General features: G+C 40.8%; 1 protein-coding gene across 4 annotated transcripts; it reads right to left on the bottom strand.

The window, feature by feature from the left end:
• Positions 1-460: 460 nt before the first annotated feature.
• pou2f2b (POU class 2 homeobox 2b) lies at positions 461-84,053 on the bottom strand. Of its 4 annotated transcripts, XM_060921545.1 has the most exons (17): positions 83,910-84,053; positions 31,373-31,441; positions 31,206-31,240; positions 31,061-31,120; positions 26,824-26,934; positions 24,346-24,600; positions 22,041-22,146; positions 21,738-21,829; positions 21,492-21,632; positions 15,980-16,121; positions 15,458-15,606; positions 11,256-11,447; positions 8,883-8,943; positions 8,653-8,788; positions 5,944-6,006; positions 5,475-5,548; positions 461-2,063 (listed from the first exon to the last, which is right to left on the bottom strand). In XM_060921545.1, the coding sequence occupies exons 1-17, from the start codon at positions 84,007-84,009 to the stop codon at positions 1,762-1,764; spliced, it is 2,088 nt and encodes a 695-aa protein (XP_060777528.1). In that variant the 5' UTR covers positions 84,010-84,053; the 3' UTR covers positions 461-1,761. The 4 variants fall into 4 exon arrangements, with proteins under 4 accessions (XP_060777528.1, XP_060777526.1, XP_060777525.1 ...); XM_060921543.1 differs by lacking the exons at positions 24,346-24,600; positions 83,910-84,053 and adding an exon at positions 37,737-37,919 and having other exon boundaries at positions 31,206-31,234; XM_060921542.1 differs by lacking the exons at positions 24,346-24,600; positions 83,910-84,053 and adding an exon at positions 37,737-37,919.
• Between the last annotated feature and the right edge of the window lie 43,247 nt (positions 84,054-127,300).

The following is a 127,300-nucleotide window of genomic DNA, read 5'->3' on the forward strand; positions in this document are numbered from 1 at the left end:
AAAAGAACATCCTCCCCAAACCCAAAAGAAACCAGCCACATCTCTTTAACTTCAGTGAGGTCATCAAAGCTCCCGTCCCAAGGACCAGGAAGGGTTCAAGCGACAGGAGGAAGAAGAGAGTGGAACCATCTGTACTCATCCATGAATCCATCCATCCATGTTGTAATCATCTACCCCTGACAGATGGATGGAGGGATAAAGAGAGATCTTCTCATTTTTTTCTTGTCTCCTCTTCCTCAGCTCCTTCCATATTTGGCTTGGAAACTTTTTTGGTTTGCTTCTGTGAATCTCTGGAATTATGGTTGGCTGAAAAGTTTTTTTTTTTTCACTTCATACATGAAGTGGCAGGGATAATGGAAACACCCATTCCTCAAAAGTTCCCCCAGCGATGTCCACACAGTGGCGTGTGTGTGTGTGTGTGTGTGTGTGGTAGATGGGAGCCCATCTGAAGGAAGGGGGTTTCCGCTCTCCTTCTGCATCGCAGTGAGAGACCCATGAAGAGTCACTTTGGTATCCAACAAGAAGCAAGTATGAAGGAGGTGAAAAATGTGGATAATGGATTCAAAGTGTTTTTAATGGAGATAAGACAGAATGAACATTGAATGTGAGACAGACGTAAAACATGCAAGAACACCAGCTGACCTTGTATTAAATACATCCATCTTTCATGACATTCTCAAACACACCCCTGCGTGGTTAACGTGTGTGATAGACATGAAGTTGAAATGATGACGTGACAATGATGATGATTAAAACAACAAAAACCTACTGAAATATGGATATTTCTGAAAATATCTGAAAACGGGAACTAAAGCTAGGCAGAAAGAAGAAAACCTGATAAAGAGGTAGAAAGCAGGGGAGATTTGTACATACCTAGACCTCTAGTCAAAAAACATTGACACTTCTGAGCTTTGCTCATTCACTGTTGCACAGCAATACACTGCTAATACTTGGAGATTCACCTCTTCACTAATTAAAAGATAATGACAGTTTCAGGAAAAAATAGTGACATATAGACAGAAAAAAATGACAGAATGTCAGATGAAATGATGGAGCGGGAGGTTGCTGGATCGTTGGTGTGGGTCTGGTGCTGGACGCTGGACTATTTACAGGTCCACGGGATAAAGCTTTTCCTTCCGTATTTTTGGTTTTGGTTATTTTTTGGTATATGGGTTTTTGGTATGGTTGTCTTTTTGTCACCATGAGTCTTTTAAAGTTCACCTCTATCATATTTTTTTTTTTTTGGTTTAAAGTTCTCCAGATTGGTCAGAGCTGAAGTCCGACTGCCGTTCTGCAACAAATAAAAGTTTTTAGTTTTGCTATTTTTGGCTCAAGGATCAATAATAATCAGCTCCTTCCTCTGGTTCCTGCAGTTCTTAAACCAATGTCTATTGTCCTTTCTTTACACTCTCCAGAGAAACAGAGACAGAGAGAGAGAGAGAGAGAGAGAGAGAGAGAGAGAGAGAAACAACGGTGGAGAAGTGGCTGCACTCAGTTGACCATGTACCACTAGACCTCCAGGTGAATTTTTGGTTTGAATGTAAATCTCTCCTCTTCGCTTCGCTTCGTCTTCACCTCTGTCTCTTCATCTCTCCCCTCTTCCACTTTGTGTATTTTTGGCATCAGGAGAGCGGGAGAGAGCAAGAGAGAAAGAGTGAAAGATAAAAGACGAAGGAAGAAAGAGAGACAGAGATGCTTTGGTTGTGATGGGAGGTTTCAGTTCCTCCCCCGGTCCTGTGATTGGTTTCCTGGAAGTGTCACTCAATCTTGGCCGCTCCCCAGATCGTGTGGGCTGTGAAGCAAGTCGCTGGAAGAGCAGGAAGAGTCAGGGCTCGAGCAGGGGGAGGGACTCATGCCGTCCAGGAATAGAGGCCTGCCGGATTTGGAAACGATTGAGTTGCCCAATCCCAGAGCTGTGCCTGCTGCCATGGGCAACAGTGAAGGGTGGTTAAGGAAGAGGGAAGAAGGGAGTCCTGACCTTTGTCCTCCAGAACCACCAATCAGCACCTTGCTGCCACCTTCAAGATTGGAAATGGTGGTTTGACCACCACTGGCAGCCAGAGCTAAAAGAAGTAGGAGACAGATGAGTCATATTTTATATATATATATATATATATATATATATATATATATATATATATATATATATATATATATATATATATATATATATAAAACAAATTATTCCATGAAATCAAGTCATACAGTGGTGCTTGAAAGTTTGTGAGCCCTTTAGAATTTTCTATATTTCTGCATAAATATGACCTAAAACATCATCAGATTTTCACACAAGTCCTAAAAGTAGATAAAGAGAACCCAGTTAAACAAACGAGACAAAAATATTATACTTGGTCATTTATTTATTGAGGAAAATGATCCAATATTACATATCTGTGAGTGGCAAAAGTGTGTGAACCTCTTGGATTAGCAGTTAATTTGAAGGTGAAATTAGAGTCAGGTGTTTTCAATCAGTGGGATGAAAATCAGGTGTGAGTGGGCACCCTGTTTTATTTTAAAAACAGGGATCTATCAAAGTCTGATCTTCACAACACATGCTTGTGGAAGTTTATCATGGCACGAACAAAGGAGATTTCTGAGGACCTCAGAAAAAGCGTTGTTGATGCTCATCAGGCTGGAAAAGGTTACAAAACCATCTCTAAAGAGTTTAGACTCCACCAATCCACAGACAGACAGATTGTGTACAAATGGAGGAAATTCAAGACCATTGTTACCCTCCCCAGGAGTGGGCGACCAACAAAGATCACTCCAAGAGCAAGGCGTGTAATAGTCGGTGAGGTCACAAAGGACCCCAGGGTAACTTCTAAGCAACTGAAGGCCTCTCTCACATTCAGTGTGTTTACATGCACATAGAGAAAATCAAATTTCTGCTGTTGCTCGACTGAAATCGAAGTTCTAAATGCCATGGAAACACCTTAGCTAGGCTGAAATTGAACCGAACTTGATTTCTCGTAATCGAGCTACACGACCTAGATTATGCGATTTTTGCCGAGCTACTTAGTGCATGTATACCCTATCGAGCTACGTAGTCGAGCTACTTACTTCAGCACTGCCCCTTCCGGGAGTGACGAGACCACAAGCGGGAAACACGACAGCCTCGGTCGGCATGACAACAGTAGTAGCGAGCAGCAGAAGAAGTCAGGAGGAACAAACGAAGAAGAGAAAATGGCGAGCAGAAACGTGCACTTCTGGAGCAATGAGGAGGCAGAGTTCATGCTCATTCAGCTTAAGGAGTTGAATATATTAAAATTCATGGACGGGAGAAAAACGCGCAGTGGAGAACACGGAACTGCTAACTTTGTTTACACTCTTGAATAGCTCTTCTTCACGTGTACCAACACGATGGGGCGTGTAGTGCCACCCGTGGCTCGGGTGCACAATGTACCTCACACAATAGCTCGATTTCCTTGTGTGCATGTAGGATTGGATTTCTCTGGCACCCCTGCTGGGACCCTTTGCTCGATTACCAACAGCAGCTTGATTTGGATGTGCATGTAAACGTACTGATTGGCTAATGTTAACTTTTTGGTTTAAATGAGAAGTGTTATGTTTGGAGAAAGGAAAACACTGCATTCCAGCATAAGAACCTTATCCCATCTGTGAAACATGGTGGTGGTAGTATCATGGTTTGGGCCTGTTTTGCTGCATCTGGGCCAGGATGGCTTGGCATCATTGATGGAACAATGAATTCTGAATTATCCCAGCGAATTCTAAAGGAAAATGTCAGGACATCTGTCCATGAACTGAATCTCAAGAGAAGGTGGGTAATGCAGCAAGACAACGACCCTAAGCACACAAGTCGTTCTACCAAAGAATGGTTAAAAAAGAATAAAGTTAATGTTTTGGAATGGCCAAGTCAAAGTCCTGACCTTAATCCAATTGAAATGTTGTGGAAGGACCTGAAGCGAGCAGTTCATGTGAGGAAACCCACCAACATCCCAGAGTTGAAGCTGTTCTGTATGGAGGAATGGGCTAAAATTCCTCCAAGCCGGTGTGCAGGACTGATCAACAGTTACCGGAAATGTTTAGTTGCAGTTATCGCTGCACAAGGGGGTCACATCAGATATTGAAAGCAAAGGTTCACATACTTTTGCCACTCACAGATATGTAATATTGGATCATTTTCCTTAATAAATAAATAACCAAGTATAATATTTTTGTCTCATTTGTTTAACTGGGTTCTCTTGATCTACTTTTAGGACTTGTGTGAAAATCTGATGATGTTTTAGGTCATATTTATGCAGAAATATAGGAAATTCTAAAGGGTTCACAAACTTTCAAGCACCACTGTATATGAGCTGATAGCCGATGAGGTACGTAGCTCCGAGTTGGCTATAAGCCTTGTATGACGAGATTGAGTGGAATAACTATTTTATTCTATCCACATTCACAGGATTTTGAGAAACACAGCATTTTTATTTTTATTTTTTGCAAATTCCGTAAATAAAAAACTTTCTACAAAACATCCAAAAAAATAACTTCCGCTTAACGGACACGTAAACAAACCGGCGAAATGACAGTAGCAATTTGCGAAAAATTCTATAATAATAATTCTTGAAAAATAAAAAAGATATGTTATCATCAAATACTTTTATTCCATATTTTGTTGCCTTTTTTTTTTTGTATTTTTGGGGGTTTTCTTCTTCTTTAGTTTTTTTTTTTTTTGGCGGTTGGCAAACCAACTTAAAGGTGCATTACCGCCCCCGACTGGGCCGGAGTGTGCAACAGGAGATTTTGGGGACGGGATGGGACGGGACTATTTTTTTTAGCTATTTTTGTTTCTTTTAAATACTTGATAACAATTTTTGGGGTTTTGTTTTTGAGTAGAGTTTTTATTTCATCCTTGTTTGGTTCAGCAACACGCTCTGCCATTTTGTTTTTCTTTACTCATGGTATATGCGCTGATATCCTAGTACTAAAGTAGCCAATCAGAGTGCACAATTGCTCATATCCAGTGAATGTGGATAGAGTATATCCATATACTAACTCCATTTCCAGAAAAGTTGGGATATTTTCCAAAATGCAATAAAAACGAAAATCTGTGATTTGTTAATTCACGCGAACCTTTATTTAACTGGCAAAAGTGCAAAGAAAAGATTTTCAGTAATTTTACTGACCAACTTAATTTTCATTTGTAAAAATAAACGAAGTTAGGCTTTGATGCCTGCATCCCAACTTTTCTGGAAATGGGGTTTGTATATAAAACCAATAGCAATCTCACAAAACAGCATAAGAAACAGTAGAATGAGATCAAAACAAGTGAGATGAAACACAACGACAATGCACACACATCACACAGAAAGCAAAGCACACCACACCACAGCACCGCACAATAAATTGAGATGATGTCAACAAACACACTCGTCATTTCAATTCATGTCCCCTTTCTTTTCTTTATTATTTCCCTCCTCTTTTATTTCTCTCATTCCCCTCCTACTGCCTGCTTTCCCACAAACCTTGAATCGTGGCGATTGGGTTGCTACCACGCAGGGCTTGGTTCATTCCTGTGTTAACTCCAATCACCGTATTCCTGAGTCGCACACACAAATACGCAAGCGTGCATACACACACGAAGACAAACAGCAGAAGAAGAGGAAAGGAAAAATACAGTAAAACATCAAGAAGCCTCAGAGACAGCACGCGCTGAAAAACAAGGCATGTTATTTGAAGTGGGAAGCTAACACCTACGCACGTTAGTCATAATATAATTAGACAACAAGCTGATTTAGCTTTTGAAGAAGGAAATTATCTTAGATATCAGGTGATGTGTGTGTGTGTGTGTGTGTGTGAGACACTGGGTTATAAAGCTATTATGGGTTTGTACTTGAGATTTGGCTACTTTTGCTTTCATCTTGAATACTTGTGATATATGTAAGACAGATGTGTGTGTGTGTGTGTGTGTGTGTCTTTTTAGATTGTATTCACCTCAGATTTGCAGCAAAATCGGTGATGTAGTTTGACACGTCACCGTTCTTGTTACGCCACGAACTGTGAACAGGAAAGATACACACACACACACACACACACACACACACACACACATACATTATCATTACCATTACAACATTATCATTTTTTTCTTTCTTTTTTCTTCAATCTTTTTTTTGTGTTTTATATATATATATATATATATATATATATATATATATATATATATATATATATATATATATATTTAGAAATTTATATTTATTTAAATGACATTTCTTTTTCGTTATTGTATTTTATTTGTATGGCTCTTTGGACCATCCTGTAGGGCAAGTGATTTGTGGGTTAGGCACTTATAAGCTTTGCTTCAGCCTAAACCCTTTTCAGTCAGCCACAGAACTGTTGTGTTTGTGGTGACTAAATTGGCTTGTATTGTACATATACTGCTGTTCTTGTTGTTGACCGAAATAAATAAATTCATTCATTCATTCATTCATTCATTACTGGCACAGCAAAATGTTACAGCTTGTCCATTTACAGTATGTGTGCAAATTTTTTGAAACACATGCATACAGGAGTGTGTGTGTGTGTACAGGATGTACTGTGTGTTTCTGCTAATATATACACTACCGTTCAAAAGTTTGGGGTCACCCAGACAATTTTGTGTTTTCCATGAAAAGTCACACTTTTATTTACCACCATAAGTTGTAAAATGAATAGAAAATATAGTCGAGACATTTTTCTGGCCATTTTGAGCATTTAATCGACCCCACAAATGTGATGCTCCAGAAACTCAATCTGCTCAAAGGAAGGTCAGTTTTATAGCTTCTCTAAAGAGCTCAACTGTTTTCAGCTGTGCTAACATGATTGTACAAGGGTTTTCTAATCCTCCATTAGCCTTCTGAGGCAATGAGCAAACACATTGTACCATTAGAACACTGGAGTGAGAGTTGCTGGAAATGGGCCTCTATACACCTATGCAGATATTGCACCAAAAACCAGACATTTGCAGCTAGAATAGTCATTTAGCACATTAGCAATGTATAGAGTGGATTTCTGATTAGTTTAAAGTGATCTTCATTGAAAAGAACAGTGCTTTTTTTTTCAAAAATAAGGACATTTCAAAGTGACCCCAAACTTTTGAACGGTAGTGTATATATGTGTTAGTATGCTGTGTGTCCATTCATGTGCATGGGTGTGCGTGAGACACTACTTATTAGAATGTGGTAAAAAGAATCTTCCGGCGATTTTAAATCTAATTTCTATCCATCTGCATTGTATGTACAATAACCGTAAAAAAGAATGTCAGCATAGTTCCCTATACTGTGAAAAGAACAATAAAAACTGTTTACTTATAACTCATTTATATAGAATTGGTCAGAGGAGAACCGTCAGGGCCTTCCAGGCCTTCAGAGAAGGCCCAAGCATACAAGCATTTCAAATCTTATATTTAATTTCTTTCATTTTTAAATTTACTTCATAATTTCATTGTAATTATTCTCTTCTCATTCTAATTTTGCCTCATTTTTGATCAAATGTGCTTCAGAAATGAAAGGATTACTGTCCTGAAAACATTAAAATTGAGTTATCCAATGAGATTTTTGTTTTGTTTGTTGTCTCTAGGATGAGAAGAGTTTAGAGCTGCTCACTCATTGGTTAGGACGTCATTGCCGGGACAAAAGGCCATGGCAGCGTATGTTTATGTAGGAAGTGACAGATGAATTAACCAGTCAGATTTTGATTTATATTGGGAGGGACCAAAAAATTTATCGCCCTAGGCCTTCTCGAAGGCCAATGTGAGCTTAATGTGAGCAGTCAGTGCAGCAGTGAAGTCACCTTCCAGCCAGTGTAGTGTTCATCAGTAGTGTTAGCGAATGCTAATAAAGCAGTCAAGCCAGTGCTATCTATCGAGAGCAAGTAGCACAGGCTAATGACCGAGAAACTAAGATTTCTGTCTCCAGACTCTTCTTCCACGCCGCTCGCTACAGTATTTTTCTCTCAGACTTAAGTATTCATTTCCGTCTGTAATTTACTTAGTTACTTTTAAAATCAACATCAACAACTATGCGCAACGGAGCGACCTGGCAGCCTGCCACCAATCCCTTGCAAAATCCTTTGCCCTGTTGCTTTTTTGGTGTGTCTGGCTAAGTTTTGGCTGAGCTCAAGTCCCAGCTCTAATAGTACCTGTTTGCCACTGGAATTGGTCATGCTGTCTTGTTGGGAGGAAAGTCATTTTCCCTCTTTTCCCTGTCAACCATAGCGACACTGGCCAATCATGAGTATCTATGAGCTCATGTATGTGGAAGAGGGTAGATAGCTCTTTGCCTCTAAGTGTGTTACGCTGCCCTGTGATACAGCATGGGCACCAGTTTGAAAAGATGTGTTTGGCTGGCTTGTAGGAAGCACGTGATAGCCTTCACCTGGTTTATAGCTGTTGTATGACAGGGCAGGCGACCAAACTGGAGCAAAAATGGACAATATAATCTTGATATATTGTATTAACATTTTTGAAATTGAAAGCAGCTGATCTGATGTTAATATTCTGATGCCCACAACAATCATCCTTATACTTTGTTTTATTATAAGTGGTAAACCAGTTTTCTGTCACATGCACATGATACTGTACACGTGTGACAGATTAGCCTGAATATGTTAGTGTTAGTGTGTGTTTTGATATGTATGCGCATGTGTGCCTGTGTGTCTCACCCTGTGTTCAGATTTAATGCGTGAGTGGCAGGAACAGGGCTGGCATCGCTGCGAGGAGATGGAGTCACGGGTGAAGGGGTGGAGCTTGAAGAGGGACCAGTGGGGGTCAAAGGACAAACCGAGGGCATGGTCGTTGCTAAGAAGCGATGAAGATGAGGAAAGCTTTAACACACTTGAGTAATAATTAAAATGTTATCTAACAGGCTTGACAGACCAATTGTGTCTCCTACCTGCTGTGCTGAGACTCGTAACAGATTGGGACGGCCCCTGACCTTGCATCTGACCTTGCATCTGAGGAGAAACAGAAGATAGATAGAGAGAGAGAGAGAGAGAGGACGAAAAAGGAGACAGGGACTATGTCACTGGTGTGTCATCTCTTTAATTTTGCTTTAATTATCCACTGGTCTCAGCTTTACTCATTAGGTACATGGTCTATACCACTTTATTAGGTACATGTGCTTTATTGGTTGAGCTACTGGCCAGTAGTGAGTTAGAGTTTGTCACATCAGGCTTTATTTGCTAGATGCTTCATTTTTGGCCTGATTTTTAAAATAACATGCTTTATCTTTATACCTGTAAATCCGTGGTGAAGTACAGTACGCGTAGTATGTAGTTTTGGAAATCTGTGCCGATATGCATTTGATGTCATAGTGTATTTTTCATATTTGTATACAACCCCGATTCCAAAAAAGTTGGGACAAAGTACAAATTGTAAATAAAAACGGAATGCAATCATTTACAAATCTCAAAAACTGATATTGTATTTACAATAGAACATAGACAACATATCAAATGTCGAAAGTGATACATTTTGAAATTTCATGCCAAATATTGGCTCATTTGAAATTTCATGACAGCAACACATCTCAAAAAAGTTGGGACAGGGGCAATAAGAGGCTGGAAAAGTTAAAGGTACAAAAAAGGAACAGCTGGAGGACCAAATTGCAACTCATTAGGTCAATTGGCAATAGGTCATTAACATGACTGGGTATAAAAAGAGCATCTTGGAGTGGCAGCGGCTCTCTGAAGTAAAGATGGGAAGAGGATCACCAATCCCCCTAATTCTGCACCGACAAATAGTGGAGCAATATCAGAAAGGAGTTCGACAGTGTAAAATTGCAAAGAGTTTGAACATATCATCATCTACAGTGCATAATATCATCAAAAGATTCAGAGAATCTGGAAGAATCTCTGTGCGTAAGGGTCAAGGCCGGAAAACCATACTGGGTGCCCGTGATCTTCGGGCCCTTAGACGGCACTGCATCACATACAGGCATGCTTCTGTATTGGAAATCACAAAATGGGCTCAGGAATATTTCCAGAGAACATTATCTGTGAACACAATTCACCGTGCCATCCACCGTTGCCAGCTAAAACTCTATAGTTCAAAGAAGAAGCCGTATCTAAACATGATCCAGAAGCGCAGACGTCTTCTCTGGGTCAAGGCTCATTTAAAATGGACTGTGGCAAAGTGGAAAACTGTTCTGTGGTCAGACGAATCAAAATTTGAAGTTCTTTATGGAAATCAGGGACGCAGTGTCATTTGGACTAAAGAGGAGAAGGACGACCCAAGTTGTAATCAGCGCTCAGTTCAGAAGCCTGCATCTCTGATGGTATGGGGTCGCATTAGTGCGTGTGGCATGGGCAGCTTACACATCTGGAAAGACACCATCAATGCTGAAAGGTATATCCAGGTTCTAGAGCAACATATGCTCCCATCCAGACGACGTCTCTTTCAGGGAAGACCTTGCATTTTCCAACATGACAATGCCAAACCACATACTGCATCAATTACAGCATCATGGCTGCGTAGAAGAAGGGTCCGGGTACTGAACTGGCCAGCCTGCAGTCCAGATCTTTCACCCATAGAAAACATTTGGCGCATCATAAAACGGAAGATACGACAAAAAAGACCTAAGACAGTTGAACAACTAGAATCCTACATTAGACAAGAATGGGTTAACATTCCTATCCCTAAACTTGAGCAACTTGTCTCCTCAGTCCGCAGACGTTTACAGACTGTTGTAAAGAGAAAAGGGGATGTCTCACAGTGGGAAACATGGCCTTGTCCCAACTTTTTTGAGATGTGTTGTTGACATGAAATTTAAAATCACCTAATTTTTCTCTTTAAATGATACATTTTCTCAGTTTAAACATTTGATATGTCATCTATGTTCTATTCTGAATAAAATATGGAATTTTGAAACTTCCACATCATTGCATTCCATTTTTATTTACAATTTGTACTTTGTCCCAACTTTTTTGGAATCGGGGTTGTAAAAAATACACTGATTACAGCCCACAATTGATTGTGCAAATTATGGCAGCCTATAAAGTTGTTGTACCTAATAAAGTGCCTTCTGGGTACATATTAGCACAAAGAAATATTAGATGCAAAATGTGATTGGTTATTGCTAGATTATGGTTTCAGCAGACTAAGATCTGCTAAAGGCAAGTAATGAAAAATGGATTAGACCATGTTCAGGATTTTATGGGAGAATGTCCTGCCAGAAGAAGGCTGGTATAGTCTGCGCATGCAGGAGAAACAGTCACAGGGCCATTAGGGGTGAGCGTATGGGCGTGAGGATCGGGCCGGGCCGTACCATGTGCGGGCTGTAGCAGGGGGGTTTGTGTGTGGCAGGCTGGGGTTGGCTGGGCAGGGGAGGGGTGGCGCTGGAGGGGTTAATACGTTTCTCTTTCTGTCGACGGTTGCAGAACCAGACACGGATCACCTCCTTCTCCATGTTGAGCTGCTCAGCGATGAGTAGAATCTCCTCTGAGGTAGGCTTCTGGTTCTGAGTGCAGAGAATGTGACACAGAATCACAGTTTAATTAGGACATTACTACACATTCCCAACATGCTTCAGGCTTTTAGAGACAAGGCTATAATAGTCACACCTTTACGTTACACTGGAATGTGACTAAAACTGTATGATTACATTGTTTTCATAAAACGCTAAAGACCAAAACCAAAATTGGGCCTTTTAACAGGCCTTTAAAGCTAGACTGCCTTTCACATTTAAATGTAGGTCATAAAAAGAATTTTCCCCGACACCCAATTATTTTTGTTTAATGGACTGAAAGCTACTGAATTTGAATCACAGACTTCCAATTTTATTAGCTAAAAAAAAAATAGAACAATTAATGAACTCGACCGGAAAAGGGTGGCTTGCCCTCTCCAGGTTGGTGGAGAAGTCCTGCCTCAAGTGGAGGAGTTTAAGTATCTCGGGATCTTGTTCACGAGTGAGGGAAGGATAGCGTGTGAGATCGACAGGCGGATCGGTGTGGCCTCTGCAGTGATGCGGTCGCTTTACCGGTCCGTCGTGGTGAAGAAGGAGCTGAGCCAAAAGGCGAAGCTCTCAATTTACCGGTCGATCTACGTTCTGACTCTCACCTATGGTCATGAGCTTTGGGTAATGACCGAAAGAACAAGATCACGGATACAAGCGGCCGAAATGAGTTTCCTTCGCAGGGTGGCTGGGCGCTCCCTTAGAGATAGGGTGAGAAGTACAGTCACTCGGGAGGAGCTCGGAGTAGAGCCGCTGCTCCTCCACATCGAGAGGAATCAGCTGAGGTGGCTCGGGCATCTCTTTCGGATGCCTCCTGGACACCTCCCTGGGGAGGTGTTCCAGGCATGTCCCCCTGGGAGGAGGCCCCGGGGAAGACCCAGGACACGCTGGAGGGACTATGTCTCTCGGCTGGCCTGGGAACGCCTCGGTGTTCTTCCCGAGGAGCTGGCCGAGGTGTCTGTGGAAAGGGAAGTTTGGGCTTCCATGCTCAGACTGCTGCTTCCGCGACCTGGCCCCAGATAAGCGGAAGAAGACGAGATGAGACGAGACAATTAATGAATTTAGGGCCACGTGGTCCTAAATTCTCTGCTATTTTTTCCTGCTTCACCTTGACCCAATACAAGATACTATGTCATGCATCACGTGGTGGGCTTTCCCCGTTCACACAAGGCATTGTGGGATACAAATTTGAACCAGGAGAGAAAAATGGAGGACGTGAGTGTGCGAATGAAACATGAAAGACCGACTACAGTAACGGAAAACGAGAAGAAAAGACATTATGTTATATACGAAGGAAAGGAAATGCAGGACCAAACTAATAAATATCGGCAGTCAGCGAGCACCTCGGTGTGATCAGCTGTTCATTTAGCGATAGAATGACGTAACTGTCAGTGCACGCTCAAAGTAAACCTGCACATGCGCACACGGACTTCCTCTGCCTGCTTGACTGAGCAAAGCGAGCAATTTCATGCACATTATTTGCTCAGGAATCTCCTCAAATTAAATAACTTCCCAGCCACAGAATGGCCTGATATTTTGTGAGATATTACAGAAATAAACATATATCACAATGACCAAATTTCAGAGGGAACTAAATTACACAGATTTTATGAAATCGAAAGACCATCCAGCTTTAAGGTTAAAAATAATTATTATAATTAATATTATTTACTCGACAGTTTTCTGGATCAAACCACTGCAGACCAATGTTACATGACTTTCAATTTTTGAAGCAGGAAGAAAAGATATGTGATCTGAAATATTTGTATTCCCCATGGAGTATTAATGAAAAAAAAATTATATATATATATATATATATATATATATATATATATATATAATTTCTCATTTTATTTACAAAAAAGGTGTCAGCTTATCAACAAGACAGCAATCCAAAACGTAATAATTTTTTAAAATAACACTAATTTTTATGAATATACAGTATATTTATTAATTATATAATATATAATTAACATTTATTAATACATAATATAAATATTGATTGATAGGTATATTATATATAACTATATTAAATATTAATATACTTTTGAAACATCAAAAAATAAGTTGTTTTATTTTTATTTTATTTATTTATTTATTTATTTATTTAGCTTTGACCTCTTTCTGGGGTGCAGACTTTTACACTCAGTAGAAGCAACATGCAGTTATCGCACCATGGACATTTCTAACCACCACTTCTTTCCCCTTAGATTTGATAAATTCCATCTTTTCTGAACATCAGCTTGCGAAAACTGTGAGATCGTGAGAAATGGATGTGCTCCTGTATGTCACATGTACAGTGGTGTTTGAAAATTTGTGAACCCTTTAGAATGTTCTATATTTCTGCATAAATATGACCTAAAACATCATCAGATTTTCACACAAGTCCTAAAAGTAGATAAAGAGAACCCAGTTAAACAAACGAGACAAAAATATTATACTTGGTCATTTATTTATTGAGGAAAATGATCCAATATTACATATCTGTGAGTGGCAAAAGTATGTGAACCTCTCGGATTAGCAGTTAATTTGAAGGTGAAATTAGAGTCAGGTGTTTTCAATCAATGGGATGACAATCAGGTGTGAGTGGGCACCCTGTTTCATTTAAAGAACAGGGATCTATCAAAGTCTGATCTTCACAACACATGCTTGTGGAAGTGTATCATGGCACAAACAAAGGAGATTTCTGAGGACCTCAGAAAAAGCGTTGTTGATGCTCATCAGGCAGGAAAAGGTTACAAAACCATCTCTAAAGAGTTTGGACTCCACCAATCCACAGTCAGACAGATTGTGTACAAATGGAGGAAATTCAAGACCATTGTTACCCTCCCCAGGAGTGGCCGACCAACAAAGATCACTCCAAGAGCAAGGTGTGTAATAGTCGGCGAGGTCACAAAGGACCCCAGGGTAACTTCTAAGCAACTGAAGGCCTCTCTCACATTGGCTAATGTTAATGTTCATGAGTCCACCATCAGGAGAACGCTGAACAACAATGGTGTGCATGGCAGGGTTTCAAGGAGAAAGCCACTGCTCTCCAAAAAGAACATTGCTGCTCGTCTGCAGTTTGCTAAAGATCACGTGGACAAGCCAGAAGGCTATTGGAAAAATGTTTTGTGGACGGATGAGACCAAAATAGTACTTTTTGGTTTAAATGAGAAGTGTTATGTTTGGAGAAAGGAAAACACTACATTCCAGCATAAGAACCTTATCCCATCTGTGAAATATGGTGGTGGTAGTATCATGGTTTGGGCCTGTTTTGCTGCATCTGGGCCAGGACGGCTTGGCATCATTGATGGAACAATGAATTCTGAATTATCCCAGCAAATTCTAAAGGAAAATGTCAGGACATCTGTCCATGAACTGAATCTCAAGAGAAGGTGGGTCATGCAGCAAGATAACGACCCTGAGCACATAAGTCGTTCTACCAAAGAATGGTTAAAGAAGAATAAAGTTAATGTTTTGGAATGGCCAAGTCAAAGTCCTGACAATCCAATCGAAATGTTGTGGAAGGACCTGAAGCGAGCAGTTCATGTGAGGAAACCCACCAACATCCCAGAGTTGAAGCCGTTCTGTATGGAGGAATGGGCTAAAATTCCTCCAAGCCGGTGTGCAGGACTGATCAACAGTTACCGGAAACGTTTAGTTGCAGTTATTGCTGCTCAAGGGGGTCACACCAGATACTGAAAGCAAAGGTTCACATACTTTTGCCACGCACAGATATGTAATATTGGATCATTTTCCTCAATAAATAAATGACCAAGTATAATATTTTTGTCTTGTTTGTTTAACTGGGTTCTCTTTATCTACTTTTAGGACTTGTGTGAAAATCTGATGATGTTTTAGGTCATATTATGCAGAAATATAGAAAATTCTAAAGGGTTCACAAACTTTCAAGCACCACTGTATCACAATTAATCAAATGTTTTTGTCCATAATGTTAGTTTAGGTCAAGCTGGGTAACTAAATGTTGCCTAAATGTTACTGACTTGACTAAATGTTACTGACAATTGACTCACCGTGCTGAAGCTGCGCTCCAAAGCCACGCGCACATTGGTCTCGATGCTGGTGCGTTTCTTGCGGCGGCGGGCAGGCAGGCCTTCAAAGCCCAGAGATGATGAGGACAGAGAGCTGGGACTTGGCAAGGTACTATCCATCGACATGGTCTCTGCACAAATTAGCAATCAGACGATCAGCAACCATCTTTAACCAATATATGACTTTACTCTTTGTTATATGCATATCATTATCAATACGTATCTGCATTAAACAGGTACTTAGCACAAATTCATTCCTACACAAACTCTTAAACTCCAGGACCTGCCAGTGAGTCCCAACTTGCAATCCTCACTCTTGTACGGTAAGTACATACACTATATACAGTAGCTTTTTTAAAGTTTGACTGTAATTACTGAATAATTCATAGCACTTGATTATACATTATTCTTTAATGCTTTCAGTTCATGATAAGTTAGTGAGAAGTGAACTAAATTTCTTCTGTTTCTTTCCTTAGACTGTTAGATGTGTGATGGAGCCGTTACCGGCGTCAGTGAGCCATTTCTCCAGGAGAGGTTTGAGTTTGCACATGTTCTTAAAGCTGAGATTAAGGGCCTCAAAGCGGGAGATGGTGGTCTGACTGAAGTCATTCCCATACAGCTTACCCATAGCCAGTCCCACATCACCCTGCAGAGAGAGAGAGAGAGAGAGAGAGAGTATACATGTAGCCATTACAGTTCACAATCGAGAGTGTAAAACCAGGTTCATCTGAATCTGCTGTCTTTATATAATGTCACGATGGTTACCCTTACAAAAAAGAAGTTTATTCAAGTGTGCTTCTAGTATACTTCTTTTAAACTAAAAATAAGAGCGTATGCTTTCAGATGACTTTTTATTTACTTATCAAAGATATACTGAATAAAGTTATACATAAGTATACCTGGCTTATACTGAAAAGTATATAGAAAAGTCTAAGTATATTAAGATTATACTTAAACTTTTGATCAAGATATACTTTACAAAAGTGTAATAAAGTATTAAAATATTTGTGCCTTATGTTTACAGTGGGCGGCACGGTGGTGTAGTGGTTAGCGCTGTCGCCTCACAGCAAGAAGGTCCGGGTTCGAGCCCCGTGGCCGGCGAGGGCCTTTCTGTGTGGGGTTTGCATGTTCTCCCCGTGTCCGCGTGGGTTTCCTCCGGGTGCTCCGGTTTCCCCCACAGTCCAAAGACGTGCAGGTTAGGTTAACTGGTGACTCTAAATTGACCGTAGGTGTGAATGTGAGTGTGAATGGTTGTCTGTGTCTATGTGTCAGCCCTGTGATGACCTGGTGACTTGTCCAGGGTGTACCCCGCCTTTCACCCGTAGTCAGCTGGGATAAGCTCCAGCTTGCCTGCGACCCTGTAGAACAGGATAAAGCGGCTACAGATAATGAGATGAGATGAGATGTTTACAGTGGTGCTTGAAAGTTTGTGAACCCTTTAGAATTTTCTATATTTCTGCATAAATATGACCTAAAACATCATCAGATTTTCACACAAGTCCTAAAAGTGGATAAAGAGAACCCAGTTAAACAAATGAGACAAAATATTATTCTTGCTGATTTATTTTTGAGGAAAATGATCCAGTATTACATATCTGTGAGCAGTAAAAGTATGTGAACCTTTCTTGAAGATTCTTGAAGACGTTTCACCTCTCATCCGAAAGGCTTCTTCAGTTCTGTCTGACTAATAGGGAGTATCAGGTATTTATCCTCTCATGGATGAAACGCAATCCTAAGGTGTCATTGAGTCATCCTGTTGGTGTGGGTCACTGGGGGCTGGGTGTGAACAGCCTAGAGAGTCATTGGGGTGGTCAATGGATTGTTGGTTCTCTCTGTCCTCCTGTGAGTCACTGAAAACAGCTGGGTTTTGGTGTGCATTCAGTTGTCTGGGAAGTGTGCCAAGGACTGCATTGTAAGTGGCTGATAAATGATGTCTTAGACCACCACCCCTGTTCAGTGATGGCTGTTCCAGGTTGACAAAAATGGCTTCTTTAACTCCTCGCTCATTAAAATATGAGATGAGAGGTGAAACGTCTTCAAGAATCTTCAAGCAAGTCCAGTTGCTCTCTTTTACCACCCACAGTTTACTATGACCTGGATGACTGAGAATCTTCACAGACATATGTGAACCTTTGCTTTCAGTATCTGGTGTGACCCCCTTGTGCAGCAATAACTGCAACTAAATGTTTCCGGTAACTGTTGATCAGTCCTGCACACCGGCTTGGAGGAATTTTAGCTCATTCCTCCGTACAGAACAGCTTCAACTCTGGGATGTTGGTGGGTTTCCTCACATGAACTGCTCACTTCAGGTCCTTCCACAACATTTCGATTGGATTAAGGTCAGGACTTTGACTTGGCCATTCCAAAACATTAACTTTATTCTTCTTTAATCATTCTTTGGTAGAACGACTTGTGTGCTTAGGGTCGTTGTCTTGTTGCATGACCCACCTTCTCTTGAGATTTAGTTCATGGACATATGTCCTGACATTTTCCTTTAGAATTTGCTGGTATAATTCAGAATTCATTGTTCCATCAATGATGGCAAGCCGTCCTGGCCCAGATGCAGCAAAACAGGCCCAAACCATGACACTACCACCACCATGTTTCACAGATGGGATAAGGTTCTTATGCTGGAATGCAGTGTTTTCCTTTCTCCAAACATAACACTTCTCATTTAAACCAAAAAGTTCTATTTTGGTCTCATCCATACACAAAACATTTTTCCAATAGCCTTCTGGCTTGTCCACGTGATCTTTAGCAAACTGCAGATGAGCAGCAATGTTCTTTTTGGAGAGCAGTGGCTTTCTCCTTGCAACCCTGCCATGCACACCATTGTTGTTCAGTGTTCTCCTGATGGTGGACTCATGAATATTAACATTAGCCAATGTGAGAGAGGCCTTCAGTTGCTTAGAAGTTACCCTGGGGTCCTTTGTGACCTCGCCGACTATTACACACCTTGCCCTTGGAGTGATCTTTGTTGGTCGACCACTCCTGGGGAGGGTAACAATGGTCTTGAATTTCCTCCATTTGTACACAATCTGTCTGACTGTGGATTGGTGGAGTCCAAACTCTTTAGAGATGGTTTTATAACCTTTTCCAGCCTGATGAGCATCAACAACGCTTTTTCTGAGGTCCTCAGAAATCTTTGTTCGTGCCATGATACACTTCCACAAACATGTGTTGTGAAGATCAGACTTTGATAGATCCCTGTTCTTTAAATGAAACAGGGTGCCCACTCACACCTGATTGTCATCCCATTAATTGAAAACACCTGACTCTAATTTCACCTTCAAATTAACTGCTAATCCGAGAGGTTCACACACTTTTGCCACACACAGATATGTAATATTGGATCATTTTCCTCAATAAATAAATGACCAAGTATAATATTTTTGTCTCATTTGTTTAACTGGGTTCTCTTTATCTACTTTTAGGACTTGTGTGAAAATCTGATGATGTTTTAGGTCATATTTATGCAGAAATATAGAACATTCTAAAGGGTTCACAAACTTTCAAGCACCACTGTAAGTGTACTTGCCCTGTAGTTGTGCTTATCTTTTTGATAGTCATCTATAAAATACTTCTTTTTCACATATATTGGCTTCTTTGTGATATATGGCAGCATGTTTTAAATCCCATCTTTTAAACCTACATGTACCATAAGTTTGTAGTCAGCTGGTGAAAAACAACTCCTGGATTTATTAGCTCATCTGGCCGACAGGCGATGACCTTATGCCATCACGTGTTGTCCGTCTGTCGTCCGTCCGGCGTCGTCGACATTTCACGAAAATATCTTTTTCTCTCTCAATTCTTCACTGATTTTTATTCTTTTTGGCAGGAAGGTATAGTGTACAGGCATGGCAATTAAATGCATGAGAAATTAGTAAAATTGAAGTTGTATGGCATGGCCTCCTCCGTAAAATGGTAAAAGGTGGATTTAAGCGCAAAAACGCACCCGATAGAAATAATCAGGATAAAGATATCGAGGGAGAGATAGACTGGAGCTTTGAAATATCAAATGCAGAACTACATGAGAAAACAAAGACCCTTCCCATGAAACAGCAATTAAGATATATTGCACACATATGTTGGATGGGCAACGATGAACTCCCAAAACACCTACTGTTCGACACAAGATCTTCTAAGTGGTCAAAATTTGAAAATCTTTTGGGTTTGGACACAGAACAGATAAGACGTACAATGATGGATAAATCAGGCTTCTTGCAACTGCTCGATAGGATTCTTCCTACCAAGACAGAAGCACCCTAAGGAGGACACTCCACAAAGGAAATATGATGATGATGATGATGATGTAGATCTGCCTGTGGTGCATATAGCTTCTACGCAAATGTGCATAATTACAGTTAATAATGAAGATATGGAGTAATTAATCCCTAGTGAGCAGTTTCCACACAAATTACTACTTCTCCCTCAATTCTTCACCGATTTTGATTCTTTCTGGCATGAAGGTAGGGCTACCTAGGATGCATATAACTTCTACCCAGATTTACTTAATTACAATTATTAATGAAGTTATGGACTAATTAAGCCTTAATGATCAGTTCAACAAAAATAGCTTCTTCTCAGTCACTTCCTCGCCATTTTGGATTCTTTCTGGCAAATAAGTACGTATTCCGAGGGTGTATATGTTTGTTTTATCTGTAGCTGCTTATCCCGTGCGGGGTCGCTGGGCAAGCTGGAGCCTATCCCAGCTGACCATGGGCGAGAGGCAGGGTACACCAATAGTCTAACTCTGCTTACGCTCAAATTTCTGTCTAGACACACTTTGCTTTGAACATATTCCCTTTTTGCAGAACAGTACACACAGCTTTCTACCTAACACATAACAATCCATGGGATTTCCATAGGTATTTTGATGCTGGGTAGAAAACTTTTTCTATGATTTATTAGCAGTCACATCACACATTTCACTACCAATTATCCTAGCACAAGAAGGCATGTGGCAAAATCTTGAATTTTCATTTGTGATTGTAAATGCACCAGAATTAGTCACTGACCAGTTTTCATCTAGTCCCTGGTAGGTTAATACATAAAATGTAATAACAAAGTCACAAACTCAAGGTCCATGGGCTATCAAAAGTCAAATAATGACAATAGTGCAATTGTGACGAGGGTGGGCAAAGTTGGGGGGCCCAAAATTCTAATCTTTCATGGGGCCCAAAATTTCTGGCGGCGCCCCGACCATCACTGATGGTCTCATCTCATCTCATTATCTCTAGCCGCTTTATCCTGTTCTACAGGGTTGCAGGAAAGCTGGAGCCTATCCCAGCTGACTACGGGCGAAAGGCGGGGTACACCCTGGACAAGTCGCCAGGTCATCACAGGGCTGACACATAGACACAGACAACCATTCACACTCACAATCACACCTACGGTCAATTTAGAGTCACCAGTTAACCTAACCTGCATGTCTTTGGACTGTGGGGGAAACCGGAGCACCCGGAGGAAACCCACGCGGACATGGGGAGAACATGCAAACTCCACACAGAAAAGCCCTCGCCGGCCACGGGGCTCGAACCCAGGACCTTCCTGCTGTGAGGCGACAGCGCTAACCACTACACCACCGACTGATGGTCTCGTTAAATAAAATAGATACAAAAGCTAATCTTCATCTTTAACTTTATGGATTAATTCTGAAAAAGAAAACTCTGACACGTTTTATACTGCCTCATATAATAAACTGTATAAATTATGGAAGGGTGGTGGTTGTTTAGAAATAGTTAGAATACAGATGATACAGATTTAAAAAAAAAAAAGCTGAATTCTTGTTCCTTGATTTAGCTGTCTACTGCCATCTGGTGTACAGATAGCTTCAGTATATTATCTTTTTATCCTCGTACCCTCCGGACCTGCTAACCAGCAGGAATGTTATTTTTCAGCATTTCATACAAGGTCACACCTATGATAGTGATTGCTTTGGATTTCGTACAGATCTATTACAGCAACTTGTCCCGATATGCATGATGATCGGTTAACACTTTGTGTGTTTTGGTACCTGTGTGAACCCAAGTTTGATTCTCCTTTGTTTAAAGGTGCGGGCAAACTGTTCGAGCTCTTCCAGGTCACTTGGCTCCTCGGCATGAGAGGTCACAGGGGTCACCGTACTGACACTGTTCTCCATGACCTTTTCTCTCTGCTAAAGAAATGCAGACACAATGAACCTAAGCACATCTCCGAGCAGTCTTGAACATACGTGTCAGTTTCTGGGTGAATGTTTACAGCCCTGAAAATTCTGCCTTACCTGTGCTTGAAGACCGAGTGCAGGAGGAGCAGTGAGGAGACTCCCCTGGTTTTGCTGAGGTAGTGGAATCAAATTTGGTGTCGGTAGCAGCCCTGAGAGAGAGAGAGAGAGAGAGAGAAAGGCAAATCAGATTTGTTCAATGCAGTTTTGGAGAAAGTATTTTAAAATGTGCTGATGGAAATTGGTGTATATATATATATATATATATATATATATATATATATATATATATATATATATATATATATATATATATAAAATCAGTGAAACTTATATATCCAAGGCAGAGAGTGAGGATCCCACCTTGCTGCCCTTGCTGTGCCTGTGGCAAAAGGAACTGTGCAGGTGAGGGCAAAGGATGCCCTGGGACGAGGACCAACTGCTGCAGCTGCAACAATTGCTGGATATCCTGAAGTAGATAAGGACAGAAGGTGAGTTTCACTAAAAGTTAGTGAAGGATAATGTAGTGCTTGAGTTTTCAAGATCACAAGTCAAACTTGTGGCTGCAAAATTACACTAAAATCCCTTTTACACTGCATGTGTCTGAGTGGGAATCTTACGCCTTTATTCCTCTTTGTGTTCTTTATAAAACATCCGAATGTGGAACAGGGGGTCTGTGTTGTTCTGCCTCTGAGCCGGAACGATTGGTAGTAACAGAGCCAGACTCGACGTTTGTGTAAAAGGGGCAGCCGGCATGGCGGGACAGGGGTGTGATGTTTTCTTTCCGAGAGAAGCGCAAATTCAAACATTTCCATCTACAGTGTCTAAGGTCTGTGTGCTTCCTACTTCACTTTCTCCTCCAACTTATTTCTGATTACACAAATATGTTGCCTGCATGAGTCTCACCACTCCTTTCTTCCTCATTACTGCTCTCTCTCTCTCTCTCTCTCTCTCTCTCTCTCTCTTCTCACGAACACAGTTTTCGGCCCCGAAAAGCCAACTCTGTTTATGCTATAAATGACATAAGCATGTTATATATGTAGAGGACATTACATCCTTTAAACGTGAATTATTTGATGGAAGTGATTATACGCCGCATACGATGCCGTGTAACCTTGCTTATGTTTAAAGAGTGGTATACTGTAAATGCGGCTAATAAAAGCACCTCAACACTGGGTTCACTCCAGAGGTGGACAAAGTACCCAAGTTCATGACTTAAGTCAAAGTACAGATCCCGCTGGTCAAATGTTACTCTGATACAAGTGAAAGTTGTCCAGTCAATTTTTTACTTAAGTTAAAGTACTGAAGTACTTGCTTTTAAAAATACTTAAGTATTAAAAGTACATTTTCTGTCAACACATTGTCATATTATTGCCATAACGCTTATAAAACCTAATGCCTCTGAAGCAACCGACTGGATTATTTTGTGAATTCACAAAATGAACGCATGCTGTGGAATCATGGTGTTTTAATGTTAAGCTAGCTAGTCAGTGAAACTCCACCTGACATGTTAGCAAACTCTTTTTTCAAACTCAAAATCATATTGGGTATCTAACGCTACTAGAACAGAAAGATTTCTACATTTTGTTGATTTGGCAAGATTATGCTGAAACATTTCTGAAAGCACTTCAGATAAGTTAATGTTATTCATATTAGCGTAACTCTGTTTTTACATGCTAACTAACAGTGTCCAAGTTAACTAGCTGTGTGTTAACGTTAGCCGTGGACAAGGCTACGGCGACTTGGCGGGCAAATCCATAGAAAGTCATTTGATGAACCAGACTGCATCGCTATTGCAACGTTACCGCTAGCTCTAAAAGCACAGACAACTTCATTACAAGCTTTCTCTTGGAATAAAACCTTTATATGACTCATTATGCTTTCGCAGGTTGGACGGTGAGTTTTTGTAGGCCGTGATGTGATTCATTGTAGCAGACATTTCAAACGAAATGAATTTTTAATCCTTTCAGAAAACTGAAACATGGGTTCTAGGTATGGCCCCGGGTGTGTGCATTCCCCAGAAGAACCGCCTCCTTCCATTCTGCCATCAACTGATCATGTTGAAATAACGCTGCTGAGAAATCACTGAACTTGATTTTATACAGTCTATGGACGTGACGTGACCCTAGTGATTACTGACCGGCTGTCTCAGGGTCACCTGCGAAAAAATCAATCGTGTTTTAGAAAAGAAAAGAAAAGAAAAGAAAAAACATCCGCTTTCAAAGCTGCTTCATAGTAACGAGTAACGAGGACCTTGATAGAAATGTAGTGGAGTGAAAAGTACGATATTTGTCTTTCAAATGTAATGAAGTTAAAGTCACAAGTTTCCAAAAAAAAAAATACTTAAGTAAAGTACAGATACTCAAAAAGTGCACTTAAGTACAGTACTCAAGCAAATGTACTTCATTACTGTCCACCTCTGGTTCACTCGCTGTATTCGTATTTCTGACACATAGATACGTCACCCTTAAAGGTAAAAAGGGCTGAAGATAACAACTGGCTGCTAGACTCGGACTGGTTATAATACTGTTCTCAAGACTACAGCTGTGTGTAAAGTGATTTATTTGTTCATATAGAAAAAAAGTTGTTATTGAGCTTGGTGGCATGTTCGATGCAAGGAAGCAGACAAGAGTTTGCAGGGTTAAGGAAAGCATGTGACTGTGTGTACCTGGGCAGTGAGCTGGATTGGTTGAGATAGGGTAAGCTGGTGAGGAGGGGGCAGGACAGGAGCAGCACTTTGCTCCTGGGCACTCTTTGATTGGCCCTGCAGCTGGGGCAGAGCCGCCTGCTGCTGTTGCTGCTGCTGCTGATGCGTTTGCTGCTGATTGGCTGCGTGAGCTGCCTGCGACTGCTGCACGGCTGCAGCCAGGAGCTGCGCTTGCTGGAGGAGCAACTGCTGCTGAGCAGGCAAGAGAGCAGTCAGCTGGAGCGAGACAGTAAGGGGCAAGAAGGAAGTCAGGAGCAGAGGAAGAGAAAAGGCAGGGGAAGAGAAAAGGAGAAATCCTCTGGTGAGGAAAAAGAACTGGAAGTGCAAGAAGCGCAAGAAAAAAAGCAGACACAAATCCAACAGCCGTGTACAGTAGGTTCTGAATGTCTGTTGTCCCCCACTAAAAGGGTTTTTACTTTTTTGAATATTCAGCCCCTATTTCCTTCCCTGTGTCGAAAAAAATATTATCACACGTACAGTAGTTTTTTCATTCAAAGCTAATGTATGCTGCTAACACTAAAAAGTCCTTATGGTTATATATATATATATATATATATATATATATATATATATATATATATATATATATATATATACTGTATATACACTCAAAAAAACCCCATTGGATTTACTTAACCGAGTTATGGCAACCAGTCCCACGAAACTGTGTTAATTTAGATGTATTGAATACAGTTATGTTGAGTTATTCAAAACATAACTGTATTCAATACATCTAAATTAACACAGTTTCATGTGACCGGTTGCCATAACTCGGTTAAGTAAATCCAATGTTTTATTTTTTTGAGTGTATACACATCCATCCATCCATTATCTGTAGCCGCTTATCCTGTCCAACAGGGTCACAGGCGAGCTGGAGCCTATCCCAGCTGACTATGGGCAAGAGGCGGGGTACCGTACACCCTTGACAAGTCGCCAGGTTATCGCAGGGCTGACACAGAGACAAACAACCATTCACACCTACGGTCAATTTAGAGCCACTGATTAGCCTAACCTGCATGTCTTTGGGGGAAACCGGAACACCCAGAGGAAACCCACGCAGACATTGGGAGAACATGCAAACTCCACACAGAAAGGCCCTCGCTGGCCGCTGGGCTCGAACCCAGGACCTTCCTGCTGTGAGGTGACAGTGCTAACCACTACACCATTGTGCCACCCATAGTAAAAATCCACCTTTTGGTGAAGTTGCTTCATCTCACACTTGAAAAAATGAGAAAAGTCAGTCCAACCTTTAATTGAAATAAATGTATTCAGAGGACTGAGATGGCCAGATTTTGATTTCAAATGTCCCAGTATTTCATGGAGTCCATGATGCCATGGACCCTAACAAGGTTTCCAGGGCCTTTGGAAGAAAAACAGCCCCAGAACCTCCACCATATTTTACAGTTGGGATCGGGTTCTTTTCATTATAGCCATTCTTCTTTTTACACCAAACCCACCGCCGTGAGTGTTTATTGCCAGAAAGTTCTATTTTTGTTCCATCAGACCAGAGAACAGGGTTTCAGTCAAAGTTGTAGTAGCGTTTCACAAACTTCAGGCTCTTACATTTGTGGTTAACTGACAGAAAAGTTTTTTTTTTTTTCCTGGAAGACCTTCCAAATAACCTGTCGGCATGGAGGTGGAGTCTGATGGTGGTTTTAGAGACTCGGAAACCCCAAGGTTTTACTTTTTCTTGAAATTCACCAACAGTGATCCTTGGGGATTTTTTGCCTCTCTTACCCTCCTCCTCACTGTACACGGGGGCGAAATACACTTGGGTCCTCTTCCAGGCGAGTTTGTAACAGTTCCAGTTGGTGTCCACTTTTTTTGGGCATTTTCAGGCGAGTAGGCTTTTTTTTCCCCCCCAACCATTCCCTGACGTATGAAGGTCAACACACTTCTCCCTCGTTTGGTTTGCGTGATCGCTTATGACTAAGGGAATTTGGCCTCTGTGTCACCTCATATTTGTTCCCCAGTTAATCAGGAAGTCATGGATTAGAGCTTGAAAGTTCCTACACACTCCAATCAACTCAGAAATGAGGTACAATTTAAATGGGAAACATGCCAGTAATAGTGTCACAAGAGTTTTTGTTGAAAATAATCATTCCTTGATGAGGGATTTGTTTTTCTTTGAATACAATTTTCTAACCGTTTTTAGTAATCTTTACAAGGGGTGCCAATAATTGTGAAGGACACTGTATATGTTTCTATATACAATGTATAAAATAAGTCTTTACCTTTATCAGTAAAGAATGAATATACTTGATATATATGATATAATTGATCAATATTAAATTAGTCTTCTAATACTAAACTTGCATACAATTCTGGGTGAGGAAGCATGATGGCGGTAGAAAGCTTAGCGTGTACTAGACGGAACAGACATCGCAATCTTAGAATGAAGGCTGGCATAGTGTGTGTGTGTGTGTGTGTGTGTCTTACTCCTGCCAGCTGGCTTCCTGCCAGCATCAGCTGTGTGTGTGGGAGGGGTGTTTGAGTGGGTGTGGCCTGAACTGAAGCTGGAGACATCTCTCCACACTCCTCCACCTTGGCCTGAGAAAGAAAGGGAAGCCATTTCTGCACCTGTACACCATCTCAAGCACATAGCATTATATATAAGGGTGGGTTTTTTTTGGCATGATTTGTACAAACACACTTAGCATGGTTCAAATGTGCAATTTCAGTGAGGTTTAGCTGTTCCAAATTTCATATGCTTCATATGTTAGGTTGTGAAAATCAACCTTAACCACATGAGTCCTTCACTCAGAAATACGGTCGCTTGCGAATGTGCAGGTATTGAGATTTCAGAAGTCAAAGAGGAATATTGTTCAATAAGGTCGCTAATTATGTTGGATCCAAATGTTGCACATTTTGGGCCAAAATTAGATTAACATTTCCGAAAACCCAGAGCATGACTGCCTGGGAAATCCTGTCCCGGTTCTTACAACTGAGTTTTATGCATGTACACTCTCATCTCATCTCATCTCATCTCATCTCATCTCATCTCATCTCATCTCATCTCATCTCATCTCATCTCATCTCATCTCATCTCATCTCATCTCATCTCATCTCATCTCATCTCATTATCTCTAGCCGCTTTATCCTGTTCTACAGGGTCGCAGGCAAGCTGGATCCTATCCCAGCTGACTACGGGCGAAAGGCGGGGTACACCCTGGATAAGTCACCAGGTCATCACAGGGCTGACACACACTGTAGACACAGACAACCATTCACACTCACATTCACACCTACGGTCAATTTAGAGTCACCAGTTAACCTAACCTGCATGTCTTTGGACTGTGGGGGAAACCGGAGGAAACCCACGCGGACACGGGGAGAACATGCAAACTCCACACAGAAAGGCCCTCGCCGGCCACGGGGCTCAAACCCGGACCTTCTTACTGTGAGGCGACAGCGCTAACCACTACACCACCGTACTGCCCGCATGTACACTCTTACTGTTGCTAATTTAATCATGGCCTATTCCACCACCGTGAGCTGGCCTAGTGGTTAGCGTGGCCACCTCTTGACCGGGAGATTGTGAGTTCTACTCGCAGTTAGGTCATACCAAAGACCATCATAAAAATGGTACCTACTGCCATTTGGTGAGGCATGCCACAATAGAGATGTGAGTAGGGAGTCAAACTTTTGCGGTTACCAGAGGACCAGCCCCGCACTGTAACCCTAATAGGTGAGAGGCCGAGGCCTATGGAAACGGAGATTGGTGCTGCCCAATACGCCTTAATGGCCTGGTTAGTACTGGGATGGGAGACTGCCTGGGAAGACCAGGTCCTGGCACGACCAGGTCCTGGCACAGGAAGGATGGACTATTCCCACCCACCAGACAGCTCTCCTCTATCACATGATGCTACCAACCAGGGAGGGTGAAGGTCATTACGTGCTTCCTCCGAGGCGCATAAAGAACTGCTGCTCAGACGACGTAGCACACTTGGAGGAAGGCGCTATCCACCAACCTCCACACACATAAGCTCACAGACATCAACGATTGGCTAGCGTCATTGTAATTGACAAGGCCAAGAGAGTATACCACCCCTCCCTCCCTCCCTGAAAGCACGGCCAATTCTGCTCTCTTGAGCTTTCAGCCACAGATGGCTGTGGCATCATCATCATCACATGGATTTGAACTTGTGATCTCCGGAAACGGACTGAATTTTAAACCATTAGAAATATTAACGACTCAGCTGTGAGAATTACAGTTTGATGTGTAATTACCCATGCAGCTTTATATAATTGACAACATCAATACAAAACTAATTAAGTCCTGAATGTTTATTATATATGATGTGATTACTGTTCACTGGATAATCAATACTCATTGATACACCAACAAGAATCAAAAGTTTGGACACCCCTACTCTACTCATTCATAGGTGTTTCTGTATTGTGACTGTTTTCTACATTGTAGAACAATACTGAAGACATCAAAACTATGAAATAACAAATGGAACAGATATGCCCTGTGTCCAAATTCGCTCCCTACTCACTATATAGGGCACTATACAGTGAGGACGCCATTTTGTAGTGCTGTCCGAAACCTTAGTGAGAATTATTTACACTCTATACAGTATAGTGCACTCAAAATATCCCACAATGCATCACGAAAAGTAGTGTACAACTGATGGTCACTATCCAAAGCAATATATCCCATCATGCATTGCGGTTGCGCTGAAAGAAATCAAATTAAAAGTCTCAAATTTGATTTAATAAAAGGCAGCGGCAAAGTATTCAACCTTGATTTAAAAAAACTGAAAGATGCAGGTACTTTGTATTGATTAATGTGGGAAATTATACGTTCAGTATAATATGGATTTATCACAAAAACACATGCATGTATTTATTATTTTGAAAACCCACCAGCCAACTGATCTGGCACGTTTTAATTGTGCGACAGTAATTACGCAAATACCAGCGTGACAGAGTAGTGTCCGAAAGCATTTTTCATTTAACCAATGAGCTCACTATATAGTCCTCTATATAGTAATTCCCTATGTAGGGAGTAGTGAATGAGTGAGCGATTTCGAACACAGGGATGGAATTATGTGGTTAAAAAAAGGTGCTCAACAAAAATATGTTTTATATATATATATATATATATATATATATATATATATATATATATATATATATATAAAATACACTACCATTCAAAAGTTTGGGGTCACCCAGACAATTTTGTGTTTTCCATGAAAAGTCACACTTTTATTGACCACCATAAGTTGTAAAATGAATAGAAAATATAGTCAAGACATTTTTCTGGCCATTTTGAGCATTTAATCGACCCCACAAATGTGATGCTCCAGAAACTCAATCTGCTCAAAGGAAGGTCAGTTTTATAGCTTCTCTAAAGAGCTCAACTGTTTTCAGCTGTGCTAACATGATTGTACAAGGGTTTTCTAATCATCCATTAGCCTTCTGAGGCAATGAGCAAACACATTGTACCATTAGAACACTGGAGTGAGAGTTGCTGGAAATGGGCCTCTATACACCTATGGAGATATTGCACCAAAAACCAGACATTTGCAGCTAGAATAGTCATTTAGCACATTAGCAATGTATAGAGTGGATTTCTGATTAGTTTAAAGTGATCTTCATTGAAAAGAACAGTGCTTTTCTTTCAAAAATAAGGACATTTCAAAGTGACCCCAAACTTTTGAATGGTAGTGTAATATATATATATATATATATATATATATATATATATATATATATATATATATATATAGTTTACCTTGATGACGCTTTACACACTATTGGCGTTATCTTAACCGGCTTCATGAGGTAGTCACTTGGAATGTGTTTCAATTAACAGGTGCTTCGTCAAAAGTTAATTTGTGCAATTTCTTGCCTTCTTAATGCGTTTGAGATCAAACAGTAAATAATTAATAACAATACAGTAAATAGCCCTATTCTACAACTGTAGTAATCTGTATTATGTCAAGAACCGCTCAACTAAGTAAAGAGAAACGACATCCATCATTACTTTAAGACACGAAGTGTCTTTTAATTAATAAACATAAAGAAAAAACATTGAATTAGAATGTGTGTCCAAACTTTTGACTGGTATCATATATCTCTCACATCCACATGTACCAACAGTACAAACTTAGACCTGGTTTAGCGTTTGCATTATGGTAATTTTTAGGCTATACTTTTGTTAAGAAGCTTATGCTATTTGAGAATATTCTGTGGAAAAAAAACCCAAAACACAACAGTGAACTACTTTCCAACAGGAAACAGATGAAATAAATACAATTCGTTTCATAATGCACATAAGCAGCGTGTGCAGCACACCACATACTCATTCCTCAAAAAAATACTTGCCCTACTGATCATGGTGTCGTCTATGGGATGTGTTGATTAGTTGTCTCGACTATTCTCGATTCATGTCCCAGAATTCCAGTGTGTCCCGTACCCAGTAGTACGTACTCTGACTTAAGATTTGACATACAGTAGGTTTCTGTCTTCCTGATTTCCTTATTTATAGTGCTCTTTCTAGCTGTTGTTTGTGTCTCTAGGCTTTATACGGTATGAGATGTCAGCTTTTTCGAACGCCTCATATACACACTTGCACCTGATTCTATATATCTGTGAATCAACATGCAAATCAGACAGCGATGCAGAAAAACACACACACACACACTTCAAGTGAGTCATTTACCTTGTTGCTGGCGCTTAGTGTTGGAGAGAGTGAGAAGGGGTTGGTTTTCATTGGCGGAATCTATTGGAAGGAAACAGGTTAGCCAACTGGAAAAATGCGATCATCAAAACTATAGTCAACTCATTACTTTAAAATAAAGGCCTACCTGATTATTGGAGTCTGAACTATTCCTCTCTGAATCTAACACAAACGCACAGGTAGAGAGAGAGAGAGAGACAGAGAGAGAAGAATGAAATCTCCAAGCAAGCAGCTGAATGAGCGTACTTCATGATTGACGTTGTCACTCACGCAGACACACGCGCATTAACGTACCTCCTGTGTTCTCCATCGGAGAGTCTGCCGCTGGATTTTCGACCTCTATTGGCTTTGACATTCTGATATCTGCAGGAAAAAGACGACGTGAATAATTAATTGTTAAAACTTGAGCAAAGTCGATGATAGATGAAAAATGACTCGTCGCTCAGAGACAAGCGTAGCAATGATAAAGGGAGAGCTGAAAAGCAAAGAAAAAACTTTCATCCACTGTGCAAAAGGAAACAATTTGAAAGAGGGGAAAAAAACAACAACAACAGAGAGGGAAAAAACATTTAAGTGACTTGAGGCAAACCAAAGCAAGAGAATGGATCCCCAGGTTCCAAGTTACACCATTCGAGAAACCTGAGCTCATCTCATAATGCTGACTTGAAATTACACACAGTTCTCATAACAGCGAAGAGGGGCAATGTATGGGGAGATATTGGAAAACACAGCTGCATTACACACACACACACACACACACACACACACACACACACACACACACACACACACACACACACACTTATGAAGCACATCAACTCAAGAAGGCAACTCAAGTTTGTGTTCACACCGAGGCGGAAAGCAAATCTGATTCTGTACCGTGGCATTTCATTTACACAGGATTTTCGCTTTGTCTACTGAGCTGAAAGGACATAAAGTAAAATTACAAACAGGGATGTGACACTATACACCAGATGTACCGTGATGATAAATGATTTACATTATTAAACCACAAGTATTATTCGTTATGAAAACGTTTGATGTGTGTCACAATCTTTAATGTGCTACAAGATTTTTAAAACGGAGCTGAGTATTTTTTAAAGGACAAAAACGATGGAAGATCGCTTAGACATCGAGTCGTACGCTTATTTGAAACGGTGCTGTACTTAGACGTCGAAGAAGTGATCATATTTTGGGAAATAATTTCATATATAGCTGTCCTGAACTGGATAGGGGGCATATGGAGTGCCATGTGCTCTTTATCTGAAGCCTTACACGTAAGATAATGTAAAGTGTGTATAAAATTAACTCATTAATTAATTAAGTGTAATTACATCACCATATGGCAATCTGTAGCAAGGAGAAATAGAGTGAAAAAAAAGATTTAAAACGAGGATTTTATCTTTTACATAACATAACATATAACATTACCCTGATTCTCATTATTAGATATATCAGTACAATAGATTGAACAAGTCTCACACAACTTAATATATAATTAAAGGAGCATATTGTCTATCCATAAGAGGAAATACACTTTTAAAAAGTGCACACATATCCATTTGATGCAGTCTGGGAAATAAAAAATTGTCTTTGTTGAACATAAACACACCCCCATAAGACACACATTCTCAAACGCACGACTTAAATGTAGTTTCTCATACAGACACACTCACTTCCCTTTTGTGAAATACATGCAAATAACCCCAACGACTGACTAATTATATCGGCCACCTGCATATTAAACGCTTCCCTACCCCGCTAGCTGTCTTTCACTATCATTCCACATATTTCAGTCCTGATTCTCATTTGACCCCCACTCCCCCGCCCCAAACATGGTCCTCTACAGCGTCGGACCAAGTGTTCTTAGACATTATAAACATAATGTATCAAAAAAATTCATTGAAAATAGAAGCATGGAGGCTAAAAAGTAGTGAAAATAAACAGTCATTGCTTTGAAATGGACTCAAGTATTAAAACGTATAACGTAAACATCTTTAGGTAGTCGAATTATGTTTAAAAGGAACGTTATTACTTGTCTAAAGCTGTTAGAAGATTGCTTTGGTTTCAAAGCAACTATGCCATTTAACTTAAAAAAATTTTTCTCATTAGTTAAAATTGGACTTGCGGCCTATAGGTTATCTTCATGACTGGCATTGAGCCTAATCTAGCCTGGCGTTAGCAAAGAAAACTTAAAATATAGCTAGCTAATGCTAACCAATTAGCTAAACTTACTTCAACATTGTTTTTTTTTTTTTAAACAGATGGAGTTTATACTTTCTCTGGAGGCAAATTGTATACAAGTCTTTGTTACTCCGGCATGTTGGGACAGAGGAAGGGCTCGAGGCGCTCATCCTTCACTTCAACGATATTCCGACGCGCAAATAGATATCGTCACAATCCTTGATAGATATTTTTCTAGATTGGTGAATTTGATTGGATGTAAAACTCAGCCTATATTCGATTGATATATACTGTATATACAGTCATTGGCTGGATTTCAAACAAACAAACAAACAAACAAACAAACAAACAAACAAACAAAAACAAACAAACTCCCAGATTCGTACTTTACAAGTACTTTAAAGGTCTAAATAAACTATAAGGTGTAAAAATGAAGTGGTTTTTTTTTCTCGCTTGTAAATGTAATAAAGTAATGCGCAAGTATTTCATTTGAATAATACTCAAGCAAAGTATAAATATACCAAAATAATACTTTAGTATAGTAACGATGTCAGGGTTTGGCCGTCTAGAGCTCTAGAGAATCTGTAATTATGTCTTGGTGGTTGAACTCACAACTCACGTTTACAGTATTTATGAAAGTTATTATGCCTATAAATAATGTCATCTATAATGTAATGAAAATGGGTCAGTGGATAGAAAGTTTAATAATAATAATAATAATAATAATAATAATAATAATAAAACACCCTCTCTGGCTTCAATAAATAGTTGAACCTACTAAAAAATTAAATTTTAATTTTTAGAAGCGTGTTTGTAGTTTGTTTGTCCTGAAAGGGACAAAATTATTTTCATCATTTATATTTTTTGTCACCAGTTTGACAAGCATTGCCATAGAAGATTCGACAAGCGCACACCAGGGAGTGATAAACATAGAACTAAGGCATACGAGTGAACCAGTACGGAAAAAGTCATGGTGTAATGAAGCGTTGTACTCTTGAGTATGTTATCAAAGAGATGCTGTTTGTACTGTTCATACTTGAGCAAAAAAAAAACAAAAAACCCTGCTCTATCTCTATATAAGCTAAGTACTGATGCGCGCCATTATAGCGTTCCTTATTACTGGACATGTACTGCTATATCGTCACGAGGTACTGTACGAGTCAAACACCAACACACGATGGAGTTAAGACTATTAGCGTTGATTGACATTTCTCCTTGATCTTTCATTCATCTTAATGTTTTTGAATGATTATTTTTGCCGATAATGCACTTTTCCATTAAAGTACCATTTCGGGAGGAAGTGCAGCTGGAGGAAATCCCCACCGCTGTCCCCAGACTCCTTCAGCCACACTTGGAGTAAAGGCAGAAGTCCTGACTCTATGTGGGTTTTAGAGTGAAATTTGGCCAATATTTTGAGATTACGTCACAAACAGATTCTTTTTATATATTTATGTGTGTGTACATGCGTGTCAGGATGCTGACTATGATGCTGAAGATCTTACCAACATCCCTAATTTTCCAAATATGCCTCATAAAGTGCACAACCACCAATTTCACAAGCAAATCATGCTCAAGGGAACTGAATTTAGCGTAAGTCATTTTGGCTGCCAGTACTCACGAATTTAGACGTTACTTGGTTAACTAATAAAATGGCGGCATTCAGATACAGTGTATGTTTGTTGATAGTGGTCTAGTTTCATATGAAGTGATTGTGGAGTACATACACGATGGGGTATGTGTAAAAGAGGTCTAAAGCTTGTCTCTCACTTCCCTCTCTATTTCCCCTCAGGCTGGGGGGAGCACAATGTGCTAAACCAAACCCTTACTGTCAGAAAGGCTATTATTAATCTCCTGCACACCACTAAACACACTGACATTAACACTCTTTCTTATATTCTTCCAGTAGTGCGTTCCTTCTCTACATTATAAATGCACACTCACACATGTTTGTAATTCTGTCATTACCGGGTGATTCTCTTGACTGATGTCTTACTCTAGCTGCGTAATGTAAAAGAAATCTAATAGCTCTTTTAGTTAGGGATTTTCTTTTCTTTTTTTTTTAAGTGCAAACAGATGCACAAGAGGCAAACGTCCAAATGTCTCAAACACAAATCAAATACCTCCACAAGGTCAAAACTCACGTGTATTACTATAATTATTGGGACGTTTGTTTCCTTCTACAGATATAAAAAAAGAAACATACACCATTCTTATGCATGGTTAAGTTTATATGAAGCCACATCCAGTTCTTGTATAATCACTTCATCATACACCACCTGTAGGTCACCAGAACATTCAGCACATGTGTGTGCTTGTGAGAGATAGTGAAAGAGAGAGAGAGAGAGAGAGAGAGAGAGAGATACTTATCAGACTGTGGAGGGAAAAAAAGATTATTTGATTGGTGCTTTCAGTCAACATTTTAGATCAAAACTATTTGCTTATTTTAAGTAATATTCCTTCTATTCTTTCTCTTCATTCACTTGGACCACTGCTATAATATCATCTACAAAGTTTCATCTAATCTAATCTTATCTAATTTAATCTCCTAAACTCGAAAAAAAAAAAAAACCCCATCATGATTTCGTCACTTTTGGCTTAACCCTTCTACCCGGTTGCATAGTTATTGACTAATATGCTATATGGTTTGGAAATATGGTCCCATCACAATAAAAGAAAGTATGTGTCTGGTTTGTTGTCCATCTTGGACTCAGTGCTGGAGATGAGGAGGAAATACAGAGACAGGGACAGAGGAAACACCACGTCCTCCACACACACTCCTACTCTGTCACACTCACGTAAATGCGTTCCAACACACACAACTCCTACTCCCTCACATGCATACGTTCCAATTCGGTACGAGCACCAAGCAGGTCACCGTCGCTCATAAACACGTACTCAAACCTACAGCAGCGCTTGATACGTTTCTATAAAAGAACAGATGTGCCATGCTGCATTAGTCAGTTAAATCATGTCACACATACACACTGAAGCGATGGTGTTAACCCGTTCTCTCACCTCGAATCCTTTCGGTTGCAGTTCAGCTTGCTGTCAGGTTTTCATTCACTCTATAAAACGAGTTGGACCTGTAGTTTTAGGAATTGTAGAGTTGACTAATTCTTCCCATCACTCCTTATAAAACAGAGTTGACATTTCTATCTCTGGACATACATTACAACACTACGTACAGTCCAAACTCCAAACTCGTCTATTTATTATTACTGTCTGAGACAAAAAAAAAAAAAAACACAAAAAAAACAGGGTTTGGGGTATTCTTTGGCTAATTAAGGATTCTTAGCTTCCTCGAAGCTCCTACTTGGAATCCCCTGTAACAGGGAAACACTTGTAGGTCTTGACAGATCCTTGAAGTGTGTGGTTTCCCCACAGCAACAAACTGAAGAGTCTGCACTATCAGCACTGTGCAGTTTTCACTTAAACCCATTCATTCTCGACACACATGCTTGGATTACTTGTGAGCAACATGACTGAACATTAACAAGTTTGTCACTGTAATGTTAGTAAATCTACAGTATGTCACCAGCAGTTAGAATACGAACCCTTACTTGTCAAGAGGATTTGTAAGCAGTTTATGAAAAACCCTTCGACATGTAAACTAATCGTGGCTGATAATGGCTTAGATTCCTAACACTCCGAGAATAAGCATATGTTTAAGCAATATGTTTATTGTTAAAAGCGCTATACAAGTAAACTCGACTTGACTTGACTTCCAAATGGGTGTCTTTTAGGAAATCTGTATCAGGCTTAGGTACATTTTAATACGTTGACATCCATCTCTCTCAGAGCATTTTTTAAGGATTTTCCACTAGGAGACCAACTGGTCTGGGCAATACAATCACAGGCACCAGAGTCCATGCGGCTGCACCGCTGTGGCATATTCTGTGATGCAAAATGGTTCACCAATCACCATACAGACAAACACACTCCAGTGACTACACAGCTATCAAGAGCAATTACCAAGCACAAATGTTATGTCAAAGACACTCACACAGTAATGACATCGGATTCTGACATCAGCCATCTCAGTAACCAAATTTTAGTTTTGTTTTGCTTAACCAACATGATCGTGTGTACAGTATATCTTAGAACATAGATCTTCGTTTTCCTTGTTAAATGTATACTTACATGGTACTTGGTTAATTAATTGCAACTGATTGAACCAAATGATAAGACATAACTTGGTTTAAAATTTGGTCTCCTAGTGAAGCTGGTTTGGCATTGACTAGGAGACCAAATCTGGCCACTGGGAGACCATTTGGTCTCCCAGTAACTATGTTAAAAAAATGCTCTGATCTCTCTGTCTCTCTTGCTGTCGCTTCTTGTCCTCTGTCCATCCCATGTAATTATTTGGAAAGCTTCTGGGTTAATAAATAATTCGTTCTGTCTCTACCACATTCAGCATATAACTGACCCAATAAAAGTCCAACCTGGTAACCACACAGGAAGCAAAGACACATACCTGGCAACCACAAATGGGAGTAATCCATCGCTGCTATAGGAGCCGTCTTTGTCATACTGATACTTATGTGTGCACTTGTTTCAACTCTCTCTCTGTCTCTATCTCTCTTGCGTTTTGCCCTTCTCTCTTCCTTTTTACACATTCACACACCGCTCTCTGAGTCTCTCTCAGCCCCTGTCAGTGTGCAGCCAATGAGAGGAAGAACCAGATAACGTAAGGGGATGAGGAAATTGCTCCCCACTCCTCTCTCTATCTCCTCCTCCCTTTCTCTCCTTCACCTCCTCTCTCCACTGTGCCCTCCCACACCTCCTCCCCCTGCCGCCCACTTCCTGTGTCGAAGTGCACACTTCTGTCGACACAATCTAATATTTATAAAGCGAATTTCTGTCTTCGCTTTATGCGAACCTTTGAATAACAGCCTCTTCTTAAAGATGGCACTCAGGACAGAGGAAGGGTTACAGAAGTATGAGGCAGCAAGTACGCCAGCGCGAAAAAGCAACCGAAGAAATGAAGGAGGAAGTAAACAAGTGAAAAACGGTGGGTTAGATTAAGAAAAAGAGGGGGCCGAAGGGTTCGAGAGTGGGACGGCCACACTGACGAACAAGATGAAAGGATAAACAGATGAAAAGATAGAGGCAAAAAGAGGGGGAGCACTTTTGTCATTGGAAATTGCTGGGGCTGCTGGAAAGAGTCACTCACAAGCCGCGGTGATACACGGTCCTCTCACACACACACACACACACACACACACACGCACGCACGCACGCACGCACACACACACACTCTCACTCACGCACATGACTTACTCTTTCTTACACTGGATCAGTATTGTGTATCACTTAGCATATCTGACAGAACACCACACACTTAAAACCTCAGTGTAAACAGCAAGAATGAGGATGTGTGTTCCATTTGTAGCTTTGATTTTCCACTCTGAGCTGTGACACACCTCTTGTCACGAGAGTTTGAAGTTCAGAGGACATTAATCCATGGGCAAAATAGCTGCTTTTACAGCAAGCAAGTCCTCAGACCAAGATACTCTTAAACACGGAGCCTATTTTAAATAAATATGCTTGTTATAGTCATAATACCATGTAAAAGGGTAAGACACGTGAGGGTAATCCTGACTTAAGGGCATTTCTTTTAGCTTCATTAAGATATCACCCCTTCAGCTATTGGCTTATTACTCAGCTATTCATCAGAAAAAATATGCATCCATGATAATCTATATGTTGTAACAAATTCTGCTATAAAACCGTTCCTAGACATGACTCCTAGTTCTTTGAGTTGAGTTGAGTTGAGTTGAGTTGAGTTTATGCTCAATATATAAATCAAAATTAATCTTCAATACTTCATGATAATGATACTTTCGAGTCAGGAGTCGGACTGGAATTTTATATTCTTTCATGGGGTTCAGTGATGTGTGAACAGTAGAGTTCAGCCCTTAACAGGAATAACATCGGAATGTAATAATAATAATTGTAATAATTACTCATCTTGAACTAAAAATATACAAAGACTTTACAACAAAAACCAACAAAGTCATAGAATCCAAAAAATAAAAGTAGAATAGATAATATTCTATCCACATTCACTGGATATGACCAATCGTGTACTCTGATTGGCTCCTCTACTACTAGGATATCAGCTCATATACTGTGAGTAGAGAAAAAAAATATGGCGGAGCATTTTGTTGAACCAACCGAGGACAAAAACACCCCCCCCCAAAAAAAAAGCAACAAAATATAGAATAAAAGTATTTGATGGTAAGAATGTATCTTTAAAAAAATTTTTTTCAAGAATTATTATCCGTGGCCGGCGAAGGCCTTTCTGTGCGGAGTTTGCATGTTCTCCCCGTGGGTTTCCTCCGGGTGCTCCGGTTTCCCCCACAGTCCAAAGACATGCAGGTTAGGTTAACTGGTGACTCTAAATTGACCGTAGGTGTGAATGTGAGTGTGAATGGTTGTCTGTGTCTATGTGTCAGCCCTGTGATGACCTGGCGACTTGTCCAGGGTGTACCCCGCCTTTCGCCCGTAGTCAGCTGGGATAGGCTCCAGCTTGCCTGTGACCCTGTAGAACAGGATAAAGCGGCTACAGATAATGAGATGAGATGAGAGAGTTATTATAATTATTATTATAATATTTTTCACAAATTGCTACTGTTGTTTCACCAGTTTGTTTATATTCAAAGCAGAAATGATTTTGTCAGACGTTTTGTCGAAAGTTTATTTATGTTTATCGAATTTGCAAAAAATAAAAATGGTCTCTTTCTCAAAATCCAGCGAATGTGGATAGAATAAAACAGTTATTTCACTCAATCTCGTCGTACATGAGCTGACAGTCGATGAAGCACGTAGCCTCTAAAGACATAGAGTTTGATTATGCCCCGTTGTTTAGGAAGTGGCGGCATGGTGGTGTAGTGGTTAGCACTGTTGCCTCTCAGCAAGAAGGTTCTGGGTTCAACCCCAGTCGTTGATGACGTGGGCCTTTCTGTATGAAGTTTGCATGTTCTCTCCATGTCCACGTGGATTTCCCCCCACAGTCCAAAGACATGCAGGTTAGGTTAACTGGTGACTCTAAATTGACCGTAGGTGTGAATGGTTGTCTGTGTCTATGTGTCAGGTCTGTGATGATCTGGTGACTTGTCCAGGGTGTACCCCACCTTTCGCCCGTAGTCAGCTGGGATAGGCTCCAGCTTGCCCATAACCCTGCACAGGATAAGCGACTACAGGTTATGGATGGATGGATGGATGGATGGATGGATGGATGTTTAGGAGGTGACATGCTCTTAAGATAAAAGACTTCTTATATCTTTCAGTTCCTGATAATGGTATTGCGAGACAACTTTTGTTCCTAGTTGCGTACTTGTAGGCCACCATTCTTGGAAGGAACACAGGATTTGGATGGTTAGGGTCCTTTATAATTCTTTCAAGCTCACATATGGTCACCTTATCTCTTCGTTCCTCCAGATGATTAAATTAAAGCAAGATTTCAATAAATCAGTTCCTACGTTTAAGCTTTAATAAGTTAAACTAAATAATAACTTAAAGTGGATAAATCCATTTGAGTGGTTTCACACTCTGAAGGATTCAGAATAGTTATTTAGTGTTTTATATATATATATATATATATATATATATATATATATATATATATATATATATATATATAAGATAGAATAGTCTTTCCTAGCAAAAATAAATTGTTTAAAATGAATACAGTTTCCTTTATTGATCAAATCTTCAGGGTGTCCTAAACACATATATAGTAAGAGTCAAAAGTTTGTACACCCCTACTCTACTCAGTCATAGGTTTTTCCTGTATTTTGACTATTTTCTACATTGTAGAACAATACTGAAGACATCAAAACTATGAAATAACAGATGGAACAGATATGGAATTATGTGGTAAACAAAAAAACCCAAAAATGTTTCATATTTTAGATTTTTCAAAGTAGCCAGCATTTACCTTGATGACGCTTTATACACTATTGGCATTAACCAGCTTCATGAGGTAGTCACCTGGAATGCTTTTCAATTAACAGGTCCCTCGTCAAAAGTTAATTAGTGCAATTTCTTGAACCGCTCAACTAAGTAAAGAGAAACGACATCCATCATTACTTTAAGACATGGAGTGTGTTTTAATTAATAAAAATAAAGAAAAAACATCGAGTTAGAAGGTGTGTCCAAACTGTTGGCTCGTATAGCCGTTAAATATGCCTTTAACGAAAGAAGAAATATATTGACATCATTCTCATGGCTATAGCACAAAGATCATTTTAAGGAACGCATTCAAAGTGCAGTTACATACACGAATAACACCAGCTGTGAGTTCATCATGAAAGGGAAAGTTGAGTCCATGTGTGTTTACAAAGAAACGGCTATCATGTAGAGGATGTGTTGTCAATAAAGTTACATTAAAAAAAAGATGAACTTCCCCTGTGTATAGACTTTTGGCACACCCTGAATACTGTATATTTTGGAAATGAAAGCATGTCTCTCTCAGAAAACATGAATCATCACAACTATTTTCACAGGTATGCTATGTAATGATTTATAATTTCCATCAAATCTGAGCGCTGGAGGAGTTCACACGTCTCTACTTGCTGTTCACATGAGGTGAACTCAGTTAAACCTGTGTTTATGTGACATCTGGTTGTATAAGCGCTGATTAGTTATTATGAACTAATCGTGAGCAGCTATTATTTCGTTTGAATGAATCATAAACAAATGTGGTCTTAAAACTGCCTTCATACAATTAGTCTTTTAAATCAATGCTATTTTATCAACAGCCCAGCCTTTTTCATCAGCACGGTAATCCAGTGACTTTCATCACCCAAACTTAAAAGCTGTCTTCCTAGGGATGTGGGAATTAAATCTTTTTTTTTTTTTTAATGTATTGACTTGGATTTGTCTCAGTCTTGGGCATTGGTCTCATTAAATAGTCTCTTAAAAATAATGTTCATGCAAAAATTTTTACAAGAAGTAATTCCTTCTTTGAGAAAACATAGCCCAATTATTAGTACAACACGCAAAAATGGCCAACTACTGTAGTTAAGAACTACAGTGGTGCTTGAAAGTTTGTGAACCCTTAAGAATGTTCTATATTTCTGCATAAATATGACCTAAAACATCATCAGATTTTCACACAAGTCCTAAAAGTAGATAAAGAGAACCCAGTTAAACAAATGAGACAAAAATATTATACTTGGTCATTTATTTATTGAGGAAAATGATCCAATATTACATCTCTGTGAGTGTCAAAAGTTTACATACAGTGACATGAATGTCGTCTTGGATATGAATGTTATGGCAATATTTGGGCTTTCAGTAATTTTTTTGAACTGTTCTTTTTCTGCGACAGAATGTACAGCATACATCTTTAATTTAAAAAAAAACACTAGAAGGTGCACAAGTTTTAATTTTCTGTGGGTTTTCTGAAATCAACACAAGGTTGAAATTAGGCTCAAAATTATACATATAGCACACCTAATATTTGGGTAAAATGTCTCTTCGCAAGCTTCACCTTGACCAAACATTTTTGTTTACTATGAACAAGCTTCTGGCAGAATTCTGGTTGGATATTTCATGACTCTTCATGGTAGAATTGGTAGAGTTCAATTCAATTAGTTTTTTTTTCTTGGCATGGACTCGACTTGTAATCACGGTCCATATATTTTCAATAGGGTTGAAGTCAGGACTTGTTTTAAGCTTCATGTTAGCCTGCTTTATCCTCCACAACCAGCTCTGATGCATGTTTGGGTTCATTGCCCTGTTGTAACTCCCAAGTCGTGTTCAAGTTCCTGATGGTTTATGCTGAAGAATTCTGAGGTAGTCCTCCTCCTTCATTATTCCATCCACTTTGTGTAGTGAACCAGTTCCACTGGCAGCAAAACCGCCCCAGAGCATAATAATCCTACCACCACCACCAGCTGGTACAGTGTCCCTCTGTACACGGTGGTCACTGTGGCCAAACAACTCAATCTTTGTCTCATCTGACCACACAGCTTTCCTCCAGAAGGCTTTTTCTTTGTCCATGTGGTCAGCTTCAAACTTTAGTTAAGCTTCAAGGTGTCAATTTTGGAGCAGGGGGTTATTTCTTGGATAGCAGCTTCTTAGTCCATGGTGATCTGAACTGTAGACCGTGATCCATCAGTCTCCAGTTCATGGCAGGGCTGTGCCATGGTGGTTCCCAGGTTGTTCCTGACCATCCAAACCAATTTCCTTTCAGCTGAGGGTGACAGTTTGGGTTTTCTTGAAGCAAAGTGGCTTGGCAAAGTAACTACACCTCCCAAGTAACTTGGATACAATTGTTTGAACTGATCTTGGAATTTGCAGTTGTTTAGAAATGGCTCCAAGGGATATTCCGGAGTTGTGTATATCTGCGATCCTCTTTCTCAGATCTGCACTGAGCTCCTTGGACTTTCCCATTTTACTGTATATTGGTTAATCCAATGAGCGCTGTAAACAAACCTTTTTTATGAAGGCACAGAGAAGCTACCAGCTGTAGTCAATCACGATCACTAACAGGAAGTTAAGAGACCTCGCCCTTGGCAAGATAAGAGACATTTTGGAAGTTTCAGCACCTCTGAATTAATAATCTAAGTGAGCGTATGTAAACCTTTGACCCTGTATGTATAATTTTGACCTGTGTTGATTTCAGAAAACACAAAGAAAATTAAAACTTGCGCACCAAATTTGAGTGTTGTTTTTTAATTAAAGATGTACACCGTACAATCATTCTGCCATAGAAAAAGAACAGTTCAAAGAAATTACTGAAAGCCCAAATATTGCCATGACATTCAAATCCAAGATGCCATTCACGTCACTGTATGTAAACCTTTGACCACATCTATCTATCTATCTATCTATCTATCTATCTATCTATCTATCTATCTATCTATCTATCTATCTATCTATCTATCTATCTATCTATCTATCTATCTATCTATCTATCTATCTATCTATCTATCTATCTATCTATCTATCTATCTATCTATCTATCTATCTATCTATCTATCTATAAAACTAAAATAAAGGCTCCAAAAAGGTTTAGGTCTCAATCCTGACTTGCCCCGCTTTTATTTGGACTTGATCTTGACTCGGCCTCAACCCCCTTATGACTCAGCCTTGTCTTGACCTCTGCAAGTCCTCTTCTTGAACTTGACAGTGAAGGTCTTGACTACAACTCTGCATCATCCCATCACCCCCTGATCCTGATTTAGGGTTTAATACAGAGTTATTAATGTATGTGGATTCCCAAAAACTCACAATAGATTCAGATTAAATAAACAAATAATGGGATTGTGGGATGCTGGATCTCAATTTAGGGAATACTCTGGGCCTCACACTTAACCTGTTCATGAAGGCCTGGATGAATTCAGTCAGGTCCAGTATCACCAAGAGACTGATGAGAACTGATTATTATTCCTAGTAATGAATCGTTTAGGGCAGCATGGTGGTGTAGTGGTTAGCACTGTCGCCTCACAGCAAGAAGGTTCTGTGTTTGAACCCCGTGGCTGATGGGGACCTTTCTGTATGAAGTTTGCATGTTCTCCCCGTGTCTGTGTGGGTTTCCTCCGGGTGCTCTGGTTTCCCCCAGGTTGGTGGCTCTAAATTGACCGTAGGTGTGAATGCGAGTGTGAATGGTTGTTTGTGTGTCTATGTGTCAGCCCTGCGATGACCTGGCGACTTGTCCAGGGTGTACCCCGCCTCTCGCCCGTAGTCAGCTGGGATAGGCTCCAGCTTGCCTGTGACCCTGCACAGGATAAGCAGCTACAGATAATGGGTGGTAATGAATCATTTAAATACCTGATCTGTTTATAATTAGTTCATTGTAAAGTTCACACTATATATTATTAGTTCATTAAAAAGTCATAAAGTAACACCCACACACACTTAAATACAGAAAATGTATCGAAAAAAGTCTGATGTGGTTTTTCATGTTCATCCTGTGGCCACGTGGGTTTCCTCAAGGTTCCTCTCAGAAACATGACAGTAGGTGGATTGGCTATATTTAGCTCGGGGTAAACTGCCCTTAGGTGTGAATGAGTGTGTGAAAGTGTTTGTATGGTGCTCTGTGATGCACTGGCATTCTATCCAGGGTGTTTTCCTGGGATAGTTTCTGTTCCGCCACAATGCTAACCAGAACAAAGCGGTTAATGAAGATGCACAAATTTACAAATGAATGAAAGAAAGAAAAAAAGAAAGAAAGAAGCCAAAAAGTCTTTATTTGTCACATGTACACTCAAGCACACAGTGAAATGTAACCCATCTGAAGCAGTGAACGCACACATGTGAGCAATGAGCACACACACACATAACCAGAGCAGTGGGCAGCTATGCTACACCTGGGGGGCAGTTAGGGGTTAGGTGCCCTGCTCAAGGGCACTTCAGCCTAACCTCAGGCCACAGCTGCCCCATGTTAACCTAAACACATGTCTTTGGACTGTGTGTGTGGGGGGGACCGGAGCACCCCCATGGGGAGAACATGCAAACTCCATGCAGAAAGGCCCCCATCAGCCGCTGGGCTCGAACCCAGAACCTTCTTGCTGTGAGGCGACAGTGCTAACCACTACACCACTGTGGCACCCAATGAATGAATGTTAGCATGGATACATTCAGTTTTTGAAATACAACCATAAGTTCCATATATTCTGACATTCATGCAGACTTAATTTATTCTTACTGATGAACGTAAGGTATGAGCGTTTCGTTTATAGTTGCTATTAGAGTTTAATCGAAATGTTAGACAGCTGTTAAAAGCTACATGAACAAGTACACACACGTTGTTTATAGAAGTACACTATATTATGTAAGTTATAATCAAAGTCAATATAATTCAGCGTGGAATGAAAAACCAAAGAAATATCCGAGCAATTATATTAATTTAACTAACCTTGATTTTTTTTAATGTTATGATCAACTAAATGTAGAGGACTGTAGTAAAGAACAATGTAAAATAATGTTTATTGGGAACTGCTATGCAAACATTGCTCTGTGGTACAGTATGTCTGTGGTGTTTGCCCTTTCACGCTGAATGAGAGTGGATGATGCAGAAGGACTGGTGATGCAGTTCTGCATCATCATCAGATGGAGGCAGCAGTGGATCTAAAATCCATCTGGAAATCCCAGACTCACATTTATTTATTTATTTATTTGTTTGTTTGTTTGCTTGTTTATTTGTTTGTTTGTCTATTTGTTTCTTAATCAAGCATTCAGGATTCAAAAACAGACTTGTATAAATTCCCAATTACACACTTACATTCTATATTTACCTATATATAGATATATATTTCTGTGGTCCGTATCCACTGAATTATTTATTTCTGTAGCTGTAATGTTGCAGAACCTTCACCTGAATCCTCTGTAACATTTCCCTCAGGGCCGTAATTGTTTAGTCCTTTTGCTTTTGCTTGTGCTATAACTTCATTGTTAATTTATTAGCAGTAATAAATCATATATTTATATGCATCATCTTTTTCCAGAAGGACTTTGTTTGTTTGTTTGTTTGTTTGTTTGTTTACTGTGGACAACGAGTTTTAATATCAGTTGCTGTCTTGTTGAACATCACACACGAGTGTAAAACTAGTACCCTTCAGTATTTATGCCCCTAACATTTAAAACACACTATTTTTTAAATTAATAATAATAATAATAATAATAATAATAATAATAATAATAATAATAATAATAAAATTTTTAAAACACTCCAGTCTTTAGAATTTAACCCATGTTTATTTTAAGAATGATTGTAACACCATTTATTTATTTATTTATTTAACTGTTTTTTGTGCTTTAGAGCTCCTCCCTTGATTTCTTTTATTTGCATTATGGTTTTTTAAATTTTAATTTGAGATTATATTCCTATTTGTAAATTAATTGTCAAATAATAATAATAATAATAATAATAATAATATCCATCACTTCATTGTATGTTTCCGTGTGTGTGTGTGTGTGTGTGTGTGTGTGTGTGTGTGTGTGTGAGTGTGTTATTTCGAGTTCACGGTCAACAGACGGACTCTTTGTCTGGCTGTGTGCTGGGGGGGGGGGGGTGTCTGAGGTGAAAGATCACAACCTCAGACGTTAGGCTCGTGGCCATGCAGCCCCGGGGTCGAGGAGAGGCGTGGCCATGTATGCCAACGTTATTTGAGGTCATTATGTTGCCTTGACAGCAAAACTCTCCCGGTTCCTATGGAAACCCCACCCCCTGTGAGGCTACAGGATGCTTGTGGTGTAAGTGTGTATTGTGTGTTTTGGATGTGTAGTTTCATATGAAATGATTTTCAGTGCATCACCTTCTGTTCCACCCTTGCTCTCTTCATCTCTCTTTTCTTATCCTCCTTTTCTCACCCTCTTCTCTGTTATTCTGGTCCTATCCTTCCTTCTGCTCCTGTCTTCCCTCTAGCTTTCTCATTCTCTCCACTGCTCTTCTCCTCTCACCTCTTTCTTTCTTTCTTTCTTTCTTTCTTTCTTTCTTTCTTTCTTTCTTTCTTTCTTTCTTTCTTTCTTTCTCTCCTTATTTCTCATCCCCTGCGCTCCCCTGTTTATCTGATCAGCCGTCTGTCTAAAGGGGGGTGAACGGGCCTCAGGAGAGCCATCAATCTTCATGCTGTCACAGCTCAACATGGCCTCTGTGTGTGTGTGTGTGTGTGTGTGTGTGTGTGTGTGTGTGTGTGTGTGTGTGTGTGTGTGTGTGTGTGTGTCCATGTTTGCACGCTGAAGCAATGAACGTTAACTGTTTCTTTCTGCAGATACACTCGTGGACACAAACACACTCAGGCAGACACAAATTGTTCTGAGCATACATAAAGTGTGTGTTTAATTTCCTCACACTCATTCTCACTGCCAACGGATCATCGGCAAGGGCTTCACCTCATTACCGCTCTGTGTCCTCTGTCTTTCTTTAATGCCGAGATCAATGTGCCCTTTATTTCTCATTTTAAGGCCTTATTAACGCTTCCAACCTGCTGGTCAGCACAAGCTGTGACATCACTGGACATTTCTCCACACTCTGATTGGAACCGAGGTTGCGTTGCTAAGCAACAGTAGCAAAAAGGTCTCTAGTGTCTAGTGTGTGTGTGTGTGTGTGTGAGAGAGAGAGAGAGAGAGAGAGAGAGAGAGAGAATGAATGTATATACACGTGAATATGTGTGTGTGTGTTGCGAGATGGTTTAGGGAGATTTGTGGTGTGACTTGGCATGTGCTGGAAAGGTTGTGTGAACGAGTGTGTGCATGTGTAACACAATTTTACCTTATTTTATTTAGTGGAGTGTATATATGTGTGTGTGTGTGGTTGTGAGTGTGTGTGTCAGGGGAATAGGAGGTTATTGTTTCTGACACAGTGGCTCATATTTCTGTATCGATCGATTTCTCTGACTCCCGACACGACAATAATCACACACACACACACACACACACACACACACACACACACACACACACACACACACACACACACACACACACACGGCGCTACCTCTATTACCACTATTATTACTGCACTGAGAGTTTGAAAAAAAAAGAGAAAGAAATACGAATTGAGCAGAGACACAATAGAAAAGGAGAAAACATAGAAAAATGAAACATGAAGCAAATCAAAAGAACAAAAGAGACGGATGAAAACAGAAAGAAAATGTAACTGGGAAGAAAGTAGCAGAGACTAATCCTTACACTGTACCAAGGAGAAGCGACAGAGGGACGAGAGAAATATGAAAGAATAGGAGTTTATTGTGCCGTCCTTTCGTAATAATTACACTTTTTTAAAGTCTGCTGCACTTTAATGAAGGAAATCAATACCAGCGTGGATAAAGCGAGTGAGAAGAAATGAGCAAAAAAGAAAGAAAGAAAGAAAGAAAGAAAGAAAGAAAGAAAGAAATGAGCAGGAAAAAAGAACAAGTAAGAAATTAAATGTATAATATATCAATATGTAGTTCTATTAACTATATGGAAAGATTCACCATGAGAGAGAGAGAGAGAGAGAGAGAGAGAGAGAGATGGGCATCAGGGCACAGTGTTACAATGCAATAAAAGAAGAGAATTAAAGGAGAGAGATGAAGGATTCAGCCCATCTTTTTCCAATAAAGGCAAGAATGAGAGATCGCATGAGAGAGAGAGAGAGAGAGAGAGAGAATGGACAGAACCTTGAAAGATATAGGTGTTTATGGGAATCTCTCTCTCTCTCTCTCTCTCTCTCTCTCTCTCTCTCACACACACACACACACACACACACACACACACACACACACACACACACTGTTGTTTCAGAGAGCTGAGGTAGAAAATGTTATTAAGTTTATGACAGTGCAATGTCTGACTGACACATTACTTTGAGCTGTCACTCACAAAAGGAACTATTGTGCATCACTGGAGTACCACACACACACACACACACACACACACACACACACACACACACACATGAAGTGCCGTGTTGAATATAGATCACAATTACACTGATTGGCCTTCCTCTTCAGAAAGGCTCATTCGTCCTGTGACCTCTCGTTCACTCTTTCATTCTCCTCTTCTCCAGCCGGCACCCCTCCACTCCTCCTCCACTCCTCCTCCACTCCTCCTCCTGCTCCGCATCAATATTCCTCTTCCCCCTTTCCTGCTATCCATCTTCCCCCTCCATAATCCCTCTCTCCCTGGTGCTCCCCCTCCTCTTATTTTATCACCCCATTCCCTCTCTGTCCCTTTTCCTATAAGCCTTCTTCCTTCTCATCCTATCCTATCCTATCCTATCCTATCCTATCCTATCCTATCCTATCCTATCCTATCCTATCCTATCCTATCCTATCCTATCTGCGATCTCGCCATCGTCTCAGTCATGTGTCCATTCCCCCCTTTCTTTTCTCGCCACTGTCCTGAGCTCTGTGTTTGTGATAATGACTAAAATAAGACTTTCTTTGCTCCATTACTCATTTCCATTCTCCTGGGCTCAGGGAGATATCGAACCCCATGTGTAGAATACACACTGGACCGGCACAGGTAGAAGAGGAAGAGAGAGGGAAAGGGGGAGAAAGAAAGAAAGAAAGAAAGAAAGAAAGAAAGAAAGAAAGAAAGAAAGAAAGAAGAGGAGAGAGAGGAGAGAGGGGTAAAGATTGGAGGGGGTAGGGGAGCACCACTGTGTTGGATGGAGTGGGTATGTGGGGGAAGGGGGGTAGGAAATCGCTCTGGCTAGCGGAACAGCTTTTCACCTCTCTCTCTCTCTTTCTCTCTCTCTCTCTCTCCCTCTCTCTCTCCACTGCTTTGTATTCTGTGGAGATGACAGGGGAAAGCTTTATTGCTCTGAGTTGGTATCGATCGGGGCCCCGGGCAGGGGGGGAGCGCATGGACGCCCATCACAAGCACTTTCTCAACGACCGCTCCCTAAAAGTACCACAACACCCTCTTGCCCTTCCCTTTCTTTCTTTCTTTCTTTCTTTCTTTCTTTCTTTCTTTCTTTCTTTCTTTCTTTCTTTCTTTCTTTCTTTCTTTCTTTCTTTCTTTCTGAAATTCACATTCTTCTCCCTCAGAGAAACAGAGACAGGACAGACTGGGGCGAAAAGAGACAGAGACATACATCTGCCATGTAAAAAAAAAATCAGAAATATCCGTAACAAAGCAGGCTTTATGAATAAATCTACGACATATCTCTTTCTTCATCTCTAACTCACTTCTCCTCCTTCCTCTCATGGTTCCATATCAGCTGCCATTTTAAGAGCACATAAAATCGTCCGACGTTCTGTCGAGGGAATGGAAGATGTGCAGACATGACTTAACAAATGTGTTAGTGTGCTGGTTTTAATGGAAACACGTAAGAAGAAATATAGACACAAGTGTAGAGAGTGTGCGCGCGCACACACACACACACACACACACACACACACACACACACACACACACAAAAGAATAACTCATAATGTACTGAGCATTTTGCACACCACTGCTTTGTGTGTGTTTGTGTGTGTGTGTGTGTGTGTCCCAGTGGGACACTCTCCCTTGTTGTCACACCCTGGAGTGAGGCCCTTCCTCCATAATTCCATCTGAGCCTTAACGCAATCACTGATTTTTAAGCTCAAGCAGCAGAACAGATGCACAACTAAGCATCGCCTGAAGCCCACGATCAGCCGCTACACACCTACTGTTTGTGCTTGTGTACATGTCGGTACAATTCGAACACATGCAGCATATTCAAGCAAATGTATGAACTCGTTGGTGTCGTTACATACACTCACCGGCCACTTTATTAGGAACACCCAACCATCCACCTGCTGTTTGATGCAGTTCTCTAATCAGCCGATCCCTCGACAGCAGCACGATGCATAAAATCATCCAGATACAAATCAAGAGCTTCAGTTAATGTTCATGCGAATGGGAAAAACTGTGATCTCAAAGTGTGGCTTTCACTGTGGCCACTGTGGGTGTTGGTTTGAGTATTTCAGAAGCTGCTGATCTCCTGGGGTTTTCACACACAACGGTCTGTAGAGTTTACACAGAATGGTGCGAAAAACAAAAAACATTGAGTGAGTGAGCGACAGTTCTGTGGGTGGAAACAAACGCCTTGTTGCTCAGAGAGATCAGAGGAAAATGGCCAGATTGATTCGAGCTGCCAGGAAGGATATAGTAACTCATAGCAACTCTTTACAACCGTGGTGAGCAGAAAAGCAGCTCAGCATGCAACAGCAGATGACCACATTGGGCTCCACTCCTCCAGCCAAGAACAGGGAGCTTAGAATTAAGAACAAGTTCCTTTTAAAGTGGCCGGTGAGTGTAGATGGAGTGTTTATTAGTAACTGTTGCGATGTTAAACATGCCACTCCCTCCACCCCATTCACCAGTAGCAAGACACCACCGTAAGACCATCACTGACCACATGGTATTTGGGTGGCAGATCATTTCTGCGACAGTATTGGCAACAGTCTGACACAATTGCACTTTTTGATTATATAGCATACAGTTATAGGAGCAAGTTATTTATTATTGCACTATTCAGTGGCACCCAGATTCCCTTTTGAGTCTGGTTCCTCTCAAGGTTTCTTCCTCATGTCATCTCATGGAGTTTTTCCTTTCCACTATCACCTCTGGCTCACGCATTAGGGACAGATTTCTAAAAACATATATGTAGAATTTATATCAGGAATTTATATCGTTCTATAAAGCTGCTTTCTGACAATATCCGGTATTAAAGGAGAACTGAAGTAATTTTTAAACTTGCTTTATTTCTTAATTAACGTGTTATTCAATTACGTTTTCGGTTTTAGTAACCTTATATCGTGACTCATATTGGCAATGAGTTGCAATTAAATATTATACTTATCGGCCTGTTCGGTTTTTCGCCATGTTGAATTTAGTTCGTTTGGTCCACGGCAGGCGTCGCTTATCTGCGCGATCTTCACGAGACTTGTGCGAGACTTCGAAACGTCAAGTGTCAGCGCCGCCATTTTGAAAACTGTTCTCCAAACAAAGTATTGCACAAAAACGAGTTTAAATGGCGATTACTGCCTACTTTTTTCAAACTTTCCTGATCGCTATCAAAACAAAACAAACTTCCGGCTTGATTACATCAGCATTCGAAAGATGGCGCGCGCATCTTTTGACAACGTTGGCAGATGTCGGTGACTTTGATTTCCGCTGTACGTTTTACTTCCGTCCTACGACGTCTCGCACAGGTCTCAACGAATCTCGTTTATGGCCATTGCTTTGACATACAGACTGATATATTACAGAGCATATTTCAAACACTCATAACTTGCTATAGCAGTGACAAAATAGCTCTCAAAAATGCGTTCCGATATTTAATAAAATACGATAAAGAAAACTTTGATAATAAAACATTTGCCTTCAGTTCTCCTTTAATGGTCTGTTTCACAATCATGGTTGTCTTTTTGAATAACACCAACTAACTCCTGCAACTAGATCCAGTGTGTGTGTGTGTGTGTATGCTGGAGTTTCTTACAGCTTATTTTACAGGGACACACTTACAGCCCTATGTACTGCAGTAACATCTCTTATAAGTTCTTATAAATATGTCTGTAAGAGTCAAATGTGGCTCAGTTTAGACCTTGTGGTCACTTCATTTAATTTTACTTTAATTACACTTAGAGTTTACTGGTTCAATTCAGAATTACATTTTTTAGCACTAACTAGGTTTTACTTTGGGACGTATACAGTACTTTCATTCAGAATAGAATGATATTTCAGTGGAAGTTACATTTTGTTATAAACTAAGTGCCTCCGACAGCATCCTTTGCCCGTCAAAAACGTCCTCTCCGGAAAAGTCACCGTACGATGAGGTTGTAAATGATTTTTGAAGGAAATATTTGTCTCTTTTGAAGCAGAAGACTCTGTTGTTGTACAGTAAAAAACAGGACTTGAAACCAATGCAGGACACATTTGCAGCAGAGTTTCACACGTGGTTGAACTGCGAGTCTGTCAAAACATTTCTTCTCCGGAAAACCACAAGGATCATCACCACTTCAGTCGTTATTACATTAACCACTAGGGTGGTCCCGAAATGTATGGGAAAATTTTTTTTTTTACCAAAACAGTCCGACCACCCTACCATTTTTTTACATAGGCTAAAAGAAGGCAACAAGCAAAATTTCAGAAAAATTGGTTAATATTTAGAGGTGCCACACGAGGTTGCAAATCGGGTTAAGCCATTAACATTAGTTGGTGCGTAGACTGTTGCAGAGAAGATCTCAAACCCCCAAAAAGTCACAGTTCTAGAGGGAATATGCCACTTCTATGAAAAAGAAGAGGCAGGAAGCGTTTATAGACTGATAGAAGGTTAACTTTCGTGCACTAAGGGGTTCTTAAACAATGAGCACTGATCGTAATATGCTGATGAAGTTGTGAATGTTTTTCTTTCTATGGTTTTCAGATGGCTAGCAACAGTAATACAAGTAGTACCGGTGGTGCAAAGCACAAAACCAGAAAGGACAATTATGTTTGGTTAATTGGTCCCACTTCCAAGGAACTGTCTGGGAGAAAGCTTCCTTCTGCTAGGGAAGTCCTTAGTGTGTTCTTTTATCTCCACAAGATACCATAATACTGAAGGGTCTAGAAAATCACAGACAAGTAATAGCTATTAACACAGGAAGTTATATTACTGTATTGTTTGTATTAATATGAAACAGTTAATAAGCCACATTATTTTATATTGTGTCTTGAGTGAAAACCTTAATGGCTTTGTGGCACCTTTGTTCAATCTTAGCCAAATTTCGCACAATAACTTCTTTAGGTAAGATGGTCGTAACAAAATCCTAAAAAAAAAATTGGGGGGACCACCCTATTAACCACCGTGTACAAACATCGCTGCACAGGACTTGAAAATTTGTACTTAAAATCATACACACATTCCAACAGTTTTTCACTTTGTATCCCTTACTCTTGTGGACGATAAGAAAGGTGGTCAGTTTTAGAAATACACTACTGTATATGCCGTCTTCTCACCACAAGTAACGCGCCCAGTGTATGACCTGTAGCTCTGAAATTCTGCGCAGTTCATTTCCATCTCTAAAGGTCATTTTTGGCAGCAGAGAAACACACAAATCTGAGGTTTGATTTTTGGACTACCTGAAAAGTTTACCCTGATTGTGAAACTGCACTAAAAATCTATACAAATATCATCAATTGAAGGAATTGAACAATGACATTACAGTATGGGTGAAGTAGGGCCGTTTTAAGCATATTTTATACAACAGTTACTTCCAGCCCACTAATTCGATTGGACCAGTGGTGTTCCCAGAGTGCTGATATTTAGTATTACAGCACTGGAACATTTCACTGCTTGTCTCAATCTGTTTGTGTGTTTTCGCTACCAAATTAATTCCAATTCTAGCAACAGTTCATGACAGTGAAATTGTTGCTACACTTACCACAGGATATGAGTCAGTCTGTGCGTTGGCATGGCAACACGCGGTGCTCTATCCAGCTGTGGGAACTATTTTTGTTGACAAAGCAAAAGTAAACCAGATATTTGGCCATGTTGTGACGGATATGTCAGTATACGAATGTGTTATTATACAGTATGAATGCTGCATTTATTTGACTAAAACTTGTAACTTCGTATCTCAGCTGTATGAACTTGTCACGCCATACGATGAGAACATGAATAAGTCATTTCATTTGTTTGTGTATCCTTTGTAGAGAAATTAACCGTTAAATGTTTTAATGACATGACATCACCCAGCACCTCATTAACGCCCAAAACACGTCTGAGTCGTTTGTGCACACAAAATAAACATTGTGTGCTTCATAATGTTTTCTTTTGCACTTAAATGATTTCTACGTGCTGTGTGACGTCAGTCAGCACCCTGTTCATGTCCACGTGAGTCCAAAGTGGTTTTAAATTCTCTAAAATTTGTGCATCATTTGTGCACATAAAATAAAAATCTGTGTTAAAACCTTTTTAGAGAAATTAAGTGTTAAGTTTAGGGTCAGGGTTAAACATATGTCTATTTTGCGTGCACAAATAAATCAGACATGTTTGGAGTCATTTGGGTGTTAATGGGGTTGGGGGGTGGGGGGATGTCACGGTGGTGTAGTAGTTCACACTGTCGCCTCACAGCAAGAAGGTCTGGGTTCGAGCCCTGTGGCCGGCGAGGGCCTTTCTGTGCAGAGTTTGCATGTTCTCCCCGTGTCCGCGTGGGTTTCTTCCGGGTGCTCCGGTTTCCCCCACAGTCCAAAGACATGCAGGTTAGGTTAACACGGGGCGGCCGAGGGCTGGGGCGCTCTTGAGCAAGGCATCTAACCCCCAACTGCTCCCTGGGCGCTGTAGCATGGTTGCCCACTGCTTCAGATGGTTTAAATGCAGAGGACGAATTTCACTGTGCTTGAGTGTGCATGTGACAAATAGACAATTCTTCTTCTTCTTAAAGGAGAACTGAAGGCAAATTTTTTATTATCAAAATTCTATTTCTCTCATTTTATTAAATATAGGAATGCATTTTTAATCGCTATTTTGTCACTGCTATAGCAAGTTATGAGTGTTTGAAATATGCTCTGTAATATATCAGTCCGTATGTCAAAGCAACGGCTGTAAACGAGATTCGCTGAGACCTGTGCGAGACATCGTAGGACGGAAGTAAAACGTACAGCGGAAATCAAAGTCACCGACATCTGCCAACGTTGTCAAAAGACGCGCGCGCCCTCTTTCGAATGCTGACGTAATCAAGCCGGAAGTTTTGTTTGTTTTGATAGCAATCAGGAAAGTTTGAAAAAAGTAGGCAGGAATCGTCATTTAAACTCGTTTTTGTGCAATACTTCGTTTGGAAAACAGTTTTCAAAATGGCGGCACTGACACCTGGCTGACACTTGACGTTTCGAAGTCTCACACAAGTCTCGTGAAGATCGCGGGGATAAGCGACGCCTGCCGTGGACCAAACGAACTAAATTCAACATGGCTAAAAACCGAACAGGCCGATAAGTATAATATTTAATTGCAATTAGTTGCCAATACGAGTCACGATATAAGGTGACTAAAACTGAAAACGTAATTGAATAACACGTTAATTAAGAAATAAAGCAAGTTTAAAAATGACTTCAGTTCTCCTTTAACAGTTAATTTCACTAAAAATGAGCATACATTTTTATTTTGTGTGCACAAAGGATGCACAAACAAATTGAAATACTTTTATTCACATTCTCATCATATGGGGTGCCAACTTAATTGAGGAATCCAATCTCTGATTAAGGAATTCCAAAGAACACGTCCCTCAGCTCGGGATTCCGACTCAGAAAGTCTGGGAGGTCTCTTCAACTCCAAACTCAGCACATGACCTCATATCATATCATATCATATCATATCATATCATATCATATCATATCATATCATATCATATCATATCATATCATATCATATCAGCATGTACTAGTATTTGCTTTAGATCAGTCAACATTCAAACATATTCTCTTTGCAATCACAGTGAGCTTGCTGGAATCTTGCTAACGTAAGACAATCTTTTTCCCTACTTTTTTCTTTTTTTCCGAAAGCACGGCGGTCTACAACAATGTCATTCCAAGCACTGACGTCCCATTTCTGAGTTAAGTGGAGTGCAGCATAAATGTCAGTATACAAATCTATTATACATGTCATTTCAAGTGTATAAAGGGAACCTACTGTACTTCACCCTGAACCTGCATATTCTCCATAAATTAGTTCTGAGTCCCACATCATGGGCGCCACCAGGGTGGGAAAGGTTAGAACAATTCTAGGGGCCCAGCACTGCCATGGGGCCCTTTAAGGGGCTGATAATATGCTTTTAATGATTTTAATAAGACTTTTGAAATAACAACAATGCAATATTCCATCTGGTAAAATGAGCTAATTGAACAAGGTTGTCTATTTCTTGAGTTCTTCAACATATTGTCATTTAACCCTCCCCCTTTTGCGAAATGGTACGGTCCAGTTCTGGTACTGTAGAAGCGCGATGCGTTAAATCTGTGTGCTGATCAGTGCAACGCTACTTGCTGCTGTGTCGCGGTGCAGCAGCCAGCCAGCCAGCAGTGGAGTGCGTACAGTCTATGATCGCTAAATATGAAGAGTGGCTGTCAAAAACGTAAAGAAAGGCAGCTGAAAGCTGAGAGGGACCGGAGAGGCAGGCAACTGGTCACTCAGTTTTTCCCAAAGAAAGGTAGCTATCGCTCACATGTGTGTTCAAAATATTAGCGAATGGTAAATGAACAGTATGAACATGGTTGGATTAGCCTATCAAGAGAACACTTTTACAGTTTGTACAGTGACATTTTTTCCATTTTAATAACTGAACTGACTTGTGTGATAAACAAGATGAAATATTACGTTATGCTGGTGCTAATAACTAGTGCTAATAACCAGTTTCATAACTAATGGGGTGCCCTAAATATGCACAGATTCACCCTCAGGGGGACCCCCGCCCTACCAAACCACTGAACCCCCCTTTGGAGAAGGAGGTAAGCAGCAATACAACCCATAAATGCTTTAGGATTGAAGTTTTTAATGATCATTTCACTACCAATTGTCCTAGCACAAGAAGGCATGTGGCAAAATCTTGAATTTTCATTTGTGATTGTAAATGCACCAGAATTAGTCACTGACCAGTTTTCATCTAGTCCCTGGTAGGTTAATACATAAAATGTAATAACAAAGTCACAAACTCAAGGTCCATGGGCTATCAAAAGTCAAATAATGACAATAGTGCAATTGTGACGAGGGTGGGCAAAGTTGGGGGGCCCAAAATTCTAATCTTTCATGGGGCCCAAAATTTCTGGCGGCGCCCCTGTCCCACATCATACACATAACAAGAAGGACTGTGTTGAATATGTAGTCCAAGGCCTCAGTTTGCATTTTCATGAGCTGCAATGCCTCAGCGTGTGCCTCTGCAGCGACCGTGGAGCGTGGGAGCGGTCGAAGAACGTAAACCGCAACATGAACGTGCACAATGTTTACACATGTGAGTCGATCCGCTCCCACGCCAATCGATGGGGAGAAGGAGAGAAAAAGAGAGAGAGAGAGAGAGAGAGAGAGAGAGCAGGTTATCTTCTGTCATTAAAACTGAGGGAATCCCAGACTGGGGGGGAGGAGGGGGCACAAGTTCATTGATGAAAAAAAGAGAGAGTGAGTCAGTGACAGAGAGAGAGAGAGAGAGAAAAGCTGGCAACGACCGGAGAGCAGACAATTATCTGTATTGATTAAAGTGAGGCAGCAAAGTGAAGAACTGAGCAAACTATGAGTGGATCAATAGAGAGAGAGAGAGAGAGAGAGAATGAGAGAGAGTTTATATGGAGAGAAAGAGTTGGTCAACAGAAAGAGTGAGGAGAAAGAGACAGAAAAGAACACACAGCCGGAAAGGGACGTAAGTTATGGGAAGGTCATGATGATTTCTGATGTACTGATGATTATCTTCCTCCAGTGTTTTCACCCTGATCTCCTGATCTCCAGCCATCTCATTAGTAGAGGATGTGTGAATCTTCACAGTTCTGTTTTACTCAAACTAACATGATAGAAGTTTGAGAGCCGTTGTCGTATTCGGACAGCGTGTGCGCAAACTATGTGACTGTACACTCACCGGCCATTGTAATAGGAACTTGTTCTTGATTCTAAGCTCCCTGTTCATGGCCTGCAGGAGTGGAACCCAACGTGCTCTTCTGCTGTTGCATGCTGAGATGCTTTTCTGCTCAGCACGGTTGCTATGAGTTACTATATCCTTCCTGGCAGCTCGAACCAATCTGGTCATTTTCCTCTGATCTCTCTTATCAACAAGGCGTTTGTTTCCATCCACAGAACTGTCGCTCACTCACTCAGTGTTTTTTGCTTATCGCACCATCCTGTGTAAACTCTACAGACTGTTGTGTGTGAAAACCCCAGGAGATCAGAAGCTTCTGAAATACTCGAACCAACACCCACAGTGGCCACAGTGAAAGCCACACTTTGAGATCACAGTTTTTCCCGTTCTGATGTTTGAAGTGAACATTAACTGAAGCTCTTGATTTGCATCTGGATGATTTTATGCATCGTGCTGCTGTTGAGGGATCGGCAAAAAAACAACAGGTTTTCCTAATAGGTGTGGGTGTTCCTAATAAAGTGGCCGGTGAGTGTATAACATGAATTGAAATGAGCATGAGAGAAAAAAGTTTTACCGAAACTGTTCTCACTGGGTTTGATTCAACGTTTTATTCAACACCAGAGCAAAACTGTAATAAGTGATTTCACTTACAGTATATTAGACTTTCCCAGATGATTGTATCATCCTTGAGTGATCATATTATACTAGTAATGCTTAAACATACATTCTTCCTTCAGAAAAAGAAAAAAAAAACAGCCCCATATCAGAAAGTATGAATTATACAGACGGAGAAGGATTCGTGTGTGTGTGTGTGTGTGTGTGTGTGTGTGTGTGTGTGTGTGTGAAAACAGAGATGTGATGGGGTTCTACACAATAACTGTTTCACTTAAACGTTTATTGGCTTCTTTTTTCCGTACAGTGAAATGTCCTGAAATTCTTATTTGTGGTAATTGCACACGCGCTACAAAGACATTCTCCACTCCTCTGCCGAATCGGTGAGACAAAAGCTTCAAAGAGGAGTAATGACTTGAGGCCTGTGTCGACACGGCCCGAATATCTGTTTGTCCCTCGACCATTAATCTCCTCTCAGATGAACTTGACCCTCCTACACACACACACACACACACACACACACACACACACACTTTCCGCTCCGGCCAGGAGTATAGTGCATATCTACGAACAGTAATGCCCGTTGCCTGGTAACCATGACCCTCATGCCAGAAACAGTGAAATCATAACTCTTGTTAAATTGACTGACCTCATATGATAGATAGATAGATAGATAGATAGATAGATAGATAGATAGATAGATAGATAGATAGATAGATCGTGTACACAGTACTATGTATTTGTCAGAAAATCTCATCTCATCTCATTATCTCTAGCCGCTTTATCCTGTTCTACAGGGTCGCAGGCAAGCTGGAGCCTATCCCAGCTGACTACGGGCGAAAGGCGGGGTACACCCTGGACAAGTCGCCAGGTCATCACAGGGCTGACACATAGACACAGACAACCATTCACACTCACATTCACACCTACGGTCAATTTAGAGTCACCAGTTAACCTAACCTGCATGTCTTTGGACTGTGGGGGAAACCGGAGCACCCGGAGGAAACCCACGCGGACACGGGGAGAACATGCAAACTCCGCACAGAAAGGCCCTCGCCGGCCACGGGGCTTGAACCCAGGACCTTCTTGCTGTGAGGCGACAGCGCTAACCACTACACCACCGTGCCGCCCTGATAAATTACCTGTTAAATATAAATCAGATCTACATGAATATGCCAAGGACAGGACAGGAGAGCCAGTACACATTAAGCCTGTGTCTCACTGTCTCGTATCTTGCTACGTAAGCAGCGTGTGGGTCAAACGCCAAGAAACGAGGCGTATTTTGTCCAAAATTAAAGTCCTGTGATGTACACGACATATGTGTGGCGTTCCTGTGGCGTATCTGGGATTTGTACGGGGTTCAGGGGATGTAAAGTTATGGCGTACTGAGGTGTATGCTTGGAGTATGATGAGTTGGTGCGGAGTAACCGTTTCATTGCTTTTCTTGGCGTGGCGTTCTGTTCCTGTGTATGACATTGCTGCTGCGTACCTGTGGTGTCTTAGCAACGCTTTGTTCACTATATATATATATATATATATATATATATATATATATATATATATATATATATATATATATATATATGGTATAAAGATATGTCTAGGGTATTTACATGAAACAGTGGGGTATTTAAATAATACTTCAGTGTCTTACAGACATGGGTGTATATGGAGGATGCAAGAAAACACGCGTGTCTATTATAAAGACCCCGGCATCTATCAGTAGACCCAAGACATGTCTTCTAAGTGTTACATTTAGGGGTATTTAAATAAGACATGTCTAAGCCCTTTCTTAATTTACAGCGTACGCCACAGTTACGTCACATGTCGACTAATGCATTCGCACAGCGTAATAGGTGTTCGAGCTGCGTCACTGCTGTGTCGCTGCTGCGTAGTTTTCGTTTTTATGGCATACACGTGACGTATGTGTGACGTGTCAAAGCTGCTACATGTGTGCTACAGATTTTTAAGTGCAGACTTAAAAAGTGCGTACAAGGAGATCGTGCTACACATCCTAGAGTCTTAGCTACATAAGCTGGCGATGCTGTGACGTTCCTTTCTTACCGCCACAAGTCCTGATACAAGGCTGAAACACCAACCTGTGACACAGGCATTACACTGCACATAAGAACTGTTTGACATTTAAAACTCTCACTGTGTTACACTGTACTGAAAACAATAATATTCAAAACGATGTATCACACTGATCCTGCTGTATGGTTTCCCCTTTCGTGAAAAAAATAATGACTTTTAACCTTATTCTGTTCCAAATTTCTTACAAAATAAAGCCATGACGCTTCAAACATCTGATGTTTGAACATCTTTATCTTCTTTGACAGGAAGTCAAAGCTTGATCTCAGAAGAAATTCATATTAATTTGGCCAATCGAAGGTGAGGTAGATGTTTTATGTTCTGTAGAGCTCCTCGACTCCATTGGAGTGCTGTGGTCACATGGTTTGAAATGGGTAAACCAGAGGTGGACAAAGTACCCAAGTTCATTATTTAAGTCAAAGTACAGATCCCACTGGTCAAATGTTACTCCGATACAAGTGAAAGTTGTCAAGTCAAATTTTTACTTAAGTACTGAAGTCCTTGCTTTTAAAAATACTCAAGTATTAAAAGTACATTTTCTGTCAAGACGTCGTTGTATTATTGCCTCAACGCTTACAAAACCTAATGCCCCTGAAGCAACCGACTGGATTTACTGACTAGCTTGTAGAACCTGTAGAATAAATGCTTGGTAGAACGTTACATCATGAAACAACTGAATTGACAAAGATCAATTGTCATTTTAATTTAAAAAATTTTTTATTTTAACACTCCTACCCACCCACACGAAGCAGCATGGTAGTGTTCTGACCCAGCTCTGGCAATGTCAGAATCATCAATAAAATGCTAGCTAGTTTTTCTCTTTGGCTACTGGTAAAAAAATACGTAGTAACTATAGTAATTATGCAAGGTCACAAAAGCTACAATGTTAACACTACCAAAGACAGAAATGTGAATTCACAAAATGCACGCATGCTGTGGAATCATGGTGGTTTAATGTTAAGCTCACTAGTCAGTAAAGCTCCACCTGACATGCTAGCAAACTCTTTTCAAACTCGAAATCATACTGGGTCGCTAACGTTACTAGAAAAGAAAGATTTCTACATTCTGTTTATCTGGCAAGATTATGCTAAAACATATTTCTGAAAGGACTTCAGATAAGTTAACGTTATTCATGTTAGCGTAACTCCGTTTTTACATGCTAACTAACAGTGTCCAAGTTAACTAGCTATGTGTTAACGTTAGCCGTGGACAAGGCTACGGCAACTTGGAGGGCAAATCCATAGAAAGTCATTTGACTAACCAGACTGCATAGCTATTGCAACGTTACCGCTAGCTCTAAAAGCACAGACAACTTCATTACAAGCTTTCTCTTGGAATAACACGTTTATATACCTCAATATGCTTCCGCAGGTTGGACGGCGAGTTTTTGTAGGCTGTGATGTGGTTTGTTTTCGGCAAACAAAGCAAACATTTAAAACGAAATGAATCTTTAATCCTTTCAGAAAACTGAAACATGGGTTCGAGGCCATGAGTGCGTGCATTCCCCAGAAGAACCGCCTCCTTTCATTCTGCCATCAACTGATCGTGTTCAAATAACGCTGCTGAGAAATCACTGAACTTGATTTTATACAGTCTATGGACGTGACGTGACCCTAGTGATTACTGACAGGCTGTCTCAGTATCACCTGCGAAAAACCATCACGTTTTAGAAAAAGAAAAGAAAAAACATCCACTTTCAAAGCTGCTTCATAGTAACGAGTAACGAGGACCTTGATAGAAATGTAGTGGAGTGAAAAGGACAATATTTGTCTTTCAAATGTAGTGAAGTTAAAGTCATAAGTTTCCAAAAAAATAATATTCAAGTAAAGTACAGATACTCAAAAAGTGTACTTAAGTACAGTACTCAAGTAAATGTACTTCGTTACTGTCCACCTTTGGGGTAAACAAACACCAACACGCCTCATGTGTTTGTATGGATTAATTGTATTCATTCATGAACTATGAAGTCTGAGATATATATATATAACAATTCAACTGATGGGCGGCACGGTGGTGTAGTGGTTAGCGCTGTCGCCTCACAGCAAGAAGGTCCGGGTTCGAGCCCCGGGGCCGGCGAGGGCCTTTCTGTGTGGAGTTTGCATGTTCTCCCCGTGTCCGCGTGGGTTTCCTCCGGGTGCTCCGGTTTCCCCCACAGTCCAAAGACATGCAGGTTAGGTTAACTGGTGACTCTAAATTGATCGTAGGTGTGAATGTGAGTGTGAATGGTTGTCTGTGTCTATGTGTCAGCCCTGTGATGACCTGGCGACTTGTCCAGGGTGTACCCCGCCTTTCGCCCGTAGTCAGCTGGGATAGGCTCCAGCTTGCCTGCGACCCTGTAGAAGGATAAAGCGGCTAGAGATAATGAGATGATAATGAGAATTCAACTGATAGTAGTCTATCATTTCTATCACATAAAACTACCACGTGATAAAAGACTTCAGGACGTCAGAAATTATTAAATTTACAAACGAATTTGCATTGTTTGGTAGTTGTGTGCGCTGTAGCATGGATACGTTCATCTTGCTGAGCCAGATAAATGTGTATTTCTTTTAGATTTGGATTACAAGATTTAAAAGAGATAAAAGACAAGATTTCAAGCTATCTAATTCGATGTCAGTGTGTTCGACACATTTTAGCGAGGAGGATTTTATTCATACTGAAAGCAAAGTAAGGAGATTAAAACCTGACGCTCTGCCGAGTCTTGAACAAACGATTATAAGAAAAAGGTCACTTCCCGCAAAGCTAGAGATGATGATTTGCGATAGTAACCGTGGATACTTTTGTCATTTTATTGAGTTTTTTTGCCCAATTTGTATCACCGGCCGCACTAATAGCACTATTAGCGACTGGCATTTTGGATTTGTATTTACCCATTTCAGATCACATGATCTTGAGTCTGAGAAGATCTATTTCATACCAGTTCATTAGGATGAGATGGTATGAACGCTAGCTCTAACCCTTACCCTTGTGTATTCATATGACTTTTGCAATGAGTTATCTATAATGCTAATAAGGTTAGATGTAAATCATAAAAACGCAGAAGGAATTCCACAGCTAGGCCTGAGTGCTAGCAGGACCATAGCTCTAAACTTAATTCTGTTTCTAATTACGGCTTCTGGATCTGCCGGGCTGCTGTGTGTATCTGATTGTGATATTCTAGCAGGTGTGCACGGTTCTGTGAAAAAAAATGCCTGGTGTAAATAATTTTTCACACACGGAAGGGAGGAAGGTCAGTCTCTTTCCGGATTCATCTCCAGCCCAGTATCCTCACTGCTGGAGTTTTCACTCACTCCACGTCCTTACCTACAGCTTTCACAGGTACATTGGCACACAGAGTGCATCAGAACCCACAGCTGCTCAGGATGGACTGTGTGTCTGTCTCTGGGGCTTGTGAGCAGATTTTTTTTTAAACAGTGTCAATCGCTCAATTGTAGTCTTCTGTTTTCTCCAGGGATGGAGATATATACTGTAAGATAATGAAAAAGTAGAAATAAAGTACACTATGCATGGCTGCTGCTTCTATAGCAGTAGGGAACGCTTAGATACTTCGTGGCCTTCAGTAAAGGTCTCAGGACTTGTTGGAAGTTAAAAAAAATCCTTTTTTAAGTTATATAGCTGAAAGGTTTTCAGTCATTTTTGATTTAATAGAATAAACGTTATATTTAACAGTTATTCCATGAAATCGAGTCGTACATGAGCTGATAGACAATGAGGCGTGTAGCATCAAGTTGGCTATAAGCCATGTATGATGAGATTGAGTGGAATAACTGTTTTATTCTATCCACATTCACTGGATTTTGAGAAATCCAGTGAATGTGGATAGAATAAAACAGTTATTCCACTCAATCTTAATAATAATAATAATAATAATAATAATAATAATTCTTGAAAAATAAAAAAAGATACGTTCTTATCATCAAATACTTTTATTCCATATTTTGTTGCTTTTTTTAAAGGAGAGCTGAAGTCATTTTTAAACTTGCTTTATTTCTTAATTAACGTGTTATTCAGTTATGTTTTCGGTTTTAGTAACTTTATATTGTGACTCGTATTGGCAACTGATTGCAATTAAATATTATACTTATCGGCCTGTTCGGTTTTTAGCCATGTTGAATTTAGTTCTTTTGGTCCACGGCAGGCGTCGCTTATCTGCGTGATCTTCACGAGACTTGTGCGAGACTTCGAAATGTCAAGTCTCAGCCAGGTGTCAGCGCCGCCATTTTGAAAACTGTTTTCCAAATGAAATATTGCACAAAAACGAGTTTAAATGACGATTACTGCCTACTTTTTTCAAACTTTCCTGATTGCTATCAAAACAAACAAAACTTCCAGCTTGATTATGTCAGCATTTGAAAGAGGGCGCGCGCATCTTTTGACGACGCTGGAAGGTGTTGGTCACTTTGATTTCTGCTGCACGTTTTACTTCCGTCCTACGATGTCTCGCACAGGTCTCAACGAATCTCGTTTATGGCCATTGCTTTGACATACGGACTGATATATTACAGAGCATATTTCAAACACTCATAACTTGCTATAGCAGCGACAAAATAGCTCTCAAAAATGTGTTCCGATATTTAATAAAATGAGATAAATAGAATTTTGATAATAAAAAAATTTGCCTTCAGTTCTCCTTTAATGTTTTGGGGTTTTCTTCTTCTTTAGGGTTTTTTGGCTTTGGCAACCCAACTTAAAGGTGCTTTACCGCCACCAACTGGGCTGGAGTGTGGAACAGGCGATATTAGGGGTGGGAACTATATTCTTTTAGCTATTTCTGTTTCTTTTAAATACTTGGTAACAATTTTTGGAGTTTTGTTTTTGAATAGAGTTTTTATTTCGTCCTCAGTTGGTTCAGCAACACGTGCCGCCATTTTGTTTTTTTCTGCTCACGGTATATGAGCTAATAGCCTAGTAGTAGAGTAGCCAATCAGAATGCACTATTGCTCATGTCCAGTAAATGTGGATCGAATAATTAATATGATGCAGGAATTGTAGTATTAATGTTAATCTCACTGATATGGTTCGGTGGGAGAATAGCTCACGTATCGTTTAAGACAGAAGGTCTTATGTATCCAATTAACTGACATCATTAGGAAATGGCAGTTGTATCAATCAGTCAATCACATTTTGTTTCTCATGGAGTAGAAGCAGTCGGTGGAAAAAGCAGCACTCCAGACCTTCTGGAAGGCTGACATATGCGACTGCCTGCAAGGATGCGTATGACTGAACCATTTATCATCTTTAACTTATGCAATTATTTTACAAACAGCCATTCACTGTATCTGTCCTGAGATCAGGAAATGTCAAATCCAGAAATCAGGTTAATGATCTTTAACGAATACCTTAACGTGTGTTGATTAGAAGAGAAAAACGGAGATGGCGTCAAGACAAATTTGCTCAAACGTATTTGGAAAAAGGTGCAAATATGTTTTTAGTGGGCGTTCATTTTTCAAAGATTTTAACTCGCCTGATTTAACAATGATGTGATATTTTTGGTCCACCAAAATATTTCGTCACTGGGTATTGTGGATTAGTGGATATCCCGTTGCTGGAAGGCAAATCCTCTTTTTCTTTAAAAAAACAAACAAACAAAAAAAAACCCCAAAAAACAAACCATGGGTTTGTGTAATGGCTCTGTACTGGTTTATCTTCATATGTAGGCAAGTACTAATGACTATGGCACCGTAAGGACAAAGAGATGACCTTAACAAATGAAAATGAAAGGTATGGAGGTACTGAGAGAGAGAGAGAGAGAGAGAGAGAGAGAGAGAGAGAGAATGGCAGGACGCCAAACAGGAGACCAGGAAAAGAAGGTTGGAAAAAGGGAAAAGGAGATTTTCAGGTGTGTAGTTATGGATGTGTGACCTCACAGGTTCCCTCCCCTAGCCCTTGGGAACAGGCGCCTTGGAAACCGTCGCTAAGGGAACAGACGACTGAGAGAGAGAGAGAGAGAGAGAGAGAGAGAGAGCTGGGGGAGAAAAAAAGAATAAGAGAGAATGAGCGAATGCCCAGAAAGAAAAGAGAAGGTGAAAAAGAGAGTGTAAAAAGAAGAAGAAAGGGAGCATGGGCTATGAAGTAAGCAAAATCAGAAATCAAACACACTTTCTGCAATGATCAAACACGTCGCATCTAATAATAATAACAAATACTGGTCATAAATATTGGATAGCATGGCATTGCAAGAAGATGAAAGGTAATATTACATTATTAAAGAGGTATGAGTTACTGTGTGCATGTGTATACGAGATGAATAGAGCACACACACACACACACACACACAATCAAAACAGGGTTCTCTAAGGAATAATGAGACACTATGCATTAACTATTTGTCCCTATTTTACGAATGATTCTCCTTCTGCCATAACAGGACAGTAAATCAGAAGGAGTTATACGTCTAGCTCTGTGTTAAAAGTATATTTTTAGTACACTGCATTATGGTAGAGATGGTAGATCTCATACCAATAAAATATAAATGAGAAACGAGATTTTTTTTTTTAAAATGAGAACGTAAAGATTTGAATAATCTACATACTAAAGACTAAAGTGTGACGTAAACTACTGAAGCTAATATAGTTTCAAAAATATTCTAGCAACTTCCATGAAGAAATAACGTCCTGCTTATTACATTGCACTTAATGTCACCCTCTCGGAAAACGCCCTCCGAGTACATACTATGAAACCACACGAAAACTGCGATATGCATTCGTCTGATTCTCATAATGTGAATTTGTCATCCGTTTCTGTTCCTTTGCTAATGACACACTCGAAACCAAAGGGTCCTTTTTGCAAGCTAGAAACATTATTCATTCCCAGACTGTGCACCAACTCACAGCTGACGGAGGTTACTTTAGTTTAGTTAAGCAACATGAATTGATTTAACATGACTACAAATCATTAAACATATTGCTTTCCGACCGTATGCATTTGGAAAGCAAATGAGTGCCGATCCCAAAGTTCACATTTTCATCTAAATCCCACAGATCCACCTGGCTGTGAGACAAGCATCTCCTGCTCCATCATTCATGAGCTTTTCTGAATATCAAAACGTTCCAGCGCTGTACCGTATATGTCTGTGTGGAAAAAGACAAGAAGATTATATATATATAAAGAGAGAGAGAGAGAGAGAGAGAGATAATGCGTCTAAAGGTCATTAGAGTTGGTATCTTAAGTCCCTTCTTGCCAGATGTCCTGATGTCCTCTAGAGAGCATAAAGAAGCCATCTTTATAACTGAAGCCCCGATTTCACCGAGTGTGAGCCCAAATCAACTCCAGATACACTGAAATAAAAACCCTGAATCACATCTTTACTTTAGCTCACCCTGAATGACCACGTGAGCATAACCTACAAAGCCGTGGATGTGTGTTTGGGAGTAAATGTGTGCACGGGTTTACAGCAAACTTTACACGCCGATATTTTAATCTAGGTCAGGCGTGTGTATGTGTGTATCTAGTGAAGGATGTTGAATCGGTGGTGGTGGTGGTGGCACTGTAATGTGATATTGTGTGTAAATGCTAGACCGACTACCCAGCTACCCCCCCCCCCCCCCCCCCCCCCTTCACTAGTGCTCTCTCCACCCCATCTTTAACCTTGGCCCCTGGTGTCACAGCCCGCAGTAATGAAGTCTCCCTCCTTCTCTCTCCCTCCCTCCTCCCCCTCTGGCCCCGGCTGTTGTCCGTCTTTCCACTCATTCATAGTAAACACTATTGATTTTTGGCTCGGCGAGTAAAAAAGCCATGAATTTTAATGCTGCTATCTGTCCCTCTCTCTGCCTCCATTGGATCCCCCAACCTTTCTCACTTTCCCTCTATCGCCTTATTCCCCTCTTCCTCCCTCTCTCTAGAGGGAAGTGATCGCGAGGTGAGTCGCAAGTGTGTGTGTATGTGTGTGTGTGTGTGTAAGATAAACTCAGAGAATGTGCACATGAATTTGTGACTCTGTGTGTGTGTGTGTGTGTGTGTGTGTGTGTGTGTGTGTGTGTGTGTGTGTGTGTGTGTGTGAGGGATTTCCAGCCAGACTGATCCCTTCTCTCTTATTCAACTTTAACTCTCTCAAAGCTGGGATTATAATACAAATATAATGGGGTTTAACCATTTAAACCACCACTGCCTCTTTATGACTCTCTCTCTCTCTCTCTCTCTCTCACACACACATACACACACACAGCTGTGTGATAAACTGCTGGTGCGCTGTAGCCAGTCCTGGCGTAAACAGTACACCATCAACCAATAGTCCGCACCACATCTTGCCACTGCTTATGTACATTTAATTCAGAAGCAAGATAACGACTTTATTTATCGTCTTTCGCTCAAAGGCTCCGGCTTCTCTCGCATCCTCCTTCCTTCAACCTTTGCCTTCCTCCCTACTTCACTCCCTCCCTCTCTCTCTCTCTCTCTCTCTCTGTATTGATTTTGCTATAAGCAGTGTCAGGGCTATGACAGGCCAGCAGAGAGGAACACAAGCAGAGCTCATTAACTGCCAATGAACACACACACACACACACACACACACACACACACACCATCAGAGTTTAGAAGGACAGACTCATAAGAGATGCCTATTAAATACGATGGTGTCTACTATGACGACAATAATCTAATTCTATAAAAACACACTGAGTGGTCTTAGATGCTATAAAAGAGCTTGCAGTGTTTTAAGGAAACATTTTAACGTACCTGAACATGATTTAAAACCATTACAAAGAACATACATCGAGCAATAAATCATTTAACATACTATAATACAAAAAACCTCTACTAATAATGGCTTAAGCACATCACTGTAGGCTACCTTTACCTCTGGGGGGGATCCAGGTTTTATGTTTCTATGTATAAACAGTACATGAATGCAGAGTAGAAGCTCCTCATATCCCTCACGCGTGCTACTACTAATAGCATATTTAGCTCGCTAGCTAGCCAACTGCTAGACATTTCTCCACACAGGTGGGAATTCAGTATTAGAGCCTTAACGTGCAGAGTAACTCTTCTCGACAGTAGACAAACAAACTATAACCGTCGCGTTCACGATTTTGCCCACCACTAACATGAGCTAAGGTAGCTAGCTAGACAGCTAGCTTAGCACAGAGGTTTCATGCATGGTTAGCGTTGAATGTATTTCTATAAATCACTTCCTGAAAGACTTGTCTATAGTTTTCTGACGTTGTTAATAAATTTGTTCCGAATGTAACTAGAAGCATCCGTCAAAAATCCTCTTTTTTTCCGTTAAGGAGTGCTTTGAAATTTGACAGCGAGGAACATTATTATTATCATTATCTCTAGCGGGGCGGCATGGTGGTGTAGTGGTTAGCGCTGTCGCCTCACAGCAAGAAGGTCCGGGTTCGAGCCCTGTGGCCGGCGAGGGCCTTTCTGTGCGGAGTTTGCATGTTCTCCCCGTGTCCGTGTGGGTTTCCTCCGGGTGCTCCGGTTTCCCCCACAGTCCAAAGACATGCAGGTTAGGTTAACTGGTGACTCTAAATTGACCGTAGGTGTGAATGTGAGTGTGAATGGTTGTCTGTGTCTATGTGTCAGCCCTGCGATGACCTGGCGACTTGTCCAGGGTGTACCCCGCCTTTCGCCCGTAGTCAGCTGGGATAGGCTCCAGCTCGCCTGCGACCCTGTAGAAGGATAAAGCGGCTAGAGATAACGAGACGAGACGAGAGGGCTCGAACCCGGACCTTCTTGCTGTGAGGCGACAGCGCTAACCACTACACCACCATGCCGCCCCAGTGAGGAACAATAACAAAAAAACTCTCCTTTAACGACTACTATAATGATTCATGTCATATTCTGCCATGAGCTGTCATTTCTCTGGCTTGATATTTCATGATATCTCTCCGAGTCCCAATTTACTGTCAAGCCCAGCATCGGATGTGTGATATAATGGTCGCCTGCATCTCTCGCCAACATATACCATAAAGAACTCCTTCGCTGAATAAGATGGAAAGCTAACACTGTGTGTTAACGTCCCTAGCTTTGTCGTGAATTTCCTTCCCTTGTTAGCTCGTCCAGCCGACAGGCGATGAGCTTATACCATCGTGTGTTGTCCGTCTGTCGTCCGTCCGGCGGCGTCCACATTTCACGTAAATCGCTTCTTCTCTCTCAATTCTTCACTGATTTTTATTCTTTTTGGTAGGAAGGTAGGTCTGCCTGGGGTGCATATAGCTTCTACGCAAATGTGCCTAATTACAATTAATAATGAAGATATGGACTAATTAATCCCTAATGAACAGTTTCCACACACATCGCTTCTTCTCCCTCAGTTCTTCACCGATTTTGATTCTTTCTGGCATGAAAGTAGGGCTACCTAGGGTGCATATAACTTCTACCCAGATTTGCTTCGTTACAATTATTAATGAAGTTATGGACTAATTAAGCCTTAATGAGCAGGTCAACAAAAATCGCTTCTCATCAGCCAATTCCTCGCCGTTTTGGATTCTTTCTGGCAAATAAGTACGTATTTCTAGGGTGTATACGGTATAGCTTGTATATAGTGTATATAGCTTGCAACATTTATTGTGCAAGGTGGCCCACTTTAGATCATTCCTTCTGGACTAGACGGGGCCCAAGTGAGCTACGCCGTCACTGATGGTGTCGTTATTACATGCCAGAGGATATGGCTGGTCTACAGAAAAAGCAGACGACACTGGGGAAGGCCAGCATGATGCTATAAAAATGATGGCATTTATTTCATGCTTAGTTTAGCACAATTAAGCAGCTGGTATGTGATCCAAATGGTGCGAATCTAAATTATATATTTAGATCAAACTTTTTATGTCCCGTATGTATTTTATGCTGCAGTTCACAACATGTTTGTAGCAAACTTGCAAGCAAACGGCCTGTTATAAGAACTCTAATATCAGATAATCACAGGAGTCTCTCTCTCGCTCTCTCTCTCTCTCTCATTCATATGGCAGCCCCTCCTTCCTCTTCCTCCATTTTAATTTGATTGATGATTATACCCGTCACTCAAGGCAGCATGTGGCCAATTACAAGGAATAAGGCGATGGGAGATCATTCTAAAAAAAATGATTCTATAAAAACGATTTTATGGCACAATGCACCAAATTTATAGCCATTCTTGAGCTTCAATATTGCCTCAACTTCGTTTGCGCCTTTATATTAGACACTAGACACACAGCCATATCGGAGGTTTACAGCACAGAGGTCCAACCTAAATGTTCAGGTGCATAGAAATGGGGAGGGAGGTGCAAGAGCAGCATGAGGCTCTGATCAGGAGGGATTGAAAGAAAAAGAGTGGAACAAAAGAACATGAAAAGAGGAGGGAGGACAGACGTGGAGAACCAAACGGATAGAACAAGGCAGTTTAATGTAGGGGAGAGGTCAAGTTAGCCCAGTCTCCCCCTCTACACACACACACACACACACACACACACACACACACGGACTGGATTTTAGAGGTGAACATGCAACCTGCTTATCATAAATCTTAACCGTTTAAATGAAATGGAATGAAGGATCGCTGATTTACGTCGCTACTCAGCTGCTATGAAGGAGGAACCCAATCAAATAGCTAGGTTTTATTACACATAACCCTTTATCTAAATACATGTACGTGAACACACACACACACTCATTCCTCCTTATAAACACAGAGAACAAATGAAACATGTTCGTGTTCATCCACCAAAGCAAGAAAGCCTCCTGATCCGTCAACAACAGTATCATATATTTCTGTCAATTCATCCCTCAGCTCCAATATTCCCATCTCTCCATCACCAAAATAACATTCTTGCCTCTCATTCGTATATCCGTCTTTCAGGCACAACCCTAATATCCGAATCCCTCATTCAATATATCAATTTAACCAACAGTCTGTCATCTTTCAGTGGTTTTAAATCTGACAATCTATTCAAAATATATCTATATACCTAGATTTCTATCAACCGTCCATCCATCAATCCAAGCAACTGTTTCATCTTCCGTCCGTCTAACTGCCCATTTAATCCTCCTGTTTGTTTGTCCCATGAGTATGAATCCAGTGTGGGTGTGATGGATAACGCTGGAATCACACAGGTACACAAGCATGCAAATCCATCACGTGCACGTGTTTCTCTCGCCGGTAACTCTCATACATCTGAGCTCAGCTTCCCAAAAGCATTGTAGCCATCACCTTTATGTTTAGTAAGAGTGTTTAAAATGCCTCCCTCTCTACCATGTCCTCATACATTTCATGACTATGACACTTTTGGGGAATCTTGCTCTTGTTGACTTAGAGCCTGCTGGAAACTTCATTTTCCTTATGCCGTATTCTTAACGCTTCGAACCAAAAAAGAAAGAAAGAAACAACAACAAATAACGGTTGGAAAACTACTCTGTAAATCTTCAACTCAGTGTGTTTACCTGTGAACTAATATTCCACTATTATTCCGAATTTGATACAGGTTGTGTAAACAGTATGTTGTTTGGATACTCCAAATTTGGCCTTATTCCGAATTTATCGTTTTCTGATTAAGACGTGTGGGATATACAGATATTATCTGGGTTTTAGGAGCATTATTTGGACATCTATACATGCAGCCAGTGTTGTAGTCGAGTCACTAAACCTCGAGTCCGAGTCCAGTCTCGAGTCCCCAGTGTTCAAGTTCGAGTCAAATCCAAATCATTAAAGAAAATTTCGAGTTGAGTCCACTATTGATCCGAGTCGAATCCGAGAACAAGACTCCATCTGCACCATTTGACGGTGGTTGTTGCTGTCTTTATGTGAAAGCGTCTCTGCTACCGTGTCGGACTAACGTTACTGCTCGACTGCCCCATTTTAGTTAACAGGCTACAGATAAAAAGCTTGTTCATCATTCAGCAAGCCCCGCCCACTATCAACAGGGCAAATAACATGAGAGAGGGTTAACACTAGCTAGTTCATCGCCCAGCAAGCAAGCACCGCCCACTATCAACAGGGCAAATAACATGAGAGAGGGTTAACACTAGCTAGTTCATTGCCCAGCAAGCAAGCGCCGCCCACTATCAACAGGGCAAATAACATGAGAGAGGGTTAACACTAGCTAGTTCATCGCCCAGCAAGCAAGCGCCGCCCACTATCAACAGGGCAAATTACATGAGAGAGGTTTAACACTAGCTAGTTCATCGCCCAGCAAGCAAGCACCGCCCACTATCAACAGGGCAAATAACATGAGAGAGGTTTAACACTAGCTAGTTCATCGCCCAGCAAGCAAGCCCCGCCCACTATCAACAGGGCAAATAACATGAGAGAGGGTTAACACTAGCTAGTTCATCGCCCAGCAAGCAAGCGCCGCCCACTATCAACAGGGCAAATAACATGAGCGAGGGTTAACACTAGCTAGTTCATCGCCCAGCAAGCAAGCCCCGCCCACTATCAACAGCGCAAATAACATGAGAGAGGTTTAACACTAGCTAGTTCATCGCCCAGCAAGCAAGCACCGCCCACTATCAACAGGGCAAATAACATGAGAGAGGGTTAACACTAGCTAGTTCATCGCCCAGCAAGCAAGCACCGCCCACTATCAACAGGGCAAATTACATGAGAGAGGGTTAACACTAGCTAGTTCATCGCCCAGCAAGCAAGCGCCGCCCACTATCAACAGGGCAAATAACATGAGAGAGGGTTAACACTAGCTAGTTCATTGCCCAGCAAGCAAGCGCTGCCCACTATCAACAGGGCAAATAACGTGAGAGAGGGTTAACACTAGCTAGTTCATCGCCCAGCAAGCAAGCGCCGCCCACTATCAACAGGGCAAATTACATGAGAGAGGTTTAACACTAGCTAGTTCATTGCCCAGCAAGCAAGCGCCGCCCACTATCAACAGGGCAAATAACATGAGAGAGGGTTAACACTAGCTAGTTCATTGCCCAGCAAGCAAGCGCCGCCCACTATCAACAGGGCAAATAACGTGAGAGAGGGTTAACACTAGCTAGTTCATCGCCCAGCAAGCAAGCACCGCCCACTATCAACAGGGCAAATAACATGAGAGAGGTTTAACACTAGCTAGTTCATCGCCCAGCAAGCAAGCACCGCCCACTATCAACAGGGCAAATAACATGAGAGAGGGTTAACACTAGCTAGTTCATCGCCCAGCAAGCAAGCGCCGCCCACTATCAACAGGGCAAATAACATGAGCGAGGGTTAACACTAGCTAGTTCATCGCCCAGCAAGCAAGCCCCGCCCACTATCAACAGCGCAAATAACATGAGAGAGGTTTAACACTAGCTAGTTCATCGCCCAGCAAGCAAGCACCGCCCACTATCAACAGGGCAAATTACATGAGAAAGGGTTAACGCTAGCTAGTTCATCGCCCAGCAAGCAAGCACCGCCCACTATCAACAGGGCAATGAACACAGCATGTCACTTCCTTCTCTGGATGCAGTCTTGACAAATGATGATTGAAGTTCGAGGTTGTCCCCGTCATCTCCTTGATAGTTCTTCTACATACGGAACACACAGCAGTGCATTTTTTCCCACTGCACGAGAAGTCTGTATAAGCAAAGCGGACAATCCTAGCAGCGTTCTCTCCAGGCATTTTAGCGCCATTAACGTTAGTTTGTCCCTCAACATGAACCCATGAACAGGTGAATGTGCATTCTCTTACACAAAATTAGTTTAAAAATTAATGTAGATAGAAATATAAATATCTTATGCCAAATTATTATGGTATGTTACAAAAAAATAAAGAAAAAAATCAGAGTCTCCAGTTTACGAATCCGAATGTAGTTAATGCACGAGTCCGAGTCATCAGTGCTCAAGTCCAAGTCAAGTCACGAGTCCTTAAAATTAGGGCACGAGTTAGACTCGAGTCAGAGTCCTGGACTTGAGTACTACAAGCCTGCATGCAGCGGATTTGGAATATGCATCTCAAGTGGGGGGCGGCATGGTGGTGTAGTGGTTAGCGCTGTTGCCTCACAGCAAGAAGGTCCGGGTTCGAGCCCCGTGGCCGGCGAAGGCCTTTTTGTGCGGAGTTTGCATGTTCTCCCCGTGTCCGCGTGGGTTTCCTCCGGGTGCTCCGGTTTCCCCCACAGTCCAAAGACATGCAGGTTAGGTTAACTGGTGACTCTAAATTGACCGTAGGTGTGAATGTGAGTGTGAATGGTTGTCTGTGTCTATGTGTCAGCCCTGTGATGACCTGGCGACTTGTCCAGGGTGTACCCCGCCTTTCGCCCGTAGTCAGCTGGGATAGGCTCCAGCTTGCCTGCGACCCTGTAGAACAGGATAAAGCGGCTACAGATAATGAGATGAGCTCTCAAGTGGGGGTTTTTATGGCAGGTGACACACGGCCTCTTTCCTGTTTATGGGCGGCTCTGTGCAGTGTCCGCAAACCAACATGGAGGCATTTGATGTTAATCAGAGTATTCACAGCTGCATGTAATCAGGAATATTAGTGGAATATCCATTTTTATTAGCCAAATAAACAGCTTAGTAGGAATATTGTCTTTTTCGGAATAAGGACCAAGACTGGAATACTTTGTGCATGTAAATACAGTGAATGTATGATATGGTATTGGGTAGAAAAAGAATTCCTTTGGTCAGGATTCGAGATCAGTTGTCTTAGAGCGTATCATGTGATGCAGCTAATTTAAGGCTGTTGTGATCAACGACAGCCAACAACTAAGTTTTGTCATTGTCATTTTTTTAAATTTAAATCAGACTGTCTGCAATGCTACAATACACATTTAAAAGCCACCAACAGAAGAACAGCATACGATCAATTCTCACAGGACAGCGACAAATATAGATGTGGCAATAATAACTACTTATTAACTGAGCGCGAGGTCTTTTATGGGAAAATATCAGACCGAGGTCTTGACAGTACAGATCGAACTGTCGGCAAGATCCGAACAAAAAGATCTCGATCTGATATTTTCCTGTAAAGACCAAGCAAGCGAGGTTAATAAGGAATTTATGTGGGTTTTTTTTCTGAGATTAAAATAGACAGTCATTATAATGAAGCGTGACGCTGCTTTCAGTCACGTTATCTTTGTAACGTAGTTGAGTCACGCATGCAGAATAAACAGCTAGCGGTTTCAAAATTGAATTTCTATTAGTGGTTAGCGGTTTCTGAATTCTCTTCATTGCTCATTTCTTGAATAACTCAGTGGCTTGTTTGTCTTTTTGTGTTTCGGCCGTTTTCGCTTGTGTTTTGATTTCCAATTCATCTTTTTTTGTCGTTTTGTTTTTTGCAACATTGAAAACCAGCACCTTGGAAAGAAAGTCTGTAATCGCCCACGGGCATTACGGAAAATACCGTCTTCCAAGGAACCAATCAGAGCGCACGATTTTATGCTGGTGCCATATAATAATGAAACATAAACAAAACTTCCTAATGGACAGGCAGAAATCCTTGTTCCCACAAGCTTACTAAACAGAACCTTTCTGTTTATGTGACACCATTTTCTGAACAAGTTAAAGATCATGATGGCTTGGTCTGTCATTTGAGGATCTTCATTGCGTGATCTGACATTGTATAGGCTGTTGTATAATTCTGCCAAGATTTTATTGAGATCCAGTGTGAAAAGTAATAATTTAAAAAAATGACAGTAATTGCACAACCTAAAACCGGCCTTGCACTTGGGACTGGAGCACAGTTTATGGATTGGCTGTAAGAGAACATTCCTAAGATTCATAATGTTTTTCAGAACGCTGTTGTAGATTCAGTTTACTGAATTCAATGCGGGAGATCAGTGAAGATACTGTGTGTGTTTATGAACACAGGCGAAGGTCATTTCTCACTGGGTGAAACTCAATATCTCTCACTGCTGCTAATGAGCCATGAGACTTCATCACTATTAAAACGCCATTAGTGGAGGCCATCTCTCTCTCTCACACACACACACACACACTCATTCACTCTCACGCTCCCTGTGCGTCATTACACTGTAACTTCATTGATATATGAATACGTGTCAAATTTTAACTGCATGACCAAATGGATTTAATTTAACACAATGGGTAGGAAATGCCTGATAACCATTTTTGGTTTTTGTATCTCTTATTGTGTTGACACTACAACACTGAGAACCAATAAAACAGAGCAGGAAAGAGTTGGTATGCGCAGCTTGTTAATTCATTAATGCACTCGTTAATAAGGTACATTGCATTTATGGGGACCAATCTGTGTATTGCACAGAGTGAGAGAGAGAGAGAGAGAGAGAGAGAGAGAGAGAGAGCTCAGAGTAATAAAGCATGCCATATTGACATCTTTGTTGTGTCTATTGATTTTGCATTATGCTACTAACAAGCCCAAGCTGATATTTTGTCATTGACAATCATCTTAAACCTGGAACTCCCTAGATGCACTCGTACACAGGTTGCACACACACACACACACACACACACACACACACACACACACACACACTGCTTGGCACAATTACCCCTTCCCATGTGACTTGGTGCCAGCAAATTGTACTCAGTGTGTCTGTTACCCCGTACTGCATCAGTATTTCTTACTGTCGTAAACAAACAAGATTTGACAAAAATGGTGTAAATAATGTGTAATCTGGCTACGGTAGCACATTTTTTCTCCAGGTTACACTGGCTGCCGCATATGCATATGCTCCTCCATAACCAACATATCAGTGTATGAATCTAATTTTTATGACCGAGGTTAATGACTGTTTTTACTGACGGGTGACAGACCGACATACGTCGAACAGCTGTTGTACACTGATTTTTTCACAGCCCAAGAAGTGGCCTGTCTGTACTCATACCCTCTTATGGTACCATCTCTGGTCAAATTCACTTGTGGATCCAATAGCTTTTGCAGTTATTTTGATAGTGAGCCTACTTTAAGCCAAGATGTGCTCATGTTTGGTAGTTAGATCCAAAAAATGATGCAATAAAGTGGGAGGAAAAACTTCAGTCAAATCTGTAATTTTGAACAATAATGTAATATAATAATGCATGAACTTGTAGGCATGCCACAATCCCTATTCCCTATGGACACCACAGTGGACACCAGCTACGGTAGGATGTGCGGGCATCGACCTAGAGTGCGTTTTATAAATATTCTCCAGTTAATTTAATTAAACAGGCAAAATTGGCTAAATAGTGAATTCGCTATATAATGAATCACACGTACAGCCTTGCGCATGCGCATCAGTAAAGAACAAGGCGCGCGCTTTGCGTCCAAGGCGTGCGCGCTCCCGACTTTCAACACTTTTAATTCATGATGTCATCACCTAGACCACTTTCTCTCACTGTTTCCCAGACTTTCTTTCTTTCTTTCTTTCTTTCTTTCTTTCTTTCTTTCTTTCTTTCTTTCTTACTTACTTATATTAAATGTGACATTCGCCATTTTCAGTGAAAGTCCTCCCTTCGCTCACCTTTCTCCTCACAGACAGGTAAACAAGGTGCTGAATAAATTAATAACAGGGGAATGGTGAAGCATGAGTTTATTAGATAATGACGAAAAAAATTTTATCTACCGTTTTTATAAATATTCAATTAAAAAGTTTACTTTAAAAACTACCACAGTAAATAGCTTAGTGCCTGGTAGCCAAAGGAGTCGGCTCTTTGAATAGGCTCTTTGAATCGGCTCTCCTCAGCGAACATTGAGAGTCGATTCTCATTTACACTATATATGAGCGTGTGTTTTTGTTTTGTCTTTGTTTTTTAATAGGCTACTATTCCATGTATCAGGATGAATTGAAATTCATTTTATGAAATTAATTCTCATGATACAACAGGGAACAATAATCGGCCTAAGTTTAATTTAATTTAATTCTATTTTATTTTATTTTGGCAATAAAAGTGCATAAAACACATAAAACAGACATTGCCGAGGATAGTACAATAAAGCATAAAACTTATTTCCACTGTGGTCCTCAAGGACCACAACCCTTAATGCAAGGGTTTAATGTTTCTCTAAAACGCCGAGTGTCCAATGGTGATGTGCCATTCACAAAGCAGTCGGCTCTTTGAGTCGGCTCTTCTAGGTGAACTTTGAGAGTCGACTCTCTCATATATGAACGTTTTTTAAAACGTGTTGCAAGAATTGAAATTGAAATGTGTTTATTTTGAAAAAAAAAGAAAGAAAACTCATGAGATAAAACATCGAATAGGCTATTATTCCATATATTCATAATGAATTGAAATTAATTTTATGAAATTAATTCTAATGATACAACAGGGAACAATAACTTTAATACACCGGCGGCACGGTGGTGTAGTGCTTAGCACGGTCGCCTCACAGCAAGAAGGTTCCGGGTTCGAGCCCAGCGGCCGGTGAGGGCCTTTCTGTGTGGAGTTTGTGTTTGCATGTTCTCCCCGTGTCTGCGTGGGTTTCCTCCGGGTGCTCCGGTTTCCCCCACAGTCCAAAGACATGCAGTTAGGTTGACGTGGGGCGGCCTTGGGCCGAGGTGCCCTTGAAATTCATTGAGCAAGGTACCTGACCCCTGACTGCTCCCCAGGCGCTCTGGTGTGGCTGCCCACTGCTCTGAGTGTGTGTGTGTTCACTGCTTCAGATGGGTTAAATGCAGAGGATGAATTTCACTGTGCTTGAAGTGTGCATGTGACGAATAAAGGGTTCTTTGTTTTTTTTAAAAATTTTTTTCTTAATAGACCTAACTTTAATGCATTGGTGTTTATTGTATACTTATTGTAAGACAGACTGTAAATCTAGCCTGTTTAATGCACAGTAGTGTTATTTTATACATTAGAATTAGATAGGCCATGTAAGACCTCAGGAAACAGTTTAATCATAAACTCTAGGGGGGAAATGTAGCCTGGTAAGTCTTTTGGGAGCTGAAGGAGTCGAGCTGAACCGAATGATCTAACTCAGAACTGTGAAAAGACTCGGATTTTCCATCTGTGGTGTCTAAAGTGGTACATCACAACTTACCGGAATTACCAGAGGTGCATTTGGATTTAGCTCTACTGTTAAAGGGGAACTTAAGTCATTTTCAAACTTGCTTTATTTCTTAATTAATGTGTTATTCGGTGACGTTTTCGGGTTTGGTAACCTTATATCATGACTCGTATTGGCAATTAATTTCAATTAAATATTATACTTATCGGCCTGTTCGGTTTTTAGCCATGTTCGTTTGGTCCACGGCAGGCGTCGCTTATTCGCACGATCTTCACGAGACTTGTGCGAGACTTCGAAATGTCAAGTGTCAGCCGGGTGTCAGTGCCGCCATTTTGAAAACTGTTTTCCAAACGAAGTATTGTACAAAAACGAGTTTAAATGACGATTACTGCCTACTTTTTTCAAACTTTCCTGATCGCCATCAAAACAAACAAAACTTCCGGCTTGATTACATCAGCATTCGAAAGAGGGTGCGCACGTCTTTTGACGACGTTGGCAGATGTCGGTGACTTTGATTTCCGCTGTATGTTTTACTTCCGTCCTACGATGTCTCACACAGGTCTCAGCGAATCTCGTTTACGGCCATTGCTTTGACATACGGACTGATATATTACAGAGCATATTTCAAACACTCAGAACTTGCTGTAGCAGTGACAAAATAGCTCTCAAAAATGCGTTCCTATATTTAATAAAATGAGGGAAATAGGATTTTGATGATAAAAAAATTGCCTTCAGTTCTCCTTTAAGGGCGAGACGTTGTAATCACAAATAATAGTAGTAAATGCCACAAGGAAGAGAACACTGTTCCCAGAATAACATTTCTTGTTTGCAGAACAGACCTTACAGTGAACCTATTATTCTGTTGAACAAACAGACAGCAAACTGAATCACATTATAAATCAGTGTCCAGAAGTGCACAGGCCTGAGTGTCAATCATCAGTTCATCAGTGTCTGTTCTCCTGTCTGCTTTCTCACACAGCAAACTGCCTCGTGATAATTAACACACACACACACACACACACACACACACACACACACACACATATATATATATATATATATATATATATATATATATATATATATATATATATATATATATATATATATATATTTGCAGAGGCTGAGTGGGAATTTTTTTTCCTTGCACAGAAAGCACTCAGTTCAGTCCAGATGTTAAAGCCAGGCAGAGCCCGACCCCCCTGTAGTAACCGACACCGCTGCCGTTTTTCCAAACTGTCACCCTGTACAGACCAGAAACATCACCCGAACCTTCCACCTCGGAATGCAACCCATAAATCCACAGCAGCACCACCATCATCTCCAGTTTGTTAAGACCAGATTCATCCCAGTGCACGAGCTCCACTAAAAAACACATCCAGCTTGAATTCTTGCAGAAAAAGAAATAAAAGCATGCGTGTCTCATTGGGTCTCCTGTCTCCTCCTGTCTCCTCTTGCTCTGCTCTGCTCGGTCTGCCTCTCTCTATCCTCTCTGTGCGCCGCGATCCGCCGGCCCCGGAATCGATCTCCGCAGGATCGATATCGCGGCATGAATATTCCCGGGCCGGCGCGCGCCAGACTTTAGTCCGGGAGAGACGGAGCCGGAGGCAGAGCGGAGCGAGCAAAGGACACGGAGAGATACGGTACGGGGGGAAGGAGAGATAGAGGGGAGGAAAAACATTAAACAACGCCTGGACTGATTCTGTCTATCGTCTTATTTATCAGCTATAATATACAGGCTTGATGAGAAATGAAGAAGTGTGGTTGGTTTGCTTTTTTAATCTCATAAGCCCTTTTTTGCGCATTATTATTATTATTATTATTATTATTATTATTATTGGAAAATAGCTATGCTCTACACTCAGCCACGACTGCAGCATCCCACGCTTCCTGTTCCTTCTCCCAGGATACGACATCAAAGACGGCGCGCGCGTGAGGAAGTGAAGTGAGACATCTGTCTGGTGTTTTTTTTTTTTTTTTGCACGGTGGACACAATACAGGAAAAGACGGCTGTGGGACAGCAGAGCAGAGGACATGATCTGGCGAAGGCACAGCCCGGATGCACGCTGCGTGTATGCTGGTGTGTGTGTGTGTGTGTGTGTGTGAGAGAGAGAGAGAGAGAGAGAGAGAGAACAGAGAGAACCTTACCGGAGAGCGCGCGCGCAGCCGGCGGAGACTTGAGGCGCCAGGCACGGAGCTCGGAGGCAGTTCTGGGCAAGACGAACGGCAGCGGCAAGGGGACAAACATGATCCTGTCCTTCGTCTTCAGGCTTTTGTTCTGGACTCTTTCGTTTTTCTTCTTCTTCCCCTAGGTGCTGGTATTACTAGGCTATTATTATTGTTGTTGTTGTTGGCTTTGGCGTTATGAGAGCACAGTCTGATTCTAGTCGCAGGTCTCTTCTTCTTCAGCTGAGATCGGATGTGTCGGTCGTGTTCGGGATCTCTTTGGCATTGTACACCAAGTTTGATCACAGACCGGAACCCGGTGTGGCGCTCACTGGCCTGCGGACCGCTTGCATGTTTATTCTGTGTGCATTCACTTTGGGGAATGAGCCTATAGATAAGGGCACTAACCCACACACAGGCGGACAGACTGTAGGCTATAGGCTCCACACTCACTCACTCTCACTCACTCACTCACAGCTCCTCACTCATGCTATAACATCCAGCGGTGGTGCTGAAACCCAGCTGCGGTTTAGACCGTTTTGCGCTATTTCTCACTCTTTTGGATCTAGATTTAAACTCCGACAGTGAATCTCAGACTCGTTTCTTTCCCTCCCTCACTCACTCCCTCACTCACTCCCTCACTCACTCACTCGTGCCTTTAGACTTTGGCTGTATAAAAGAATAAACACAGCATTTATTTCTGTGGAGAGAAGAAAAAACAGCGCTCACGTCCTGAGCAGAAATAAATTCAGTGCTTATTGTGTTTATTCTGATATTTGGTGCGGTGGTGCATTTGTTCTTTTGGTTCATTTATTTGGTCTTTAGCTATAGGATCTGCTTTTTCTCCGACAGCTACATGCTACACGATCAGCTTCCACATTCAAAGTCGCACAGCCTGATCTAAACGGAATCCAGAAAAGAAAGAGAGAGAGAGAGAGAGAGAAAGAGAGAGAGAGAAAGTCTAATCTATTTATATATAAACGTCAATAATAAGGCAACATAATGTGCTCGCCGGCGCTTCGCCCCTCCCACCGCCGCTCTGTCACACTCCGTTAATTAAAACGCAATCAATCGATAGAAATAAATAAATAAATAAATAAATAAATAAATAAATAACACTTGGAAATTTAAAAAAAAAAACACCAACAACAAAAAAACTTGTTTCGTCGCAGGAATTGTGTTTTTGGTTTATTTATTTATTTTTTTGAAGATCACTTGCCTATTTCCCGGTCCGTCCGCCTGCGTGTTTTGTTGTCTGTTCCCGTTATGCGGGAACCCCAATGGCTCACGCGACCAGACTCCCTCCCGAATGCGCGCGCGCCCTGCCTCCGCGCTGCCGCGACGTGGAAACGAGAGCCAAGCCGCTACAACTCACACACATCACCACCTCATCCTCCACCCCCACCCCTCCCTCCCTCCCTCCCTCTACTACCCCCCTTACACTCTCTCTCTCTCTCTCTCTCTCTCTCTCTCTCTCTCTCTCTCTCACCCTCCCATAGTAGCCCAGCTGCTCGACATTGATTTTGTGGCTTCCTCGTACCTTCAATAAGACAATTGTCACTGCAGTGACATGGGCTACATTTCAAAACCACCTATATGTAATCAGAGCCTACTATAAAGGCCAGTAGTCTAGACCTACCATGGTGAACTGCATGTAAAAAGGACACCTCTACTGAGCCTGATGTGTTCTATTATTAATAATAATAATAATAATAATAATAATAATAATAAGATGCATGGTGGTGTAGTGGTTAGCGCTGTCGCCTCACAGCAAGAAGGTCCGGGTTCGAGCCCCGTGGCCGGCGAGGGCCTTTCTGTGCGGAGTTTGCATGTTCTGCCTGTGTCCGCGTGGGTTTCCTCCGGGTGCTCCGGTTTCCCCCACAGTCCAAAGACATGCAGGTTAGGTTAACTGGTGACTCTAAATTGACCGTAGGTGTGAATGTGAGTGTGAATGGTTGTCTGTGTCTATGTGTCAGCCCTGTGATGACCTGGCGACTTGTCCAGGGTGTACCCCGCCTTTCACCCGTAGTCAGCTGGGATAGGCTCCAGCTTGCCTGCGACCCTGTAGAACAGGATAAAGCAGCTAGAGATAATGAGATGAGATAAGATGAGATAATAAGATGACCCATTCGACCTAATCTGCATGTCTTTGGACCGTTGGAGGAAACCGGTGCACATGGAGGAAACCCGTACAGGTGTGAGGAGAGCATCCAAACTCCACAGAAAGGCTCCAGCTGAGCATCGGGTTCAAGCGCTGCTTGCTGTGAGCTGACAGTTCTAACCACTGCACAAGCGTACCATTTGCATCCAGTCATAGTTAAGCTAATGTCCTATATATATATAATATTGGGGCAAACTGAAAATATGACTATAATGAATATGCTTGTATTAGTAGCCCCTAGCTGACCGTATGTGCACAACAAGATGAGAGTCGTTCACTTAATGTGAAGTGCTCACGTGAGGTGTCGCAGAATCGGCGCACACTCGGGGGGGGGGAGGCCGGTTCGTCACGTGTCGTCAATCGCAACATTACGCAGCACCGCACACTTACACAGAAGATTATTGTCAATATAGATTTTTTTAAATAGAAAAATCTATAGGCTAAACACTGCAAGTCGATGGGAGGGAAATCGATTGCACCAGGCTGCGCGCTGAACAGGCCTGCCGGGGCTGAAAAAAAGAGTAAAGCCTTTCAATGTTTACTTTAATGATTAGCTAAAACCCTCTGTGGACTTTCCGAATGGATGGTAGTTGTGGATTGTCCCAACAGGTGCATGTAATAGACCAGTGGTAAGGCATTATTAAGTGTTATCTTGGGAAAGAATAAGGTGCCCTTTAGTAAAGTATCCCATTACCATCTGAGTGCTGAGAAACTCGTTGAACAACCTGTAATGTGTCACCTACAACTTTCTGCACCGTTGCTATTACAGAGTCATTTACAAGGACATACTTTTGGTTTTGGAAGTGAGGTGGGCACTTTAAAGTTGCGTCCCATTTTACTTCCTTTTCCTGCCACTTCCTTCAGAAAAGGTAGCTTAGTGCATGAGATCTACTACGTCACCCAGTTTCACGATGTATTTGGGAATAGCCGGCTAGAACACTGTCATGTTATTGATGACAGGGCTGACAGTTCATTCATTCATTCATTCATTCATTCATTATCTACGCTGTTTATCCATTGCTAGTCGTGGGTGAGCTGGAGCCAATCCCAGCTGACACTGGTCCAGAGGTTGGGATACACCCTGGACAACCTGCTGGTCTAACACAAACAATTATTCACACTCACATTCGCACCTTTGGGCGATTTTGAGTAGACAGTTGATCTAATCCACATGTCTTTGGACTGTTGGAGGAAACCAGAGCACCCAGAGGAGAACATGCAAACTCCACACAGAAAGGCTCCAGTCAACCGGCCAGAACAGACCATCCATGTTCAAACTGTTTAAAGTTGGAAATCTTGGAACATTTTAAATAAATGTCCTCATTATTATTACTGTAATAGCTTTCAGCCAATAATTGTGTGTCTTCTAAGAACTTATGTTGTCTACTGTAGATGGATTGTAGTCCATTTTTATAACTCTGTTTCTATCAGACAGATTACGACAGCTGGGCAGCAAGAGTAATCAGCCTCCTTCTAACTAACTGGCATATGAACAAAAACAAGCAAACAAACAAACAAACAAACAAACAAACAAACAAACAAACAAACAAACAAACAAACAAAAAAACGGACTTTGAACGATGAGTTTGGAAGTCCCAGCCACATGTTCCACAGTGAAAAGTATGGAGTCATAAATAAATCGATACTCAGAGAAAAAGAAATAGTTTCGGAGACTGAACTTTCTGTCCAAAGAAAATCGGAGATTCCTCTCTGTCTTCTCAAAGGTACCAACGTTTCTGTCCTGCACGTACACTTAAAAAAAAAAAAAAAGGATTCTTTGGACTGCAGCTTTTTTTAGTTTCTTACCCCTAAGTGGTTCTACTTGCAGCCCTCTCTGAAAGCCCTCTTACAGAGTTCCGCACAGAACATTTATGGGTTCCTAGAGTTTAATTACAGTTAATCGCAAGTCCTAGTTTGTGTCTGATCAAAACCATGTGGCCGTGTCAGATGATTGACAGTGGCAGCTACCTGGCAAGGTAATAAACCATTAGAGGTGAAAAAGGTTCGAATGGAAAAGTGGAACCTTTCTGCGGTGCTTTTATTTATTTTCAAAAGCTGCAAGTCGAAAGCGTCACAAGCGTGTATTTCCTCCATGACTCTCTGTGGCTCACATGCACTTGCCTGTCCTTCATTAACAATGAACTCTATTGCAAACTTGTGACCTTATAAGACATCTGTAGCGAGTTCACTATGGAAGCTACGGCTAATATTAAAAAGCTGATTATGAAAATAAGTTGACGGCAGCTTTAAACATAGCGGGAGCGATTATGCAGTCAAAGTACAGTATTAAGAAAAGAAACAAAACAAGGAGAAAAGAAGATGATGGTAATTGACTCGTTTCTTTAGGGGTCCACAGAGTGCATATGCACAGGGCTCGGAATATTGCACTATGCTTTCGTGCTACACAGGTGCGCAGAAAAAAAAATGACTGAACGGAAAAGTGACCAGTTGTCCCTCGCATGTCCCCCTTCATGCGCAGAGGTAGCAGGCTGTGCGGGCCCTCCTTCCCTCCCTCTCTCCCTCTCTCCCTCCTTCCCTCCCTCCCTCCCTCCCTCCCTCCCTCATGCACTCTTCTCAGACAAAAGCAATTATTTCTGGTGGAGTCTGAGTGTGGTTGTGCGCCTGTGAGAAGGGGAGAAGGATAGGAGAAAGGGATAGAGAGAGAGAGAGAGAGAGAGAGAGAGAGAGAGAGCCAGAGTGTGAGATTGAAGGAGAGGAAAATAAGACAGTGTCGTCAGGATATGGAGCTAACACCTCTTCCAAACCGTTCCCTTCCTCCTCATCACCCCGTCTTCTGATATCCTGGTGTAATACACAAAAAAGCCTACACCCACACAGGCTTGTTTGTTCTAAGATAGGAGATTGGAGAGCATAAGATCTGGAGCTGAGAAACAGATCAAACACACCAAAAGATGTTCTCAACAAATTATTCATTCCCAAAAAACTTGCTTCTCCTGACAGTGCTGGAGGGAGCTGTTAAAATATAAACCAACATATTTATCCGAGCACTATTCTGGTTATTCTTTTGAGGCTGCTTTAATATACCGAATATTACCTCATTAACATGCAAGGCCTGTGTGATTGATGGTGCGGTCTCAAGTTATTAATGACCATCATATTTTGACAGCTGCAGAAATGTGCAAGTTCAGGGAATTGTAAATTACCATAGCAAGAAAAGCACATTATTCAGACACAGACGTATAGCACAGCAGCTGGTGTTGGACCTGTGATTTATATGAAATATATGAATGAAGCAGCAGGCTATAATGTGTGTGAGAAGAATGGAGTGGTGTATGGTGAGACAGGCATGTTGGCGTGTGTCATTGTTAAATGGCGGTGACATTTTGACAAAAGAGGGGATGAAATTAAATTCATCAATAACAAGGTGGCCCAATCAATAGCAGTGAAGCGCCTTACTACTACTGTGGCACATTAGAATTGACATCACATCTTTCTCTATTTCTCTCCTTGAGCACACACACACACACACATACAAGACACGGGATGTCAAATTGAGGCCGCTGATGGAAGTCTTCTCTCACACACCTTCATTCTTATACATGACACACACACAAAGGCTTGTATATGTACAGTATATGGAATAAAAATATTGACCTTTGTGAAAAATAGTGCTGAAATAATGTTCTGTATTTTGTTTATTTAGTTTTTTCCCCCTGTTATTAAAATGTTCTAAATTTTAATATTTCTATTAAAATAAACTCTCAAATAAAATGGGCAGAAACACACGCACACACACACACACACACACGCCCCCCCCCCCCCCAATTCTCATCTCTTACACTTGGTAGTCTTTCTTGCCCTGTGACTCACTCTCAGAAGATTTGTGCTCCCAAATGAACAAAATAGCAATTCCTGACAAAGCTTTAAGGCGTCATTTAGTTGTTAATGCTTCCTGCTGGATTTGGAAATACGTCCTTCCTGATCTGAGTTAAGACACAAATTGGTGGACTATTGTTGAATATGAGCAGATTATGTGCGCTAGGGGAGTGTCCACAGCTTTAGTTTCTATACATGAATGCACAGAAGCGAATCAGGTTTACATATGTATGAGCGAATAGCATGAATAACGTGTATATGCAGGCACTGAGTGTGACCATTCCCTTGTGTGTAACCTTCATGCATACACACACACACACACACACACACACACACACACACACACACACACACAAATAGACTCACTCACGCCACTCAAATGTTTCATTCCAGCCACACAAATGATCCATATGAATAATATTTATGGGGGTCCTGGGTGTGTATGAGTGTTTGAGCATTTATGAATGTTTCTAAGTGCACTCTTACATCCATCACCACAGGAAGTGTGTGTTCCCTTACAAAAAAGAAGTTTATTCAAGTGTGCTTCTAGTATACGTCTTTGAAACTAAAAATAAGAGAGTATGCTTTCAGTTTACTTTTTATTTACTTATCAGAGATATACTTAATAAAAGTTATACATAAGTTATCTTATACTGAAAAGTATATAGAAAAGTCTAGGTATATTAAGCTTATACTTAAACTTTTGATCAAGATATACTTAACAAAAGTGTAATAAAGTATTAAAATATTTGTGCCTTATGTTTGGAACTTAAAGAACTGAAGGCAAATTTTTTAATATCAAAATTCTATTTCTCTCATTTTATTAAATATCAGAACGCATTTTTGATCGCTATTTTGTCGCTGCTATAGCAAGTTCTGAGTGTTTGAAATATGCTCTGTAATATATCAGTCCGTATGTCAAAGCAACGGCTGGAAACAAGATTCGTTGAGACCTGTGCGAGACATCGTAGGACGGAAGTAAAACGTACAGCAGAAATCAAAGTCACTGACATCTGCCAACGTTGTCAAAAAACGCACGCGCCCTCTTTCGCATGCTGACGTAATCAAGCCGGAAGTTTTGTTTGTTTTGATAGCAATCAGGAAAGTTTGAAAAAAGTAGGCAGGAATCGTCATTTAAACTCGTTTTTGTGCAATACTTCGTTTGGAAAACAGTTTTCAAAATGGCGGCACTGACACCTGGCTGACGCTTCACGTTTCGAAGTCTCGCACAAGTCTCGTGAAGATCGCGCGGATAAGCGACGCCTGCCGTGGACCAAACGAACTAAATTCAACATGGCTAAAAACCGAACAGGCCAATAAGTATAATATTTAATTGCAATTAGTTGCCAATACGAGTCACGATATAAGGTTACTAAAACCGAAAATGTCATTGAATAACACGTTAATTAAGAAATAAAGCAAGTTTAAAAATGATTTCAGTTCCCTTTTAAACTTATCTTTTATGTACCTAGCATTATTAACTAGATGTATATAACCAGTAATTAATAGTATATTTCCAATATGCTATAAAGTATACTTTTATAAACTAAAAAGTGGACTAGAAGTGTGTAACGAGTAAACCAATAGTATATTTCCAGTATACTATGAAGTATGCTTTTGTAAACTAAAGAGTGGACGACGAGTATAGAACTAGTAAACTATTAGTATATAAGTTTACTTGTGGTATACTTGCAGTACAAAATAAAAAATACTAGTTGTATACTCAGAGTTTACTTCTCTTAGACTTAAAGTAAACTTTTTATAAACTAAAAGTGGCCAATTTAGTCCCAAGAAGTATTAGATTAGTTTACTGACAAGTATACTGTAAGTACATTGATATCAGTATACTTGATACACAAAAGTATACTTAAGGAAATATACTTTAACTTTACTGAAGTAAATTTAATAAAATGAACTTGAACTATACTTCTTTTTGGTAAGGGTTAACTGATATATGTGAAGGAAAGGCTGGATAAGAATGAAAATCAGGAATGCTAAAAAGACACAGTGGTGTCCATGTTCGAATATGCATGTTCATATCCAAACATATACACACACACACTGTGTGTTTTCTCATCAACATACTGCTTTAGCTCATAACTTTAAACATAACTTACACTCTAAGATCCCGTCAGTCTCATAACTACATATCGTCACAAATTAACATACAGTTCCAGTCAAAAGTTTGTACACACTCATTCATATTTCTGTATTTTGACTATTTTCTACATTATAGAACAATACTGAAGACCTCAAAACTATGAAATAAAATATGGAACATATATAGAGGATATTACATGCTTGGACTGAGATATGAAGTTTATCTTTGAGTGGTGAACATATTCACAAGTGAGCAAAGCGAACGATTGACAATATTTTTCAACACGAGAAGATAAACTTCATATCTTCGTGCCACCATGTAATGTTCTTTATATTAAAAAAATATGCAAGTTAATCAAAAGAATTTTACTTCTGAACTGGTTCGCCATTTTGACAATGCGTGTCAAGTCAGCGGGAAAACACTGGGAGTGATGTCATCAGAGTGAAATATCAGGACTTATAATACATACAGGACACTTTTTCGATGGAATAAAAACATGTGTTCTATTCCCTTCTAGGGGGTTTCATTCATTTGGTTTGATAGCATGCAATATTGTTAGCATATCGCTTATCCTATGTGTATTACGTCACTCTACCCAATGGAGAATGAGCGTGCAATATGGTTTATGACATTGCATGGTTGTCAAGACAACATGACGGCACACGTCGGAGCTGATGTGAATATCCAATGAGAACGTTTTCTGCTGCACATGTGCAGAAGCATTTCCAGGAAAGAGAAAGTTGCGCTGAACACCTGAAAGGCTATGAAAACCCCATTAGATATTCTTCACGCATATTTTTAAGAGAAAAACACAACAACGGACATTGAAAAACTGGAAAAGAGAGTGTGTATGTATAATAATTAGAATATTGGCTGGCTTTTTTTCATGGTGTCTCAGATATAATCCATTCAGCTAGCATGATACTGAACGAGTCTTCAACTCGTTCAGTATCATGCTAGCTGAATGGAATATATCTGATATACCATGAAAAAAAGCCAGCCAATATTATTTAAATATGTCGCTCAGATCCGTGATGTATTTCATATGAAAAGTATGAGTTTTTCAACACGAGAAGATAAACTTCATATCTTCAAGCCAACGTGTGAGTTTCTTTTTATTATATTGACACATTCACAAACAAAATGTACCCAAATTTATTGAAAACAATTCATCAGTTTCCTCACGAATGACATGTAGAGATTTATGTCACGATTTTTGTGCTCCATGTCCCAGATGTAGCGCATATGAAAAATACAAGTGGTGTATTTCACAGTAAAACACTCACGTCCATATAATATATGGAATTATATGGTAAAAAAAAGGGTTAAAAACCAAAATGTTTCATATTTTAGATTCTTCACAATATCCAGGGCGGCACGGTGGTGTAGTGGTTAGCGCTGTCACCTCACAGCAAGAAGGTCCGGGTTCGAACCCCATGGCCGGCGAGGGCCTTTCTGTGCGGAGTTTGCATGTTCTCCCCGTGTCCGCGTGGGTTTCCTCCGGGTGCTCCGGTTTCCCCCACAGTCCAAAGACATGCAGGTTAGGTTAACTGGTGACTCTAAATTGACCGTAGGTGTGAATGTGAGTGTGAATGGTTGTCTGTGTCTATGTGTCAGCCCTGTGATGACCTGGCGACTTGTCCAGGGTGTACCCCGCCTTTCGCCCGTAGTCAGCTGGGATAGGCTCCAGCTTGCCTGCGACCCTGTAAAACAGGATAAAGCGGCTAGAGATAATGAGATGAGATGAGATAATATCCAGTGTTTACCTTGATGACACTTTACATACTGTTGGCATTATCTTAACCAGCTTCATGAGGTAGTCACCTGGAATGCTTTTCAATTAACAGCTGCCTCGTCAAAAGGTAATTAGTGCAATTTCTTACCTTATTAATGCGTTTGAGATCAAACAGTAAGCAGCAAATAATAAACATGCAGTAAATAGCCCTATTCTATAATGGTAGTAATCCATGTTATGTCAAGAACCGATCAACTAAGGCTACATCCACACGACAACAGCAACAAGATTTTATTAAAAAAATATCATGTCCACATGGGCAACGGATCAGTAAAATATCAGGTACATATGGCAACGCAATGCTTGCTGAAAACGATGCAATACACATGCTACATCTCTATGTGCGCTGTAAGACGGTCCCATCGGAGACACCAGAACAATAGAAGAAGTAGGACGCATGCGCATAAACCCCTTCTTCTACCCGGCGTGAAGCACTCACAGGAACAAACACACAACAACAAGAAGAAGATGGCTGCGACTACACGAGGAAATCGTGCCTTCTGTGTGTACAAATTAGTTTTATTAGTGTGCATAGTTTTATATAACTTAATTTTCTTATTGTGTGTGAACATTTTGGAAAGCATTTTTATATAATTTATATAACTTTTTATATTGTGTGTGAACATTTTGAAAAGCAGTCTTATCCAATAAAAAAAGAAATTCAAGAAATGGTTCAGTTACTTGTTTATTTAAAAGAAAAGCTGTATACAAAAGTGAACGCAATGCAGTGGTTCATACAAAACAGCGAGAGTGCTGCTTGTTCTAGTCATGTGGTTGTGACATCATCGTAAACAAATCCGTTCTACTCATCCAGACGACTTCGCAACGGCACCGTTGCCAGATTTTTCCACTCTGGAACCCGTTCTCAAAAAATATCGTTTTGGGGCACCCAAAATGCCGGTGCCGTGTGGACGCCAGGCTGAAACGATAAACAATTTTATCAGATTCACCTGAATCCGTTGCCGTGTGGACAGGGCCTAAGTAAAGAGAAATGACATCCATCGTTACTTTAAGACATGAAGTGTGTTTTAATTAATAAAAATAAAAATAACAATAAACCATTGCATTAGAAGGCGTGTCCAAGCTTTCGACTGAAGTTCCACATGTGCAGTTAAGTAAAACACATGACAACATGTGAACAGTGCATGATAACGTGAAAGAATTTTTCAGCTGAGTGAGAAAATCAACAGTGAGCACTTCCTCCTGGTAAGGGTCATAGTGATAATGGAGCCAATCCCAGGAACACTGGGAGCAAGGTGGGAATATAACCTGGAATGGACAACAGTCCATCAGAATTCAGGGGCAATTTAGCTTTGCCAGTTCACCTACCAGCATGAAGATGCTTAAAAACACCACACGGACTGTAACCTGAGCTCAGGATTGATCCGGGGACCCTGGAGCTAAAAGCAGGCAACACGTGCACTCACTGAAGCACATGCGAGAAAATCTGCAAAACTGACCCATGTGGAAAGGTGAAAGTAAATTAAAGGAGAACTGAAGGCAAATTTTTTATTATCAAAATTGTATTTCTCTCGGGCGGCACGGTGGTGTAGTGGTTAGCGCTGTCACCTCACAGCAAGAAGGTCCGGGTTCGAGCCCCGTGGCCGGCGAGGGCCTTTCTGTGCGGAGTTTGCATGTTCTCCCCGTGTCCGCGTGGGTTTCCTCCGGGTGCTCCGGTTTCCCCCACAGTCCAAAGACATGCAGGTTAGGTTAACTGGTGACTCTAAATTGAGCGTAGGTGTGAATGTGAGTGTGAATGGTTGTCTGTGTCTATGTGTCAGCCCTGCGATGACCTGGCGACTTGTCCAGGGTGTACCCCGCCTTTCGCCCGTAGTCAGCTGGGATAGGCTCCAGCTTGCCTGCGACCCTGTAGAAGGATAAAGCGGCTAGAGATAATGAGATGAGATGAGAATGTATTTCTCTCATTTTATTAAATATAGGAATGCATTTTTAAGAGCTATATTGTCACTGCTATAGCAAGTTCTGTTTGAAATACGCTATGTAATATAATCAGTCTGTATGTCAAAGCAATGGCCGTAAACGAGATTCGTTGAGACCTGTGCGAGACATCGTAGGACGGAAGTAAAACGTACAGCGGAAATCAAACCCTGTGTCCAAAATCGCTCACTTGTTCACTACTCCCTATATAGAGAATTACTATATAGAGGACTATATAATGAGCTAACTGGTAAAATGAAAAAACATTTTTAGACGCTAGTCCGTCGCGCGGGTATTTACGTCATTACTGTCGCACAATTAAAACGTGCCAGATCAGTCGGCTGGTGGGTTTTCAAAGTGATAAATCCATATTATACTGAGCGTATAATTTCCCACATTAATCAATACAAAGTACCTGCATCTTTCATTTTTTTTTAAATCAAGGCTGAATACTTTCTTCTTTGCTGCTGCCTTTTATTAACTCAAATTTGAGTCTTTTTATTTGATTTCTTTCAGTGCAACCACAATGCATGATGGGATATATTGCTTTGGTTAGTGACCATCGTTGTACACTACTTTTCGTGATGCATTGTGGGATACTTTGAGTGCACTATATAGGGTGTAAATAATCCTCACTAAGGTTTCTGACAGCACTACAAAATGGTGCCCTCACTATATAGTGCCCTATATAGTGAGTAGGGAGCGATTTCAGACACGGGGGTCTTCAAAAGACGCGCGCATCCTCTTTCGAATGCTGATGTAATCAAGCTGGAAGTTTTGTTTGTTTTGATAGCGATCAGGAAAGTTTGAAAAAAGTAGGCAGTAATCGTCATTGAAACTCGTTTTTGTGCAATACTTCGTTTGGAAAACAGTTTTCAAAATGGCAGCACTGACACCTGGCTGACACTTGACATTTCAAAGTCTCGTACAAATTTCGTGAAGATCGCATGAATAAGTGACGCCTGCCGTGGACCAAACGAACTAAATTCAACATGGCTAAAAACCGAACAGGCCGATAAGTATAATATTTAATTGCAATTAGTTGCCAATACGAGTCACGATATAAGGTTACTAAAACTGAAAATGTCATTGAATAATATGTTAATTAAGAAATAATGCAAGTTTAAAAAAATGACTTCAGTTCTCCTTTAAATGTGTAAAAAAGTGCCTTAAAAGTGTTAAGTTCTTGTGATTATAGAAATCCATGTGACGTTTCCGTAAGCATTCATGGCACTTATTGAATAATATGCTTCATGATGCATACCTGACCAACAAGCCAAGAGTTGCTGTGAGCAAAAAAAAAAAAAAAAGGGAATCTTTTACCTCTTCTAGCTTTTTCAACTGCATTTAAAAGGCATTTTTCCTCCTATGAGCCAGCAAACTGTCCTCACAATGACAAAATCTATCATTGCTGGGACGTTTGGGCTGTGTAAAGACAGTAAAACCAAGTGCACGCACACACACACGCACTTCATCACTCCTCCTGCTGCTGTCTGTGCCTGTAGTTCAGAGTAAGGGAAGCAGATCCATCTAAAGCCTTTGTTCTTCCCTCACTCGTCTCTTTTATTAGTTTTTATTAACTCCCGCTGCCGCTCTATTCCTCTCTCTCTGTCAGTGCTCCCAATAATCAATGCTGATATATTGCCAATATCCCGGCCAGTCCTGGTGTCATCCCTCACTGCTTCTCTTTATTGGGGGAGATCGGGACAATAATAATGATATTTATTATAGATATTCATTGTCCTTTATCATAATCGCTGAGTGTGTGTGTGTGTGTGTGTGTGTGAGTACACTCTTTAGGATTCCTCCAATATTTTCACCCTCTTGTGTCTTCTCATCTCTTTTTGATTTTCACACAAACAGAGAGAAGGAACCCATGTCTGTTCCTTCTGTTCTTTCTGCATTTCCGTTCTTTAGACAGAAAAAGCAAAGAGCTTTAAACTCAACACAACTACCACGAGATCCAGCAGCACATAAACTGCTCGACTCACACACCTGATCTGCTTTTCGACCCATACGTTATTCAGATTGGATGTATCATTGAGACATGCGTTAGCTACTGCAAGATTTAGAAAAGAAAGCTGCAACATCATCTCCAAGGCCTGAGCTGCAAACCTCCCCCCCCATCACCCGCCTTCACTACCACACACACACACACACACACACACACACACACACACACACACACACACACACACGCACACACACACCCCGAACCCTGTTCCCTGCCCCCCAGCCCCAAGGCCTCCAGACAGTAATCTACACCTCCCCTCCTCATCACTTCTCCTATCGATTTCCTCTCCCTCCCTCCGCCCCTCTCGCTCTTTGGGACACAGCAGGCAGTGCCAGCTCATTGGTCAGCACAGGCAAAGTGGGATCTGACCACAATAGGAGAGCGGCCCCAGAGCGCCAAAAGGACAGGGCAGAAAAAATAAAATAAAATGACAGAACAGGTGAGAGACGGAACGCTGGAGTGACAGAGAGCAAGAATAAAAACAAGACGATAAGTCAACGAAGAGATTGCGACTTAAGAACGGAAATGGAGAACACAAGCAGGATGCTATAGTGCAGTCAGATTTCGGTCTACGACTCCGAGCGCGTTATATAAGGTGTGCTGAAGAATGAATTCTTCGTCGCCGACGGTTCTTTAGTTCACGAGTCAGCTTTTGACCCCTGAACTGAAAAGGAATAATATTTAGCTTATGTCAGACAGTCATGAAAATGCAGTGGAGGGAACAAAGAGACACTCGTTTTCTCAAAAACATGAGAACTCACACAGTAAGACATCAATCATTAATCAGTATTTAATCAGTATTTGGCAGCTCGATTAGAGCTCATTGATTTTGTAGTCCTAAGTACACTGATTTTCGAAATTCACATTGATCCAGGCTTTAAATCTCTCTATAATTTATATAATTTATACAGTGCCTTTTGTTCAGACTGAAACTCCAGCTGACACTGAAGACTTGGAAAAGATCTTTCACACAGACATATACACACTCTTTGTCTGCTAAGGTCTCTGTCTTGCCTTTCAAGAATAACCCTCGGCTTTGTCCAAAGCAGTCAGCAAAAGAAGAAAACATGAAAAATCTCTCTTTCTACTTGTCACAATCTCTTCTTCTTCTGCTTCTTCTTCTTTCCCTCTACAACGTACTCGCCGGTTCTCCAGGTTTCTAACCCATTGTGCGCACCACCATGGACCCAAAGCTCTATTCATTATGACTCTGTGCATCTCTGTTTCTCTGAGAATTGCCTATTAAACTCTTTTAAATGCCGTATTGATAGTTTATGGTCAGTGGAACGAAGTGCGGACTGAGAGAGAAACAGAGAGAAAGAGAGAGAGAGAGAGATTTAAAGCCTGGATCAATGGGAATTTCGAAAATCAGTGTACTTAGGACTACAAAATCAATGAGCTCTAATCGAGCTGCCAATTCCTGCAGTCCAACAGTAAAGAGCTGGAGAAATAAATGTTGAACAACGATCTGCCTCCAGCTTACAGAGAGAGAGAAGAGAGAGAGAGAGAGAGAGAGAGAGAGAGAGAGAGAGAGAGAGAATGATGGATGAACAAATAAGAAAGGCAGGAAATTAAAAGGTACATGTCATAAAACATAATGCAATATTTATGAGTTTTATCTAAGGAATGAAATCAATTCTGGATATAAATCAAGCAAATATTAGCAATATTATATCATTGATGCTGGGTTTTTTTTTTTTTTTTAGTGAGCACATGCTGCCCTTTTTGCGGCACGGTGGTGTAGTGGTTAGCGCTGTCGCCTCACAGCAAGAAGGTCCGGGTTCGAGCCCCGGGGCCGGCGAGGGCCTTTCTGTGCGGAGTTTGCATGTTCTCCCCGTGTCTGCGTGGGTTTCCTCCGGGTGCTCCGGTTTCCCCCACAGTCCAAAGACATGCAGGTTAGGTTAACTGGTGACTCTAAATTGACCGTAGGTGTGAATGTGAGTGTGAATGGTTGTCTGTGTCTATGTGTCAGCCCTGTGATGACCTGGCGACTTGTCCAGGGTGTACCCCGCCTTTCACCCGTAGGCACCAGCTTGCCCGCGACCCTGTAGAACAGGATAAAGCGGCTACAGATAATAGATGGATGTTGCCTTTTTTTTTTTTTTAGCAATGATTAGTATTAGATTAGAATCTGAGGAAATTTTGAAATAAATAATCTTAAATATGACCCTCTCTCTCTCTCTCTGTTTGTCTGTAATCACATACTCCTCAGTCATCATGAAGTCTGTCTCTGAGATTAAAATGAAATAATATACAGTCAGGTCCAAAAGTCTGATAGCACGAGCAAAAAAAAAAAAAAAAAACCACTTCTGTGTATTCTTTACTAATTTGATTCTCAGCAGTAATTTGAATGAAAGGCAGAATTTCAGAAATATTTACATGAATTTCAGAATTTCTCCGTATTTATTTTCCCCCTTTTGCTTTAATGACAGCATGCGCTTCGAGCAGGAACAGGCTCCGGACACGGATGAGCGTCGTCTGAATGCGTGCTTCAACAGAAGGGACACGACTCAAGAAAAATCAGACATTTTGTACACAGGAGCTAACGCAGACCTCGTCATAAATTTGCTCCAATTTTGAGTGCAGAATGTTCAATATTAAAGGGGAACTGAAGGCAATTTTTTAATTAAATACAGGAATGCATTTTTGATCGCTGTTTTGTCACTGCTATAGCGAGTTCTGAGTGTTTGAAATATGCTGTGTAATATATCAGTCCATATGTCAAAGCGATGGCCGTAAACAAGATTCGTTGAGGCCTGTGCGAGACATCGTAGGACGGAAGTAAAACGTACAGCGGAAATCAAAATCACCAACATCTGCCAACGTTGTCAAAAGACGCGCGCACCCTCTTTCGAATGCTGATGTAATCAAGCTGAAAGTTTTCCCTGTGTCCGAAATCACTCCCTACTCACTATATAGTGGGGACGTTATTTTGTAGCGCTGTCCGAAACCTTAGTGAGGATTATGTGGGAAATGCACTCAGTATAATATGTATTTATCACAAAAAACACATGCATGTATTTATTATTTTGAAAACCCACCAGCCGACTGATCTGGCACGTTTTAATTGTGCGACAGTAATGATGTAAATACCAGCATGACGGACTAATCCTTATTCTGTCGTCTTTCCAACTCTTCTCGACTCCACGTTGGTTTGAAGTCATATGGAATAATCTCCATCACTGATGAAGCTGGCAAATCTCAAAATTAATCTAAATTGGAATGATGTGGCGATCTGGCCGCTGTGTAAACAGTTTTCAAAATGGCAGCACTGATACTTCACGTTTGAAGTCTCGCACAAGTCTCGTGAAGATCACGTGGATAAACGACGCCTGCTGTGGACAAAATGAACTACATGCAACATGGCTAAAAACCGAAAAGGCCGATAAGTGTAATATAATATGCAAATACAAGTCATGATATAAGGTTAATAAAACCGAAAATGTAATTGAATAACACATTAATTAAGAAATAAAGCAAGTTTAAAAATGACTTCAATTCTCCTTTAAATATCCAAACTATTTGACATTTCCTTCCACTTCCTTCATAGTTCCAGTTTGAAATAAATAAATGAATGAATGAATGAATGAATGAATGATCAATCCAGTGTGGTCTCAGACCTTTGGCCCATACACTCGTATGATCAACACGAAGCATTTCAGTGTCATGACCGTGTCAAGGACACATCCTGCTGCAGACGCCATTGTGAAAAGAAGACGTTTCACCGTGAATACTGATGGGAGGAAGATGGTCTATTGTTAACCAATTACAATCTTAGCTTTTCCCCAGTGGTGACTCTAAACATTACCGTGACTATATTGTCCGTTGCTTGATGAACAGATGAAAACGATAAGCTGTGCTGGCAGCCGGATTCCAATGGAGATATCCCAACTGACTGAGTGGGTCGGAATTCAGGGGCTAATTTGGGGTCAATCAATCGATACATTTCTCTCTCTTCCTCCACCCGGGTGAAGGCAAGTCAATAGCCGAGTCAATAGCCGAGTCAATAGCTCCGTCACTGGGCCTGAATTACTCAACATACAACTAATCACATGCCCTGATACTTCTACACTGCGGTGCTTAACCGGTTGGTGGGGAAAGCAAGGTCACTTACACTTACACACACGCTAAACACACTTGTAAGTGAAAAGTGAAGACTCGTTTAGCCTCTCCGTCTTCATAATCAATAAAATGAAGCACTCTAAGTGTACGGGGGCAGTGAATTAATGGTTACGGTTCTGTACTAATGACTGAAAGGTTGTAAGTTCAAATCCCACAACAGACAGAGAGCCACTACTGGGCCCTTGAGCAACACTATTCAGTTGTGTCCTGCTGTCACAGAGTGCATGAAAATAAACAAGGAGAGAATTAAAGATAAGCATCTCATCTCATTATCTCTAGCCGCTTTATCCTGTTCTACAGGGTCGCAGGCAAGCTGGAGCCTATCCCAACTGACTACGGGCGAAAGGCGGGGTACACCCTGGACAAGTCGCCAGGTCATCACAGGGCTGACACATAGACACAGACAACCATTCACACTCACATTCACACCTACGCTCAATTTAGAGTCACCAGTTAACCTAACCTGCATGTCTTTGGACTGTGGGGGAAACCGGAGCACCCGGAGGAAACCCACGCGGACACGGGGAGAACATGCAAACTCCTCACAGAAAGGCCCTCGCCGGCCCCGGGGCTCGAACCCGGACCTTCTTGCTGTGAGGCGACAGCGCTAACCACTACACCACCGTGCTGCCCTAAAGATAAGCATTTTATATATAACTATATATATTTGTTGTTGTTTTTTAAGATGAAAATACTGTTTAATAAGTATAGTTTAACAGATTCATGGTCATATCCAGCTGAAAATCTGTATATTCTCAAGGTCAACTCATTCTGGTTAGATTCCTTAATTTATTTATTGTTAAATAATAATTAAATATACACTTAATTTCTGGATTAAAAATTCAATCATGGGCTTGAAAAGGGTTATAAAAAAGTATTCAGTGCCTGACTTTGGGAGCTTTTAATTGAGAAATATTTTCCTATTTATTCACATTTTCATACCAGCGACATTTTTGTTCGTAAATCCCTTTCAATATTTTCTAAAGAAAAAAATGTCATTCTCTTTAAAATCATTATTATTTTTTTATTTTTCCAAATAAGTCATTCTAAATGATGGTCTCAAAAGTAAATGTGGAAATGTATTGACTGTCTCCATGCTCGATTGAGGATAAAGAGTGATCGCAGTAAGCAGCCGCTCTGCCTGGTTGCCTGGAGAGAGGAAGAGAGAAGAAAAAATGGCAGGAAAAAAAAAGCCTGAGTGAGGCTGAGGCTTCACAGGTGATTGTGCGTCTGCATCCCCTTTGCTTTCATCCCTCTCCCCTGAAAGCTTTTTGTTTTCCTGAGCTGTGCTGCTTGCTCACTTTTCCACAAAGTTTCCTTTTTTCCTACTTGACCCCATGAGTAAAAAATGAAGTTCCTAAAATAGGTTGAGGGTAAAGAAGAAGAAGAAGAAGAAGAAGAAGATGATGAAGAAAAAAAAACAACCAAGAAAAACACTGCAAAATTTCGAAGAAATTCTCTTGGTCCTCTGCAGAAAATACCCAGAACGCATACTCGAAGCCGTCTTGTCAGCATCTCTCTATCAAGACCTCAGCGCTGTGTTGAAAATGAAGCACTGTTATAGGTATTAGACAATAATCTGAAAGTGCTTCTCCACACATTAAACAGAGGAGAGAAACTGCTGCATGAACGGAAATGACGGCCTGAGTGTTAAGCTCGAGCTGTCTGAACGCCGGGGCAGGAGTGAGACAGAGAGGCATAACCAACACGATTTTGCATTTGGATCATCCACAGCTGCCAGGATCCACAAAGCCTCAGCCAGACCTTCCTCTTAGACTGGAGGTTTGCTCATAACAAAGCATGGTGGATGCATTGGTTCCGTATCAGGCTGCTTTTCCTTTCAGCCTGAAAAGAGCCACTTTCATTCTGTGCACTGATAACCAAAAGTCACACAGCTTGATCAAAAGGAGAGGTGTGACTGTATAATCTTCATACTTATGGCATTATTACTGTACTACGTATGTCTCATTTGTATTACATTAAACAGAAAAAAAATTTAAATATAGGTAATGTGTCCTCTGCAACACACACTATATATACACACAGTGGATAAAAAAGTGTACACACGCCGTTAAAATGATTGGTTTTTCTGATGCAAAAAAATGACACCACGATACGTAATTTCAAAACTTTTCCCACCTTTAATGTGACCTATAACCTGTACAATTCAATTAAAAAACAAACAAATCTGTTGGGGGGGGGAAACATAAAAAAAAAATGTACAATAAGCTGGTTGCATAAGTGCAACCTCGGATCCAGGAGGAACAATGCGGTTTTCGTCCTGGTCGCGGAACACTGGACCAGCTCTATACTCTTCATAGGGTGCTTGAGGGTTCATGGGAGTTTGCCCAACCAGTCCACATGCGCTTTGTGGATCTGGAGAAGGCATTCGACCGTGTCCCTCGTGGTATTCTGTGGGGGGTGCTTCGGGAGTATGGGGTTCGGGCCCTTTGCTAAGGGCTGTCCGGTCCCTGTACGAACGGAGCAGGAGTCTGGTTCGCATTGCCGGCAGTAAGTCAGACCTTTTCCCAGTGCATGTTGGACTCCGGCAGGGCTGCCCTTTGTCACCGGTTCTGTTCATAATTTTTATGGACAGAATTTCTAGGCGCAGCCAGGGGCCGGAAGGAATCCTGTTAGGGAACCACAGGATTTCATCTCTGCTTTTTGCAGATGATGTTGTCCTGTTGGCTTCTGCAAACCAGGACCTTCAGCATGCACTGGGGTGGTTTGCAGTCGAGTGTGAAGTGGCTGGGATGAGAATCAGCACCTCCAAGTCAGAGGCCATGGTTCTCGACCGGAAAAGGGTGGCTTGCCCTCTCCAGGTTGGTGGAGAAGTCTTGCCTCAAGTGGAGGAGTTTAATGCCGCTTTTCCACTACCAACGCGGCTGAGTTGGGCTGAGCCGTGCTGTGCTGAGTTGGGCTGAGTCGGGCTGAGTGGGGCTGTTGGAGTTGCATTTCGACTACAACTGCGCTGAACCGTGCTGGCTGGAAGTGGGTGGACACATTGGGTGGAGTTAGCGAAAGTGGGTGGACGTCACGTGATGTCGTTAGGCGGCGCAAACAGTGACATCAGTGACCTTTTAAGCGGTAGTCTCACGACCCGGATAGTAAACAATAAACATGGAGGACATGGAGTCGTTAGTGTTGCTGGTCTTGGTGCTGTGGCTTGTTGTCACCGACAACGCCAACAGATACTGGCAAGAGCATATAGATGAGGCGAGGCGCATAAGGCTTCAGAAATTCTCGTAATTCGTAATTCTTCTTCTTCCGGGTTTACGGTGTTTACAGATCCCAGTGTGCTCGCGGGGCGTGTGTGGGCATGTGAGGACACTCCCCCTCACCAATCAGTGCACAGGGGAGTGTCTCCTCACGCCCCCAGCCCCACTCGGCTCGGTTTGGCTCGCTTCAGCCCCACTCCAAAACCGTGCGAGTTTTGGGTGCTGAGCAGGGCTGAAGCGAGCTGAGTCGTGCTGTTCTGAGGTAGTCGAAATGTGAGCCGTGTCGGGCTGAAGTGAGCTGAAGCGAGCTGAAGTGAGCTGAAAAAGGGTAGTGGAAAAGGGCCATATGTATCTCGGGATCTTGTTCACGAGTGAGGGAAAGATAGAGTGTGAGATCGACAGGCAGATCGGTGCGGCCTCCGCAGTGATGCGGTCGCTTTACCGGTCCGTCGTGGTGAAGAAGGGGCTGAGCCAAAAGGCAAAGCTCTCGATTTACCAGTCGATCTACGTTCCGACTCTCACCTATGGTCATGAGCTTTGGGTAATGACCGAAAGAACAAGATCACAGATACAAGCGGCCGAAATGAGTTTCCTTTGCAGGGTGGCTGGGCGCTCCCTTAGAGATAGGGTGAGAAGTACAGTCACTCGGGAGGAGCTCGGAGTAGAGCCGCTGCTCCTCCACATTGAGAGGAATCAGCTGAGGTGGCTCGGGCATCTCTTTTGGATGCCTCCTGGACGCCTCCCTGGGGAGGTGTTCCAGGCATATCCCCCCGGGAGGAGGCCCCAGGGAAGACCCAGGACACGCTGGAGGGACTATGTCTCTCGGCTGGCCTGGGAACGCCTCGGTGTTCTTCCCGAGGAGCTGGCCGAGGTGTCTGGGGAAAGGGAAGTTTGGGCTTCCATGTTCAGACTGCTGCCTCCACGACCCAGACCCGGATAAGTGGAAGAAGATGAGACGAGGCGAGACGAGCCATAAGTGTGCACACCCTTAAACTAATACTTTGTTGAAGCACCTTTTGATTTAATTACAGCATTCAGTCTTTTTGGGTTCACACCTGCCATCAAGTAAAATGACTCTGATTAACCCCAAATAAAGTTCAGACATTTACTCAGTTGCGTCCTCCAGCAAAAGCCAGCGTTCACAGAGAGCTTACAAAGCGTCAAAGGGGTCTCATTGTTGAAAGGTATCAGTCAGGAGAAGGGTGCAAAAACATTTCCACAGCATTAGATATACCATGGAGCACAGTGAAGACAGTCATCAAGAAGTGGAGAAAATATGGGACAACAGTGACGTTACCCATAACTGAACGTCCCTCCAAAATTGATGAAAAGACAAGATGAAAACTGGTCAGGGAGGCTGCCAAGAGGCCGACAGCAACACTGAAGGAGCTGCAGGGATTTCTGGCAAGTACTGGTTGTGTACTACACGTGACAACAATCTCCCGTATTCTCCATATGTCTGGACTATGAGGTAGGGTCAAAGAAAAACATCCAGGACTGGATAAATTTTGCAAAAAAAAAAATCAACTCTCCCAAAAGCATGTGGGAAAATGTGTTGTGGTCTGATGAAACCAAGGTTGAACCTTTTGGCCACGATTCCAAAAGGTATGTTTGGTGCAAAAACACCACTGCACATCACCAAAAGAACCCCATACCCACGGTGAAGCACGGTGGTGGCAGCATCATGTTTTGGGGTTGTTTTTCTTCAACTGGGACAGGGGCTTTAGTCAAGGTGGAGGGAATTATGAACAGTTCTAAATACCAGTCAATTCTGGTCCAAAACCTTCAGGTGTCTGCTAGAATTTCAACTTTCAGCACAACAACGACCCCAAAAAAGTTTTGGAACGGCCCAGCCAGAGCCCAGACCTAAATCCAGTTGAAAATCTGTGGGGTGACCTGAAGAGGGCTGTGCACAAGAGCTGCCCTCGTAATCTGACAGATTTGGAGCGCTTTTGCGAGGAAGAGTCGGCAAATATTACCAAGTCTAGATGCGGCAGGCTGATGGACTCCGACCCAAAAAGACTGAATGCTGTAATTAAATCAAAAGGTGTTTCAGCAAAGTATTAGTTTAAGGGTGTGCATACTTATGCAACCAGCTTATTGTACGTTTTTTTATTTCTTATGTTTTTCCCCCTAACAGATTTGTTTGTTTTTCAATTGAATTGTACAGGTTATAGGTCATATTAAAAGTGGGAAAAGTTTTGAAATTATTTATCGTGGTTTCATTTTTTTACATCAGAAAAACCCATCATTTTAACGGGGTGTGTAGACTTTTTATATCCACTGTATCTATATCTATCTATAAACATCTATCTGAAATATATTTGCAACACTTCGCTTAGAAAGCATCATTTCCTCCTGTTTTTCTTGGTCCACTATAACCATAAATGCCATGAAACAACTTTGACTTTTCCGATTGTAATTAAATACCATGAAGCCCATATGGAAACATTTCTGGTAAACAAGCAAACAAACAAACAAACAAACAAACAAAAAGTCAGTTCCAATCTTTTCCATTTCTTATAGGATCAGATGAAATTCCTCCTCAGTTCAACCCCCCTCCCCTTTCTTTTTTTTTTCTTTGCAATTATTAACCCAGTACTGATCGTGATCCTGGGTATCGGATTGTTGCCGTCTCTAAATCCAACATCACTTTACCCTGTAATGATCACGATATAATCATTAAAATATTACAGAAATCTTCAAAAATTATTTTTGCATCTAATTCTTGAGACATCATTTCCCATGACTTAAACATTATAGGTTATAAAAATGTATTCACAGATACCCAAACACATTCACCTCTGTGAAACATCTGGAATGTTCCACACCAGGAAGTTGCGTCATCTGAACTTCACGACGATCATAGATCATGGGAAGAAGAAAAGTAAGTTCTCTTATTCTTTTATTCTTCTTCGTTATTTTGAGTGATATTGATCGATTTGACTGGTCAGTCTGTAAGTACAATTCTACACACATTATAGAATGAAAGTATTAATTTTATATGTATAAACATACAGTACCAGTAAAGGTTTGTACACCCCTACTCTACTCATTCATAGGTTTTTCTGTATTGTGACTATTTTCTACATTGTAGAACAATACTGAATACATCAGAAATATGAAATAACATCTGGAACATATCAGGACTTATGTGGTCAATTTAAAAAAAAGTTTTAAAAAGCAAAATGTTTTCTATTTTAGATTCTTCAAAGTAGCCGGCATTTACCTTGATGACGCTTTGTACACTATGTTAAACAGCTTCATGAGGTAGTCACCTGGAATGCTTTTCAGTTAATAGGTGTGCCTCGTCAAAAGTTAATTAGCGCAATTTCTTGTCTTCTTAATGTGTTTGAGATCAAACAGTAAACAGCAAACAATAACAATACAGTAAATAGCCCTATATTCAACACCACAACTGTACTAATCCATATTATATCAAGAACCGCTCATCTAAGTAAAGAGAAACGACATCCATCATTACTTTAAGACATGAAGTGTGTTTTAATGAATAAAAATAAATAAAAAGATTGAATTAGAAGGCATGTCCAAACTTTCGACTGGTACTTTATTTATATTTTAATATATTATATGCTGAAACGTGCAGTAAAGTAAAGCATGTGAGCAATACGTGATAACATGAAATAATTATTCAGGTGAGTGAGAAAATCATTAGTGAGCAGGGCCTGAGGAGAGAGCACAAGGGCAGAGAGCCGAGGACCCTGGATGTTGTGGAGAGATTGTGTAAAGAGGAACAGGCTCAGACACCCTACTCTGTATCACCAACCTTGTAAAATGTGCAGGAGAAACTCAGGGCTGTTTTACTGACAAAGCATTAAATACAGGGGTGCCAATAATAATAGTGGCATGTGTTTTTTGTTGAAAATAATTATTTCTTGATGAAGGATTTGTTTTTCTCTGAATAAACTTATTTCAATTAAAGGCTGGATTTTAATCATTTTTTCAGTGCGAGGTGAAGCGACTTCACCAAATGATGGATTTTTTCGAACCCGTTTTACTAATCTTTACAAGGGGTGCCAATAATTGTAGAGAGCACTGTAGATATAGATATAGATAAACCATTGGAAGGGAATGCAGTAGGGATACCCAGATTACTCAGATCCTTGTAAAGCTATGTAACAATATTAATTAAAGGGGAACTGAAGGCAAATTTTTTATTATCAAAATTCTATTTCTCTCATTTTATTAAATATAGGAACACGTTTTTGATCGCTATTTTGTCGCTGCTATAGCAAGTTATGAGTGTTTGAAATATGCTCTGTAATATATCAGTCCATATGTCAAAGCAATGGCCGTAAACGAGATTCGCTGAGACCTGTGCGAGACATCGTAGGACGGAAGTAAAACGTACAGCGGAAATCAAAGTCACCAACATCTGCCAACGTTGTCAAAAGATGCGCGCGCCCTCTTTCGAATGCTGATGTAATCAAGCTGGAAGTTTTGTTTGTTTTGATAGCAATCAGGAAAGTTTGAAAAAAGTAGGCAGTAAACGTCATTTAAACTCGTTTTTGTGCAATACTTCGTTTGGAAAACAGTTTTCAAAATGGCGGCACCGACACCTGGCTGACACTTGACGTTTCGAAGTCTCGCACAAGTCTCGTGAAGATCGTGCGGATAAGCGACGCCTGCCGTCGACCAAACGAACTAAATTCAACACGGCTAAAAACCGAACAGGCCGATAAGTATAATATTTAATTGCTATTACTTGCCAATACAAGTCACGATATAAGGTTACTAAAACCGAAAACGTCATTGAATAACACGTTAATTAAGAAATAAAGCAAGTTTAACAATGACTTCAGTTCTCCTTTAATAAAAAAATGAATTAATTGAAACTGGTGTCCTCGTCTCATTAAAATAGATGTTAGTTAACTATATTTTGTGTATTTGCTATAATTCTGCACTAAAGCCTTGAAACCATGTCGCTGGTTGAGAGCAAAATGCAGCCATTTTCTGAAAAGAAACCTGATAGAAAAAGAAAACATTGTTGACATTATTGCCAAGATTTTATTTTTTTAAAAAAAGGTTTAAAAGCGTGTTTTCCTTGTCTCAGTGTTGAAAAATGATTTTGAAAATTAAAAATCACAAAACCGAAATGGTTCTATCATCTTGGAAGATTACGACAACATAATAATAATAATAATTTAAAAAAAAACAGGTAGAACTTTTCTAAACAGAAAAATGTCCTAATATGACAAATCACATCCAGGTAAATACAGTAAGTTTAATATGTACGATTTCAACAGCTGTAATCAGAAAGCAGTATCATGCTCACTATGTTGATGATGCAGTCGTACATATGAATCGATTCAAGATGTGTTCGTACGCTTGCATTCATTTTCTATTAAAGCAGACACACACTGAATCTCCTCATGCATGATGGGGAGAAGGAAATCAATAATATGACAACCTCAAATTACATTTTAGAAAAAAGAGAATAATGTGCATATTTTAGTTTTCATATTTACATTTATGTATCGCTGATTTGTTGTTGTTGGTTGTTGTTTTAAGACAACGTGTGTTTTTTCTACAGTGTTCTCCGAGCAGCATTTGTTTCTCTCCTTCTGCCCCACCGATTTTGCTCCCACTTGACTCTGACGTGTCGGCCTTGAGAACCGAAGATTAATTTGAAGTTCAAATGCAGTTTGTGATCACAAGAGGTTTAGTAGCATAAATTTTTTTAGCAGTACATTTTACAAATTCTCGGATGGATTGTAAGCCTTTGATCGATTGAAGTATTGATCGATGCATCATTGTCATTCCATGGAATGACATAAAAATATGAATTGAATAAATATACTGAATAAAAATATTAAATGAAGTGAAGAGATGAAATCAACATTTAACGTTAACAAGTAAAGTGGAAAGTAAAAGATATAAAATAAAACACATTTATAAAAAAAAACTAAACTAGCAGCAGAGGGTCAGTGATGAAGATCTACAGACAGGATTATTTTTATTTTTAGAAAAATAACACAAAGTATTTTTTTAATATATATATATATATATATATATATATATATATATATATATATATATATATATATATATATATATATATATATATAAGCTTGCTTTTGTAATTTCCTTTTTATTTATTTCAGAATTTTTTAGCCATGCCATGTGTGTTTATTTTGATTAGGCTTTATTATAAAGATGCTCTGAATGTCATGTTGTCCATGAAAGGGCAAATATATTTAAAGCTTAAAAGCTTACTGGAAAAGCTTCAATATTGATTTACAAAAAAACAAAAAACAAAATGCAGTTAAAGTGAATGCAACAATAAGCTCAGATGGACACATCTATACTCTGTCTATAGTCTATTTTAAATTACCATAAATTGTTCATGATATCATAAGACGTAACAGTTAAACCCTGGTGAATGTTTTACGTCTTAGTGGAGTGTTTTCACAGCCAACTTCTGGGACGCTCGTTAACGTTAATACACTATTAATACAATATTAATAACGTTCTCGTGTAGTATTAACAAGAGCCATAAATCTGTATCTGAGTCTCTGCGTTTTCTCTCAGCATGCACGTTATTCTGTAAACACTGTTCATGACAACTTGGTAAGAATTGCTTACAGGGTACCAGAAGAGCTAAAAAAGACTAATAGCCACCATTTAGGATCTCTACCTACAAGCAAAAGAGTCACTAAGCACCTCCATTATACTTCCATTAAACTGCTAAATGGTTCCTGCCACTGGAGTCCTGATAAAAGTGAAGAGAAGTTCCTTGCACCAAAGTGCAATCATTGCCTCTGATCTTCTCAAAGGCAACACACTGATACACCTATAGGGCGCTCGTACATGAGGAAGGACAAAAGTCATTTTTCAATTGGGACGTTTGAGGAGGGGAAAATTTTTTGCGCCCTGAGGGCTCACCCGGGAAAAGCACTGCTGCTTAGCAGCTGTTCCAGCTTCACTGGTGGAGCCTGAGGATGCAAATAGTTTTATTCTCAACGGGAACATAAGATAGAACGGATCCCCATTTTCTCTGATTATATGTGCCAGCTGTGTAGTTTTACACAGAGATGAGGAATTAACACTGAGTTCAACTGGAACAATGTGGTGGATTTCAACAGCGTTCATGTGCTAGTGCTCGAAAGACTGATGGGACTGTTGGACCGTAGGACGGAGAGATCCTTAAAAAAAGGTGAAAATGGTCAAATAAAAAATGAAAAGAAATGATCAAATGTGCTGGATCTACATACATACATGCATACATTATGGTTCTGGTGGAGCGTTGTTCTTATCACTCTCAAAACCATGGAAGAGGAATTTCCAGGAACGAATGGAAGGAGAAAAACAAGTGAAAGAGGAGGAGTGAGAAAGACAGTCGTGATTAAGTTGCGTAGAAGACAGAGAGAGAGAGAAGATTAGATGATTGTGCTTGGGTTTGATACACAGCTGGAGGAGCTGGAGACAGAAGCCTCTCAGAGTACACACCACACACACACACACACACACACACACACTATTTTCCCTGTTTGGTTTTTTTCCCTCCTCTTGAATTCCCTCCCTCCTACTTTCCTTCCTATTCACCTGGTTATCAGTGAGGATGAGTAATCAAACAGCTGACTCTCCACTGCCTCACACAGGTCATGTGCAGAAGTGCACTACCTCTCCACTCGTACCTACTGCACTCAGACTTTAATTAGGATGGAGAAGTGGACAAAAGCAAGCCCTGATCCTGTGTTAATTGTTGGACGTGCAGGTCTGGTACACTCTGGTAGACAAAGCCCAAAGAGAGCCGAGCACTCAGACGGTAGCTCTAGCTAGACTCTCAGTGAGGATTGAGTCAGGAAATACAGCCTACGGAGAGCGTGTATGTGTACAATGAATAGAGAAGCAGGTACAAAGCTACACAGATAAAGAGAGAAGAATGTGGGATTGAATCCATGATGCACAATTGAATGAATGTGACAGATTTAAATTTGATGAGCACATCGGTACTCTCTGCCGTTTCCCCCTGACCCCTCCGCCTCCTCCACCATCGCTCTTTGACCCCTGAGGTCATGCAATCGAACAAGGTCGTCTGGCTCTCTGAATGTGACCTCTGGCTGAATTTGAACTCTGACCCTGATGCTTGATCAGGTCCTAAAGATACATACGCACACAGCAAATAGACGCACACAACAGACAAGAGGAAGCCTTATGGTGCTTATTTTGATCCATTCGTCACCAGGGCTGCAGCAAACGACACGACGGGCAATTCCCACCTCACACCGGCGATCTATAAACGGCTGAATTTCGTTGCAACAGACCTGATAATCAATAAAGGAGGAAATGGAAATACAATAGTATTGTAAATAAATTGCCCTCGCGTTTCACAGCTTGCTTTAAATAGGACTCATCTGTAGCCAATCTGACAGAAGGCCTGCGTAAAACGATAAGCCTCTCTTCTCTCATCACCGGTGACAAGCATGCTGCGGGATGTTACTTATCGGCGCTTTAAATTTAATCTGATTGAATCTATTTATGAACATTCACTAAGTAACCTGTCAATAACACTGCAGAGGTCAACAAGAATCCTAGATGGCTCAAATACATGACATACGGCAGATGGAAATCTGTTCAGTATTTACAGAAATTAATCTGAAGGGAGAATATTACGGAGGGCTGGATTAAAAATAATAAGTAATTATTATTATTATTATTATTATTATTATAGATAATTCATTTTTTAGATTTTGTATTTTGATATTATAGGAAACTCTACCAAATACATATTTTAATTACATTATATAGTACATAGACATTTTGCATGCACATTGCTTAAATAAATTGTAAAATATCTAATCATATTCATTAGAAATAAGGATTTTCCCAAATATCAAAAGGAAGTAATTTTTTTTTCAGTTTTAAGTTGTTGTTGTTGTTGTTTTTAAGATGTTTGTTTAAATAGCTGGTTTGACTCTTTGTTACAAATTACCCTTCGACCCTGGACATGTACAGGTAGACTACATCCAAAACCACACAGGTCTAGTATTAGTGCACTAAATTCTGTGCCAAAATAGTACAAGGAGGACTTATGGTAGTGGAACAAAAGGGTAAAGAGAAGCTGAGATAAAAGTAATAGAAAAGCAGACACGGTGTCAGTGTACTCCAGAAGCTCATATTTCCACACATTTGCTGCTCTTTTCCAATTAAATGCCAAAGCAACAAAAGCACATTTATACAAAATAGCAATAGGATTTTAAAAAAATCAACAGATTAGCATATTAGTATTGCAAAAAGTGGCTCTAATAGCATATATATATATATAGGGTTAGTCAAAATTATGTTAACACTAATGGATTATTTTTTTCCTGCAGATAGACATACGCCATGGGTGACAGAGTAACACTGGTTTTTGTGTGTTGAACATGATGGTGAACAGGTTGAGTGTCCTGTAAATCAGCTTGCACATATGATGTATGTTATGTGAATAAATGGCTTCTACCATTTAAGTGTTAACATAATTTTGACTAACCATATATATATATATATATATATATATATATATATATATATATATATATATATATATATATATATATATATATATATGTGTGTGTGTGTGTGTGTGTGTGTGTGTGTGTGTGTGTGTGTGTGTGTGAGATAAATTTTTCATTTACTTTTGCATTTTAGATTTTAAAGGATACGTAACATTTGAAACACACACACACACACACACACACCTCAGAGTCAGATTCAGATTGAACTGAATCAGGTGAAAACACAAAAGACTAACTAAAGCCAGATCAATTTAAAAAAAAAAGTGTTATCAGTAACACTGAAAGCTTTTCCTAAGAAACACAGGACACATGGAATATTTTTGGACAAACCTAGTGGGTTAAACAAGATCTCATTTTCGACGGTTTATTTTTTGTTGACAAACAGACATAAATGTGTAAATGACTGTAAAAAATTATTATTATTATTATTATTATTATTATTATTAATAATAATAATAATAATAATAATAATAATAATAATAATAATAATAATGTAGATTAAAATAACTTGGGCTGCAGTGTAGCTGGTGTGTGTGTGTGTGTGTGTGTGTGTGTGTGTGTGTGTGTGTGTGTGCACTGCGGTGCTTTGCGGTGTACAGTGCGGTGCGGTGACACACAGGCGTGTTAATGAGCGCTTTCATCATCATCATCATCATCATCATCATCATCATCATCATCATCATCATCATGTGCTGCTGGGAAATAAAACACTGTTTCTTCTCCTGAGACCAAAGTGTCGTGTTGTGAAATTTTCTTCTAAGTCATGTACCTGAGTTTGAGTGGGTAATAACTGAAGTGTTTATGTATCCGATGAGATGAATGGACGTGCAAAGACACATTGAAACAGCAAACAACAACAACAACAACAACAACAACAACGCACAACTGTGTGCTTCACTGCAAATCACATTCCCAACAAAAACAATTTATAAAAGAAAACATAATTATCATCAAACCACAATTAGCATAAAAATCCTCGAACCAGGGATTTTAGAAACAGAAGAATCATCAGGACTTCATCACTGTCTCCATGTTACTCCGTGTTAATATGGGTTTGAATATGTAAACAGTGAGGTGAAAGTGTGTCTTAGTATACACTTCAATATGTCCTTGCATTATTATTGTTGTCAGAAACCAAATATGCAATATGTAGAATGACGTCATCTCTTCTATTATTACACTATATTACATTCATTAAAATGATCGATTCGTTTCTCTCACAATACAGAGCACATGCAGTCATCTGATCTATTTTTTCCCTTCCTGTAAATATCTCCATTGGAGATATTCATCCTTGGAAAAAAAAATTATAGTCGTGTGTGTTTGATACTTTGTTCTAATAACATACTGCACATGCAAACGCTGCTTGTTAATACACTGTCAATATACATTACAATTAATATTCAATAACCTAAAGTGAATATTAAATATAAACGAGGAAAATCAATGTCCGATCTTAAATCAGGCTATAACAGTGACTCTGAAATAAACGTTAAAAACCCGCATATTGATTAATATTCATATTAATTTCATATGCATCAGTATTTAATATTCATCATGAGATATGTTTAATTCCCATCACCGAATATAACAGGCTGGATTAAGAGACACGGACTGATGTGTATTTTGCATATATGTAAATCTGTATCTGTTCCACTTCCTGTCGTATTCAGATGTGAGGTTTTTATTTACAGCAAATTTGTTTAGATGGATATAAGATGGATTATTGCTCAAAAGCCCTGCACACAGAGCACAGCTATGGCATGTGAAGCATTAAAGGAAAAATCAACCAAATAAATTGTAGGTTTTTTTTTAAATATATATGTTTTTAAAGGGTTTATTTGTCTGGTGAAAAAAAAATCATCTTATTATTCAATCTTCATTTTATATTCAAATCCGGGCTGAATCATCACTGCCGCGTCACTTCCTCTCTCTCCGCGTCTCCTCCAGATGTCAAGGTGAGACTCGAACACTCATCTCATCACGGACTAAATTCACAGCTAAGACTAACACTATACAGGTTGCCATAATGAAGCTATTAGAGGTCAAGTCGCCTACTATTGGGACAGTATTAATATGGAGTTGGTTTGGGACGCACCCCAGAACCCTTTCCTCATCCTGGAACACATGATGTTTTATTTTATCTGGACATGCTACTGCTATTTCTAGTGGAAATAATGCGTATGGTTTTATTTAGCATGTGTCATTAGTGTTAATCCTGCTTGGTTTTTATGATAAGATGAACTGTCCGGTTAAAAGAAAGAAAGAAAGAAAGAAAGAAAGAAAGAAAGAAAGAAAGAAAGAAAATGTTCAAAATCAGATTGTTATGGATTTGTAAATGCCACTGAAATATGAGTATTTTCCCCTAAAATATTAATTCTACTGTCTATTATTATTATTATTATTATTATTATTATTATTATTATTATTATTTCATTTTTCCTGTTTCTTCCTGGAACTCTCACTGCACACTTAAATAATTCACTAAATATCTCGGTCTGTCTCAGAGCTATTTTTTTTCTTTCACACACAGGATCCCGGTTTTATATTTCAGCAGGTGTGTGTGTGTGTGTGTGTGTGTGTGTGTGTGTGTGTGTGTGTGTGTGTGTGTGATAAATCTAACGGGCAGGTGTGAAGCAAAGATGAAACGTGAGGGCACATAAGAAAAACTGAACGCGGTACAGGTCCAGTAAATATTTGCAGGCCGTAAAACTCTACAGATTGCCTTAACAGTGAGTGAGCAACACACACACACACACACACACACACACACACACACACACACACACTTTCCATGTTAATTTGCTATACTGCTATACTATAACTAACCCTAACCGCAGAAGAAAAGGAAATATGATCAAGCATCTTTCCTTGTCTCACGAGGAAAGTCAAAACTCTGGTTGCAGTCTTTGTGAATGACGCACACATTTATTCTACTAAAAATGTTTCCTTTGCATCTTTTGTGGTCTCTTTAGTGAGCATTATAGAGGTTAAAGCCGAAGCCACCACACAACAAACACAGTCCAGCTGGAGGTAATGAGCACTGTGTGTGTGTGTGTGTGTGTGTGTGTTGTAAGGAGCTGTGTTTAATACATGCATAGATTGTTGATGTAATTGGTACAGTGTCTCATTAGTGTCCTGTGTGTCATTTCGCTGCCTGGACACTGAGGGAGGAAGAAAATCCGAGGCTGGAGGAAAGAAAGAGCTGCATATGTTCTAGTCTCTCTCTCTCTCTCTCTCTGTTTAAAGCCCACCAAATCTCCTCCTCCTGATTGATTCTGTCCCATAATTAACTCGGTTTGTTGATCGATTTCCCTTCGGCAGAGCCCTGCACTCCGGTGTTATTTTAGCGTCGTTATCGCAGATACCGCCGCCAAACCCGTATCGACCATATTGATTAAAGAGACACGTATACGAGCGACTAAACACGCTCCGGTTCCCACAGAGACAAAAGCGCTAAGGATGGAGAAGAGGAATGAAAAGGACGGACAGTGGTGTCGGCAGCAATAAACTCACCATCCCAATGAGCACAACAAAAGCCCAACTAATAACCCGTGACCAGTAAAGCAATAAGCATGTTGTTTCAGCACCAAACACAGACGTCACTTTCAAAAAGGTTGGGGGAAAAACAACAACAACAACAACATGTTTTGTGTCAGCAGATGAATACTGTAAGGGTAATCGCCGGCGCGTGCTTAAGCTACAATTCATCCATTCTGTATGTTCAGGCTTTAATACTATTTCCTCTTTTTGAAACAAACAAACAAACAAACAAACAAACAAAACCCATCAGACTGCACGGGAGAAAACCTCGCCACGCCCTTTCCGTCTAAAAGCAAGCGCGTTGGACCAATACATAACCTGAAAGAAAGAAAGAAAGAAAGAAAGAAAGAAAGAAAGAAAGAAAATCAAAACCGCAACAGAGACAAAGAGACAACAACAAAGACTCCTAGATCATCGGGGAATCTGGAAAAGGCGCAAACAGCGGCGCAAAACATCTGCAGCTTTACTACCGCGCGCGCAGCGCACATTCAGTCTATTCAAATATTCCCGCGATGTGCGGAATATTCCACAGAGCGCGCGCGCGTACGCACACACACACACACACACACACACACAGTCACTGATTCGCGGTCACATGCAAAGCTACGTGCAAAGGGGGGGGGGGGGGGGGGAGTGGAGAGAGACTCAGGTTGTCCACGGAATTAGTTTCTCGACTAATCAATAAGAAACTAAAGTCCCGGCCTTTAGTCTCTCTCTCTCTCTCTCTCTCTCTCTCTCTCACACACACACACACACACACAAAGTTATACACAATCAGTTTGAAGCTACTCTTAATTCAGAAAACAAGCAAAAGCACAACAAAAAAGGGAGAATGAACCCAGAATGAACAAAACGCTAACAAAGCAAGGGAAAAGTTGTTTATAGAAAGATTGAAGCTTTCTTTCTTTCTTTCTTTCTTTCTTTCTTTCTTTCTTTCTTTCTTTCTTTCTTTCTTTCTTTCTTAAAAGCATTTCCCCCAAAGACATTACCAGCTTTTCCATCGAAGCACGGCCGCACTGTCCGCCATACATGCGCAGTCTGGTTGTATACGAGCTGGAAACGGATGGAGAAGGAACGGGGCAGATATGGAGAGATGGGGGCGGAGGGGGCAGAGAGGTGCGTGTCGGGGGCCGGTGTGGGGACAGAAGGGGGGACTCGAGTTGAGGAGGCAGAATTTGAATCCGAGGTGAAAGGTGATGGGGGTCAGAGGCAATGGGGAGTGGGTCAGACCTGCACCTCTCATCACTCCCAAACACCAAGAGCAAGACCATCACCCTCTCTCTCTCTCACACACACACACACACACACACACACACACACACACACACATCTGTCCATGACTGTTGGCGGTTTCCATGGCGACGTGTTCATTGCTCTTGACTGGGCGATAGGAGAATGAGCGCGTGCGAGAGAGAGAGAGCAGGAGGAAGACAGAAAAAAGAAAGATAAAATTTACGTGTGACTTTACAAGGTCAGATGTGCAACAACATGGCCTGTTGTGACACAGTTAATAGGCTAGTGCATACCCAGAACAGATTCAACAAAACCTGAGGCCAAATAAGAAAGAAGACTTATATGGATTTATACTGAGGTTATGGAAAACATTAGACTTGCTTTTGGAGTGATGGCAAAAACACACACACACACACACACACACACACACACACACACACACACACACACACACACACACACACACACAAAAAAAAAACATGTTTAAAAGACATAGGTCTACTGTTTAAAAGGCACCAAGCAGACATTGTGACTATATCGATTGAGTGTGTGACATGAGATGGAGCTGAAACCAGAACACACATGTACAGCCTACCTGCCTATTCCCACTTTAATATGAAGAACTGAAAGTGTTGCAGTGTAGTGTTAAGTCAATGAGGGATTGTGCAATGTGTTTGCCATTCACATTCAAATGCAATTAGAGGTATACTAACCTTTATAGGTTACAAAAATACATCCTTTTTGAAGATACCATCACCAGTGATACAGTGGTACAGTATCCTTATGTCTAAGAGTGTACCCAGTATACAGCACACACTGTAGTTAATATACGTATAGTGTCTTTGCACTGTGTGATGTCTTGCTTCCTGTATTGCAGTGTGTATTGTTTTTGCACTTTAGCATTTCCCCTGCAGTATCCTGTCCCGTACTCTTATAGCCTACTGTGTATTTACAATGGATGTTGCACCGGAGGGAAGAGTGAGAAAGCTTTCCGGTATGCTGTACTGGTATAATGACAATCAAGTTGAATTGAATTGTGCAGGGAAAGGCTGAAACAGCAGGTCAGTGGCTCACCAGGACTGGAGTGAGATAGAGGAGTGAGATGGGCGTCATTTTCAGCAGCATGGTGGTTGGTCTCAGGCAGCACTGACCACCAGCTTCAGCACCGCGGACAGCGCAGACACTCTCCTCTTAAACAATACAGTAAGAAGTCCAGCCAGGGCTCCTCTTTCACCCGGCTCCAGAAACAGAGCACTACTTTTAAACAGAACACTAATTTCAACATAAATTCTCTAGCTGAAAATAACCAAGTCCAACACTGACTCAACCAGCATGAGTTGTTTTAACCCAGTAAGGTTGGGTTAGGATGTTGACCCCTTGAGAATGATATTGATGCCAGTGCTATGGTGGCACAGTGGTGTAGTGGCTAGCACTATTGCCTCACAGCAAGAAGGTTCTGGGTTTGAGCCCAGCAGCCGGCAGGGGCCTTTCTGTGTGGAGTGTGCATGTTCCCCCGTGTCTGTGTGGGTTTCCGCTGGGTGCTCCGGTTTCCCCCACAGTCCAAAGACATGCAGGTTAGGTTAACTGGTGACTCTAAATTGACCGTAGGTGTGAATGTGAGTGTGAATGGTTGTTTGTCTTTATGTGTCAGCCCTGTGATGACCTGGCGACTTGTCCAGGGTGTACCCCGCCTCTCACCCATACTCAGCTGGGATAGGCTCCAGCTTGTCCGTGACCCTGAGCAGGATAAGCGGTTATGGATAATGGATGCCAATGCTAGCCAATAATCCAAGATAATGTTACACAGAAAACATTAATAGAAGTAATGTTTATAGTTATGTAGCAGCCCAAAATTAGGCAACATAATGTTAAAGGAGAACTGAAGTCATTTTTAAACTTGCTTTATTTCTTAATTAACGTGTTATTCAATTATGTTTTTAGTTTTAGTAACCTTACGTATATCGTGACTCATATTGGCAACTAATTGCAATTAAATATCATACTTATCGGCCTATTCAGTTTTTAGCCATATTGAATTTAGTTCGTTTGGTCCACGGCAGGCGTCGCTTATCCGCGCGATCTTCACTAGACTTGTGCGAGACTTGAAAACGTGAAGTGTCAGCCAGGTGTCAGTGCCGCCATTTTGAAAACTGTTTTCCAAATGAAATATTGCACAAAAATGAGTTTAAATGATGACTACTGCCTACTTTTTTTCAAACTTTCCTGATTGCTATCAAAACAAGCAAAACTTCCGGCTTGATTACATCAGCATTCGAAAGAGGGCGCGTGCGTTTTTTGACAACGTTGGCAGATGTTGGTGACTTTGATTTCCACTGTACGTTTTACTTCCATCCTACGATGTCTCGCACAGGTCGCAACGAATCTCATTTACAGCCGTTGCTTTGACATATGGATTGATATATTACAGAGCATATTTCAAACACTCATAACTTGCTATAGCAGCTACAAAATAGCTCTCAAAAATGTGTTCCTATATTAAATAAAATGAGAAATAGAATTTTGATGATAAAAAATTTGCCTTCAGTTCTCCTTTAACTAATGTTAACACTACATCAGATTATGCTGGAATGGAATCTAGATTTTGAAACTTGTCTTACAGTTTGTCTTATTTATAACAAGAAGCCAACTTCAGCCATATTTTCCTCCATCAAAAATGTTACCTAGTGTCCTTTTTTTTCAGCAAGCTAACACTTCTTATCAAAAAGGTGTTGCGTAGATAATAATATAGAAATATGGGCTACTTTAAAAGATACAACTAAATTAAGTACACTCAGTGAACACTTTAATAGGAACTTATTATTGACAGGAGTGGAACCCAATGTGGTCTTTTAGTGTTGCATGCTGAGATGCTTTTCTGCTCACCACGGTTGTAAAGAGTTGCTATGAGTTACTATATTCTTCCTGGCAGCTCGAACCAATCTGGCCATTTTCTTCTGATCTCTCTTATCAACAATCGTTTGTTTCTACCTACAGAACTGTTGCTCACTCACTTAATGATTTTTGTTTTTCGCACCATTCTGTGTAAACTCTACAGACTGTTGTGTGTGAAAACCCCAGCAGATCAGTAGTTTCTGAAATACTCAAACCAGTCCATCTGGCTCAAACCAACACCCACAGCAGGCCACAGTGAAAGTCCCACTTTGAGATCACAATTTTTCCATTCTGATGTTTGAAGTGAACATTAACTGAAGCTCTTGATTTGTATCTGGATAACTGTATTTAGATAACTGCATAAAACAGCAGGTGTATGTGTGTGTATATGGATATTTACTGAAATGGGTTTACCCATTAAGGAATGATATAGCATATCTTGTTTGCGAAAAATGGTGTCGAGTGACTAATCAAGGTAGGAAAAGAAACATTTCTCTCTGTCTCAATTATCAGATACCCCTACACAATAGGTCACTTTGTACGTGCACAATTACTGACTGTAACCCATGTGTTGCTCTGCACAATTTGTCAGCTCCTCTCTACTCTGTCCATCAATGCCAAGGGAACACCACACCACAGACCGACTGCTGAGTTGCTATTATTTGGGCGGTGGGTAATTCTCAGCACAGAAGTGACACTAACAGGGCATGTTCGGGTTTGTTGCACTAGTACTAGTGTATCAGGTGAAGTAGCTTTGTTGGGATTTTAAAACACTATACATTTCATAGCCACTATCTTAAATACTTGGTTTGTTCCACCCTGTAGGTGTACAGTTACTGGGTTTATTGTACCATCTCCCCTGCAAAATCTATGTTGCCCTTAATCAGTGTTTGGTTTCTGACCAAAGGAGTACAGGTGGCTGGACTGTTCCCAACCCAGCCATGATATCAATATATTTAAAATTCTAATGATATATTTATACCAGGGCGGCACGGTGGTGTAGTGGTTAGCGCTGTCACCTCACAGCAAGAAGGTCCGGGTTCAAGCCCCCTGGCCACCGAGGGCCTTTTTCTGTGCGGAGTTTGCATGTTCTCCCCGTGTCCACGTGGGTTTCCTCCGGGTGCTCCGGTTTCCCCCACAGTCCAAAGACATGCAGGTTAGGTTAACTGGTGACTCTAAATTGACCGTAGGTGTGAATGTGAGTGTGAATGGTTGTCTGTGTCTATGTGTCAGCCCTGTGATGACCTGGCGACTTGTCCAGGGTGTACCCCGCCTTTCGTCCGTAGTCAGCTGGGATAGGCTCCAGCTTGCCTGCGACCCTGTAGAACAGGATAAAGCGGCTAGAGATAATGAGATGAGATGAGATGAATTCTGTGCTGGAAAACTAAGGTTACAGAAAAATGTTTGAAGGCTTGAATGTAAAGAAAGCAGCATATTATGTAAGAGATCACTTTTCAGTGAAAAAAACAATGCTGGGTGAAAAATAAGAAGAAAGAGTGATAAAGTCTTCCGACAAACTGTGACAGGTTCTGCAGGATGCTCAGTAAAATTTACAGCTCATTTCCTTATAAAACGGGCGGCACGGTGGTGTAGTGGTTAGCGCTGTCGCCTCACAGCAAGAAGCTCCGGGTTCGAGCCCCGTGGCCGGCGAGGGCCTTTCTGTGTGGAGTTTGCATGTTCTCCCCGTGTCCGCGTGGGTTTCCTCCGGGTGCTCCGGTTTCCCCCACAGTCCAAAGACATGCAGGTTAGGTTAACTCATCTCATCTCATCTCATTATCTCTAGCCGCTTTATCCTGTTCTACAGGGTCACAGGCAAGCTGGAGCCTATCCCAGCTGACTATGGGTGAAAGGCGGGGTACACCCTGGACAAGTCGCCAGGTCATCACAGGGCTGACACATAGACACAGACAACCATTCACACTCACATTCACACCTACGGTCAATTTAGAGTCACCAGTTAACCTAACCTGCATGTCTTTGGACTGTGGGGGAAACCGGAGCACCCGGAGGAAACCCACGCGGACACGGGGAGAACATGCAAACTCCACACAGAAAGGCCCTCGCCGGCCACGGGGCTCGAACCCGGACCTTCTTGCTGTAAGGCAATAGTGCTAACCACTACACCACCGTGCCGCCGGTTAGGTTAACTGGTGACTCTAAATTGACCGTAGGTGTGAATGTGAGTGTGAATGGTTGTCCGTGTCTATGTGTCAGCCCTGTGATGACCTGGCGACTTGTCCAGGGTGTACCCCGCCTTTCGCCCGTAGTCAGCTGGGATAGGCTCCAGCCTGCCTGCGACCCTGTAGAACAGGATAAAGTGGCTCGAGATGATATGAGATTTCCTTATAAAACTCCACTCACTGTGCCTGAGACTACTTTTTTTTAAAGAAGTGTCATCACGCAAAATATTGACTTTTTAAAAAATGTATTACTACAACGAGAATTCCCAAAAAAATTGGGACGCTGTGTAAAATGTAAATAAAAACAGAGTGCAATGATTTGCAAATCATGCAACACAGTGGTAAACATTATTTGAAATGAATTGCTGGCACTAATTCAAAATGAGCATTTTTTCTCTCCCAGAAAACAATAAGATTTCTCAGTTTCAACATTTGATATGTTGTCCTTATACTATTTTCAATTAAATATAGGGCTTTCATGATTTGCAAATCTTCACATTCTGATTTTATTCACATTACACAAAGCATCCCAACTTTTTTTTTTTTGGTAAATGGTCGCATTTACTGCTTTATATATATACAGTGGTGCTTGAAAGTTTGTGAACCCTTTAGAATTTTCTATATTTCTGCATAAATATGACCTAAAACATCATCAGATTTTCACACAAGTCCTAAAAGTAGATAAAGAGAACCCAGTTAAACAAATGAGACAAAAATATTATACTTGGTCATTTATTTATTGAGGGAAATGATCCAGGATTACATATCTGTGAGTGGCAAAAGTATGTGAACCTCTAGGATTAGCAGTTAATTTGAAAGTGAAATTAGAGTCAGGTGTTTTCAATCAATGGGATGACAATCAGGTGTGAGTGGGCACCCTGTTTTATTTCAAGAACAGGGATCTATCAAAGTCTGATCTTCACAACACGTTTGTGGAAGTGTATCATGGCATGAACAAAGGAGATTTCTGAGGACCTCAGAAAAAGTGCTGTTGATGCTCATCAGCCTGGAAAAGGTTACAAAACCATCTCTAAAGAATTTGGACTCCACCAATCCACAGTCAGGCAGATTGTGTACAAATGGAGGAAATTCAAGACCATTGTTACCCTCCCCAGGAGTGGTCGACCAACAAAGATCACTCCAAGAGCAAGGTGTGTAATAGTCAACGAGGTCACAAAAGACCCCAGGGTAACTTCTAAGCAACTGAAGGCCTCTCTCACATTGGCTAATGTTAATGTTCATGAGTCCACCATCAGGAGAACACTGAACAACAATGGAGTGCATGGCAGGGTTGCAAGGAGAAAGCCATTGCTGTCCAAAAAGAACATTGCTGCTCGTCTGCAGTTTGCTAAAGATCATGTGGACAAGCCAGAAGGCTATTGGAAAAATGTTTTGTGGACAGATGAGACCAAAATAGAACTTTTTGGTTTAAATGAGAAGTGTTTGGAGAAAGGAAAACACTGCATTCCAGCATAAGAACCTTATCCCATCTGTGAAACATGGTGGTGGTAGTATCGTGGTTTGGGCCCGTTTTGCTGCATCTGGGCCAGGACGGCTTGCCATCATTGATCAAACAATGAATTCTGAACTATACCAGCGAATTCTAAAGGAAAATGTCAGGACATCTGTCCATGAACTGAATCTCAAGAGAAGGTGGGTCATGCAGCAAGACAACAACCCTAAGCACACAAGTCGTTCTACCAAAGAATGGTTAAAGAAGACTAAAGTTCATGTTTTGGAATGGCCAAGTCAAAGTCCTGACCTTAATCCAATCGAAATGTTGTGGAAGGACCTGAAGCGAGCAGTTCATGTGAGGAAACCCACCAACATCCCAGAGTTGAAGCTGTTCTGTACGGAGGAACGGGCTAAAATTCCTCCAAGCCGGTGTGCAGGACTGATCAACAGTTACCGGAAACGTTTAGTTGCAGTTATTGCTGCACAAGGGGGTCACACCAGATACTGAAAGCAAAGGTTCATATACTTTTGCCACTCACAGATATGTAATATTGGATCATTTTCCTCAATAAATAAATGACCAAGTATAATGTTTTTGTCTCATTTGTTTAACTGGGTTCTCTTTATCTACTTTTAGGACTTGTGTGAAAATCTGATGATGTTTTAGGTCATATTTATGCAGAAATATAGAAAATTCTAAAGGGTTCACAAACTTTCAAGCACCACTGTATATATATATATATATATATATATTAGTGTGTAGAAACAATTTCATTACGTTTGAAGGCATTTTTGCTCTACAGCATTTCTTTGCATGTGCCTAGGACTTTTGTACAGTACTGGATATGGATGTTATGAACATATTTATTCTAACATTACATCAGTCTTGGTACAAACCAGGTTTGAATCTTGCAAGTTTTTACTTTGCTGCCATGTGACATGTAGCCACATAGCATCAAGAACTTTGGTCATGGTTTACTATTACATTTAAAATGTCACTGACAAAAATACATTGCTAAGGTGTTACTACATGGTGATTACACGGAGTAAAGTAGCCAGAGAAATGGCTCTTAATCAGGCTTGTAGTACTCGAGTCCGACTTGTGCCAATTTTAAGGACTCGTGACTTGACTCGGACTTGTAAATTGGAGATTAGACCTTGGATTTTTTCTTTATTTTTTTGTAACATGCCATAATAATTTGGCATAACATATTTATATCTACATTAATTTTATACTAATTTTGTGCAAGAGAATGCACATTCTCCTGTTCAGGAACAAACTAATGTTAATGGCGCTAAAATGCCTGGAGAGAAGCCGCTAGGATTGTCCGCTTTGCTTATACAGACTTCTCGTGCAGTGGGA

The sequence above is a fragment of the Neoarius graeffei genome, chromosome 5 (genome assembly GCF_027579695.1).
Source record: "Neoarius graeffei isolate fNeoGra1 chromosome 5, fNeoGra1.pri, whole genome shotgun sequence".
Taxonomy (NCBI): Eukaryota; Metazoa; Chordata; class Actinopteri; order Siluriformes; family Ariidae; genus Neoarius; species Neoarius graeffei.

What these genes read in the sequence shown, in the direction of transcription:
- pou2f2b (XM_060921545.1), bottom strand. Translation starts at nt 84,009, where the DNA reads ATGTTTGTCCCCTTGCCGCTGCCGTTCGTCTTGCCCAGAACTGCCTCC. An exon ending in CAATCCAGCTCACTGCCCAG is followed by an intron (nt 22,147 to 24,345) that starts GTACACACAGTC and finishes TATCTACTTCAG; the next exon opens with GATATCCAGCAATTGTTGCA. An exon ending in CCTGCTACAGCCCGCACATG is followed by an intron (nt 8,944 to 11,255) that starts GTACGGCCCGGC and finishes GTTTCTCCTCAG; the next exon opens with ATGCAAGGTCAGATGCAAGG.